General features: G+C 41.3%; 2 long non-coding RNA genes and 1 pseudogene across 4 annotated transcripts; 1 reads left to right on the top strand and 2 right to left on the bottom strand.

The window, feature by feature from the left end:
- The first annotated feature begins 16,166 nt into the window (after nt 1-16,166).
- Nucleotides 16,167-57,918, top strand: LOC113602812 (uncharacterized). Its single transcript, XR_008300359.1, has 2 exons — nt 16,167-25,236; nt 57,473-57,918. It is a non-coding gene; the product is annotated as an uncharacterized LOC113602812 (long non-coding RNA).
- On the bottom strand, nt 42,024-82,024 carry LOC128316438 (uncharacterized). 3 transcript variants are annotated; one of them, XR_008300358.1, is made up of 3 exons: nt 81,797-82,024; nt 54,855-55,007; nt 42,024-44,062 (listed from the first exon to the last, which is right to left on the bottom strand). It is a non-coding gene; the product is annotated as an uncharacterized LOC128316438 (long non-coding RNA). The 3 variants fall into 3 exon arrangements; XR_008300357.1 differs by lacking the exons at nt 54,855-55,007; nt 81,797-82,024 and adding an exon at nt 53,040-54,802 and having other exon boundaries at nt 42,024-42,255; nt 42,511-44,062; XR_008300356.1 differs by lacking the exons at nt 54,855-55,007; nt 81,797-82,024 and adding an exon at nt 53,040-54,802.
- Nucleotides 82,025-101,581: 19,557 nt separating this feature from the next.
- LOC128311027 (transmembrane protein 14C-like) lies at nt 101,582-108,707 on the bottom strand (annotated as a pseudogene).
- Nucleotides 108,708-136,175: the final 27,468 nt, after the last annotated feature.

The raw sequence follows: 136,175 nt of genomic DNA, 5'->3' as shown, positions 1-136,175 counted from the left end.
ATATGTCTTGAAGTCTGGGAGTGTGATTCTTCAGCTTCGGTTTTCTTTTTCAAGATTGCGTTGGCTATTCAGGATCTTTTCTGGTTCCATACAAATTTTACGAATATTTGTTCTAGCTCTATGAAGAATGCTGGTGTTATTTTGATAGGTATTGCATTGAATATGTAGATTGCTTTGGGTAGTATCAACATTTTAACAATGACTTCTAGAACTGATCCATGAATTTAGCAAAGTCACAGGATATAAAATCAGTGCCCAGAAATCGTTTGCATTCTTATATGCCAATAATGAAACAACAGAAAGAGAAATCAAGGAATCGATCCCATTTACAATTGCACCAAAAACCATAAAATACCTAGGAATAAACATAATCAAAGAGGTGAAATATCTATACACTGAAAACTATAGAAAGCTCATGAAAGAAATTGAAGAAGACACACACACAAAAAAAGGAAAAATATTCCTCTACTTGGCTATTCTGGAGGTCATGTTGCTAATCTCTTCAGGCATGCCCAGTCTCAAGTTCATCTCTGACCTCTCCACTCTAACTGATCACTACACTACTATCCATCTCTGGCCCAGTTTTGCATTAAGAGCTCACACCATCACCAATCAGTACAGGGCAGTGTGGAGCAATTCTCACCTCCATATTTTTATTCATATATTCATTCACTTATCCATTCACTTAAACATTGAGTGCTGGGGCGCCTGGGTGGCTCAGTCGGTTAAGCATCCGACTTCAGCTCAGGTCATGATCTCGCAGTCTGTGGGTTCAAGCTCCGTGTTGGGCTCTGTGCTGACAGCTCAGAGCCTGGAGCCTGCTTCAGATTCTGTCTCCTTCTTTCTCTGCCCCTCCCCTGCTCATGCTCTGTCTCTCTTTCTCAAAAATAAATACACATTAAAAAAATTAAAAAAAAAAAAGAAACATTGAATGCCGACTGTGGATCAAGAACCAGAGGCCATAGTAGGATCCTAGAGCCTGGAGGTTGAGAGATGAATATGACACAGGTTCTGCTGTTGAGCAGTTCACAATATAGTTAGGGGAGATAGACACATTAACAAGTAATTGCCACGTCATGTAATGCACCAGTGGAATTATGCACACTGTATTATGGTACAATGGAATAAGGAGTAAATAGCTGCACTTGGGGGAGAACACAGAGACTTCTCAGGGGAGGTAACAATCGATCTGTGTCCTACAGAAGTTTTCTACTCCAAGGAAAAGATAAGGGCATTTCATACACAAAGAATGGGGAGGACTTGAAGACCCAAAGGAGTATGACATATTTTGGAGATGGCAGTTGGTCTGACAAGACAAAATAGGCAGTTTTGTGTTGTGCTTAATTGTGCAGGATCCAAAGCCAAACTATATGGGTACAAATTTGGCTCTTACTCCCTGTGTGATTTTAGACAAGTTATTTAACCTCTCTGTGCCTCTGTTTTCCTACATGTAAAATGTGGATAAAAACAGATTCTATCTGATAGGAGTAATTTGGAGATTTAATGAGTTAACACATGTCACCTTTAGAATAATGCTTTGTATATTGTAAGTGCACAGAAAATGTTATTGTTGCAGACATCTCTGGATGTTGCCATCATCACCATCATCATCATCGCCACCACCACCATCATCATCATCATCCCAGCTTTGCCTTTTTCTTTTTATCCCTAAATCTAACTCATCATTAAATCATCTCTGTTCTACCCTGTATTCTAAATATTTCTTAAATCCATATTCTCATCACTGTCCCTGTTACTGTTATGTTACTTTAAGCTCTCATTGTCTCTTTAATACTTGGAAAGTATGATACTTGAAGAGGTTTAGCTCTTAGCCCCTATGTCTTTTCCAGGCATTTCAAGCTTCCTATCCAATAGATTTTTCCATGGAGCAAAGAAATCAAAGGAGATAATGTTGGAAAGGTAATCGGTAACTAGATTATAAACAGTCTGCATGCCAGGATAAGAGGTTTTGACTTAATTCTGTAGCTGATGGAGAGCCATTAAATATTTTAAGCAGAGAAATGACTGATCGGGTTTGCATTTTATAAACATGAGGTGGAAATTCTAGAGATGGAATATATAGTTCTCTCTGGAAGATTGATTGGGGAGGAGGGGATAGGGTAAGGGAGGAATCAAGATGATCCAGTCCCCTCCAATCAAGACCCCCCCTAGTATTGACTGGAGATACTTGGTGGATGGGTTATTATCTTCTGACATGGCTAGAGCATGGAGTTTGGGAAGAAAGAGGCTAGAAATGAAGCTAGAGAGAAAGAATGACTTCAATCACAAAGCATTTGGGGCTTTTTCCTCTGAATCCAGAAGTAAGGACTTCTGAGTCCAAAACTAAGGGTGCAGAGGTAGATGCTTTTTTTTTATTTGGGAGAATGAGAACAATGATTCTTTCCCATTGGCCTCTCTTTTCTGTACATCCTATTATGATACTTTTCCTTCCCCAGTCTTTGCCTCCCTTTCCTTTTCAGGCTACTTAAAATTTAACCATCATTAAAAAACTGGTGAAAACTCTACTTCCTGTAAACATCTATTGTATCTGACTACTCTACCCCACACTAATATCTGTTCCGATTGCCCATCATACTGAATGTTTAGATGTTTTGTCTACTACATTAAATTACTGCCTTTAAGAGTAAAACCAATGATTGAGTCCTCCAAAAGGCACATAGCAGGAACCCTAAACTCCTTTATGGATTCAGAGAGCATTAGAGGGAAACATTGAGATCAACTTATCTTGTCTAGTAGTGTCCACCTGGAATCTAACATTCCAAGCTATTGTCATTGTGTCCATATGCCATATTTCTTGTTTTAAGATCCTAATAGCTATTGTACAATTTCTTATATCAAGCCTATCTAAGATCCTAATAGCTATTGCATAATTTCTTATATCAAGTCTATCTAATCTGCTTTGATAACTCTATCAATCCAGTTTTATAATTCTGGTGATCACATAAGAAATGAATCAATGATTTAACAAACTGCAGATCAGTAGAAAAATCTTTCAAAAGACGGAGGGCATGAAGAGAGGACAAAACATTCCTTGGTGGTAGAAATTAGCAACCACTGCTCTTGGCCAACAGTCATGCTAATGAAGGCCCTAGTTGAGAAGCTAGCCAGGGTCATAACCGACTAAATAGCTCACCTAGGACTAGGATGCAGGTCTCGATGCATCCTGGTGCTTGGAATTCAGTACTGCTCCACTGAAGGGTCCTTATCAGTACTAGGAATTACTACTGACATGTGAAGGATGGGAGAGAAGGAGCTACCATTTGTTGAGAGTTTAATATTTATTAGTCACTCTATTGGGTGTTTTGTTATGCATTATTGCATTTCTTCTCCACAAAAAAACCTTTTAATTTCATTTTGTTGTAATAAAAAGATTTTTTTAGGTAATGAAATTGAGACCAAATTAGGTTAAGAAATGCTCCCCAGGTCCACCAAGTTGAAAGTGGCAGAATCTTTCCAAATTCAGGAACTCTCTGGCTCTTAGGTGTAGGTGTATTCACCTGATTTTTGAGAAAAGTGATGCAGGAAGCTTGAAAGGTTCTGGGAAAGATAAAGGCCCAGGGCTAAAGAAAGCACTGAGGAAAATGAGAGAAAGTCTCAAGTAAACTAGAAAATTCTTTAAAGCTTGTTCTTTTCGGAATCATTATCTGGACTGAGCCTCATTCTTTGCGCAGTACTGTACCTCAGCTCTCTTTCTGTTGCCACAGCCCAACCCCTCCTTCCTTCTTCCCAAATCATGGTGACCTCCATGCGCTATGGGGCAGCTATGGAGATGGGCAGTTTGGCTATGAAAGCACTGCTAACTCTGTCTCTAGCCTCCTCCTCTCCCCTGACATCTCTATTACTTGTAAAGTCAGATATCATGTTGAACTTCAAATTTAGAACGTGTGTTCATTGTAAATTAGCTCCTCTTCCACTATTTCCCGTTTCTATGATGGCATTATGATTTTTTTCATCAGCTGGGCTCAACACTTAGAAGTGCCTCTTGTCTTGTTCCCATACAGGTCTAAGATGTACTTCCCTGATGTCTTTCACAGCCTTCTCTATGATCCAAGGTCACTACCACTGCTCTGTCATGGCCTTCATGACCTCTTGCTTGGATTACAGCAATAGCCTCTTGTTTCCCATCCCATCTCACTCAATCACTTTCTCTTTCCATCCATCCCATATATCTCTAACAGATTAAGTTTTCTAAAGCTCTGTTCTGATCATGTCCCATTACTCCTTAAAAGCCAGTAATATTTTCCTGTTGCTGCCCAAATAAATACAAATGCTCAGACTCCCATGCAAGCTTCACCCAATTTCATTTCTCATCCCTGATCTCCCATGTAATATCTCCTACAGATAAAAACAGTAAAGCACTTTCATATACTGTTTCCCTCTGGCCTTTCTATCTCTGTGCATTTGCTGATACTGATATGCCTTATGCTCATCTCTCCATCCTTGCTGTCATTTGGAATCCTATGCAGCAACCTTGGATCTTCCATAAAGTAGCTTTCTAATGACCCCCAGCTTAAAGGTTCTCTTGTTTTTAGCCTTTTTGTTTGTATTTTTAGCCTTTTAGCATCTCTCTCTGACATTTATCAAGACAATTATAGTTTGGTTATTTCTTTTCTTATGTAGTGGGCATAAATGTACAACTAAATTCAGAACGGCAAGGGTCGCCTGGGTGGCTCAGCTGGTTAAGCGTCTGACTTCAGCTCAGGTCATGATCTCAGGGTTCGTGGGTTTAAACACCACATCAGGCTCTGTGCTGACTGCTCAGAGCCTGGAGCCTGCTTCAGATTCTGTCTCCCTCTCTCTCTGCCCCTCTCCTGCTCATGCTCTGTCTCTTTCTCTCTCAAAAATAAACATTTAAAAAAGTTAAAAATAAAATAAAATAAAATAAAATTCAGAATGTCAATAAATGTCAGTTCGAACACCATACATATCTGACTCTGAGTCCCAATGCCTCCAGATGAGTGGGAAAAATCAATCTTCTCCAGGAATGAGTGAGAATCTAAGAAGCCATGGTATCCACAGGTAATGAAGGTTAAGAGCCTTTAGCTTCTAGCCCATCATTTGGTTCTGTGATCTGAGACTTTGCAATTCCTTGAAGGAAGCCAATTGTCTGGGACATACCTTCTTTCCATGGCCCACTCTTCCCTGCTAAGGTCTGTCCTCCTGTTTATGGTGCTGGTAGAAGGAGGGACAGGCTCCTGCCTCCCATGGATCCAGCTGAATTCTATTCCCTTTCTATAGGAGTGGGGGTGGGGAATCCTTCCGCTCTCTTGGCCTTCAAAGATAATCCTCATCCTCTGCCTCTCCTTACTGGTTATCCAATATTTTCACAAAAATCATAAAGCCTTTCACAAAAGATTGAAGAAAAGATTGTCTTCCTGTATTTCTGTAACATAAACCTCCCTGAGGCAAAGGAGCCAGTGAGCCCAGCGACCTTCTCAGCCTGGCAGAGGCAGAGAACAAAACACGAGTTCTTCCATCCGGAATCCTGCCACACTTGTCTACATTACCTGATGACAGCAATAGCCTTCTCAGATTTCTATCCTTTGCAGCCTGTGCACATTGCAAAAATATCTGGCTTCACAAATGGGCAGGATTCAGGAGGATTCAATCATCAGGAAATGTCCAGTTTTGGTTTGGTTTTGTTTTTCCTCTACCACAACCATCACACGTCCTGTTGGTTCTCCTTTCTCTGCCCTTGGACAAAATCTCTGGCAGATCTCTTGGCTTGACCTCCTGTCACTTCCAAGTATTAAAACACTTCTATTTCCAGTAATTTGGAAATCTGGACCAATCCAATGGTAGACTTTTGCTGTCTCCTGTAGTTCACAGCACCTTCCCTTTCCATTGCTCATGCCTAACCTGTACTCAGAATCCCGGACTCAGGAGAGGGCCTGTGTCTGTGCTGACTCCACAACCTCTCCTGTATCCCGGGCGCTACTAACTCTTCAACATTCAGAGCAACGAGTGGAGGGGAAGACGGATGGCAAGAAATGGGGCAAAATGCGATTATTTAGCCAGTGCTATTTGAACATCTCTCTTGGCTACTGTATGCCTTCTCTCTTATGGAAAAAGCCTAAATGCTGGCTTGCTTTTCTTGTGAGGAATGTCTGTGGATTCTTTGGAGGACACTCTTTGTGCCCACTTCCAGACTTCCACAGTGCTGTATTCTCTGCTGTGTGTCATGCGCACTTTGGCTAAGTCCCATGCAGCTCTTTCTCTTGTGCCCACCTTCTTTCCCTGGTGTCCACTTGGCCTGCCCAGAACTCTTTGTGCAGGCTTGTCTCTCTTGTCCCCTGCTCCCATTGAAACCACGCAAGATCAGGCCACTCGCCTTGCCCTGCCACCAGGGGCCATCTGTGGCAGCCTCTGTCTTCATCAGGTACACACCTAAACTCTCACGGTTACATGTAGATTTCCTGCTCTCATGGAAGAACTGGTGCATCCCAGTGAGCATTTAATTGAGGACTAGGTGAGCTGTCTCTTTCCCTTGGCAGATTTGAGAGGTTCTCTTGATGTTTCCTTCACTTGGCTTAGGGTGGAGGAACATTCCAGAACCTGCTCTCCTAACCAACAACTCTCTTTATACTTAAAAAAAATTTTTTTAAGTTTATTTATTTGAGAGAGAGAGAGAGGGTGAGAGAGAGACAGAATCTGAAGCAGGCTTTAGGCTCGAGGTTGTCAATGCAGATCCAAAGCAGGGCTCGAACTCATGAATCGTGAAATCATGACCCGAGCAGAAGTCAGATGCTCAACCAACTGAGTCACCCAGGTGCCCCTTGGCAACTCTCTTTACAGAAAGCCTTTTTCTGCCACTAAATCCCTAGCCTTCTCTTAGACAAGCTGGAGGTGGTGACAGGCTAAGGGCCATATGATCACATCTGGCCACTTTTAACAAGTCCTGAGTAGAAGTGCCCCACATCTCTCTTTTTAGAACTTGTTGTACTCCTTAGCTATTTCTCTCAGCTTTGGATTTCAGCTGAAATTCTGAGACAACAGAAATACCTGTTGTATTAAATAACCTTCAAATCCATTCATTTCTTTGGGTACAGGAACACAGTATAGTAATTAAAGAAAATGACTATGGAAAAAAAAAAAGTGGACTTCATCCTTGTAAACATATTCTGAGCACCAGTTGGATTAGGCAGGTTGTCTGTCTCCCAGCCCCTTAAGTGTTGGAAAGAGGCCTATTGAATAGCCTTTCTTTATCACCTATGGTAGGTCTTTCCTTGATCATTTTAATTTATTACATGGCAAATGTTGATATAAGTAATTACATTTCAACTGCGTGGGGGACGTATTTTTAAAAATATTTGTAAAACTTTACTTTTAAAAGCTGAGGTGCATTTGGAAAACTTAAGCTTCTCCTTATACTCAAGTGCGGATCCTTTTCTGAACCCAGAAAAAGGACTATTGCATTCACCTATTTCCTACCCTAACATGGAAAAAAACAGTTACACAGAGTTCTAGAAGAACTGTTTGCATGAGAGAAAATAGCTTTTAGATTCAGGGAGAACCTTCCTTACCATCCAAGTGGCTTATGAAATTGAGAAGCCCATCCAACGGCAGAGTCAGAACCTCAGATGGCAAATGGTTGTGGGTGGAGCCCACAGGCAGGCTCTGCACGGGCCTGGAATTTAACCTTGTGATCTGGAGGAAGTGCTTGTGTTTGCATGTGTAACATGTTTTTCTTTCAATCATTAAAAATCATTAATCCTGAGTTTATCTGTGTTTCCCAGAGTGTGGACCATGGACCACCTGTATCAGAATCAACTAGAGAGCACGTGTAAATGCCGGTACATGGGCCCCAAGTAAGACTACAGATCAGGACCATGGGGTCCGCCAGCCTCTCAAGTTTAGAATCCCTGTAGGTTTCACTCTCCTTGTTGGCACAGGCACCTTGGAGAGGTTTCAGGCCCAGGGCTGTCTGTCTTCTTGTAAAAAAACCACCAAAACCCCCGTTTCAACTTCCTGTCTTTCCTGGTGCCTTGTTTTCCTGAAATAGTATCATGTGGTCCTCTACTAGTCTGTGATTCTTTGTCTTTTTTTCCTCCATTTCCTGTCTTCTACTCTTCCCACTCCCAATTCATTGAGATCATAGTTTTATTGAGTCAACCATGTTGAGTTATTGAGTTTATCGAGTCCTTATGTTTCCATTTTTAGGGAAATCATATAGTTTGTTTCTCATGTCTCTGTCTGAATCAGTTGCACTCTGGCCAGGATTGATCTAAGATGTACTCCATGACTGGGATTTTTTTTCTACAGCATTCCAGAATACTTTTGACATATACTTGACATTTACTTCTCAAGTTCTACAACTTGATTTCACACACAACTGTGAAAATTTGCCTGGCCTAATTCAAACCTTTAGAAACCTTAAAGTCAAAGTCCCCGCCCACACATCCAAATCCAAGTCCCAGAGTCACAGGTCTGTGACTGTTTTAATTTCTCAATTATTTAATTTCTCAAAAATTCCACTGTTTTCATTTCTCAACATTCCCAGCCAAGGACCAAACGCTGGAGTCTTTGAGGGGTCAGGTCTCTTCTCATCTGAGTTCTTAGCCAATTGAGAAGCAAAACAAAGGAAGGCAGATGGAGGCCAAAATATCATCATCATTAACAATAATAATACGAAGGGGTGCCTGGTGGATTAGTCGATTGAGCTTCTGACTCTTGATTTTGGCTCAGGTCGTGATCTCAGTTTGTGAGGTGGAGCCCCACATCAGGCTCTGTGCTGGTGGCATGGAACCTACTTGGGATTCTTTCTCTCCCTCTCTCTCCGCTCCTCCCCCACTCACACATGCACAAATACACATTCTCTCTCTCTCTCAAAATAAATACAATTTAAAATAATAATAACAACAACAATGATAGTAATAGAGGTTCCCGGGTGGCTCAGTCAGTTAAGCGTCCGACTTTGGCTCAGGTTATGACCTCACGGTTCGTGGGTTCATGCCCCTCATCAGGCTCTGTGTTGGCAGCTCAGAGCCTGGAGCCTGCTTGGGATTCTGTGTGTCTCTCTCTCTCTGCCCCTCCCCTGCTCACATTCTGTCTCTCTCTCTCTCCCCCAAAAAATGAATGAAACACTTTAAAAATGTTTAGATAATAATAAAAATAATGGTAATAATAAATTCTGAAGCTGAAATAAGGATCATAATTGAATTAGGCAAAGGGCCAAGGCCTAAGAAGGCAGAGCGCCAACTTCTTCTCAAGAGCAAAATGTGTGGAGCTGGGTGGAGCATGCCCAGTTTATTTTTGCCAAGTGTACCAATTAGATTAATCACTGCCCAGCACCCCTGCCTTCTCCCCCATACCCATGGCTGACTGTAGGGCCATAGGGAGAGAGGCTGGGAGTGTAACTAACAGGACACCATTAATTTGAAAGGAAATATAAAATGCAAGAGTTGTTTCTTCTGCCGTTATTTTATGAACCAAAATCTATATCAGTGTTTCCAAAGTCAAAATCCTGAAATAAAACATTTTCTTGTAAGTTTTTGGAAAACTCACATGGTAGCAAAATCAGACCTGAAATGATATGGGGTTACCTATGGTCCTTATGCCATTTGGTTGAATATTCATATGCTACTAAAATATAAATGTGTTTAATTATGGGTTTTTTCCCCAGACCCATTTGGAGGTGTTATTTAAAATAAGATATATAGGGGCGCTTGGGTGGCTCAGTCGGTTGAGTGTCCTACTTCAGCTCAGGTCATGATCTCATGGCTTGTGAGTTCGAGCCCCGCGTCAGACTCTGTGCTGACAGCTCAAAGCCTGGAGCCTGCTTCGGATTCTGTGTCTCCCTCTCTCTCTGCCCCTCCCCTGCTCATGCTCTGTCTCTCTCTGTCTCAAAAATAAATGAAACATTTAAAAAAAAAAACAAAACAGTATATATACCATGTTACCTTTCTAAAGTCCAGCAAAGTCTGAGGTATGAAACGTATTAGATCTCAAAAGTTTTAGGCAGGGGAAGTGTGTTCAGTGTGGGAGACAATGATCGGCTGAAGATAAATTACTAAGACCTCTCGGGAATGTGAGGGAAGCAAGTGTAGGGGAGGAAAAATATCTTTATCCCCCATTCTTCTAAGTTCTTGGTTGGGGCCCCTGTAACAAAAGACGGGTTAACAAGAGAAAATCATATAAATTTATGTAACATAAGTTTTACATGACATGGGGGACTTCATAAGGAAATGAAGACCCGAAGAACCTGGGTGTGTTTTTATAAGTCTGATGAAGAGTGAAAAGTCGTGGGAAAATGTGACAGAATGAAAAGGGGTGTGAACTCAGTGGTAAACATGGGGAAGCAGCAAGGCCTGTGGGTTCAGATTCCTCTTTGTGTCTTCGAGATAAGGACATTCCTTTCCTCCAGCTGTAAGAAGGATACTTCTTGCCTGAGGGTTTTGTATCCTGCTTCAGGGGAACGGCAGACAATCTTTTCTGCTCATGTCACTTTTTAAATTCCTTCAGCTTAAAATATTCAGTACATCAAGATGCCACTGTTTGGGAAAGCATATCCTGAACACTGTCACAAGGGAACAGGGACACTGTCACAAGCGGGGAGGAAATTTGTCTAGGCTCTTTGTTTGGGCTATGAAAAGCAAGGTGAAAGTTTATGTAATTAGAATTTGATATGGGATTATATATCATATGCTTATTTTTGGACAATTGTATTAAAAAGGTCACCTAAATAAGAGACCATTGTTCCATCAGGAAACGTAGATGCCAATACAAGATCACTGCTGGCAGCAGCACGTGGGAGTCATGGCCATGGGGATGTTGACAATCCCATGGAGTGAGTTGGAGGCCAAGGAAGATCATCCCACTTTTCTATAGAAGGGTCCAGATTGGGGTGTGTACATTATAAGGCTATGCAAAGAAGGATTTGAATTCTCTTTTTGCTGGCTTAACATTTCCTGATTCAATGCTGATAACATAGTGCATCAGCTAGGTAGCCTCACATAAGTAGCCAAAACCATCTGGGTACAATCAGGGTATTCCTGATCTTGCCCTCTTGGAGCACAGACAATATTCAGTCAGTTTTCTAATGGCTAACCCTGCATAAGTGTGCAAATGGATCTGAAATTATTCCATTGGCAGTGGAAAAGCCTACGTAACAATCCTCAGAGAGAATTTTCTTCTGGAAGGAATCTCAGATAGCACGACAGTTTCAGATATCAGAGGCATGTGTCTGCCAAAGATTGCCATAGAGTTGCAGAATTTTTGAGTTAGTAGATAGGAGTCCTTTGTTTTCACCTCTCAATCAGTGAACAATTTTTCTAGATAATTTTATTTTCTATTATTTTTGAAATAATTTCTATTCTCTAAATAGTAAGGAGGTCATAATACCTCATCTTTATGGAGCACTAATTCTATGCACAGTGCTAACTGCCTTGCAAGGAATATCTCATTTAAATTTTTTTTATGTTTATTTATTTTTGACAGAGAGAGAGAGAGAGACAGAGCATGAGCAGGGGAGGGGCAGAGAGAGAGGGAGACACAGTATCCGAAGCAGGCTCCAGGCTATGAGCTGTCAGCACAGAGCCCGACGCAGGGCTCGAACTCACAGACTGCAAGACCATGACCTGAGCCGAAGTCGGACGCTCAACTGACTGAGCCACCCAGGCACCCCTAGGATTATCTCATTTAATAATGGTAATAGCTATTGTTTCTTGAGTACCTTCTCTATGCTGGACACTTACTTTATATTCTCATTTAATCCTCATATCATGTCAGCAAGCTAGATGGTATTTTCACTCCTCATTTCAGTGAGAAGGGAAACTAAGGCCAGTAAGTTAAGCCATTTATGTTTGAACCAATGTAGTGAGTAAGTGGGAGAGCCAGGGCTGACATTGGCATATTTAATCACAAGTGTGGCCAAGGCACCAGCCAATCAGACATTGGCTCCTGGAGGTCCACCACTGTGCCAGGCATTAACTCTTCAGTAACTGGACCTTGGGGAGGCGTAGTTGGGGGATGATTCCTGAGACTAGTTTGAGTAAAACAGATTGCTTCTCTAATGTGAAATCGGTTGAGAGCTTTAATAGAACACAAAGGTTTACCCTACCTGTTGGTAAGAGGAAAGTCTTCCTGCCTGATGGCCTTTGAACTGAGATAACTGGCTTTTTCCTGCCTTCAGAGTAGAACTGAAATATTAGCTCTCCCTGGATCTCAACCCTGCTGGCCTTTGGATTGTAACTACACCAGTGGTTCGTCTAGGTCTCTAGCTTGCTGATTCACCCTGTAGATTGTGGACTTGTCAGCCGCCATAATCATGTAAGCCAATTCCCTATGACAAATATATATACACATACATCCTCTTGCTTCTGTTCTTTTGGAGAACGCTGACTAATAAATATAGAGGCTAGAGGAGGGGCACCTGGGTGGCTCAGCCGGTTAAGCATCCGACTTCAGCTCCGTTCATGATCTCACTGTTGGTGGGTTCAAGCCCTGCATTAGGCTCTGTGCTGACAGCTGAGAGCCTGGAGCACACTTTGGATTCTGTGTCTCCCTCTCTCTCTGCCCCTCCCTCACTTGCACTCTGTCTCTCTCTCAAAAATAAATAAACATTAAAACAAAAATTTTTTTTTTAAAAAGGAGAAGGAGGAAACAGAACTGCCATGTAATCCCACATGGGTCCTGAAAAGTAGTCATTATCCTTCTCATTAACAGTCAGAGAGTGGATGCCCTGAGAAGACTGGCAAATTGAGGCACAGTAAGAGGCGGGGCTTGAATTCAGGCCCAGGTCAATTTAGTCAGTTTGTCTAGATCCCCTTTTCTCTGACCACCACCCTAGAGGTGGTCAATGTACCATGTTCAGATGCAAAAACTCAAGACCAAAAAGCTGCAGAGCTAACACCTTGCCCTGAAACTGGTGTCTTCCTGGCTATCATCTGCCTTCTGTCAAAATAGAATTTCCCACCACCACCTTTACCCCAACTGAGCAGAATTATTTCTATTTCCTGGCTTCCACTGCTTGAATATATATATATACCTACTTTCTAGCAATTGAATTTTTTTTTTTAATTTTTTTTTCAACGTTTATTTATGTTTGGGACAGAGAGAGACAGAGCATGAACGGGGGAGGGGCAGAGAGAGAGGGAGACACAGAATCGGAAACAGGCTCCAGGCTCTGAGCCATCAGCCCAGAGCCCGACGCGGGGCTCGAACTCACGGACCGCGAGATCGTGACCTGGCTGAAGTCGGACGCTTAACCGACTGCGCCACCCAGGTGCCCCTCTAGCAATTGAACTTGATTTGTATTTGTGCATCTATATGTCCATCTTCCTATGGCACTGTCGCTTAAGGGAGAGGACCAGATCTTTCTGTCCTTGTATTCCTCAGAGACCAGAATAACCTCTGTGTATAGGAGGTGCTCAGTAACTGAAGAGAATGAACTAATGGATGAATGAACAATTTGAAGTCTCTGCTTCTGTAGCACTGATTCAGGCTACCTGGAGTAACTCCTCTCTCAGTCCCACCTTCTCCCCACCCTCCAGACTTCCAGACACCACACAGACTCTCACTGACAGGGCAGACAGACACGCTCCAAAACAAAACCAGCAAGAAACACACATCACAGAAGACTTGAGAACATGTTCCTCTGAAATGTAAATGGGTCTAATTTGAGTACTCTGTGTTTCAAACCTTCCTTTGACCTGTTCCTTTAGACCAGGTGAGAGAGAGAGAGAGACAGAGAGAGAGAGAGAGATGGACAACACATAAACAAAAAGACAGAAGAGGGAGACAGAAAGAAAGAGAAACAGAGGAAAGGTGGAAAGAAGGAAGAAGACATTAATTCTGCATACACTTTCATATTTTTACAGACAGCAGGAAGTATTAAAAACTGCTTCCAAAACAGGAGGTCATGTTTCCCAGTGCATCAGAGGGGAGAGGGATGTTGATTTAAAAATCAGATATTAGTGGAGCCCAGAGAGCAGGAGGACCTTTTCGTTTATTCTAAATGTCTCGGGAGATTGATAGCATGGAGAAATGATGCTGGCAACAGGTTCCATCCAATTCCTTGTTCATATCTGCTAGAGGGATGATTCTTAATTTTTTTTGAGTCTGAATGTCTGAGATCCTCTTAAGGATCTAATGAAATAAATAGACTATCTTTCTAGAAAATACATGTTTGTGTACATACAACATATGCATGAAATACACGTGAAACATAATTTTGAATTCAAAGACCCCTAGAACTAAGATTCAAACATTCACATGGGTGCATCTATATATACACCTATGTATAGAACATACCTCTCCTCGCTGTTTCCCTGCCCTTCCCAGCCCTGGAACAGCCTCAAGCCTATGTGACATCAAAACTGAAGGAATGTCTGGAGGTCTGTTCCTCCTAACCCAGGATGAAATACTGAACACAGTTTTCTGCGGAAATATGCTTCTGTCTGTTGATCACATTCTGGGTTATCATTAGGTCCACATTTCTGGCACCTTATGGGTGAACAGGCTGTGAGCTCACCTGGGGACAGAACCACTCACCTTGTTTCTTTGGGAGAATGTGTTTCATCTGCTTCAACTAAATAATTCCTTAATGAAGATTTGGAATGTAGTAGGTTGGGTACTTAGTAAGTTGTGGACAGCCTGTGCTCCTTTTGTAAAAGAGGAGAAAATATCCTCTTGAACAATCATGGAATTGGGGTGCAAGCCCAAAGACTGAAAAAGGATGCATGTTATGGGAAACACAATTTTCTATTAAAAAATTGACATTTATGCCACACAACACTAGGACTCCGTATCTTTAAGCCCCTTGTGCCCTCTGTGACCTGAGGCATCACCTCTGTAGTGTTGGTAAATGTAGGGAAGGCTGTACTTCTTCCAGCTGGTAAAAATTTTTTACATAGGGGCATCTGGGTGGCTCAGTCAGTTAAGCGTCTGACTCTTGATTTCAGGTCAGGTCATGATCTTACAGTTTGTGGGATCGAGTCCTGTGTCAGGTTCTGTCCTAATAGCGTGGAACCTGCTTAGGATTCTCTCTCTCCCAATCTCTCTGCCTTGCCCCCCACTCTCACTCTCTCTCTAAATAAATAAACAAATAAACATTCAAAAAAATAATTTTTTTACATTAACATAGATTTTAAAAAATCTTTCTGCAAGGCTGAATAACCAGCCATTTTAATGATCTGAAACTACCTCAGATTTCCGTACTTTGAATTCGATTTTGAAGCATAGTCTCCTATAGAAAGCACAAGAAAAAATGAATAATTCATGAATGATGTGGTACCTTCATGATTTATTTACAGCCCAGAACTCATGGTAACTCAGAGAACATCAAACATCCTACACCCTGGCCTGCCATTTAAAGAAGCATTTGGCGGGGGGGGGCAGAAAGGACAAGCAGAACACGTGAGATGTGCTGTTAACCTTATATAAGGGCAATGGATAAGGAACCTAAATATTTGCTGAGAAATAAATCGAACGATGATCAAAAGAAAAGTCAAAGTGTCAAGAGATTGCCTATTGAGGCCATGAGAGAAATTGTATATGCTCCTACTCATTATGGCCTTCTCTCCATGTTGTTTTGTAATTAATTCTTCATGCTACCCCAGGATTTTGTTCAGTCTTTCTGAATATTCCTATTTCCTCATAAAATTTTCACTATGAAAAACCACCTAAAATTCTCATAATCGGAAGAGGGATATACTCTTGTCGGTTTTCCAACATACTTACACGTCTGTTGTTTTGCAAACGTCTTGTTAAATCCCACAGGGCTCCTCTCTAGTCATTGTCATCACCCTTCGCCCACAGTGCCTCAGCTGGGAGGCTATGTCAGGCAGGACTTCTTACTGGGTGGTGTAGTGCCAGAACCTGGAGTCACCCCATCAGCGATCGCATAGTTGGAGGGTGGGTGGGTGAGAGTATGGATGACACAGTATCTTTTTTTTTTAACATTGTATTTTCTTCTCCACAAAAAAAGTGATAGAATCCATTAAACTGGGAAAAATGTTTAAGAAAATAAAAATCTTTTTTAAAATCCTTCATGAGTTTTTATAAAATGCAACTCCCAAGTGCACTAGGGACCTTGAGGCTAAAGTACGCCCTCTACCTGGACTTCAGGCTCTGGGGACGGTGTGTTCATTGAGCCAGGGCAGGGATTTGGGGGGTTGGGGAGGCCTAGCCACCCAGCCTGGGCTGACCCTGCCATCTCAGGTGAGGTGAATCCCAATGATGAACAAGCTTTTGGTGAAAATAGGTTGTTTCTGATGGAGAGGATGTGGAGAAACGGGAGCCTTCTTGCACTGTTGGTGGGAATGCAAACTGGTGCAGCTGCTCTGGAAAACAGTGTGGAGGTTCCTCAAAAAATTAAAAATAGACCTACCCTATGACCAGCAATAGCACTGCTAGGAATTTACCCAAGGGATACAGGAGTACTGATGCATAGGGGCACTTGTATCCCAATGTTTATAGCAGCACTTTCAACAATAACCAAATTATGGAAAGAACCTAAATGTCCATCAACTGACGAATGAATAAAGATGTGATTTATATATACAATGGAATACTACTTGGCAATGAGAAAGAATGAAATCATGCCATTTGCAGCAACGTGTATGGAACTGTAGGGTATTATGCTAAGAGAAATAAGTCAGTCAGAGAAAGACAGATACCATATGTTTTCACTCATACGTGGATCTTGAGAAACTTAACAGAAGACCATGGGGGAGGGGAAGGGGAAAAAATTACAGAGAGGGAGGGAGGCAAACCGTAAGAGACTCTTAAACACTGAGAACAAACTGAGGGTTGATGGGGGGTGGGGGAGAGGGGAAAGTGGGTGATGGGCATTGTGGAGGGCACCTGTTGGGATGAGCACTGGGTGTTGTATGGAAACCAATATGACAATAAGTTATATTCAATATAAAAAAAAAGAAAAGAAAATAGGTGGTTCCTTGAGAGTTCATTTCCCCAGGGTTTCGGCATGAAGCCACCTCAGCTACAAACACAGTCTCACTGGTGTCTTTGTCTTGATTAAAGATGAAAACCCAACTTAAACACATTCCCAACCTGCTTGGGGGATTCTCCCCATATAATGCCTTCTTTTACCTTTGTGCAGATGGAATAGATGGAAATAATCACTCTCCTTGGGAGACACTTTGGCAAGTGGTCCTTAGCATGGAATTGCCTCTCTCCCTCTCTTCAAATATAACTCATTCTTGTGGGATTTTTTTTCTTAGCTCAGGCTGCTATTAAATTAGCATAGAGTGGCTTATGAACAACAGACATTGTTTCTCACAGTCCTGGAGGCTGGGAGGTCCCAGACGAAGATGTGGATGGATTCTGCGTCTGGTGAGGGCCCTCTTTTTTTGCTTGCAGATGGTTGTCTCCTTGCTGTGTCTTCACACGACAGAGAGAAAGATCACCCCTTTCACGTCTCTACTTGTATGAGCACTAATCCCACTCACAAGGGCTCCACCCTTATGACCTCATTACCTCGCAAATGTCTCACCTTCAAATGCTGTCACGCTGAGGATTAGGGCTTCCACATATGAATTTGTGGGGAGACGCAAGCATTCAGTCCGTAGCAGAGTTTATTCCTGAGTTACAAAAACTCAAGACAAAACAAAACAAACCCAGAGCTCTGAACAGATAAGAGACTCTCAGCGGGCTAAGGCCATGGGGGACATGGAGATCCATGAGGTGACGTGTATTTGACTACCTGCCCTGTTGGCTCTCACACCTGCTGCATCACTGTCTGTGGTTGCCCTGGAGACCCAATCATTTGAAGGCTTTGTGGGAGGCATGTTAAACCATATAGGCAGTCAGAGCAGCATTTAGGGTCACATGTGACGCAGGACTCCTTTTTCATGTCAAATTTTGTTTTACACACCTGTTGTTAGGGCATGATATCTACACGGAGTGGGGATGATGTCTGCCACAGCAGGTACCAGGCTAAACACCTCTCAGGAGGATCACAAATGAAGACAAACTGGGTCCATTAAGTTGTTTTTTTTTTTTTTTAATAAATGATTCTCCTACTTCCCCTCCCTTGGGCTTTTTTTAATTAGTCTGTCATACTATTAGCATCTGTCTTACTTTCTCCTTTAGGACAAAGAATAAAGTCAGTTGCTTTAGAAGAAAGTATAAACATCTTGCCAAACAAAGAGGAAAACTGAGCTTTTTGGAATGTGCATGGCCCAATTAAATGGGAAAAAGTGGAGCTGACCCCAAGTCATGGAAACAGTAGTTATAGAATGGATAAACTCTTCAACAGGGAAATCTTAGACTCTGTCTGGTGTGGGCATCATCGCATAAACGTCTCCCATAAGCCACACACACACCACTTAGCCAAATCCAAATGAGATTACGATGCTTGTAGGGAGCTTGAATCTATGTACACAACCTATAAACAGACTGAATACTGTGGGCCAACTGTGTTGTTAGAGAGTTCCTCTAAAACAGTGGAGGTAGGGTCTGAGATTATTCGCCACTGCAAGGGTATAGGTGGGATATGGGGAATGGAAGACTTTCCAAGAAATCTGCTTTTACTAAGAGGGGTCCTCCTCTAGGCCTCTCTCTGGAACAAACCTCCTGCCATGACCTGTGGTGGTTGCAGGGACAACTCACCTAAAATAGGATTGAGCCTAGAGCAGAGCAGTCTGTGGAAGTAACACAGAGTGTGTGGCAGAGAGAAATAGCTAAACCAGGCTGTTTGTTTCAAAGTGCTGAAATTCTCTGGGCTGCCTGATGAGCAAAGTGCAGTAAACCTAAGGGATTTGGCCTTGGCTGGAATTGATCAGACATGTGTTGCACACAATGGCAAATAGGTTTTTACCGGCACTGTAAGCCTACCCAGTTCATAAATGCTCAGTGGAGTATTGCGTTGAGGAGGATCCCGAGGCTGTATCGAGCCCAACGGGAAAGAGGGCTGTGAACAGTGTGGCAATATCTACAATGGACCAGGGATGGAAGAGTAATGGCCAGGTGCCATATACCTACCATCTCTGAACCACACACTGATACTGAAAATTTTGGGTCTAGAAAAATAGGTTGGAATTGAGTCATGGGAAACTTTGAATATTAGACCAAAGAGTCTGGCCTTTATTTTGAGAAATGTTGTGGTTCATTTGTTCAGAACAGTAGTTCTAAAAATAGGGAATGTAAATGCCTTGAGCAAGATTCATTCTCTCCACTTGTCAGCAGGCCTACATTGCTCCCTGTTGTCCTAAACATTCAGTCACATCTTACACTTAAATCACCTGAAGGTATTTGAGTTTGCAGCCCTGTTGCAGGAGTTGGAGAATAGTTGATGGATCGTGAGTTGGAAAATGACATGCTCAGAACATACTTTAGGAAGATTATTCTTGCAGAGATGTGAAAGATGGATTGGAGGGGGGAAAAGGACAGAAACTTCAATACTAGTTAAAGAAGTCCCTGGAACCTTCCATCTAAGAGTTATACATGCATACCTAACCTAGAACTGTGGAAATAAAAAGTGATCTAAGAGATGTTGTAGAAGTTATATCAAGGTGTAGGTCGGGTGTAGGAGATGGAGAGAAGAGAGACTTCAAAATGATGTCAAAGTATACACCTGGGACTGATTGGAGACTGGCGATACCATTCACAGAAATAGGGAATTCAAGTAGAAGAATAAATTTAGACTGGAATGTGGAGAAGAAGCAGATGAGCAGGTGAATTTTAGCACCCAGTTATTTTTCTGATGCTGTTACTGTTACAGATGGTCTTGCTCACAGCACATTTCCTTGAGAAAAGCTGTTGGTTGAACATGGTATCTTGTTTTATCTTTCCTAAGACTAATGGAGGGAATCCGATTTGGACAGCTGGCTGAGGTTAAAGGTTTAGTCTGTGGCCATGGAATGAAGCCATATTAACTGGGATGAAATCTGTGCCCTTGACCAGAAGAGCAAAGGACTAACTGGTAATCACCTTCAGCCATTTCTGTTACGGCATCTAATCAGGTATTGGCTTCCTGTCCTCAACACTTTGCCAGCTGGATGGTCACCTTGCCTTATTGCCTGGCACAAGTATGGATGGATGTCCCACTGTTGCACTTGTTTGATGCTTCATCCCTCTTGATCCAGTAGGAGATTGATTGGATGAGCATGATGGGGAAGTATGCTAGGTCGATAAGTGTGGGTGCATACGGTCTTGCTAGATGCTTAGTTTTTCACCCTCCTGTCCATCCAGTCTCTGAGATCTGCTTCATGATGCCAGATGGTGAGTTTGCTAATGGTACTTGCTACACATCTCCCACCCAGCATCTTCTCACTGATGCTTGATGCCAAGACCTATTCTCACCTGGCTCTGAGTCCTGGTTCAGTTATCAGCTAACTTAGTGGCTTGGTATGACCTTTTTATTGTTTTTCATGATCCATAGGTTGACTGGGGTTCAGGTAGATGTCTCACAGGATGCTCACAAAGCTGTGGATGGGGCTGGAATATCCAAGAGGCTTCATTCACATGTCTGGCCCTTTGACAAGGACAACTGGAAGCTGGAGCCCATAAGCCGAGCTACTGATGGCTGAGTCTCTTGCTCTCACTGTGTAGTCTCAGGTCTCTCCTTTTCCCTGTGGCTCCTTCACATGGTCTCTCCAGCAGTAGCAGGTTGGCTGAACTTCTTACATGGCACCGAGGGATTTCCAAAGCACAATTCAGAAGCTGTCATGGCTTCTGATGACTTAGGCCCAGAACTGGCACAGAGTTGCTTCTGCCTCGTATTGGTCAAACCAAGTCATGCAGCCACCCTAGATTTAGAGTGGGAAGGCACTATGCAAGGATGTGAATATTGGGAGGCACAACTGACAGGCCATTGGATGTCCCCACTTCTACCTCAGAATAAAGTCCTCTGGGGGCGCCTGGGTGGCTCCATCAGTTAAGTCCAACTCCTGATTTTGACTCAGGCCATGATCTCATGGCTTGTGAATTCAAGACCTGCCTAGAACTCTGTGCTGACAGCATGGAGCCTGCTTGGGATTCTCTCTCTACCCTTCTCCCCTCAAAATAAATAAATAAACATTAAAAAAAAAAAAAGAATACAGTCCTCTGAGGACCTCTGTGAACTACCTCCCACAGTGTCTGACCTCAACTCCATCCTCCCTCCTTCCCTCACTTCTCTCTAGCTCCTCTGGCCCCCTTCAGCCTGAGACAGATGGAAGGAAGCTTTCAGTGAGGTATTGGCGGGAGCCTGAGTGAGTCTTGCCAGACATGTAGGAATCATTTAGGTAGGCAAGTAATGGTAAGGGAATACCAAGAGAGGTTAAAACATTTAAGAGCGCTGAAGATTTTGAAAATTACCAGTCATGTGGTGAGAACATAGAGTAAGTAATGGTGTATTGTGGAAGATGAGGCTAAAAGAGACAAGGAAGAGCCAGCTGACATAAAATTATGTGTCGAGCCAAAGAATTTCAGTTTGGTTCCTTAGGTATTAAAGAGTTGTAGGTAGGAAACACTTGATTGGATTTGAATGTTAGAAAGAACACTCTTTGGGATTTTGGGAGATGCAGTAGAGACTGTAGAGATTTAAAAAACAGAGATACCAATTAGGAGGTTATTACAAACTATCAGGAAAGACATGTTGAAGGTCTTAGCAAGGCTATCCCTAGAGTGCATGAGTCCCTGGGCAAGATATTTTGGGGGAACCCTGTCTATATAAAAAAATTGATTAAAAATGTATTACCAAGCTTATGAGTCCATAAAAGATGATTAACTTATGGTTTAAGAAATGGGTGAAGTAGAGATTCTCATAATTGTTTTCTATCCAATCAGTGCATAAAAAGATTCTTTCTAGTATCCTGGGCCCCATCTGCTCCTATTCAGGTTTAGGAAGTATCTCTTCATGCTCTGTTGTGTTGAATATGAGGTTCTTGGCTAATTTATATCTCCCATGGCAAGAAAGGGTAGCAACACAGTTCTTACAATGTCATGGCTCTTGGTGAGCTGTTTATATAGAAGTAATACAGATCTTTTTTTTATTATTTAACTTTTTGAAATGTTTATTTATTTCTGAGACACAGAGACAGACAGAGTGCAAGCCGGGGAGGGGCAGAAAGAGAGGGAGACACAGAATCTGAAGCGGGGTCCAGGCTCTGAGCTGTCAGCACAGAGCCCAATGCGAGACTCGAACCCACAAACTGTGAGATCATGACCTGAGCCGAAGTCAGATGCTTAACTGACTGAGCTACCCAGGCACCCCAATACAGATCTTTTTATTCCTATAATTCATCAACATCAGTTATTTCATGCCTGTTACATCATCACTCATGATGTGACATCATCCATTGTGCTGCTCTGAATACTGGCTTGCAATGTTTCTGTCATGGGTTGTTATTCTGTGTCATTGGCGATGACCACAAATGCAAGTTTTGCTCAAGGTATGCACAAAAATGTGAACGATAATTTGTTTTCTGCTCATATTAAATTTGTTGATAAGAATTTTATACCTTAAATGTAAAATAGCACATATTTTAACCATGCCTTCTCTTGAACTCTTTAGGCTGTAACCCCTGCATTCCTAGAATGTCATCTCTTTTAGTGTTGATCCCACTCCTGTCTTCCACCACCACCTGCAAAGAGGATAGGAGATGAGCCTCCGAGCCTGTCGGGAAGAGCATAGTCCCAATAGCCATGCAATGTCCATCCCTCATCTGGCAGGCCTTAAGAACAACCTGGGAGAGCACAATGCCACCATATCAATCCAAAGGAGAGAAAGGACATTGATCAGAAGGCCCAGTGTTATTGCACAGCAACAATTTCAAAAGCCCTTGGAGGAGACAGGCCTGGCCATTACTAGGAGACTCTCTGACACGTGGTGCAGAACCTGAAAAAGGAACAGGGCAACTGCCTTGGATGCCAGAAGCAAGAGAGGTCGGGGGTAATGGATTCCTGCCACCACTGCCAATAACCTTGGATGCTGGGACCAGGGATGGACTGCAGTTGGAGCATAGATACTCAGGAGCAAAAGCACGGGCTCACGTGGGCAGTTCAAGCCCAAAGACAGGCAGTGGACTGTCAGTAACCAAAAATCCTGAATTCTTATGTCTGCTGTTAGTGTCCGTAACTGAAAATTAGAGTACCAGCGCTATTCTGGCAACAGAGTCTTGAATGATCCTGTGAAGGAAATACTGCACTGGCCAGTAGGAACATTCTGCCTGTTGGGCTGCACTTCTGGAACTGAGACCCAGCCATGTGCCCCAGAACAGTCCCGCAGTGGCTGGCTCCAAAGTCCTTTGGGACAATTGGCTGCCAACCGCACACACCGGGTAGAGTTACAGAGAGCTCTCTGAAGAGGAGAAACAGGGACCAGGAAGCGTGTGGGCTAAGAACGCCAGTCCTAGGTACTAGAGGAGACTCAGAAAACTTTGAGGCCTTTGAGGAAGGCCCTTTAAAACACGTGGCCTGTTTTGTCACAGGACCTTAGACAGGTGGCCTGCTTACCCATGTCTAAGAGCAGTTCTTGCAGTTTTAAAGGGCACCAGAATAAATACGTGGGGTTCATTTGAGAGACTCTTAGAAGATGCTAAGGGAAGTGACCATAACAATGATTGCCAAACTCTTCTCCACATCCTGAACATAAATATTTTTTCAAACAAATCTTCTATGGAACACCAAACATCTGTGTAAAACAGATACAAGCTCAGATGTGGTAGATGAAGTTGGGACATGAGGCGTCAGAATCTAGCTGACAGCCCATGTTCAGTATTCCTACCCCCGAGACACCTAGGAAGACCTCAGGGCTCCACGGAACACAGTTTGAAACCCACGTATGTAAAGAACAGACTGGGGCGCCTCGGTGACTCAGTTGGTTAAGCGCCTGACTCGACTTTGGCTAAGGTCATGACCTCACAGTCTGTGAGTTCGAGCCCTGTATCAGACTCTGCACTGACCGTGCAGAGCCTGCTTGGGATTCTCTCTTCCTCCCTTTCTCTCTGCCCTTCCCCTGCTCATGCTCTCTCGCTCTCAAAATAAATAAACTTAAAAGATAGAGTAAAGAAGAGGCTGCTGGTGGATATTAAGGCTGACTTGCTGTTCACCCCACTATGAAGATTGCAGCCACCTGCTAATATCTCCCCGTGGTGCTTTCTAATCTACTTTGAAAGTTTCTAGAAGAACTTAAGCCACTTAAAAAAAAAAACAAAAACAAAACACTTTTTCAGGGCTGCCTGGGTGACTCAGTTGGTTGAGCATCAGACTCTTAATTTTGGCTCAGGTCATGATCCCAGGGTTGTGGGTTCAGGCTCCGTGCTGAGCGTGGAGCCTGCTTCTCTCTCTCTCTCTCTCTCTCTCTCTCTCTCTCTCTCTTTGCCCCTCTCCCTGGCTCACACTCTCTTTCTAAAATTAAAATAAACAAATAAACAAAACCAATGCTTTCACTTCCTCTTTTTCCTGAGGAATCCAATTAAAATCTTTATTAAAGTCTTGCTGTTCTTCCCTGCTTGCAACCCTTGCTATATAAGCCCATACAAAAAACCTAGGGAAGAGAGTTGTTATTTACAGATAAGTTATTACGACTCCAAAAAAAAAAAAAAAAAAAAAAAGGAAATACCAAAAGAAAATAGTCCACGCGAACCCTTACAACCCAACTGAATCAGAGTAAGTATCCCAGTAAGTCTCAAACACCTGTGCTTGGTTCTGTGTTGAGGAGGGTGTCCTTGCAATTCTATTGAAGACTCACTTGGAAATGATTTATTTTTTCTGGAAGGTCATGCAACTTCTTTTTTCCAGAATCCCTTTACCAAATGGCTCCAGGAGCGTTTCACTGTGTTCCGGAGAACAGTAAAGCTATTGTGCCTTAAGCTGGAATGACTAACAGCGAAGGAGGCCGACCTTCCTGCCCTGAACCAGAGATAAAAGGGCTGCTTTGAAATTCTGGCTGTCCAGTTGACAGTATTTTCATTATTTCTGTGAAGCCTGACACTGGAAATCTTTGATGGGAGGAGCGCTTTGTGTCCTGCACGCAGGGCAAGTCAGCTAACATCGTGCATATGCTACCTGTCCCGACACTTCCAGAGGCTAACGGCTGATGACCTATATAAAGGAGACTTCACTACAGATGTACAGACAAAACCCAAGCAGTCTGCGATGATATCAGACCGAAACTGCCCCCTGAAGAAAATGTGAACAGCCGAGAGGAATCTGTTTCAGCGGCCTGCAAGCCAAGGTCTGTCTAAAAATTGAGAGGAGGGACGCAGAGAGTGAAAATCGCAACAGAAGCGGGCCTACTCCGCTGGTAGACGGAGTGAGTTCACGGAAGAGGTACTTACTGCCTGTTGTTCACTTCCGGGGTTGAGTGCTTGCAAAGCTACCCCTGATGTTTTCAGTCCCATGTCTTACCAATCCTGGAAAAGGTTCCTCAGTTGTGCACACTGGCCCTCCTTTTCCTTCCACCACCACCTGCGGGTCCCCTTCATTATCAACTCACGCATTTGACCATCCGTCAGGACACAGTTCGGTGTCACAGCGTCACCTCCTCTGAAAGCTGCTTGTTCCTTTTATGCAGGATTAAGCTGTGTTACCACCATGAGCCTTACTTTTTTTATTTCTTTTACAGTTTATGTATTTATTTAAAAAAATTTTTTTTAACGTTTATTTATTTTTGAGACAGAGAGAGACAGAGCATGAATGGGGGAGGGGCAGAGAGAGAGGGAGACACAGAATCGGAAGCAGACTCCAGGCTCTGAGCCATCAGTCCAGAGCCCGACGCGGGGCTCGAACTCGCGGACCGCGAGATCGTGACCTGAGCTGAAGTGGGACGCTTAACCGACTGAGCCACCCAGGTGCCCCTGCATTTATTTTTTGAGAGAGAGATGGAACAGGAACAGGGGAGGTGCAGATAGAGAGGGAGAGGGAGGATCGCAAGCAGGCTCCACGCTGCAGAGCTCAGCACAGAGCCCAATGTGGGGCTTGAACTCATGTGACCTGAGCAAACTCAAGATTTGGTCACTCAACCAGCTGAGCCTCCCAGATGTCCCACCACCATGAGCTACATGTAAACCTTAGCTTTATACATTGTACCTTGCACTCTCTTGTGCTGCGTATTTGAAATTTTTTTTAATGTTCACTTATTTTTGAAGGAGAGAGAGACAGAGCATTAGCCGGGGAAGAGCAGAGAGAGAGGGAGAGACACAGAATCCGAAGCAGGCTCCAGCCTCTGAGCTGTCAGCACAGAGCCCGATGCGGGGCTCAAACTCACAGACTGTCGGCTCATGACCCGAGCCGAAGTCGGACACACAACAACTGAGCCACCCAGGTGCCCCTGTGCTGTGTATTTTAATGAGATGATCCTTGCAGACACAAATTCTGTCTTATTAACACTTGATTCTCTGACAGCATCAGCACAGCACTTGACTTTTCTGGATTTTCCAGTCTTTGGACATTAATTTAAAATGCCACATACATGGTAGATTTCAAAACAATGGATACGTTTATTGGCCGTTTTGATGATCTCTTTTGTGAAGTACCTGTCCATGTCTTCTGCTTACTCTTCTCTTAGGTCACTTGGCTTTTTCTTAATGATTTATGGGATTCTTTATATATTCTGGATGAGAATTCTTTGTGGTTATAAGTATTGCAAATACCTTCTCTCACTCTGTGGCTTTTCTTTTCATTCTCTTAATGGTGTCTTTCGGTGAAAAGACAGTCCTAAATTTACTATAGTCCAATTTATCATCTTTGGCTAGTGTGTTCTTTATGTCTCAAGAAATGATTGTTTAGCCCCAAATCTAAAGATAGTCTCCTAAATTTTCTTCTAGAAGCATTATTTTTTTTTCACATTTACATAATCAGATGTGATCAACTTTTTCTAGACAGGCATGTAAATATCTATGGCTCTCCAGGTCACCAACGTTCAGCCTACTTCTATTTACAAATACATAATAATACCCTGTGTAAGTTCTCAAACATTTACCTTTAATATCTTAAATGAGAATACTAGTCAAGTCGATACAGTTTCTTATACTGTATTTACTTCTCTGGAAGCCCTTAGACTAGGAAAGACAGAAGAGATCGTCTGCCAAAAAAAATCTGGTGTTCAACAGTGCCAGGTTTAAATCTCAGTGCTACTTTTTAGTTGTTTGTGATTGTGGGAAAGTTACTTAATTGCCTTCAGCTGTGGTTTCTGATCTAGAAGATGTGTATAATAGTAGCTAAGATATTGGAGTGTTAACCATGTGCCAGGCTCTGTGCCAAGTGCTTTACTTGCATAATATCATGTAAGCCTCAAAGCAACTCTATCAGTTAGGTGCGGTTAATATCATATCCTATCCTCTTTGCAGATAATAAAGCCACAGAGCGAAATCAGTTGGTGGATTCAGGATTTTAATCCAGGCAGGCTGACCCCAGGGCTCGTGTATGTAAACACTGTGCATACTTTCTCCCTATTGAAAAATCAAAAGCCATGTTCTGACTATAAAATGAGATAAGCCATGTAAAATGCTTAATGAACTCAGTGCCTAGACTCTGTTAAGAACTTAATATATTAGGATTTATGAATACAATGATAATCAAAGAATTAATTTGTATTATCCTCAACCCTAGGCTCTTTGAAAGCTAGAACTGCATTCCCTCTCCACTCCAGGAAGTGATATAAGGAAATCTTTTGTTGCCAGTGAGAAAATGATGGATATCACATGCTGATGTGACTGGAGTTGGAAATACTGATTGCACCACACACAGTATCATAATTTCAATGAATTGCTTAACCTTCCTCCCTCCATTCTGCCAATCCTTCCCTTCTTTTTCTACCCAGTCAATATTTACTGAGTGCTTAGTCTGTGCTAGACCTGTTCTAGGAGCCAGTGACACAGCAGTGAACACAGCAGTCAACCTCTCTGCCCTATGAAGCTTACATTCTGGTTGGAGAAGATAGAAAATAAATAAATAAATCAGTAACTGTAATATTAATAAGTTCTATGAAGATAAATAATGCATGTTAAAATAATAGAGAGTGAAGAGGCAGGGAGCAAAAGGAACTTATTTATGGATAGGGAGATCAGGCAGGATGCTTTCTGAGGTGACATTTGAATAGACACCAAAAGAGGTGAGGGGGAGAGTTATGAGGATACTTGGGGGCAGAGGGTTGCAAGTAAAGAGAACAGTAGTTTCAGGGGCCCTGAGGTGGGAATATATCAGAAACATTCAAGGAGGGGTGCCCTGGTGGCTTAGTCAGTTAAGTGCCTGACTCTTGATTTCAGCTCAGATCATGATGTCTTGGTTCGTGAAAATTGAGCCCCACAGCAGGCCTGCTTGGGATTTTCTCTCTCCCTCTCTCTTCACCACCCCCTACCCCCACTCTTGCGCGTGCACACACACACACACACACACACACACACAACTCTCTCTCTCTCTCTCTCTCTCAAAATAAATAAACACTAAAAAACAAAAGAAATATTCAAGGAATAGCAAGGAGGCTGATATGCCTGGAGTGGAGTGAGCATGGCAGTAAATGAGATCACAGAAGTATGTGGGGTCAGATCATGGAAGGCATTAGGCCTTTGGTAATGGAGGATATTAGTGACAGGTAGTTTTACATAGTAATTAAGAACATAGTTTCTGTCAGCAAATTCTCTAACTTCAAATACTAGTTTTATTTTTGTATGACCTTGAGCATTATGGCTCCTCCTTGTGCCTCATCTGTACAATGGGTACACTTTGTGCCTTATCTGTACAGTTTCCTCACCTGCAAAAGAGTATTAATAATATCAAATTAGGCCTGAGCAAATTCTGTTGTTTTTTTTGTTTTTGTTTTTGGTTTTTTTTTGGTATCCAGGTAAAGAGCTGAAACTGAAGCATTTTTTTTGAACTTCTGATCCATGGAAAGTAGTAAGCCTTCACTCACATAAATACCCAAGATGGACTTTTTATTAACTATACTGAGGGTGGTGTTTCAGACTTCTATCATGAAATAATTAACAAAAGAGTATCAGTGATAGCATTTCACTAGTCAGTGATAGTACTGATCACTAATAGCACTGATAACTTATTACAATGGCTAATCAGTGATAGTATTTCAATCAAAAAATGACTTTCATGTTACCAATGAGTTTCCAATGAGACTTAAAGATAGGTATGGTTCTGAACACACATCAGACTCAGAGCAGAATGAATTTCTCTTGGACTAATTCAAGGCATTTAGTCAGGATGGCTCAAGTACTGTGAAGGGAGACAAATCTAGGCCACAAGGATATAGCCTATAAAGGAAGACAGGCTTTGATGGAATCACATCAGATTAGTGTTCTAATATGCAGTACAATTAGATATCAGGTCTAGACTCTTCTGAAAACAACACAGGCAGACAAGTACGGTAGGCCAAGACTTTAATTCAGAGGGTAGAAGGAGAATAAATGTTTTGTGGGGTTGTCCTTTCTTAAAAGGGTGACCTCTATTACAAAGTATGTGTTGAGAGTGATACACATTTAGCAGTGCCAACATCTTCAGTGGCTTCGATTCACTTCCTAAAGCGGAGAGAGACACGCAAATAAAGAGGAATTGGGGTTTATTTGGACTCCTTGTTTCCAAATAGAGCATATTCTGCATTTGTATCTCTTACTGCCTTAGTTAGCCATTAGCCCAAGACCGAAGAGCTTATTTTTCCCTCCGTTGTGGTAAGTAAGCTAATGGTTTGGACAGCATCCTCTAGGTCACATTCCTAAGAAAGGCATGGTCGTGGGTGTAAGAAGTCTTGCTCCATTTTTGTGTATTCGACCATCACTTTGGAAAACATCCACCGTGTTGGCCATGTGAAGCTCAGAGTTCCACCCTTCCCGGTGTCTTTGATCTTCCCTCAACAGGTTCAAGGGCAAGAAGCATCACTGTGACAGGTTTCTGGGGGGTACAATGTCATTGGAAGTGTTTAAATTAGTCTGCTTTGGGGAAAATGTTCTGCTGATACTGACTCTGTGGGTGCCTTTCATCCCAAAGGGCCAGATAAGATGGGCCCAGAAGCTAAGTCTATAGGACAATGGGTCAAAGAATAAAAATCAGGGATGTTGTTGACAAGGAGATATCGCAGCTCCTCTCTATCCCCTCACATCCCCTCATTTCACTCCCATACTGTAGGCTCTGGATGCCTTTTCCTTGATAGCATCGAAATCTAAGACAATTGGCCTAAGAACTCAGGCTAGCCTGGCTAAATTACATTCACCGTTGCCTGTGGTCCACTCTAGGTCTCAAGGGTATGTGCTTGGGCTTGGGCCAGAGCCCGGCTAAATATAACACGCTTCATTGCCTGTGTCACTGTCTGTGTATGTATTTCGCTCTAGAACAGAATTCAGGTGTACAGGGTTTCTCAGCATGAATCCCTCCATCGCCCTACATTCCTAGCAGGTGGCGTAAATTTGGTGGCTCAAGAAAGCATATTCACTGGCAAGTAGAGCATTTGGGGAGTAGGTGTCCTCAGAGAGTGAGGGAAGGTTTGTAGGATTTGGTAGTAGCAGAAAAAGGGATTCTTTTGGGTGCCGGCTTGTCCAAGATTTAAAATGCTAGGCCAGCAACGCGCTGTGAGAACGAAGACCAGGGCATCAGGGAGGCTCTGACCGTCCCTAGTCTGGAGGCTCAGCCAAGGAACTGAAGCCAGGAGGATGAGCTCACCGTTGCCTTATTAATGTCCCATGTGTAATAAAAGTGGGTGGCAGAGCTCTCTTTCCAGAGAACACTATGTCTTATTGCTTAGTCAAACAAGGACAAGTACGTTTCAAATGTGTGACATTTAGGCAGGAGGCAGATACAGATCCACGGTCCTTTCTCTGCAGTTACAAAATCCCCAAAGCTCTGAAAAACAAAAGGGCTTTCTGTAAGTGCAGGGACAAAAGTCATCTGGGGGAGGTCATACAGTTCTGACCACTAGTTGTGTCTCCGAGCGCCTACCCATCACTATCACATCTGCTGTGGGCATTTTTGTTCCTCTGAAATTTGGGGTTAATTTCACTCTTGAAAATACCTAGACGGCAGATTTTTCTTAGGGGTCACCCAGAAGCTTCACAGCTATTTTCCTAGAGCTCTGGATATTTCTCTTCTTATTTGTCATAGGATCAATCCATGGAATGACAGTTCTGTAAAAATAAAGTCCACAACTGCCTTCTATTCTGTTATGGAATGCTCTGATTTAGGCATCAGGAGAACAGCCACCAAGCATGTTGAGACCTGCCTAGAAGGATCTCTGCCATTTCCTCAAAGCTCTGTTGAGTTACTTCCTGTATCATGCCATCGATGATCTATCCCAGCTCCGCTGATTTTCTGTTTTAGGGTTTCCTGCTATGTCCTTCATACCCACTTGCGAATATTGTGTGAGATTTTAAGCTGGAATAAATAGAAGGGCCTGTAGTGTGGAAACAGCGACCTTTGAAGTAATCGCACTGGTTTCTTTCTACTTATTTTCATGTGGATGCTAGAAATTTTAAAATTATATATGTGGCTTGTACTATATTTTTATTGGACAGAGCTACCATAGAGAGTTCTAGTTTTTTTTTTTTTAGTGAAACATATGTGTACATTTAAAGAATACTTAAATTTGAGGGGTTACTAACACCTTACATGCTTTCCCCTGACCCTCAAGGTCTCTCAGTAAGCAGCCTAAATCACCTCTTTGTTTACTAAAGACTACAAAGTCTGGAAGATTAAGGAGGACAGAAGAGAGTCGGAGAAAGAGAGGTGATCCCTGCTGACATTGTCCTTGTCATATGCCGTGAAGTGAGTTGGCCAAATGGTACTTATGGTTTGACATGTGAAAAGGAAGAAGACACCCAAGTTTCTAATCCTGGTGTCCTAGAATCTCTAATCTCTCTCTCCAGCTTCTGTCTTCTAGGAGAGAGGGGGGCTTTGAGATGGGAAGCCGAGCGGCCTTCAGCAGGACTAGGATGGGGTGCAGGGAAGCTGGCTCCTGAGAATAAACAGGAAAAGACAAAAACAAACAGAGAGGAGGCATTTGCTCAGACTCAGTGGCCACATTCATAGGAACCAGTGTGAGTCAGTGGGATCCAGAGAAAGTCAAGTCAGTGAGGAGGTTATAGAAGCCCCACCCCTCCACAGGGAACAGGGAGTAGAGTACATTGCTGACTTCAACTTGTCTTTGTTTTTTTTTGTTTTTTAATTTTATTTTTTATTTTTTAAAATTTACATCTAAATTAGTTATCATATAGTGCAACAATGATTTCAGGAGTGGATTCCTTAGTGCCCCTTACCCATTTAGCCCATCCCCCCTCCCGCAAACCCTCCTGTAACCCTCTGTTTGTTCTCCATATTTATAAGTCTCTTCTGTTTTGTCCCCCTCCCTGTTTTTATATTATTTTTGTTTCCCTTCCCTTATGTTCATCTGTTTTGTCTTTTAAAGTCCTCATATGAGTGAAGTCATATGATTTTTGTCTTTCTCTGACTAATTTCACTTAGCATAATACCCTCCAGTTCCATCCACGTAGTTGCAAATGGCAAGATTTCATACTTTTTGATTGACGAGTAATACTCCATTGCATATATATATACCACATCTTCTTTATCCATTCATCCATTGATGGACATTTGGGCTTTTTCCATACTTTGGCTATTGTTGATAGTGCTGCTATAAACCTTGGGGTACATGCATCCCTTCGAAACAGCACACCTGTATTCCTTGGATAAATGCCTAGTAGTGCAATTGCTGGGTCGTAGGGTAGTTCTATTTTTCATTTTTTGAGGAACCTCCATACTGTTTTCCAGAGTGGCTGCACCAGCTTGCCTTCCCATCAACTTGTCTTTCAATGCACGATGAACAGGAGGCTCTCCTCTAAGACTTGTCCCTGGAGGCAAAGTGGCAACACCAAAGTTATATTTCTCGAAGCAATGAGTCTTCAATTTTCCCTCTTGCTATTCACATGTTGTCATTTTGCCATTAAGGAGTAGAATGATGGGGCACCTGGGTGGCTGAGTAGTTTAAATGCCTGACTTTGGCTCAGGTCATGATCTCGCAGTTCCTGAGTTTGAGCCCCACGTCGGTCTCTGTGCTGACAGCTCAGAGCCTGGAGCCTGCTTCGGATTCTGTGTCTCCCTCTCTCTCTCTGCCTTTCCCCTGCTCTCTCTCTCTCTCTCTTTCTCTCTCTCTCTCTCTCTTTCAAGAATAAACATTAAAAAAAATTTTTTTTTAAAAGAAGTAGAATGAGGGGGGAAGTGGAGACTACAGAAACTCTCCTTGTCCTCCCACAGACAATGCACAAATAATTCTGAGCATTATTACTAACTGCCTTACACATAGTATCTTGGGACATTTTAGGGGAGGTGGAAATTTTTTAAATATCTTGCTTTGAACATAGTAATACAGAAATATCTATACAATTGATATCTCTAAACACCATGTAAATATGGAATCAGAAATTAAGAGAAAATTTCTACTTTAACTTATTGAAAATATCATTGAAACATTATGGTATTAAGATTTTAAGATGCTATTACTATTTTGGTATCTGATTTACTCTCTCTTTCCATGGTTTCTTTGTTACTTTAAGGTAAGATAATTGTGTAGTTTTCCCTGATATATATCATTCCAACACCAAGCAAATCTCTAATTCTCTGGCACCAGTTGGGTGTCCAACAATTCAACGAAATTCTCTCACAAACTACCCAGAGTTAGCATAGATCCCACAGGTTAAGAGCTCAGTCCCACAAGGCTGCCCATTTCAGACCCCAGCTGCAAATGGGGTCCCCAGCCTACCCATGCTTCCGCCTGGCTGACTACCAGTTCTGGGATTCCCACAATCCCTTCCCAGATTCAAGAATTCACTAGAATGACTTACAGAGCTCAGGGAAGTGTTTTATTCACTATTACTTGTTTATTATAAAGGACATAACTCAGGAGCAGCTAAATGGAAGAGATAAGATACACAAGGCAAGGAATGGGAAGGGGGGTGGTGTGGAGGTTCTATGGCATTCTGCCCTCCCTCACCTTGATGTATTCACCAACCAGGAAGCTCTAGGGACCCCATCATTTTGGTTTTTTATGGAGGCTTCATTTTGTAGGCATGATAGACTAAATCAGTAGTCGTTGGTGATTGATCTCAATCTCTATCCCCTTTCCCCTCCCTGGAGGGAGGGGTGGAGGCAGGGCTAAAAGTTCTAACCTTTTAATCACACAGCTGGTTTTTGTGGCAAACAGCCCCTGTGCTGAAGCTACCGAGAACCCCTCCATGAGTCATCTTATTAGCTTAAAAAAGGAAATTTTAAGAATTTTAAGAGCTCTGTGCCAGGAATCAGTGACAAAGACCAAATATTTATTTTGTATCATGCCCCCAAATGATCATGGTAAACAATACCAATCATTGACATTTGAGAACGTCAGACAGTATTCTGAGTGCATGCAGGTATTTGCTCACTGCTGTATGAGAGGGGCCTACAGGGTGAAGATGGAGAGAATGTGTAATCCTCAGAGAGTCTCTTCTAGTAGATAGATGGGGGAGGGGAGGCAAAGGAATCAGCATTTTTAATAAACACTCTAGGTGATTCTAAGTCAGGTGGTCCACAGATTTCTCCTTGGAGAGAGAAAATATACTCTTTTTAAAAATTGATTTATTTTGAGAGAAAGAGAGAGAGAGAGAGAGAGAGGATCCCAAGCAGGCTCCACACCCAGAGTGGAGCTTGACGCAGGACTCAATCTCATGACCATGAGATCATGACCTGAGCCGAAACCAAGAGTCAGTGCTTAACCCACTGAGCCATGCAGGCGCCCCAAGACAAAATATGCTCTTAAAGCAGTTTTGAACTGTTCCACTTTGTTTAGTCTAACACTTCAATAAGATCAAATGGTATGTTTTTATTCAGATTCAGAAATGTCTAATTTACATTCTCTAAAGCTGCCATGTCTAATGTTTGCAAAGATTTTATTCTAATGCTAATTCTGTGCCCTAGAACTCAATAGGCACTCAGGCCAATTTGGTTTCTGAAATGGAAAGAAAAGAAGTATCGAAAATCCCTAGTGCCCCGCAGACTTCGTCAAGAGTTACTCCTCTGCAATAAATCCAAAATGTAAAAGCAGAGCTCCTAAATCTCATCACTATTGACATTTGGGACTGGATAATTCCTCGTGGGGAGCTCTCCTGTGCATTGTAGGACGTTCGGCATCATCTCTGACCTCTATTCACTAGATGCCAGTAGTAGGCACCCATTTCCTGCCTCCAGTTGTGACAAATCAATAACATCTCCAGACATGGTTCCATGTTCTCTTGGAGGCAAAACCTGCTCCAGTTGAGAACCACTGCTCTAAAGGAAATCAGTGAGGCATCCTGTTATTACCTCCCCTCTGCATACTTCTCCCCCTTGGTTTTACGTCGTGGGGGAACTATGCTCTATGCAAATAACAGAGAGCTAGTTAAAGGTAACAGTGAGGTCAAGGCAAACAGCTGGATCTTCCTCTGGCCCACCAGGTGCCTTCTGGAACTCCAGGAAGTGTCCCTCAAGGGATAGGATGGTGTCAGAGAACTTTGCTGCCTGAACTCCCCACCCCCCCTCCCAGCTTTTAATGTGATCCTGAAATGGAGACGGAATCATTCTCGCCCATTTTTGTCACAACTGAAAGTTCCCAAATTAGACCACTGAAAGCATTACCTTGTCAATGGGAGCATTTCCAGGAGCAGTTTTCAGGTGTTGTGAGTGTGCAGGCCTGTCTGTAACTATTACCGTCAGAAGCAGGACCTGGGATTTCTGGGACCTCGGGGGATCCCAGATAAAAGACTTGAGAGCACAGGAGATATTGCCCGTGTTATTAATAGTTTGCCTCAAGTTGCTGAGACTTGTCCAAGCAGTCCCATCCTTGCAGGATAAATCCAGGTGGCCAGGCCACTTGGAGAAAGATAAATAACTGATCATTGATTTCACTAGAGATTCGGGAACTTTATGTGTAGCAAGGAAGAAGAAAACACAGATATAATCTTCTCATCTTTGCTACCCAGAAAATGAAGTATGCCCTCTTAGAATCTGTTTGGACTAGGGGCGCCTGGGTGGCTCAGTCAGTTAAACGTCTGACTTAGCTCAGGTTTGTGGGTTCCAGCCCCATTGGGCTCTGTGCTGACAGCTGGGAGCCTGGAGCCTGTTTTGGATTCTGTGTCTCCCTCTCTCTCTCTGCCCCTCCCCTGTTTGTGCTCTATCTCTCCCTCTCTCTCTCTCAAAAATAAACATCAAAAAAAATTTTTTTTAAATAATCTGTTTGGATGATTCAGTTTCCACAGGATGATTCAATTTCCACAGGATGATTCAACTGTGGAAACCATTTTTAGGTTTTCAAAATGAAATGAAAAGAAGCTTTCTGAGATTGTCATTGTGAGGGGCCTCTCTCATGACTGGGCCTCAGCACATATAGTTGGAGTAACTGGTCTGTGATGGGTCCAAGAGTGAGAACTACCAGAAAGACTTCTTTCCCTAAAGCCACTCCTCCAGTCATCCCACTCTTTTCTGAAATTACAAACGCATTTAGATTGATGAAGTTACAGCTTCCAGCCCATACACAGCCCTTTAAAAAATTCAAATATCCCAGGCAAGAGTAACAGTTAAGATGACATCAACCATTCACACTTCAGTGTGAATTAGTTTATTCTCTGGCACAAAAATGAGGAATTAGTACAAACACTGAGACTTTGAGAGACATTTTTGACAGAGGTGGGAAGGGAGGGATTGTTGGGGAGATGGTATTTTAACACTGATCATCTAGAAAGAAGGGTCTGAAGCAAAAATTAAGTGCTAACAATGTATTTTTTTTAATTTAATACTTTATTATCATTGTTGTTTCAAACTATCAAAATAACATGTGAAACCAAACAATACAGAGGGATATAAAATAAAAATGTATAGTCTCTTCCTCCCCCATCCATTTCCACGGCCATGTAAATCAGTACTAACATTTTGTTTATTGGGTATCTTTTCACTGGGTTTATACAAACTCATATATGCATGTATAGTAAATATATATATACATATATATATATATACAAAAAACCTAGTATGTATATATATATACATATATATATACAAAAAAACTATATATATATATATATATATATATATATATAGGGGTTTTTTTTTACAAAAATAAAATTATTTTATATGCTTAGTAATTTATCATGGACATCTTTCCAAGTTAGTGCCTTTCTCTCATTCTTTATAAGAGTTGCATATATTTTATGATATAGATATACATTATCTATTCAACACTTTTTTCTGTTAGCATCTATGCCTTTTATTTCCAGTTATTTCCTGTTAAAGATAATGCTTCATACTGTGAGCACCAATAAATAAATTATGATGTAGGCAGATAATGGAACGAACCAGATGTAACAACATGTTTAGATCTTAAAAACAAACTTGAGTAAAAAAAAATAGAGTAAAATTATCTGTTATGTAAATTGTTAATCATATAAAATAAAACTATATATTGATTATCAACATTTATAGATGTAATAAAACATTGGCAGAAGAAAAGGTAATGCTTCAAAAAATATCCAGCAGACTTATCTTCATGTGCTATTGTTTTTATTTCAGTAAGACAAATTTATAGGGTATGTCACCCAGGACAAAGACAACAAATTTCTGTTCCTTTTTCATATGACATGGCTCAGGATGAATTCACTATTCTGTTTACCAGCTTTTAATATGTTTCAGCTTGTCTAATTATATAAATCCTATTTGGAAAAGGTAGAGACATAAGAAAAATAAAAATAACTTAAAGTTCTTCTTTAAGTGTAGCACTCAAACTGAAACACAAAATTCCTGGGCAAGCTTAAACAGGACATATTTAAGCTGACAATTCACTTTCTTTGTTCTCAAGCCCATCCTCTAGGGATGGCAAAGAATTGTGTTCACTTTGAGGGCATCAATCTTAATAGTTTGATCCTGACTCTTGAAATAATAAATATTCCAAAAGTAATCTGAGAAAATACTTTCTTTTTAAAAATTTTTTTTTAATGTTTATTTATTTTTGAGAGAGACAGAAAGAGAGAGAGAGGGCATGAGCAGGGGAAGGGCAGAGAGAGAGGGAGACACAGAATCCAAAGCAGGCTTCAGGCTCTGAGCTGTTAGCACAAGAGGCCAATGCGGGGCTTGAACCCATGAACCACGAGATCATGACTTGAGCCCAAGTCGGCCACCTAACCAACTGAACCACCCAGGCGCCCCAAAAATATTTTCTTAACAGTCCAAATAGAAAGCTTGAACAGTTTATCCACCCCATAGTGATACAGAATAAAACAATCAGGACTAGGCACGTCTGTGCCCTTGAATTTTAGGTTTAAGGGCTAATCCAATTTTTATACAATATAGATATCAAGAAGACAAATGTGGAGTGCAGGAGACAGTGAGTGAGTATGCAGACACACGATCCGGCCCCGCCTCCATGTTCAACACTGTTCCTTTGAAGATGTCGGTCTATCCGTGCATCAATGTGCTTCCAGAGCCCATCAGGTCGAGGGCTGGTGGCCTGGCATGTGGCCACTCTGGGAAAGAGTGTTGGATGCAGTTTGCAGCTGAGGCGCCTGCCCTGATCTACGCTCTCCACCTGCAACTTCAGGAAGCCTGCCTGTCTCCTGTCGCTCTTGAGTGGCACTGCTCTCCCTCTCTCCCACAACCTTTGCCAGCCAATTTGGCAGGGCGATGGTGGCAAAGTAAAACAGGCACCCTCCTGTCCTTCAGCAAAGTGGAGCAGAGGAGCTCTCCACAGAGTTAGTTTTTTTCCTTTTTCCTTTCTGTCTCTCCTTTCTCTTTCTTTCTTTCTTTCTTTCTTTCTTTCTTTCTTTCTTTCTTTCTTTTTTTCCTTCCTTCTCCCTTCCTTCCTCCCTCCCTTCCTTCCTTCCTTCCTTCCTTCCTTCCTTCCTTCCTTCCTTCTCTTTTGCTCTTTCACTCTTTCTTTCTTTCTTTCAATAGATAGACATAGTTTGAGATGTAGTTAACACAAACACAGTTTAAGTTTAAAGCATACAACCCATTGATTTGCTATATTTATATATTACAATATGATTACCACTGTAGCTTAGCTAACACCTCCATAGTCACATAATTAACAGGATTTCCTTCTTTCTCATAGCTAAATAATATTTCATTGTATGTATACATACCACATCTTCTTTATTCACTCATCCACTGATGGAGTCTTAGGTTGTTTCCATATCTTGGCTATTGTGAATAATGCTACAATAAACATGGGGGTGCAATATCTTGTTTTCATTCCCTTTGGATATATACTTAGAATGGGATTGCTGGATCATATGGTAGTTCTCTTTTTAATTTTTTTGAGGATCTCCATATTGTTTTCCATAATGGCTAAACCAATTTATGTTCACACCAACAGTGCTCAGGAGTCCCCTTTCCTCCATATCTTTGTTATTCTTGTCTTCTTGATAATAGCCATTCTAACAGATGTGAGGTGATATCTCATTGTGGTTTTGATTTGCATTTCCCTGGTGATTAGTGATGCTGAGCACTTTTTCGTGTACCTCTTGGCCATTTGGATGTCTTCTTTGGACAAATGCCCGTTCAATTCCTCTGCCCATTTTTAAACATGATTGTTTGTTATTGAGTTTGTTATTGAGTTCTTTGTATATTTTGGAAATTAACCTCTTGTCAGAAAAATGGCTTGCAAATATTTTCTCTTACTACTTAGGTAGCCTTTTCATTGTGCTGCTTTTTCTTTTGCTGTGCAGGGCTTTTTAGTTTAATGTAGTGCCACCTGTTGATTTTTGCTTGTGTTACCTGTGCATTTGATGTCAGAGGGTTTCCTAAATATATATTTTAAAAACCTCTCATCCCATCCACTTGCCAGAATTCCCTCCCTAAGGTAAGTAATCTTACTTTAAACATTACCTAGTTGAAGAGGACATAGACTGAAGTCACTCTAAACTCTTGCTGACAGAAAACAAGGTACGGGGCCCAGGGGGACAAGGAGGAAATTACTAAGCCGAATATTCATTATATCCCGCAAGTTCTGGAGAGGGAAACTTTACAACTCCCTGCCCTTGCCTGCTATCTTTCATATTATTGTAAATAACCAAAATGTGTCAGGTGCTCTTCCTCTTTGTTCCTAAAGCTCACTATGCTTACTACTATCTCAGAATTTATAAATTTCTAATATTTTAAAATAAAAGCATTAGTGAGGGAATATTCTAAATGATACTAAGTCTCTTTAGGTCTTTAATTCCCTAATACAAAGCCAAATTTATTATATATTCGGGTCATGGGCAGTGTGATTCTGCTTCCAAAGTACATGTAAGTCTTTAGGCATGAGACAGATAATGGTCAAACTATACACATGAGCTACCCTACTTCCCCACAAAAGTCAGTAGAATGTCTCACTTCTAGTTTGGGAGCCCTGTACATATTCCAAACCTAGAGTTGTAACAGAATGCACACAGATGAGCCTCAGCTACTAGACTATTAGTTTCTAGAATTCAGAGACTGTTTTATTCACCTTTTTATTTTTAGCTGCCAGGACAGTGCCTTGAACATAGTAGACACTCAACAAGTGTTTGTCAAATACTTGTTCAATGGAAAAATGGAGCAGGGAAGGAAACCAACACTTACTGAGTGCCTGCTACATGCCAAGCTCTGGACTAAGTGCTTTGCAGAAGTTCTCGCATACTTTGGTATTTTTGTTAGTGTTCTGCGTGGTGGGTAACTCCAAGAATAGCACTAGGACCAGCGGAGACCATAGGAAGATACATTTCTGTTCAATATTAGGAGCTTCGTAATGTTCAGAGATGACTAAACGTGGAGCCGGCTGTGTCAGGGAAGATGCATTCCCTGTGACTATGCGGAGGCGGAAGATGTTATATAGGGACTCAAGCATCAGGTGGGTTGGGGACTGTCAGCCAGACCAAAGCGCCTCACTCAGATGCCCACAGAGGCCAGGCAAGGAGCATAAATGAGAAAAGAGGCCAAGTGTAAGAAGTTCTTCACTTCTCCCTTTACTCCATGTAAAACAGTTGCAGCGGGGTGCCTGGGTGGCTCAGTCGGTTTAGTGTCTAACTCTTGGTTTCAGCTCAGGTCATGATCTCACGCTTCGTGGGTTTGAGCATTGAGCTGTGTGCTGACAGCATGGACCCTGCTGACAGAGGACCCTCCCTCTCCCTCTTCTCCCCCCACCAAAATAAATTGATTAATTAAAAAAAAAAACAAACCAAAAAAACAGTTGCAGCATCATGATGAGCAGTTGCTGACTCTCAACCTCTAAATTGGAGACACAATAGGGAGTAATGGGGTCATATTCCTTCTAATGCACAATTGTTTTTCAGCATCAATAGTTTTCATGCAGGGACATGGATCCTGTTTTGAGAAACCTTTCTATTTTTTCTTTACGTTTATTTATTTTGAGAGAGAAAGAGTGGGTGTGTGCAGGATCTAGTGGGGGATGGGCAGAGAGAGAGAGAGGGAGAGAAAGAGAATCCCAAGCAGGCTCTGCACTGTCAGCGCAGAGCCCGACTTGGGGCTCAAAGTCATGAATCCTGAGGTCAAGACCTGAGCCAAAACCAAGAGTCAGATGTTTAACCAACTGAGTCACCCAGGTGCCTCAAGAAATCTTTCCATTTTTAGAGAGAAGCCAGGAATTCTCCTTTTTATATAAAAGCTTCTAATTCTTAAATGTGCTATCAAATTCCATTGGGGAAAGAAATAACACTATGGGCCACATAACACATCTACACATTTGGCTTATGGTCACTTTGTTATCTCTGCAACTGGTAATGTTTAAGGTAACTTTAAACCTGAGATTCTTAGAATATTTGCCTTACAGAATGGTTATAATCCGGTGTTTGGCTATAAATGATAAATCCTGACATTGAATGGCAATGTCCTAGGTTCACAAATCTCTAACTTTAACTTTTATGCAAGGGGATGGATTTGTGCTGGCCCTATTTCATTTCACTGACTTTCTGTCATCATCATCATTGCAGTAGAGGCTTATCTGATTATTTTATGTAACTTCATCAACCACCGAGTTGATGGATAGCACAGGGATAGAGAAAGCCAGGTAATCTTATTATGACTTCGAGCACAGGGCTCAGTTCTCATGCGGCACATGAGACTTGAATGAATTAAACCTTTGTCCAAGATGATGCACACATCAGCAGTTATATTTTGACAGCTCCGGTTTTGAATTATCTTTCCAGATGTTCTCTCAGTAATTAGAGAAGCCCCGTTTCTAGTGAAGCTCTTTCGACTGGAGGGTCAAAAAATGACTTGAGTAGAAGTTTTCATCCTTCTATAAAGTGACATCTTCCCTTCTTAATTTGCATTGATAGAAGCTGTTTTCTATTATCTGGAATTCAGAAGAAGTGTCTTCTCCTGGGAGAATATACCATGTCTTAGAAGGTTGTAATTGCTGATTTCTACAATGATCAAGATCAACTCTGCTCTAGGCTATAGAAGAAGCCCAAGTCCACCCTTTGTTTTTTCTTTTCTTCCTTGGGTTAGCTTGTTTGTTTGTTTTGCCACTGGCATGATCCTATTTGCCACCCCTAAACTTCTGGTGTTGTCCTAACATAATGGTGTCAAGGAGGCCATTTGGCCAACTAGTAGGGTTGTAGGACTTAGAGTTACCTTCTTTAGAAAAAGGAGACCCTGTACTTCCATATGGAGTATCGTCTTCACCAGGAAACAGGGTTAAGGAGAGGCCTGCAGTAAGAAACAAAGGGAAGTTTCCTGTAGTAGCATGCCTACTATGTATCTCCTTGCTGACATAACATGGCAATCGTTCAAGAGTCTCTAGGCTTCAGGTATGGCAAGTTAGGGTACTGACTTCTAGATTCTGGCAGACTCAACTTTCCTTTTGTTCCCCCCAAATGAGGGAGTTGTGGCTGTTTCCTGCACTTGCTGTCTTTGTGTCACCTCACGGTGTCTCTAACACTTGTGTACCCAGTTTCTCATAATTACTTGTCTCTGTTGTTGCAATTTCTGTTTTCCTGACTGGACCCTGACAGATACAACTTGCTTTAAGATAAATTCGTTACTTATATTTCTGTCGGAGAATTGTGTTGTCCATAAATACTGAGGATACTTCAAGCTGCCAATTTGACTTTTCTATCTTCAATTGAGGCAAGAAGACTGATGGAAGAAAGCAGTTAAAATCATGAACAAATGTGGATTTTGAGATAATTTACAGATTTCAGTTACTATCCTATTTTCTTTTTATCATCGTGTGTCAAGTGTTTCTTGTAAATAGCATTAAGCACAGTCTCTTTTTTTCTTGTCTTTTATTATTATTATTATTATTTTTTTTTTTTTACTTATTTTTGAGACAAAGACAGACAGAGTGTGAGCAGGGGACGGTCAGAGAGAGAGGGAGACACAGAATCTGAAGCAGGCTCCAGGCTCTGAGTTGTCAGCACAGAGCCCGACTGGGGGCTCGAACTCACAGACTGTGAGATCATGACCTGAGCCGAAGTCAGACGCTTAACCCACTGAGCCACCCACGTGCCCTAAAGGCAGTCTATTTTTTTTAAGCTCATTCAGTGTCTGACTTTAATGGGGAATCAATCCATTCATAATTAGTGTAAAAACGGGCATACTTGATTTTAATTCTTTCAATTTTACTCTGATTTTTAAAAATGAACTTTGCCATTGTTTCCTCTATTCTTTTCCCTATTTCTTGGTTTGGTTATCCCAATTTTTATCCCTATGTCCCTGAATAATCAAATTTAACTATATGGCTAAAGAAAAGTGTTTTGTATGTTTTATTTTTATTTTTTTTAATGTTTATTAATTTCTGAGGGGGGGGGGGTTAAGGGGCAGATAGAGACGGAGGGCAGAGAGAGGCTCAGTAGATGATTCGAAGAAGGCTCTACATGGACAGCAGCGAGCCCGATGTGAGGCTTGAACTCACAAACTGTGAGATCATGAGCTGAGCCAAAGTTGGATGCTCAACCGACTAAACCAGCCAGGTGTCCCTTGTATGTTTTTAATTTGAAAAAGACCAGAGATTTAAAATGCCCTTTTTCTAATGATCATGCTTTCATTCACATGGTTTGCCAAGGAATCTTTTAGGGAAACTAGGGCAGCAAAAGAGATTCAGAAGTCATCCTGGGTGCTCTGGACTCCACAATGGCGAGATTGCTTTGGCTCTCCATTAGACATTCCAACACACAGGTTTTCTCTAAAATATAAAGAAAAGCAAATCAAAAGAGAAGACTTGAAATAAAAAAAAAGTTCTGTTATGAAAACAGCTTATTAAGGAATTGATGTGAAAGTTGGTGAGTCCCTTTATGCTCTGACAAGCTTTGGTATGCTTTTCCTCTCCCAGAAAAGCACTACTTACACTGGCAAACTCCTGTGCATCCTTTTTTTAAAAAATATTTTTTTTAAGTTTATTTATTTATTTTGAGAGAGTGAGAGAGTGCTAGTAGGACAGGGGCAGAGAGAGAGAGAGAGAGAGAGAGAGAGAGAGAGAGAATTCATGCAAAGCCCAATTCGGGACTTGAATTCACAAACCACAAGATCATGACCTGAGTTGAAGTTGATGCTTAACCTACAGAGTCACCCAGGTGCCCCTCCTATGCATCTTTTGAGGTGTGTCCAGAAGGTCTTTTCTGTAAATCTTTCCCTGACCACCCTCTCCAAACCTGCTTCCTTCTTTGTGCCCCCTCCACACCTTATGCATGCCCCCATTACAGCCCTTATAGCATGGTTTTGCAATTATCATCCTCTGCTCTAAGCTATGTGCTGTTTGAGGGCAGAAACTTCTGTTCATTTAGCTTCGCATCTTCACTAGTTACTGCCAATGCTTAATAAACACTTGTTGAGTAAATGATTAATTGTTTTGCCAACGGTAGTGGTTTATTAACAGCAACATATTTCTGTCATCTTTTATCTTTGCTTTTTTCCTGAAGCAACAGAAAAAAAAATAACTTCAGAATTAATGTTACCTCTAAGGAACACAAATAGTATTCTCACTAGTCCTATTAACGTGTTCCCCTAATATTTTGGGAATTTAGGTTGAGGCCATCTGAACCCTTGTCTCTCTCTGTTCTTCAACAATATTTTGGCAGATTCCTGTGTGTGTGCGTATCAATGACTAACCATCTGAATTCAATTTGCAACCTTCTTGCTCATGGGGCAAACAGTGGCAATTAGCCTAACTGGTAGTCCTACTAGCTAAAATCACATCCAATAAGACTTCCTTAGGACATATCCAGTTGGATACTTTCTTTTGGAATGCTTAAATGAACGCCCATCCTTAACTTAAAATGATCTTTTTAATCTCCCCTTCCACAGATTAAGGCCTTTATTTAGCATGACAGCAACTGAATTCCCCAACTCTGCCAGACATGCAACTTGATTATGAGTTCAGTCAATACCTAAAATCAATGCAAAAAAAGTAAAGTCGGAAGTTTCGAAATATAAATCCATTAAGGCCTGACATTTTCTCAAAATTTTAGTGAATAGCACACAGTCACTCTCTGCTCCAGCTGTAAAAATAACACTATGAATCTAAACTAAAATAAGTAACTTGGACCTCCTTTATAAGAAATTCATCATTTTAAAAAATGCAGAGAAACCATTGGGAAGCAATTTCCACAAATCCAAGGACTCCTCATTTAGAGTGAATACAATATACACAATAGAGTGTATACAGTGAACACTACCACCAAACTGGCTCAAACACAAGGTCTAACAGAACTGTTGTCACAAAGCACATTTGAAAGGGATTGCTAGCGATATGAATTCCTCAGGAAGGTTTTCAATCTCTTAAGTATTTATGTAGGCTGAAGATTGAAGGGGGATTTTAAGAGATCTGTGGCCACATTTCGCAGAGTAGAGGTTCATGGAGTCCACCAGGAAAAACAAACAAAACAAAACAAAACCCTAGAGGCCTCTTGCTTTCCTCCCTTGACAGGCTGACACTGTAAATTACCTGTACAACCTGCAGTTGTCTACTCTGTTAGTAGAGGGAAGAGTTCAGGTAGGTTGGGTCATGTTATTTCCCTCTCCTTCTGGGAAACTGTCAGACTGACTTTCCCAGCTCTCCCAGAACTCACATGTAGCCACAGGCCTGAGTGCTGTCAATGGGAAATTCCCAGCAGACACCGTCCAGGTGGCCTAAATTCAACTCAGTTCTGAAACTATTTACCTAGAAAATAGCATCAGCGGGCACCTGGGTGGCTCAGTCAGTTAAGCTTCTGACTCTTGATTTTGGCTTAGGTCATGATGCAGGGAGTCAGGCCCTGTGCTGACAGTGGGGATTCTGCTTAAGATTCTCTCTCTCATTCTTTCTTTGTGCCTCCCCAACTTGTGCGCTCATGCACGGTCTCTCTCTCTCTCTCAAAATAAATACATAGACTTAAAAAAAAAAAAAAAGAAAATAGCACCAGATCCCACAGGTTAAGGACACTGTTGTACAAGACTCCCCTCCACCCCCTTGAGAAGCCAATTTTAAGTGCAGGTTTGTAACTTGTGCTTCTGACCAAGTGGCTATAAATTGGCGGTTCCTACAACCCCCTGCCTTGGGTCGAGTGATTTGCTACAGCATCTCACAGAACTCAGGGAAACATTTGCCAGTTTATTATAAAAGGATATACTATAAAACAATACATATGGGAAAAGGCTCAGAGCTCCCATGCTCTCTAAGCATACCACAATCCTCAAATTCCCATGAGTTCTGGGGCGCCTGGATGGTTCAGTCAATAAGCTTCCGACTTCAGCTCAGGCCATGATCTCATGGTTCATGAGTTCGAGCCCCACGTCCGCCTCTGTGCTGACAGCTGGGAGCCTGGAGCCCGCTTCAGATTCTGTGTCTCCCTCGCTCTCTGCCCCCCCCCCCCACTCATGCTCTGTCTCTTTCAAAAATAAATAAATATCTAAACAAACAAATTTCCATGGGGTCATCCACCAGGAAGCTCTCCAAATCTACTCCTTTTGGTTTTTTATGAAAACTTCATTACATAAGCATGATTGATTAAATCAATGGCCATTGGTGATTAAGCTCAATCTCCAGCCCCTCTCTCCTCCTGGGAAATCAGGGGGTGAGATCAAAAGTTCCAGCCTTCTAAACACCTGGCTGTTTCCCTTGGCAACCAGCCCCCCTCCCAGGGTGCAATGCGGCTAGTCACCTCATTAACATAACAAAAGACACTTTGTTTCACTCTCAACACTTAGGAAATTCCAGGGGTTTGAGGAGCTCCAGGCCAAGAACAAGGATGAAGACCAAAAATGTATTCTTACTGTAAGTCACAATATCGCAGATTGGATCTAATGAATATTAAAAATAATATTTGCAAAAAGTTTTTAGTCATGTAAATGATTATTGCTAAGGGTAACAGAATATGCCATCTCAAAATATGAATGTAGGCGTTCAGGACATGCTACCTCATAATATGCTGCTTTGGCATTTTGAGTTGTAGACATTTGAAAAAGCAATAAATGCAAGGAGGGCTATCTCTGAACTGCTCCTATCTGCCTCAAGACAGAGCAACAAAAGGACCTCAGTTATAGATCCCTCCCCAGGAGTTTCATCAACCAGGAATCACTGACACCACATCCAAACTTGACCACAAATTATCATATCTTCCATCTATTTTTTTCTAAGAACCCATTCATCTTCCCTAAAAATCACTTACTCTCCCCTATGAGGCCTATACCCTTCCTCCCCTCCCCAATTAATATGGTATTTAAGCCTGAACTCTGAGCCACCTCTGAGTTACTCATTTTTCCCTGGTCATCTCCCATGCATACATGAGGTATACACGTTAATAAACTTCTTTTATTACAGAGGTCTTTGCTAAGAACTTTGAGGGTAGAGGGAAGATTAATTCCCCCCCCCTACAATTATTAGAAAGATATGTAAAAAAAATAGGACACAAAATTGTTTTTTTCCAAAACATCTCCAATGCATTTTTGGAAAGTAGGAAAAAATATGCCCAAATGTTAAAGTCAAAAATTGAAAGACGGGAGTCTGGGTGGCTCAATTGGTTAGGCCTCTGACCTTAGCTCTGCTCATGATCTCATGATTTATGGGTTTGAGCCCCATGTCAGGCTCTGTGCTGACAGCTTGGAGCCTGGAGCCTGCTTCAGATTCTGTGTCTCCCTTTGTCTCTTGCCCCTCCTGTGCTCATGCTCTGTATCTCTCTCTCTCTCAAAAATAAATAAACATTAAAAATTTTTTTAATTGAAAGAATAATTCATTGGAAATCCATATCCCTTCACTTATATCCAACACTACCCATATGTTGGAGGGCCCCCTATTTTCTCCCCTAGCCTTGGCCTTACTCAAGGGATGAGAGGTATTCTGAGCCAAGAGGTATGCCCATCTGGAGCTCATCTCCTGCCACAACCCCTCACTTTTATTCCATGCTTCAGGTGTCCTAGAGCCTGGAATTCCTATTACTTTCATCTTTTTTGGGGTCCATTTTCCTGAGGTTAGACCATCTCCACTGTGCATAGCCCTTGGCCCAATGGTGGCCAAGAAACATCTGTTTCTGAGAGTGGGGAGCTGCATGATATGGATGTGAAGGTGAGGAAAGTAATTTCCCTAAGTTCTTGGATGGACACCTATAGCCAAAGATAGGTTAGTAAGAGAAAAACTAACAGAGAAGTTTATTAATATGTATACCTCTTGTATGGATGGGAGATACCTAGGGAAAGATCAGTAACTTAAAGGTTTAGTTAGAACCTCAGTTCATACAGTATCTTAGCAAAGGAACAACACATTTCTATAGAAGTCACAGACAAAGGAAATAGACTTTGAGTCTCTAAGGGCAGCAAATAATGAGCACACAGATATATAGGAAACTAATGGTAGATAAAAGCTGGATAGTAAGGTTTGTTATATAGATTCTTCCAGTACCATTTCCACGCTGATAGGATCTAAAGTTATCTCTAGTGATTAACTTTGGTCCTTCTTGATAGAGAGGGGAAGAGAGATATCCTTGAAAATTTATGTCCTTGTTTTGGGCAAATAGAGGGAGGGCAGCAAGCTTTTCTTATATCTGCATCTTCTCAGTTGTCTTCAGCTCCAAATAATCTTCTGCCAAAGGGGCATATTTTGGGGTTTCACATTCTGCTACCCCACGGGTGGTGCTTGAATTCATGAACTGAGGTGTCCACACAGGTGTGCATAGAGCCCCTTATGGTGCAGGATGGACTTAGGAATGGGTGAGAAATGGTTGCAGGCCAGGAGACCAGGGCTGGCTTTCCTTGAATTGCTATGTTTTAACATAAAACTTACAGGTGTTTGTGAATTCTAAATTTGAACTTGGTTTCCAGATCATTATGAAGATGCATTGGTCAAAGTAAAGAATAGAATGTATTTTATTATTTTATGAGTTTGCTTTATAACTTTAAATATTTAGGCATGGTATATGAGTCTCCATTCGTACTTTTGACCCAGACCCTTCAGGGTTAGGAACAGTCTTGCTTAAATATACCAATTATCAACATTTTGCCATATTGGCTTGTTTTATCTGTCTGTCTATCTGTCTATCTATCTATCTATCTATCATCTATCATCTATCTATCTATATCAATGGGCCTTATTTTTTAATGCTGAAGCATTTGAAAGTATGCTGCAGATATCATGGCACTTTCTCTCTGAATACTTTACCATGTGTTTCTTAAGAACAAGGATATTCTCCCATATAACCACAATATATCACACCAAAGAAGTTTAATGTTGATGTAATAAAATTATCTAATAAATGTGGCCTATATTCAAATTTTCTCCATTGTCTTAATGCCCTGTCAAAGATTTTTTGTCTTTTTTTTCTAATCTAGGATCCAATCAAGGATCACTCATAATATTTGTTTTTCATGTTGTATGGTAATGACGAAAAGACCAAGAAAGGCTTTCTCTTAAATGGAGGTCAAATTAGATTGCTCGGCAAAATTGGTGGAAATGTTAAAACACTAACCACATTTTTTGGAAATAGAACACAAAGTCTTCAAGATTTAAAGGGAGTGAAGGGAGAATAAATGCAACAGCCTTTGAGCTTTAATTTCAGTTTTTTCTGAGGCTGTTATTCCTAAATGATATGCACCTGCTTTTTCTTCTGTGGGCTTCTACTGTGATTTTATATTTGTCCTAAATTTTCAGAGGAATAAATGCAGTGTTAGATGAAGGAACGTTTTCATTATTATCCTAGAAAGAGAATGTGTGTGTGAGTGGGGGAGAGGGGCAGAGGGGGAGAGAGAGAGAGAGAGAGAGAGAGAGAGAGAGAGAGAGAGAGAGAGAATTTCAAGCAGGCTCCATGCTCAGCCTGGAGCCTGACACAGGGCTTGATCCCATGACCCTGGGATCATGACCTGAGCTGAAATCAAGAGTCAGATGCTCAACTGACTGAGCCACCCAGGTGCCTCTAGATGAAGAAATTTTTAAAGTAAATAAAACCTTAAGCAAGTTGTATTCACATGTTTTTGATAAACAAATTTGCACTTTGCACATTTGCAAATCCTTCAGTGCTAAACACTGATTTTCTCACCCCTTTCTTGGCCAGACTTTTTCTGTGTCCTCATGTACAGCAGGAAGACATTGATGTTTGTGAAAACTCAGCCATTTTATGATAACTCACTCGTTTATGTGGCCATAAAATAATGTTATAAGCATCTATCTCATAAGATTTCATTTAAGAATAAAAATGTTCTTAACAAGAAACACATTAAACAGACAAACATTAGGTATTAGAGATCAATACCCCTACGTAATCATTTGGGGTGTCCAACACAAGAACGCAAGACTCTTGAACACAAGAGTTCATTGGAAAACTGACATTTTAAAAGTATTTATGAGTGCAAGAAAATAAGCAAAGAATTAAAAAGGACTTTTCAAACAAAATCTTGTTTCCTTATAGATTATGAACTTCAAATGATTTGCTTCATTTTAAAGGTGTAAATAGTTGAAGATCAGAAAAATAATATTGTCTATGCAGTGTGTTGTGTATATAAATTTTTATTTATTTATTTATTACACAACATTCTACATAGACAAATCTTCATGCATCTAAGTCAATGCTATTGAAAGTGTGATGCATGGGTAGGTACCAAATAGCACATTATTTGTAACCAGTTTTGAAATAAATTTCGAGTCCCGCAATGGAACTGCTCCTTCCCTGGGTGCCACATCAGTGAACTGAAGTTTAGATAACTTTCATGTCCCTGTGAATGCTCGGCTTCACCAGAAACAGACTATCCAGGCAGCCAGTCCCCAAATGCCCCGCCAATTTAGGACTCCTCCTTATTTCCTTGTTCCTTCTCACCCCAAGCAAAGTTGACTATGTAGCCCCAGCCAATCTGATATTTTCTCTTTCTCTCTTCCTTGTTCTTTATTCTTTGTCCTGTAAAAGCTTTCAGTCTTTCTCTCTCCCCATTTAACAATTCTCTGAATGGAGGCTATCTGCTTCATGAGGTGTTATCACCTGGTTTGTCTTCTTTAATCATTTTTTAACAAGTCCATGAGGAAACAAGTAATAAATTGAACGGAAGCATTTAGAAACTTTCAAAGCAGTATGTCAGGGTACCTTTGTACAATCCAAGAAAAGAAAACCTGGCTTGTATTTTGTATATCTTTTTATTCCATCTTTCTACTTCTTGTTGTTGTTGTTGTATTTTTATATAAGTATGAGTTCATGATGGATTGGGAAAAGAAAAACTGGTTCTTCACCTCAGATAATTTGAGAAGCACTTCTGAACATGGTATTTGGCAGGAGTGTGAAGTGTGTGTGTGTGTGTGTTTATAGGGTTGAAAGAAAAGAGAGGTGAAGTGGAAAGTCATTAGATCAAATGCAATATCATTTGCAGAAGAGGTTTATATTAAATAATAAGAGACTATATATATTTCCAAATACGATGTAAACAAAGGAGTTCAGAACAAGACTGCTCCTCCTTAACATGCCACTCTCACAGGAGGATTACTTTGACCTGAAGGCAATCAAGACCCAGAAGACTCATGAGAAGCTTGTAACCTCCCCCTTAAATGCCTAAAAGAAATGTAATTTTTTCATTTGTGGGGGAAATATGCAATTATAAAGGAAATTTACATTGGAAAGGGGGCCTCTACCAAGAAGAGAGCTACTGCCAGAGATAAACCATTTTTACTTAAGAAACTGATCTGCATAACCTTGATTTGCCAAACATTTCCTCCTCTCCCCTCCCTATAAATTGCTTTCCCTCCTCTGAAACCTTTTCCTTAGCTCAGGATGTTTTATAAACCTCAATTGCCTGGTTGCCTTTTGGGTCTCCTGCACATGTACGCAATTAGATTTGTTTTTCTCCTGTTAATCTGTCTTATGTCATTTTAATGATTGGACCAGCCACAGAATCTAGAAGGGTACGATAAAAATTCCTCCCCTACACAAATTCATAAACCAAATGGGTTAGCTAATCTTCTATTATTATTTGAAAACATTTTTAGGGAATAAATGAAAGAACAAAAGATGTGCCAGGTTACAGTACTTGAACATTTTTAGTGTTTGTTTCCTCTCTCTCTCTCTCTCTCTCTCTCATTTACTTGCTCTCTCTCCATTTGTTTATCCTTTACAGTGTCCACACTATCCGATAATGGCTTTCCATGTTACCAACGTAGGGGAGAGTAAAATAATTTTCCCTCTACCCTTCTAAGTTCTCAGCTGGAGCCCTATAAAACAAGATTAATAAGAGAAAAACAAACAGAAGTTTATAATGTATACCTACTGTATACAAGGGAAGTATTCAGAAAACTGAGTAACTCTCAGAGGTGATATACCATTCAGGCTTAAATACCAGCCTTAGCTAAAGACAAAAGACAGAAGGGTGTGGGGGAAGTCAGTTACGGGGAGATGGGCAGCACAAGTCTGGTAAACAAGAGTAAGATTTGCCATGAAGATTTAAGTCAGGGACTTCTGCATTGATAAGAGTTTCTTGTGGTTTGGTCATCCTTCTCTTCCTGGTACAGTGAGGGAGATACCCTTCCAAATAGAGATTTCTTTATAAATATCAATTTCTCTTACAAAAGGGTAACTTCTACTCTGTTTTCAGAGCTTCTCCTGTGTCTGCTCCTTCTCAAAATACTCCTTATGCCAAAGAGGTATCGTTGGGATGGCATATTCTGCCACTAATCAGTGTCAATATCCACATTCCCTTCAGATTTGCCTCAACATCTCACTCACATTCCTCCAAATGGTCCTTTTTCTTTCACTTGCCTCTGCTCTTCCTTTCTCCACCATAACAGTTCCTGAAATCCTATTTTCTCTGAATGCTTTCTTTCCATTAACCTCATCCCACACAGATCACTTCATTAGATGATCTCAATGTTTAGATGTATTTTCTATAATTTTGAATTTTATGCAATAGTTTGTAATTGTTCTCAAGCTCGCCTCCTGTTGGCTACCCACTCTATGACATCATCCCTTTGGAGTCTAAATTCCTGCAAAATAGGAGTAGCTACTTTGGTGTCAGAGCTGCACTGCCCAAGCCAGTAGCTATTAAAGTTCAAATATTTAGGTTTTTTTTAAAAATTAACATTAAATTAAAATAAGTTAACCATAGGTAAAATTAAAAATTTATTTCCTCGGTTTTATTGCCTGGATTTCAAATGTTCATTGCCTACATGTGGTTAGTTGCTATTATATTGGAAACCGGGGTGCCTGGGTGGCTCAGTCGGTTGAGTGTCCGACTTTAGCTCAGGTCATGATCTCCCAGTTTGTGGGTTCAAGCCCCGCATCGGGCTCTGTGCTGACAGCTCTGAACCTGGATCCTGCTTTGGATTCTCTCTCTCTCTCTCTCTCTCTCTCTCTCTCTCTCGCTGCTCCTCCCCTGCTCGTGCTCTGTCTCTCAAAAATGAAACTGAACCTTTGAAAATGCTTAAAAGCATAAAGTTGAACCAAAATCAAAATGGCTGCACTAATACTTTAGCCAAACTCGATTTTAAAGTAATCTTTTTCCTCTCTTCTGCAAACCTCCCCTCCTCCCTTCTTAGCCTTTTGTTTCCGGAACCCGGTACCACCCTAAAGACATGATGAACAAAGCTGGCAGTGCCTACACAATTCCTGTCAAAACTGGCTAAATCCTGTATTTCCTTATCTTTAAAAAGTTTTTAAATGTTTATTCATTTTTGAGAGAGAGAGTGTGAGTGGGGGAGGAGCAGAGAGAGAGGGAGACACAGAATCCAAAGCAGGCTCCAGGCTCTGAGCTGTCAGCACAGAACCTGACAGGGGCCTTGAACTCACGAACTGTGAGTGAGATCATGACCTGAGCTGACGTTGGATGCTCAACCAACTGAGCCACCCGGGGGCCCGTAGATCCTGTATTTCCTTACAAAACCTCCCACCCCTTTCCTCCCGGCAGGCTTGCAGTTTCTGAAGGCCTTAGCCCACTACACCCTCCTTTGCCCGCAAAGCAATAAAGCTATTATTCCTCTTTATCCCACATTCTGTCTTCACATTATATTTTGTCTCCATGATTTTTAATAACACGTTTAGAATATTTTCATCATTGCAGAAAGTTCTACTGGACAGGAATTCTCTCATATTTCCCATAACACCTATCATAGCTCACTGTTTACAGAAGATAGTCGAGGAGGAGTTAAGATGGCAGAATAGTAGAGGGACCCTATGCTTTCCTTGTCCCTTGAACACAGCTAGATAAATATCAAATCATCCTGAACACCCAAGAAATTAATATGAGGACTGAAAGAACAAGTTGCACACCTAGAGGGAGAAAAGTGGCTACATCATGGAGGGAGATACTACAGAGAGTTGATTTGAGGGAGAGAAAAGAATTGAGGGTGCTGCGGGGTGGGGAGGCTGATCAGGGAAAGAGGAAAGAGGGAGAAAGGGAGAGAGACAAAGACAGAAGGCAGCATGCAGGAGATTGCACAAGAAAAACTCTTCCTCAAAACCACTGACTGGGAAAAGGAGAGAAACTGATTGTGGCAAGTTTTTACAAGCAGGGGAGCTCGAAGTCTGAAGTTTTAGAAGTCATACCATCACCAGGGTCATGCCGGTGGCCTTAGCGGTGTTCTTGTGGGGAAGGAGAGCAGAGGCCCTGGAATGGACAGCATGGTCTGAGGATCTCCTGGGTCTCACCGGGAGAAACCGTTCCCCTTCTTGGAATGCATTTGGGAGAGATGGCACTACCTTTCAGGGGACAGAAGAGACAGGGGGTCACTGAGCGGCCTGTTAATTAGCATAGCAGTAGGGGCACCTGCTGAGAGGGCAGCTAACCTAGAAGCCAACTCTTGGCTGCATTTTACCACAAACTCCAAGCCTCTGCACAGTCGTGGGACGGATTTTCTGGGATGAACTGGCACTAGCCACAGCACCGCGATACCCTCCCCCAGAGGATCAGCGTGGGTCTGCACTGCTCTGAGTCCCTAAAATTTGGAGGTATTGAAACCTAGCTGCGTGACTGAGATGAAACACAGGAGTACTGGCCGCAAGGCAGGCAGACGATTCAGAGACAGGGTGAAAGCAGGATTCTGACAGAAACCTGGGACACAAGAGGGGAGATTGTTCACTCATCTACGAGGGCTTTCTGAATAGCAGTGGGCACAAACTCCCCGCTTCCGAGAGCGGGGCAATGCCATTTTTCCTGCCTCCCAGCAGCAGGGATAGACTTCAGTGAACAACACAGCGCCTCCCAGTGGAGGCTGGAGCCACATACACCAAGCTCTGCCCCACTGCTCACTGCAGGTGCATCTTTAACTAGGGCAAGTCTGGCTGAGAACCCAAGCAGCAGGCCTCTTCCCCAGAAAACCAGCACAAACCCCAACATGTACCAAGACTACTGATCATAGAGCTCTGCAAAGCTTCAGCTCTCGTGGAAATAGGATCAGGCTCATTTTAACAAGCAGACTAAAGTACACCTAGTTAAAATGCCACACACTGGAAAGGTCCAAACGCTCCCCACCGCAGGCAAGGAGAAACTCTGCAGAGGACCGATCTGAGGGAAAGAGCAACCAAGACACAATAGCGGAGTGCACGCTCTGAAATACTTCCTGAAGCACGAGGCCCTGGATAGTTTAGGACCTCTTCTTAATACAGCCATTATTCTCAGGACCAGGAAATATAACAGGATTTCCCAACACACACACACACACACACACACACACACACATACAAATAGTGACCTAAACAAAATGCCAAAATGGAGGAATTCACCCCAAAATAAAGAACATGAAGAGGTCACAGCCAGGGACCTAACCAAAACAGATATAAGTAATTATGCCTGAACCAGAATTTAAAACAACAATCATAAGGAGACTGACTGGGCTTGAGAAAGCATAGAAGACACCAGAGAATCCCTTACTGCAGAAATAAAAGAACTAAAAACTAGTCAGGCTGGGAAAAAATGCCATAACTGAGATTCAAAACCAACAGGATGTAGTGACAGTGAGGATGTACGACTCAGAGGAATGAATAAGTGATATAGAATATAAAAATATGGAAAGTAATGAAGCTGAAAAGAGTAGGGAAAGAAAAGTATTAGATCATGAATGTAGACTTAGGGAACTCAGTAACTCCATAAAGCATAATAACATTTGTAGCACAGGAGTCCCAGAAAGGGGAAAGAGGGCAGAAAAGTTTTAAATGAGCACATTGTAGCAGAAAACTTCCCTAATCTGGGGAAGGAAACAGGCATTGAAATCCAGGAGGCACAGAGAACTCCCACCAAATTTAACAAAAGCTGGCCCACAGCAAGAATATATCATAGTAAAAATTTTAAAATATACAGATAAGGAAAGAATCCTGAAAGCAACAAGGGAAAATAAATTCCTAATCTACAAGGGAAGACAAGTCAGGTTTGCAGCAGATCTCTCCCCAGAAACCTGGCAGGCCAGATGGGAGTGGCATGGTATACTCAACATGCCCGAAGTGGAAAAAATACGCAGCCAAGAATACTTTAGCCATCAAGGCTGTCATTCAGAATAGAAAGAGAGGTAAAGAGCCTATCAGACAAACAAAAACTAAGGGAGTTCATGACCACTAAACCAGCCCTGTGAGAAATATTAAAGGGGACATTCTGAGTGGGAAAGAAAGACCAAAAGCACCAAAGACTAGAAAGGAACAGAGAAAATCTCCAGAATCGGCAACTTTACAGAATACAAATCAAAAATTAAAATAAAAAAAAAGATTATCAACAAATGAATATGTAACAAATAATATAGCGTAGCAAATAACATAGTGTTACTAATAAGATTATTATGACCAAGATCAAGAAAAATCACATTTATAATATATCATAAAAGACTTTGAGGGGTTGGAATGGAAAAAGATAAGATATTCTGAGATTAAAAAAAAACACCAAGAATAAAAATAAAAGAGAATACCTGCCCTATTTATTTTCACAATTGTGTGTGTCTGCGTGTGTTTGTGCATGCACACGCACAGGAGATCCTTATGAGAATAAAATGAGAGGCTCCATAAATTATAAAGCCTTAGACAAGTATGAGGGATTTTTAGCAGAAATTCAACAACATGAACAACAATTTGGCGATTATTCCTGGTCATAAGACAAAAGGAGACAGGATGATGATGCGAAATTGTTTGAGATGCAGTGGACTGTTTCGTTCATTATTTTTTCTTACTATATTTTATCCTAGCATTTGCATATTCAGCCTCTCCTGAGGAGCTGAACACACAGGAAACACTGAGAAATGTTGCTGCTTTCAGAAGCATCAAGATGTAACTCCAAACAAAAGCTTTGTGCCCTGCAACTAGCTGTCCTTCTTCATCTGGTGAGCAGCATTCGTGGGTTCTCAATCCCATCTCTAGAAAACTAGTTGTCCCAGGTAGAGAAGCCACAAACTCTCCAGGACCTCCAGGACCTCTGTCTCCAGGGACTCGGAGTCAATGGCTGCCCTCCAGCACTGACACTGGACCGTCACTCGCTTTTTCTCCATTCCTTTTTCTTTTAAATCGAGTGCAGGGGTCAAAAGGAACGGCTTCTGGGAGGATAGACAGAACAGTTTCGCTCAACACAACGTAAAGGTTTTACAGGAAATATTTGCTGTTTCATGTATAATTGAATAAAAACGTAACGAATGTCTTTATTAGTGTAACTATAAGCAGCATAGAAAGACTTTCAGAGTTGGAAGAAGCGTGAAGATCCCTGTAGCTCCACAGGTGAGCAAAGTCCTGTTGATAAACGGCCACCCAGTCTCTGCTTAGGAAGTACATGTATATTAGAGAGTGTCCTAGCAGGAAATAGAGGGCGCACTCCCACTGGGTAGGCAGAAAGTGGCTGTTCACTAGATTGTGGGCAGGCTTTACGGAAACCAGAAAGGAATAGTGCAGGACTTTAAGACCAGTGGCGTCAGGCAGTCGCCTATCTTCCCTGTGCCTGAAGGGGCATTGGGAGTGGGAGGCAGCGGTCCTGGAACTCCGAGAGGGTAGCTGTGTCAGTGCACGGGGCCGCTATAACAAAATACAATAGATGGGGCGGCTTGAACAGCAGACATTTATTTCTCACTGTTCTGGAGGCTGGGAAGGCCCAGCTCGAGGTGCTGGCAGATCTGGTTCCTGGTCAGAGTTGGCTCTCTGGCTTGCAGACAGCAGCTTTCTTCCCACATATCCTCACATGGCAGAGAAAGAGCAAGCTCTGGTGTGTCTTTTTCTTCCTATAAAAAAGCTAATCTCATCGCGGGGGGGGGGGGGGGGGTGGGGGTTACCTTCATGATCTCGTCTAAACCTAACCACCTCCCAAAGGTCCTACTTCCAAATATCATCACTTTGGGGGTTAGGGCTTTAACATATGAACTTGGGGGCGGGGGGACATAAACATTCAGTCCACATCAGTAGCAATGGAGAGGGCTGCCTGATAAGAGCTATCACCTTCCATGGAGGGATGAAGACAATTCAAGGCAATATGACATAGAGAGCCAGGGGAGTAAGCACCCTGATCGCACTCTCCACCAGTCCTACCACTGGCCAAACCCAATAAGAAGCAGTAGGACAAGGTGGCTGGTGGTGGCAGTTCCTATCAGTCAGCCTCTTTTGACACAGGGCAGGGGAGATAATGATCTGGAGAGGCAAGTAGAAAATACCCAGCCAGCCTCCCAGACCCTTTTTCCCCTGGATTGACTAAATGTGAGAATGCGTGTAAGGCTCTTAGCCTAGAGCCCACCGTGTTTTGGAAGCTCAATAAATGCAATATGCTGGGTATACATTTTATAGTCCCAGCCCCTGTTACTCAGGTGTACACATATTCAGCTTCTAAAAAACTGCTTAAAAACTGAGTTTGGATCTCAAGTCCCCAATTTCTGTTGAGTAGATTGCAGAAAACATAATCTTACCAAATCATTATAATTCATTTTCTTTAGATATAACCCATCTTCTTTTGATAAATTGCCACAGTCATTATTTTCTCTTCTACTTTCTTCTCCCTTTCTCCCCTTCTCTCCAGGCCTGATCTAAATTTCTTGAAAGGTCTTATGAATTATCTAGGCATTGGTCCTATATGATTCACTCTCATCCTCTGTCCTCTCCTATAATATTATCACCTATTCTTTCCAGCTCTCAGGTTTGTGATGTCTATATGCTGAGTCTTCCAGGTTGCATCCTTAATACTCACAGTCAAGCCTTGGAATTGAAAATAAACAAAGTGAAAAATCTTTCAGCCTCACTTGCCCCCTCAGCTAGATAGGCAGGTGCAATGAATGATCTGTACAACTGCACGTGGCCATCTTTAAACTTGACGTCAAAGTGTTTTATTCAGAGTCAAACATCACAGACTTCCGTTTGAAGTGATTGAATTAAATCGCAGAGGTGATGTTTAATCAAAGACAAACAGCCAGCGATGGTCCGGTTTCTTATAAAACTGATTTTTTGGGTGCTTCGTATTTATTAGGGAGTGAATAAAACTGACCATCCAATAGCTACACATCAGAAATATTTGGCCTACTTTGTCAGGAGAGACTTTAATTTTCAAAGATGTGCAAGTCTGAGGTTTGGCTCTTCACAGAGCTTCTGCATCCAGATAATAATGCTTTTTTCCCTTTGGCCTCACTGGTATAAAAATGGAAATAAGTTGATGGAATCTCTGGGATTCAGTTTGGTATATGCTGCAAGAGGATGAAGGAAGGAAACCAATAATGATACTTTGATTTTGAAAATGTATTCTAGAAGGTTATTTGCACAGTTTCAAATGCTCTAAATATTGGTGTTCTGACATTTTGAAATAAGATTAATAAGGTCTGTGGCTTGTGCCAATATTCAAACTGGGAAAGAATGGTGCTGATTCTAGACTTGAAGGTCATCACCTAAATCTAATTAATAACAAAGGAATGTGGGACTACGACAGTCATGAGGATTTAGCTCATCTGCCTGCCGTTCATGGTTAGTTCTGACCGGGTGAGGGACTAAAGTTCAGGTTCCTTTGTCCATGTTAACATGTGTGTATCCAATAGAAAAACAAGGATACTGAACATTTGTCCTCAACACACACACCTAGAGAGTCCAGTAGTAATTAATGTAAGATCGTTACTTGCTGAGGGCTTTGTTAAATTATATAAAATAGCAAGTATTTACATATGACTTCCTTACTAGGACACAGTGTATTCTCGATATATTACTATCGTTACCTCTTGAGGGGTAGTGCTTGGTGCTCACTGAGTAACAAGAGAAGAATCAGTGTAAATGGTAGAGAGATTATAAGCGCCAAATACTTCTTTAATGCTTTCTCCGTTGCAGGCTCTGTGATAACACATTACATATATTAATGTATTTAATTCTCCCAATAACTTTACGATATCGTTACCATTCCTAGTATTCCCATTTTACTGATGAAGAAACTGATGCAGAATCATTTATTTGTCTAATATCTACTGAGTGTCTACCATGTACTTGATAATGGCCTAAGAATTAGGAATACCTCAAAGCATCCCTGCCTTCGTGGAATTTACTATCTAGTGGTGAGAGATAAAAATAAACTATAAAAATGTAAATTATATGGTAAGTTAGAATGGGATAAATGCTACTGAGAAAAGTAAAGCATTAAAGAAGGAAAGATTTCTGTGTCCATGTGTGTGTGCATGTGCATGCAATTTAAAATTTTTTTTAATGTTTATTTATTTCTGAAAGAGAGAGGGAGAGGGAGAGAGAGTGCGAGCAGGGGAGGGACGGAAAGAGAGGGAGACACAGAACCCAAAGCGGGCTCCAGGCTCCGAACTGTCAGCACAGAGCCTGACGCGGGGCTCAAACTCACAGACTGTGAAATCATGACCCGAGCTAAAGTCAGCACGCTCAACTGACTGAGCCACTCAGGCACCCCCATGTGCGTGCAATTTAAAGGATGTTGTGAGAAGATGCTCAATGTCACCAATCATCAGGGAGATGCAAATTAAAGCCACAATGAGACCTCACCCTACACCTGTCAGAATGGCTAGATTCAAAACAACAAGAAATAACAAGTGTTAGCAAGGACGTGGAGAAAAAGGAACCCTGTTGCACTGTTGGTGAGGATGTAAATTGGTACAGCCACTGTGGAAAACAGTATGGATGTTCTTCAAACAGAAAGAGAAATACCATATGATCCAGTAATTCCACTACTAAATATTTACCCAAAGAAAACAAAACCACTAATTTGAGAAGATAGATGCACCCCGATGTTTATTGCAGCATTCTTTATAATAGCCAAGATATGGAAGCAACCCAAGTGTCCACTGACAGGTAAGTGGGTAAAGAAGCTTTAGTATAGATTCCACCGTATGTAGGTATGTACATACAACGGAATTTTACTTGGCCATACGAAAGGATGAGCTCTTGCCATTTGCAACTACACCGATGGGCCTAGAGGCTACTACGCTAAGTAAAATAAGTCAGAGAAAGACAAATATCATAGGGATTTCACCTATACGTGGATCTCAAAGAAACGAAAAGCAGAAACAGATTCATAAATACAGAGAACTGATGGTTGCCAGAGGGGAGGGGCTTGGGGGAATAAACAAAGTGGATGAAGGGGAGTGGGAGGTACAGGCTTCCAGTTATGGGATGAATAAGTCACAGGGATAAAAGGTATGCATATGGAATATGGCAATGGTATTAGAACAGTGTAGTATGGTGACAGATGGTAGCTGCACTTGTGACGAGCATAGCATAACAAGAAGATGTGTCGAATCACTACGTCGTATTCCTGAAAGTAACATAACATGGTGTGTCAACGATACTTCAATAAAAAGAAAGGGGGAAAAAAGTTAAAAAATAAAGGATGATGAATAAGGAAAGCCTGAGAAGGGGACTTTGAGCAAAGATTGAGGGAGATGAAGAGAGACCCATATTATAAACCTCTGGGAGAAGAGTGTGTCACAAAGAGTAAACTGCCAAGTACAAAAGCCGCGAGGAGGTGCCCGGACTGTTGCAGACAGAGCAGGGAGGCCCTGGTGGGTGGAGTAAAAATGAGTATGGTGGGGAGGAACAGAAGTCAGAGAAGTAGGAGGAAAGGTCAGATCCCATGGGCTTTGCAGATATTGACTTTTATGGAACTGAGAAGCCTTGGGAGAGTTGTGAGCGGAGAAGCTACATGGTCTGACTTCTGTTGTAAAAATATCATCTGGATGTTATATTGAGAACAGACTATGTGTGGGCAGGTGGGAAATGGGTGCTGGTAGGACAGGGCAGAAACCACAGAGATGGGTTGGGAGACTATTATAATATTCTGGGAGATCTGGAGACCATTAACAATAACCCAAGAGAGTAATGGAGGAGGATGAACCAATGTAGTTGCTTGGGAGGCGGTAAGAAGTATCAGATTCTAAGCATCTCTGTAGGTGGAGTCCACAGGATTTGCTAATAGATTGGATATGAGCTAGAAAGAGAAGACAAAGGTGACTCCAAACTTTCTGCCTTGATCAATTGGAAAGGTGAGGTTGGTGTTGATTGAAGTTGAGGAGGACTTAGGGGCAGGATTGGTAAGCTCAGGAGTTCAGTTTGGATATGCTATCTTTGACACGACTATAAGACATCTGTGGCAGGCAGGATAAGGATCCCCCAAAAGGCCCATCGAGATCCTAATTCCCTGTGAATTAGGGAACCTGTGAATATGTTTGATTATATGGCAAGGGGGAATTGAATTAGTGGATGGAATTAAGGTTGCTAATTAGCTGACCTTACAATAGGGAAGGTGTCCTGCACTATTCAGGTGGATGTAATGTAATCATGTCTTTAAATGTGGAAGTCAGTGTCAGACTATGCAATGCAAGAAAGACTTCACTGGCCATTGCTGGCTTTGAAGATGGAAGGAGCCCACAAGCAAACAAATGCCAGCAGTCTCTAAAAGTTGGAAAGGCCAAGAAAATGGATTTTCCCCTAGAGCCTTTAGAAAAGAAATGCAGCCGTGCTGACACTCTGATGTTACCCACTGAGACCCATTTTGGACTTCTGACCTCCAAAACAGTAAGATAATACATTCATGTTGTTTTAAGCCACTCAGTTTATGATCATTTGTTGCAGCAGAAATAGGAAAATATAACATTTCCAAGTGGAGATTGCTTGTAGGCAGCTGGATATTTATGTCTGGACTTGGGGTCGTGGATAGGGACATTAATTTGGAGTTATTCACATATGGACGATACTTAAAAATCAGGAGACTGGATGAGATCACCAGGAAAATAAGTAAAATCAGAAGGGAAAAAGTCCAAGGACTGAGCTTGGATGAACTCTGATATTGGAGCCAGTAAAGGAGACCTGGAAGGGGAAGCTAGTGAGGGAGGATGAGAACCAGGTGGGTGTGCTGCCCAGAAGCCAAGTGAAAGAAGTGTTTCGAGGAGATGGGGTGATGACACGTGTCAACTGCTGCTGACGGGTCACGTAAGATGAGGAGTAGGAATGGATCTTTGGAGTGAGCAATGTAAAGGTTGGCCTTGACAGGAGCAATTTGGGCAGAATGGTGTGGGCTAAAACCTTCTTGAGTAGGTTTTAGCAAAACATGGGAAGAACGGAATTGGAGCCAGTGAGTCCAAATAACTTTTAAAGAGTTTGGCTACAAAAATGAGCAGAGAGATAGGGCGATAGCTGGAGATAAAAGAGGCCTTTCTGGCTGTGGGTTAGAGAAATAACAGCGTATTTGTGTGTTGATGGGAATGAGCCAGCAGGGAAGACCAGAGAGGCTAGGAAATTTGCTCAAGTTCACATGACTGTGCGGAGCAGAGATGAGTTGTCCCAGCTGAGGTCATCCTAGACAAGCCCTCCCTCAGAAGCAGAGTCACTTAGTCAACCAGCTGTTGACCAAGTACTCGTGAGTTAGCCCAGCCAAGACCAGAAGAATGGCTCAGCTGAGCCCAACTCAAATTGTTAACCGGGAGAATTGTGAGCTTAATGAGGGGTTGCTGTGTTAGGCTGAAAAGTTTATAGGCTGTTGTTATGCAGAAAAAGATAATGGGTATTGGGCCAAATTAAGCTACATGCGTTTGGGGTACAAGTAACCATGTAACTTCCAAGATCATAACTGATTAATATGCAAGAGGTGTTAGTAGCTTCATTGTAATGAGGTTGTAAGAAAACTTGCTCTTCTAGGTCAACCCAGGTGTAATAATGAATATTCTATGCTAAACATCCAATTTCCTTTTTCTCTGGGGAAAATAAAGGGAATGTAATCACCTTCAGTGACTTATTTATTTTTTAATTTTTTTTTAACATTTACTTATTATTGAGAGACAAGGAGAGACAGAGCATAGGGGAGGGGCCAAGAGATGGGGAGACACAGAATCCGAACGGGCTCCAGGCTCTGAGCTGTCAGCACAGAGCCTGACGCGGGGCTCGAACTCACAAACCGCGAAATCATGACCTGAGCCGAAGTTAGACACTTAACTGACGGAGCCACCCAGGCGCCCCTTCACTGACTTATTTATGACCTGAACATTGATATTCTTTCTCTTGACAGGTGGCAAAAAATAAGAATAAATAACACTATCACTGTTTCCTGAATGCTTGTCTAGACAGTGCCCAGGAACTGTTTTCTCTTGCCCTAATATTCTGTAATTTAATTTTGTACAGTTTACATTTTAGTCACATTTCCTGTGTAAAAACATGAGGGAATCATTTGCAACTCAAATATTTTTTATTTAAAAACATCAGTTTTCATGTTAATTAGCTCACTTGTGACAATTATTTCACAATGTATGTCAAAACATCAAATTATACACCTTAAGTATGGACAATTTTATTTGTCAATTATACCTCAATAAAGATGGGGAAAAAAGAAAATAAATTTTGGTTCTTCAAAGTAAATTTATCAAAGGAAGGAAGGAGGGAAAGAAGGAGGGAGAGAAGGGAAGGAGGGAGGAGAGAAGGTCATTTTCCAAAGCTTTAATTACCCTTAGTTTTGACCCACAAGTAACCATGCAAACTCACTTTGAGAATGTTATGAATGTGGTACAAGAAAAATTGTGATGGCCACCAACTCATCAGCTTTTGGCTATAAACTAAAACTAGGAAAGATTTAGGCCTCTTTTTTCAGAACCAGATAGGACAGGGTAAGCAGTCAGAGCAAAACCTTTAGCATCTTACCTAGTGAGTTCTAGCACAACTTCTTGTCTCATTTCTTTTCCTCTTCTGAAGGTGAGGCAGTGGTCTCCAGGTCCGATCCATGGACTCGCCTTCCCCACGCCTCAAATCCCAATCAGAGGAATCAGGAAACACTATGCCCTTGCTGGTGCTTTCTTTGTGTAAATCTAGTCACTTTTTTTTTTTTAAATGTGTGTTTGTTTTTGAGAGAGAGACAGACAGAGTCCAAGTGGGGGAGGGACAGAGAGAGAGGGAGACACAGAATCCGAAGCAGGCTCCAGGATCTGAGCTGTCAACACAGAGCCAGATGCAGGGCTCGAACTCATGAGCTGTGAGATCATGACCTGAGCCGAAGTCAGATGCTTAACCAACTGAACCACCCAGGTGCCCCTAAATCTAGTCACTTCTAGTTTTACAGAATTTAGTTTTACAGAATTTAACCAGACTGCGTTGCCAGTCCCTGTGCCTCTTTGATGTAAGAAAGATCTAGCATACTGTTTGAGGCCCATACCTTTGCAGATCAGGTAAAATGTATACACCGTTTCCTAGAGGCATGCGGCAGCAATTTGATGTTTAGATCTAAGAAATGTGTTTGCCCAAAGGCACAGTGATGTGTTAATAAACATTCCTGTCCACAGAAGTTTTTGAGTCATTTTGTGCCAGATCATTTTACAATGACCTATCAGGAAACATTTTAGAGACAACAGTTTTGTTCACAGCTCTGGTAGATGACGGAGAAATCATAAAAACCATCCTATGGAGGGGGTCCTTAATTAGAATTATGAGAGCTATTCTGAACTTGGCATCCACTGTAGAGTCCAGGCTGCGTTAGTGGATAGCTCTTCTCCATTTTGGTCTCTAGGTATTAAGCACATGAAGCATTTCCTTATCTACATAAGAGGGTGTCAATCTGTACTTCTATATAAATAACTTCTGTGTAAATCTGTTCTAAGGTCTTTGTATACATTACCTCCAAGGTGAAATATTGAATGCCCAAAGCAGTTGAATTCCATATTCTAACTTTTTTAAATTCTTAGACATAAAAACAGTCCTTGAAGATCTTCAAAGGCCATTTTGTCATGAAGTAAAGAGCAAATCTATGAATTAAAGAGGTATTGAAAGAGAAACAAGCCCTATGAATGTGTTTCTTTTAAAGTCGTTTCATAGGAAGACCCAGTAAGAAAAGTATGAAAGAGAATGATGTACCTATTGGGTGGCCATGAAAGAAGGGGAATTTTGGCAAAGGCAACACGTAATCTTGAAACTCTAGAGAAAAAGATCACAATGAGACCATTACTACATGCAATAAGGTAGTTTTTCTTCCTTTTTAAAGTTGTGGCTCAAGTGAAGCCGATTTTAAAACTAGGTAGCTAGGAAAATGCTGGTATTAACTTGCGTCTTTTCTTATGAAATGTATGTTGCCAAAAAAAGTGCATAATTTCCAGGAATGGTGAAATTGACATTAATCATATCTCCCCCAGGAGAAGGGAGGACTTTGGGATGAAAAATGTCTTTGTTATCTCTTGCTGTGTAACAAATTCCCCCCCGAATCTAGCAACTTAAAACAGCAACAATGCATTATCTCGCCTAGTTTCTGAGGATCAGGAATCCAGGACCACCTTAGCCAAGTGGTTCCGGTTCACGAGGTCATAGTCAATCTGTCAGCAGGGACTGCTGTCTCCTGAAAGCTTGAATGGAGCTTTGAGGAGAATCCACTTTCAGATGTGTTCACATGGCCGTTGGCAGAAGGTCTCAGTTCCTCACTTTCATTTTTATAACCTCTAATGTAGGAAGTGGTGTGCCACTACTTCGGCTGTATGCTAGTGGTCAAACAGATCACCTCTAGTATGACATGGGAGGGAACCACACAAGGGTATCAGGAGGTGGGATTGTTGGAGGCTGTCTTGGAGCTGGCTCTGTTTACAGTTTATTCACTTTTAAAAAATCATTCAACCCTGCCAGGTAATGGGCCAGCATCTGCAAATATACCTATATCCTTTTGGACTATACAAATCATAATCCCAGAACTTGGAGATGAAGGGGACTGTAGAGATCATCCTCTAACCCAACCCTCATTCTTGTCTAAGATTCATCAGGATAGAATAGGGAAATAAAGCCCAGAATGTATCAGTAATGCCCCAAACCACCCTCTCCTCAAGAGCTGATGCAGAATTTAATCTTTGGGCTTGTCAGTACCTTCCCCCCACCCAGTTTTTTTTTTCAATTTTTAATGTTTATTTATTTTGAGAGAGAGAGAGAGAGAGCAAGCATGAGCAAGAGAGGATCAGAGAAAGAGGGAGACACAGAATCCAAAGCAGGCTCTAGGCTCCAAGGTGTCAGCACAGAGCCCCACGCAGGACTCGAACCCACGAGCTGTGAGATCATGATCTGTGCTGAAGTCAGACACTCAACCGAGTCACCCAGGCATGCCTTTCCCCAGTTTTGTTGAGATATAGTTGACATCCATCACTATATAAGTTTAAGGCATACAGCATGATGGTTTCCTTTACATATATTGTGAAATGATTGCCACAATAAGGTCAGCTAACATACATCTCAATATAATAAAAAGAAAAGAAAAAGAAAAAAAAAGTTTCTTGTGATGGGAACTCTCAGGATTTACTCCCTTAACCACTTTCCTATATATCATACATACTGTTATCTAGAGTCATCATGTTGTACATTACATCCCTAGTACTTTTTATATTATAATTAAAAGTTAGTACTTTTTTAAATTTTATTTTTCAATTTACATCCAAATTAGTTAGCATATAGTGAAACAATGATTTCAGGAGTAGATTCCTTAATGCCCCTTCTCCATTTAGTCCCCCCCCACAACCTCTCCAGAAACCCTCTGTTTGTTCTCCATATTTAAGAGTCTCTTATGTTTTGTCCCCCTCCCTGTTTTTATATTATTTTTGCTTCCCTTCCCTTATGTTCATCTGTTTTGTATCTTAAAGTCCTCATATGAGTGAAGTCATATGTTATTTGTCTTTATCTAATTTCACTCAGCATAATACCCTCCAGTTCCATCCACATAATTGCAAATGATTTCATTCTTTTTGATTGCTGAGTAATATTCCATTGTATGTATGTATATATATATATATATATATATATATATATATATATATATATTACATCTTCTTTATCCATTCATCCATCGATGGACATTTGGGCTCTTTCCACACTCTGGCTATTGTTGATAGTGCTGCTATAAACATTGGGGTACATGTGTCCCTTTGAAACAGCATACCTGTATCCCTTGGATAAATACCTAGTAGTGCAATTGCTGGGTTGTAGGGTAGTTCTATTTTTAATTATTTAAGGAACCTCCATACTGCTTTCCAGAGTAGCTGCACCAGCTCGCATTCCCACCAGCAATGCAAAAGATCCTCTTTCTCTGCATTCTCACCAACATCTGTTGTTGCCCGAGTTGTTAACGTTAGCCATTCTAACAGGTGTAAGGTGATCTCTCATTGTGGTTTTGATTTGTATTTCCCTGGTGATGAATGATGTTGAGCATTTTTTCATGTGTCAGTTGGCCATCTGGATGTCTTCTTTGAAGAAGTGTCTATTCATGTCTTTTGCCCATTTCTTCACTGGATTATTTGTTTTTTGGGTGTTGAGTTTGAAAAGTTCTTTATAGAGTTTGGATACTAAGCCTTTATCTGATGTGTCATTTGCAAATATCTTCTCCCATCCTGTCGGTTGCCTTTTAGTTTTGCTGATTGTTTCCTTCTCTGTGCAGAAGATTTTATCTTGATGAGGTCTCAGTAGTTCATTTTTGCTTTTGTTTCCCTTGCCTCCAGAGACGTGTTGAGTAAGAAGTTGCTGTGGCCAAGATCAAAGAGGTTTTTGCCTGCTTTCTCCTCTAGGATTTTGATGGCTTCCTGTCTTACATTTAGGTCTTTCATACATTTTGATTTATTTTTGTCTATGGTGTAAGAAAGTGGTCCAGGTTCATTCTTCTGCATGTCACTGTCCAGTTTTCCCAGCACCGCTTGCTGAAGAGACTGTCTTTATTCCATTGGATATTCTTTCCTGCTTTGTCAAAGATTAGGCGGCCATACGTTTGTGGGTCCATTTCTGGGTTCTCTATTCTGTTTCATTGATCTGAAAAAGTTAGTACTTTTTGACTACCTTCCTCCACTTACCCCTCCCCCCTAATATCTTTTCATAAAATATTTGAATCCATGATCTTTTGCTTATGGTTTGTTTTACTGATAATTCACATGTACCCAAATGTTGAATTAAATTTAATTTTTACAGGTCAGTATTCATTTTTTTTAATTTATTTTTTTTTCTTTTCTTTCTTTAAAAATAGAGTAGGACCCTTGACTTGCATTTTATAAGCCTTAGGTTGGTTGTTTTTTTTGTTTTGTTTTGTTTTTGTTTTTTGTTTTTTTAAGTAATCTGTACATCCAACGTGGGACTTGAACCGACAATCCAGAGATCGAGAGTTTCACTCTCTACCAACTGAGCCAGCGAGGAACCCCTTTTTTTATTTCTAAAAAAATATTTATTGAATGTTATTTTGTGCCAAATGCATAATAGATACTGGATACACTGTTTAATGTAATATTCAGTCCTAATGAATCTTCATCTATTGGAGGGAGAGGGTATACTTACTGAGCATTAAAATAGAGAGTGTATGAGAAATGAGTAAAATATTATTCTTGTTCTTTTTTTTTTAATTTTTTTAACGTTTTATTTATTTTTGAGACAGAGAGAGACAGAGCATGAACGGGGGAGAGGCAGAGAGAGAGGGAGACACAGAATCAGAAGCAGGCTCCAGGCTCTGAGCCATCAGCTCAGAGCCCGACGCGGGGCTCGAACTCACGGACCGCGAGATCGTGACCTGAGCTGAAGTCGGACGTTTAACCGACTGAGCGCCCCAGTATTATTCTTGTTCTAAAGGAGTTTAAAGTCTAGTACAATTAATTTTGGAATTAAGCATGTAAGATGCTAATTAGCGTAATTTACTTTTCATATAACTGACCTCGTGGCACTGGTGTGCAGCTAAAAAGCTCTAACCTATGTTGGTGGTAGCTGCATTTGTTGCTGGCAATCTATCTGGCTTCATGTTACTTTAATTTGCTTACAATTTTAATGTTTTTATCAGATCGTCTTGTTTATATACACATGGAGTATATGCATAAAACAGAAAAGTGATACACAGAGTGAATGCAGCTAACAATCTCTAATTCACCTCAAGATGCTTAAAGAATGCTAAATGATGAAAGTTGTCCCAATTACCAGGAGCTTATAGCATCATTAAGAAATTAGTTTTTTAAAAAGAGTTGGCATCAGGCCCAAGATTGGAAAAAATGGGTTCTTCCCAAGGACAGAGGATGCCGCAAGTTCTTCTTCCAGCATTATGGTTGTTGTGGCTTCCTCGGTCAAATATTTGCATCCAGGAACCAAGCTGTGAATTAGAAGCTCACTGTGTATGAGTTAAATCGTTTCTCAGCAATATCCCCTCAAATCCAAACAGATTTTGGATGCAAGAGTTCTCTTTGGATGATTTCCACAAACCCCACCCTGTCTAATAAAGAAACTCCCATGGGTTTTCTCCCTGATGGCCTGTAAATTTTTCTTTCTGACTGACCTGTGAATATTGGCTCCCAACACCTGTCATTCAGGTCTGTGTTGTACGTGCCATATGTACTCCATTTGTGCATCTGTGCCAGTGCTGGCTCGCCCAATAATCAGCCAATTGGAGGGGGAGACGGAGCCCAAGATAAGCACTTTGGTTTAATTTTTTCTGCATAGTGCATAGCAGAGCATCACATAGAGGAAGGCACATAATAAATGTTCTTTGATAAAGCCAAGAGCAGCTGCTAGCACGGTTTCCAGGCCCAGGATAGGTCAGACTTGTTTCTTCTTTTTCTTGATAATATTGAATGTAGGCATTTCTTTTTTAAAAATTCTTTAGTATTATAAAGCAGCCTAGAGGCAAAAAGAAGATATGATAGATACAAAGGATCTGAGAATATTGTGGGAAAAGGGAATAGGCTTTGGAATTAGCTATGTATTCATCCATTCATTCAACAAATATTTGTCAAAAATGAACCCATACTAGTGAACAAAATTGACAAAAAGTCTTCTATCTTGGAACTTGCATTCTAGTAACTAAAATGTGTGGTATCAGAGAGTGATAAGTGCTATGAAAACAACATAAAGTGGGGCAGGGGTGAGGGACAGCCATGAGTGGGGATGCAATTTTGGTAGGAGGGTTAGGGAAGTCCTCACTGAAAGGTGACATTCGAACAAATATGTGGAGGGGGTGAGGAAGGGAGCCATGTGGATATGGAGGAAGAGCATTGGGGCAGAGGGAATGGCTAAAACAAAGGTCCTGAAGTGGGTCTGGCAAGCAGGCCAGTGTGGTGAGAGAGGAGACTGGGGATTAAACCTTGGTGTGCTTCATAGGCCACCTACGCTTCTTAAGCTTCAGCACCCCCCCACCACCACCCAACCCCCCAAAAAGTAGAGACGAGAATGTCTGTATAGCTTGCAGGACTCTTGGGAAGACCAGATGAAGTAGTGAAGGCCAGTGTCAGGTATCCATATAAGAGCTTTAATTAAAATATGAAGGCTGTCTCCTGGCACTGATACTGCTTCTGTGTCTTCCGGGAAAAGGAAGGAAATAACAATACATCGCTGGTTTGTCACGAGGAGTGAAGGGTGGCAAAATGTGCCACCCCAAAATCTACCTCTCTGGCATAAGAATTATTTTGAGAAACAGCAGGCAAAGAAGGAGCTCTGAAAATGGATTCGAAGTTACCCTTTTGTAACGGAAATTTGCACTTGTAGGGAAATCTCCTTTTGTAAGGGTGTCTCCCTCTGTGTACCAAGAGAATGACTAAATCACAAGAAACTCAACTCAGCAATGGAGAAGGTGCTGACTTAACTCTGCGTAGCAAAACTTATTCTAGTTTATCATATTTATCCCGCTCATCTCCCCATAACTGACTTCCCCCACACCTTTCTCTCTTTTGTCTTTAGCTGAAAATCGTATTTAAGTTGAATTCTAAAGGACCTCTAAGAGTTATTGAGTGTCTCCCATGCATATATGAGGTATACATGTTAATAAACTTCTGTTTCTATCTCTTTTGTTTGTCTGTTATTTGTTACAGAGCTCTCAGCAGAGAACTTGGAAGAGTAGAGGGACATTTTTTTTTCCCCTGCAGGAGCAAATGCAATAATGCATAAAATATTTAGTTCAGCGGTAGACACATGGTAGGCCCATAACTAATGGCGGTTCCCATTATCATCAGACGCTCTAATAAAGCATTCATTAATATGGAGAGAGACAAAACTGGGAGAGCAACTTTATGCCACTAACCAACAGGACTAGGCAGAAAACAGGAGCTAGGTTCAGGGCCCCAAAGAACCAGGAGATATAAGAGCAATGGATCTGAAAATCAAGGCAAAGCGATGAAGAATTCCATCGAGGTTTTACTCAAGCCCAGGGCGGTGGGTAGTGAGATTTATTTGAAGGGGCTGGAGTGGGAGAGAGCAGGGGGGCAAAAACTAGGTGAATCTGAGGCTTCAATATAAGGCAGGAAATATAACTAATAGGCATCATAAAATTGAGTGAGTAGAATCAGCATAAACAGACTTGGCTGCAAATGGGCATAAGTTGAGATATCCACGTATGTGGAAACCCGTAACTGCTAGGTGGGAGTACAGTGGGGAACATTTGGATGAGAATAAAAGTAGAGAGAAAGCAAAAATGATACAGATGTGGGAGGATACTAAAGACAGTTCCATCAGAAGTAGGAAATAGAAGTTGTATTCCTGAATGAGGCAACAAATGCTGGCCAAGCTATCTAGAAATTTTCTAGATCCCAGGTTCAATTAAGAACAATGCACTAAATAAATTCTTGAAAGTCTAAGTATTTTGGTGGTTAACGTAAGGGATTATAAAGGTGGACAGACTTAGTTTCAGATGTGTTAAATGACCTTGAATAAATTCGCCTCTAGTAGCCTTGATTCTCTAACAAGTAAAATAAGGATGGTAAATAAAGTTCTTGTGAGGACAATATATGAAAAGTCTTTTGTAGATGGTTAAACATTTTCCTAGGATTTCGTCTTTCACTTATTAAAGAAATGACAAAAAGTGTTGCTATTTGGATTTAATTTTGACCAACGAGGAAGAATCCGTGAGCTGAGTTTGGAACTTGGAAGAAAGGGGAGAAAAAACAAAGCTTACCTACATTAGAGTCATGAATAGAGAGAGCCGTGCTCAAGGCATAAGCCTTAGGTCAGAATGTTCCATTCCATTCCTCCAAGAGTTTCCCAAAGCCCAACCTGACAAGAATTTTGTTTTTCCTTTTTCAACCAGACCACCCAGACTGCCACACATTTCACACCTCTTCACAATGTTCCCTTTCCCTTTGTCTTTCTGTTTGACATTTTTGTGCAAACATTAATTATTTATTCCTGTAAGTGGTAGAAAAAGTGCTGAAGTCAGAGTCAGGAGCCCTCAAGGTCTTTTTTTTTCACACCCAAGTACACAACTGCCACCTTTTTTCTCCATCCTTCCTTTTCTTCCTCTTTCCCTTCTCTCTCTCCCTTTTTTTCCCCATCCAGACTCGTTCCAAACTCAAATTCCAAATATAAGGATTGAAAGTGCAAGGATAGAGAGTTCAACTTTAACGAGTAGGGCCAGGGTCAGTGCAGGGTGTGAACACAGGTGGCAGCCATTGCAATCTCTGTTACTTATCCACTCCCCTCTTGGGGCAAACGCTGTTCCTCCTTCTGCCTTCACCCTTGACAACAGTATCCTGATTTGTGTTCAGGGCTGCAACGTTCCCAGCCCGAGGCAATGAATCATGATAAGGTACAACAAATCATTACAAAACTTCTCGGCTTCCCCTGCTGCTAGAGGTGGGGCGATAGAAGTCACTCATACCCTTTCTTTCCTGGACATAACTTCCCTGAAGTTAGGCATGGCTGTATGACTTGCTTTAGCTAAGGAAATATGAATGGAAATTTCACCTGTCACTGCTGGATGGAGGCATGTAAGAGCTGATGTACAGGACATCGCACTCTCTTTCCCGGCTGTCACCTTGGCCCCACCCCGTGGTTCCACTTATCAACTGCATAACAAATCATTCCAAAACTTGGTAGCTTAAAGCAACTACTATCTCATGCTTCTGTGAGTTGATTGGAATCAGTTAAAAGGTGCTTCTGTTAGTCTTTCCTGAGGTTCCTCATGTCGGTACTATCAGGTCATGGTCAGGGCTGCTGTGAGTGGCTCACTCACAAGTCTGGCATCTTGGAAAGGATGCCTGGAAGGCTGAGCTTGGCTGGGTCTCTTTCTCCGTGTCATCCCAGGGCTCGTCAGTCTCCATCTGATCTTTTCATGTGGTTTCTTTATGTGATCTTTCTAGGGCATAGTGAAGAGTAGCAGAATATGCTACCCCAGAATATGCCACTTCAGCATAAGCATTATTTTGAGCTAAAGACAACTGAGAAGCCTAGATTCAAGAAAAACTCTCTTCTTTGTCCCTATTTGCCTAAAAACGGGATGTAAATTTGCAAAGGTGGCTCCCCTCTCCTATCAGGAAGGACAGAAGTTAATCACCAGAGGCAAGTCTAGACGCCTTTATCAGCCCATAGACTACACCAAAAGAATCTAGACAGCAAATCTTGCTACAGCTAGCCCTTATCTAACATTAGTTTCCCATATAATTTACCTCCCCCAGTTTGCTGCCCTAGAAACAAAGTCTCTTTCCATTGTCTAGTCATTTCTCTAAAAGTTCATTGTTCCTTTGTTAAGATATTATATAAGCCAAAGTTCTAAGCATCTCTTCAAGTGATTCATTACTGAATGATTGTGTGTATGTGTGTGTGTGTGTATGAGAGAGAGAGAGAGAGAGAGAGAGAGAGAGAGATGCATATGTTAATAAATTTGTTTACTTTTCTTGTGTTAATATCTCTTTTATGAGATGAGGCGCTTCCCACTGGGGTAAGGTTCCTAGGAGGATTTTCCTTCTCTACGATGGCGATGTAGTGGCACAAAGTTTTGAAAAGCATAAACCACCAGCCTTTTAACGACTTGGGTTCAGGATTGGCACAGCATAGCTATCACCATACTCTCTTGGTTCAAGCAGCGACAGAGCCAAACCAAATTCCAGATGGTGAGAAATAAACACCACTTCTCGACGTGGGAAATGACAAAAATTGGTGGCCATTTTTAATCTACCACATTTGCATTTAACATTAGAAAATTCAATCCTCCTCACGTAGACCTGGAGGTGCCCAGATTTGGCCTGGCGGTGGGGAAGATACCTGTCCGAGTCATAACCTGTCAACTCTCACCCCAAATTCCTGCTCTCAGAGCCTTCTCAGTTGCTTCTGGTCATTTTATGACCAAGTCTCTATTTCTTTCTGGTTTATTTCTTCCCCAGATAGGACCAGAGCTGCACCTTCATTCTCCAAGGCAGTGCTATTACAAGGGTGACAATGGGAGCAGATGAAGAGGAAATCAGACATCAGACACCCCTATTTCTACTGTCCACAGCCTCCACCCCACAGGGAGTATCCTACTGGTAGCCATTCCTCTCCCTCAAGAGCACTTTCCTGACAACTTGCTGAGGATCACCGTAACTCTCTAGGTTTCCTTTTCCCACTTCCTGTATTATACAACTTCTACTTTTTATATCTATCCAGATAAGACCAGAAGTCATTTTACATTAGAAAAATCTCCTGAGCCCAGTGAGAAGCACTTTGGCTCATCATGCTGAGCCTTATCTCAACCTCCCCACTCCACAGTACTGGCCCTGGGTCTTGTCTCCCTCACCTAAAGGCCCCATTAATGGACTTACACTTTTATCTTTTATAATTTTTACATGTGGCCTCTTGTCTGTTCTGTCAGAGATGTCTGCGTGCTTTGGGGAGGATTAGGATCATACCACTAGGAATGCAAAAGGAAGGGGAAATCAACATCCAGCTTTTGACTTCCAGAGCGGTTGGAGACTAACTAATTGTCTTAAAAGACAGTCTTTTCAAGAGGTGAAGTGATTTTCTAAATTTTTTGAGCCAGTATTAACATATCAAGAACAGAGTCTGGTGGGCTAAAATAGAAGTATTATTCCAGAGAGGGGCGCCTCTCAGTCAGTTGAGCATCCGCCTTCAGCTCAGGTCATGATCTCAGTTTATGAGTTCGAGCCCCATGTCAGGCTCTGTGCTGACAGCTCAGAGCCTGGAGCCTGCTTCGGATTCTGTGTCTCCCTCTGTCTCTCTGTCCCTCCCCCACTCGTGCTCTGTCTCTGTCTCCCTCTCTCAAATAAACATTGAGAAAAACTTTTTTTGAAGAATAAGTATTATTCCAGAGAGAGAGGACTCAGAGTGAGACTAGTCCCTGCTACAAAGGTATAGGGGGGTTGGGAGGTGATGGTGTGAACAGCCTACCTGCTACCCTGAGGGATTATGGGAAGAAGAAGGGAGACACAGGTTGTAGAATAGATAGTGAGGCTGTGAGAACCTTGTGACAGGCCTATCCTCTCCCAGGCTGATGTTCTGAAGGAAGGGGGTCATCAAATCAGTAAGAGGAGGGAAGACAGCAAAGGGGCTTTTGTCCTTTCCTTGTTTATGGCATTATTGTAATTACCATTAAATAATACGTTTGTATACTTTTATGTTTAATGACTTTCTTTTGCACTGTCCTTAAGCTCTGTAGAGGCTGTCTCGTTACTGCTTAGCAGTGCCATGCATGGACTAGATATCAAAGAAGAGAGGGACAAAAGAGACACCTGAGGTAGAGTCTTGACTCCTCAGGATCTGAGTGGCATGCAAGGAATCTGGAAGTTCTCAAATGCCCTTAGGGGCTGCTGAAAATAGAGGAGATTCAGGCTGAGGAACTTGCCGCCAGATACCACTGTGAGGGTGAGGCGAAGAAGCCCTGTGGCTGGAAACTCAAGGTGGGATGGGAAACATCTGGGGTTAGTGGCTAGACTTCCAGTGGATGCACGGCCACCAAGCAAGGGGGTGAGGTAGGGCTGAGTCCCAAGGGAGACCCTAATCAAACTCAGAGAATAGACTGAGATGAGTTCCCCAGTTAGACTTCAGCAACACACCCCCTGCAGGATGCTCTGAGGAAATCAGACATCATACACCCTGTTTCTACAGCGCACAGCCTCCATCCCACAGGGAGTGTCCTATGGGTCGGACCAGCCCACCTTAGTGGGTGCCAGCCAGTGTATACCCGAGGACAGGACCAGGTGGCCCGCAATAGAGACAGACAAGCCCCAGTCCAGCCCCATCTCCCTAGGGCCAGTGAGATATCAGCCTTCCTCTGCAGCTGGATGCCACGGTGAGGAAAGGAAAGGAAAAGAGAAACCCAGCTGTCACAGGAAGTTCAACTTTGAATGAACAGAATGTTTAGTCAACACAGAATATTTTAAGTCAAACGCACCATTAATTAGAAAAGTTCATGTGCTCTCCCCACCCACCAAACTGGCTGCCACCCTGTGGGATGGGACTCATGAAACTTGGGTCTGTTCCAGAAAATGAAAAGTAATGTGTCTTTGTACATTTCAGTTTTAGTTTGTGTTCGGTTTGCAACTTCATGCTTGGCATATTCCTTAACAGTTACGTTTCCTACACTGAAATGCAGGACCCCAGGATGCAGAAACAGCTGCATTAATTTTTAAGGCAAAAGTGTTTCTTCCTATTTCATCAGAAACCATTATCCCTTCTAAACTCCCTGTTCTCTCATGCTTTATTTAGAAAGATCCAGAACCGAGAAAACTTGAAACTCGGACAGATTACTAAGCAATTTCTAGCACCTGCCCTCTAAAGAACTTGACTCCTGGTAGCTCCAGTCACCTTTCCATGTGGTTTGCTGCTTGTCTGAAGGAGGCAGGCAGAAGCTGTCACTGAACATGCTGAGCAGAGTGGCCCAGGTGTGTCGGGAGCCACATCCCAGCTGACCCAATTCTGTAATCTTTTCTAGGCTCCCATCTGTCTCAGCCTCAGGTAACTGTCCTACTGAATTACAAAAAAAAAAAAAAAAATTAAACTAAATTCCTATTCTTAGTTCAATAGAAATAAAGTTGGAATTGTTCAAAATATATTTTCAGGAAGAAATGAAGAAATAATAAAAAAAAACATCAAAGTATACAAAGCAAAGGTTTTTTGGGTGGACAGATTTATGATAGTAATTGAAAACAAAAACAAAATCCCTCTGCAAGGAGAGCCCCAGATGCATAGCTTTAAGGGCATTCAACCACAGCTGCCTTTTCCTCTTCTTCATCCTTCATCTTGTCCTAGATTCAGAAATACCTCCTGTGCTTCTCTTCTGTCTTTAAGCATTGTTGTTCAATTGGCCAAAGTCTGGAGATACTTTTGGCTGGCGGAACTTAAGGAGGGTTGTGAGATTGGCATCTAGCAGGTAGAGGCCAAGGCTGCTGTCAAACATCGTACGGTGCACAGGACAGCCCCCACAACAAAGAACCATCCTGCCCGGAAGGGCAATTGTGCTGAGGTAGAGAAACCCTGCTTTAAGAGGCATGTGGAACAAGCCCATCTCGAGAATGCTACCCAATGTGACAATTACCTGCTATGGTCAAAGGATGTTTCTCTCTGGGGAAGGGAAACAATCACAATTCTGTATTAATTAATTAATCCATCCACTTGTGTATCCAATATTTGTTAGTATCTACTGAAAATGGTACTGCTAAGCACTAGCGAGGTGGGCAGCTTCTGTCTTGCAGAGCTGTGGACAAGTGCAAAAGAAAGGCAATAAACATAAAGTTATGCAAATGTATTATAATGGTAATTGTGACAATGCCATAAACAAAATACATGGGCTGATATAAAGAACGTATTGTGAAGGGAAAACTGGTCCCTCTAATATCAGTAGAACTTAACAGTTTCTAACTATGAACAATTAAATGAAAATCTTAATGTTTCATTCCTTGAAACTTCATCATGACTGTTTTCAACGACAATTTTTTTGTCTTCTTAGTTTTCATAAGGAGTATTGTGACTCTCCTTGTTTTCTAAATGTCTATTTGAATCTCTTTTCTGATGTAATAGCCTACTGAAGTGTGTGAATATACAAAGAAGGAAGTTGCAAACCCAACACAAACTAAAACTCAAATGTACAAAGTACTCGGTTTAATGCCGAGTACCTGCGATACCTTTCCTGTGCAACCAAAGTGATTCCAGAAAAGGACGGGGTTAGAGGGAAATCTTGGGGTACTTCAAGAGTTAAGACCAAAGGGACAGTCTCCAGTCTCCAGCTGGTGGTCAGTTTCCTTCCCTGCATATAGATATTCCGTAAGCAGCGAGACCCATATTTCAAAACTTGAGTCTATAATCTTTTCCCAGCAGAGACAATTGAGGAAGACTTCCCTGGTGGGGAAGAAGTATTTAAGCTGAGACCTAAGGATGAATTAGGCAAAGTTGGAGGAGGTGGAGGCAAGCATTCCAGGAAAGTGAAGGTCTATTTGGTATGTGTTGGCACATCAGGATAATCCTTCCACACAGAAAAAGTACTCATCATGGTCCCCTGCTTCTTTGTTCTTACGGGCAAAATCCATTTCTTCAGAGAGACCAAAACCTTACTTTTAGACTTGATCCTGGCCACGTAGCCCTACTTGGGAAGGGAATGGTGGCAAAATTTTACTATGACTCCCAGCCAGCTATCCTGAACATTTATGACAATGCATGAAAATTTGACAAACGCACGCAAAAACAAAGCAGTGGGTATTCTCTATTGCAAACGCACATGCCTATGTGTGTGCATTTTGTAGATCCGATTGAGTGCCGGGCCGGGGCAGACCTTTCTTCCCCTTTTGAACTCAAAGATTCTGTGGAGAATCTGATGAAGCCTAGAGATTTCTCCCCTGGGAAAGGCACAAATGCACACATGCAAAAATGTTTGCATACAGTTCACGGGGGTTCAAATTCTGAAGATCTGCTAGCTCAGATGAACACAGCAGCTTTCAAGCTTAGAGCAACGAATAAGGAAGAACATGTTGGTGCTGTGAGGTGCTGGGTCTTCCATCAGACATAATGAGTTTGAGGTGCATGTGGCAGGATGTTCACGTGGAAAGCAGTTTAAAATGCTTCCTGGTTTTGTGTGATTTTATAAGCATGTTGGAATTAAGAGGGAGTGGGTGGGTATGTAACAGTAAGTACAATGGGCCCCATCCCTAGAGTCCAGGTTCACCTGTGTGCATATTTAGAATTTTTTTTTCCTTAGAAAAATGTGCTTGTAGAAAATTTTCCTGGGTTTCTGCCTATTTAAAATATGACCCACCCTTTGTGTATTTTTTTAGGTCCTTTTCGTAATCATTCCCTACTGTAGAGCCTAATTAAAGAGAAGGCCAGCCTTGTGGATATCTGGGGGGCCAGTCCACGAAGAGGGGTGGAAATGTTGTATTGTGGCTGAAAAAAGTATTTGACAAACCGAGCCAGCCTTCTGCTCCCCTTCCCCTCACCCTGCTCGAGGTTCTTGCTAAACTACGCTTGGAGGAAACTGATCCTGTGAGCTGCACTGCTTTTCACTGTCCTTGGGTATAAAGCTTGGGGTTGTAGTAGGCTGAAGATGCCTCCCTAAAATATATCCACATCCTAGTCCCGGGAACCTATGAATGTTACCTCACACGGCCAAAAAAAGGATCTTCGCAAATGCAATTAAGGGTTTTGAGATGGGGAATTATCCTGGATTATCTGGGGGGGGGGGCATAAAGGCCATCACCCGTACCCTCAGGAGGGGGAGGCAGAAGGGGATTTGACACAGACAGAAGAGGGGAAGACAGAGAGAAAAGGAGGAGGCAATGTGACCATGGAGGCAGAGTTTGCAGCGATGTGACCACAAGTCAAAGAATACCCACAGCTGCCAGAACTGAAAGAGGCAAGAACAGATTCTCCGCTAGAGCCTCCAGAGGGAGCACAGCCCTGTGACACCAGGGATATTCATCTCAGAATTCTGGCCTCCAGAACTGGGAGAGAGAGACTACATTTCTATTGTTTTCAATCGTCCAGTTTGTGGTAATTTGTTGCAGCAGCCGTAGGAAACGAGGGGCAAATCTAGACAAAAGAAGAGAGGACAAACTGTCTAGATCACAGCCTGACCGTTGCTCTCCGATTTCTGATGAAGGTTTCTGGCTTCCTTTTCATTTTCAACCCCAAATATTTCTTTCGGAATCCAAGTAAACCTTCCTCTCTCACCTTGACACTTGTATTTTCAAGTTCCGCTGTTCTATACACAGAGACTGATTTTGATTTACTAAGTATAAAATCTCATTTTGTTTGTGTTGCCTCCTTCCCCTTCAGCTTATATTCCCTGCCTCCAGATAATCACTTATCACTTTGGAAGAGTCCATCACTCTCTGTCTGTCTCCCTCTTCTCCCCTCCCCACTCCTCTCCTACTGTGCTGGATCTTAAAATAAAAGTTACTTACAATAAACAGCCTCTTCTTTCTTTTCTGGTTATTTCCTCCACTCTGCGGTGCAGAACTGTAGGGCTGCTTGCCCCCAAGTGTTTGAAGCCACCCACACACTTCAAAGCACAGTCCCCAGCAGCTGACGACTGCACACAGTCAAATGACAGTCACAACGCCTTCACCATTAGTTTGTCAAATGCGCTATGAAAACGGCTCTGTAGGATGTAAGGAGAAAAGAAAAATGACATTTCATGCCCGAAATAACAAGTGGTTGAGAGTGAGAACTAAAAGCAAATCTATATATCAGACGATTTGAAAAACCCAAACAAGCCATATCAAGCCTTTTTGCATGAAGACCTCCCAGTGCTTCAGGAAGAAATGGTACAGAGAAAACTCTATGAAAACTGCCAAGAGTTGGGGCACCAGGATCTCAGGTGAACATCATAGTGCAGGGGTCAGCAAACTATGATCCATAGGTCAAACCTGGCCCACCACTTGCTTTTGTGAATAAAGTTTTATTGGAACACAGTCATGTCCATTTGTTTACATATTGTCTGTGGCTACTTTTGCACTGTGAGAGCAGAGTCAAGTAACTATGACAGAGACTGTGTGGCATGCAAAGCCTAAAATATTTAGTGGTTTTGCCCTTTACATTAAAAAAATGCCAACCGCTGTTGTAATAAAATTGTAGCAGCAGTACTGGGTACAGAGAGTAAACTCTAGCCATGAGGAATAGCAGAAATGACAAGGGCATTCATTTCATCAGGATGCCACAACAAATCATTATAAACTGGGTGGCTTAAACAACAGAACTTTATTCTCTCAGAGTTCAGGAGGCCACAGATCCAAAATCAAGGTATTTGTAAGGACCGATTTCTCTGGAGACTCTTTTCTTTATTTATGAAAAAAAATTTTTTTAATGTTTACTTATTTTTGAGAGAGAGAGACAGCAGGAGAGGGACAGAGAGGGAGAGGGAGACATAGAATCTGAAGCAAGCTCCAGGCTTCAAGCTGTCAGTACACAGCCTAATATGGAGCTCAAACCCATGAACTGCGAGATCAGGACCTGAGCCGAAGTGGGACTCTTCACTGACTGAGCCACGCAGGCGCCCCTCCCTGGAGGTTCTGAAGAAGAATTGATTCCATGGTGGCTGCCTGCAGTCCATGCTATTCCTTTGCTTGTAGACTCATCATTTCAGTCTCTGCCTCCATTTTCTCATTGCCTTCTCTCTGCCTTCTCCATTTCTATCTCTTGTAGGGACACATCATTGACTTTAGAGCCCATTTTAAATCCACGATGATCTGATCTTGAGGTTTCTAACTTAATCACATCCGCAGAGACTCTTTTTCCAGATAAAGTCACACATTCACAGGTACCGGGGGTTAGGAGTGGGACATAACTTCTGGGTGTACACAATTCAACTTACTGCACCACCACCCATAAAAAATGTTAGCCACCTTGGGGAAGAAGAGCTTGAGGGACTTGGAGATTGCTGTGAATATCAGCCACCCACTCTTGAATGTGGCCTTAGGAGACAGTGATTACATAAATATTTAATTTTGACATATAGTTTTTTTACATTTTGTGAACTATATTAAATCCACAGACAACTCTGACTCAGTTTGATGGTCTACATGTAGGAAATATGGGGGATGTACGCAACTCTGGCCCTAAAAGCAGCAAAGTGAACAAAAGACAGACGAGGAGGAGGAGGAGGAGGGAAGGAGGAGGAGGAGCCCTGGAGCAGGAATGGGTTCCTGCAGCCTCCGTTGTTGACTCTGACAAGAAAGGCATCATCTTGTTGGAGCTGTTAGCAGCGCAGAGTGAATTCAGTGAAGTCCTTTCAAGTCTGCAAAAGTCTCTTTTGTCAGACAGCTTTAGTTTTTCATCCCAACTTGAGAATCAGGAGGTGTTGCTGCGCTCTGTGTGTCTCATCTTGTCCTTTGTTTCATTCTCTTCACCAGATTTGAGACTAACACTTAGCAGACAGAACCAGCGGGGGGTGGGGGGGTGGGGGGGGTGGGGTGCGGTGCAGCTCATATCTCCTTCTCTTTTCCCTCTACTCAAAATATGTAGTGTTCTGGCCAGAATTCACAAGCAGTGGGGAGAAAGAAGTCAAGTTAGCACACTTTTGGGGAAAAGACTGAGTAGAAAGGACACTTCTCTTATAAGGATTGTGCCTGAATGGCACTAAAACCAGAGTTAGGAAATCTGGACTCTTCTCCCGAGAATGGGCAACAGCATTACCTTGAGGATGTCTCAGGGCAGCCCCAGGGCAGTGAGAGACGAGACAGTCACAATAGGTGTCAAACTAGTAATTCCCTGTATTGATGTCTTTCTTCTCCATATACCTGGAACAGGTTTGATTTTCCTGGGTGAGCCTCTCTACTACCTTTATGAGCTAGGACAAATCAAGGCCCCGCGCTCTCTTTGAAATCCGTATCACCCTGACTTCTTTCTTCATTCCTCATTCAAGACAAAATTTCCTGTGTTCATTAAATGTAACCTGCATTTGCTGAGTACCCAAGCCTAGTTAGAAAGAGGCGCATAAATGAATAAGTCGTGGGGAAAAAAGGCACAGCATGAAGAGTACGTATAGTCAACGATATTATAATAACGATGTAATGGGGCAGATTGTAGCTACGCTTGTGGTGAACACAGCATGATGTATGAACTTGTCAAATCAATGAATTGTGCACCTGAGACTAATGTAACTCTACTCAATTTTTTAAAAAGGTCCATAATAGTGATTTTTTTCTTTAAAGAAAAAAAAGCAATTTTTTCTCTGAACGTACGCTAGGGGAGGTAAAATTTTTCTTCTACCCTCTTAAGGTTTCTGGCTGGGACTAACCTAAGATAGGTTTAACAGGAGAAAAGCAAACACATTTTATTTACATGTACGTGCAAGCCCTCATCAAAAAAAAAAAAGAAAAAAAATTAAGACCCCAAGAAACAAGTAGACCTAAGTGCTTACATACCAGATTGAACAAAGGGTAGCAATTGTGGAAAAGTAACTAAAATATATGAGGAGATGAAAGGAAGCTAAGTTATTTCAGCTGCCTAGACACCCTTCTCTGGTGATCAAGAATGTTTCTTCCTCCTGGCACAAGGAGGGCGCCTTTCTCTTGGGAATTTTCTCTCGAGCTTTCAGGGAAAAAAAAGGCAGGTCAGGGTGTTCTTCTTCCAACTGCTGTTTTCAAAGGCCTTTAACTTCAAATAATTGACACGTCAAAGCAGCATATTTTGGGGCGGCATGCCCTAAACTTTTCAGTACCCACCTGTTCTGCCGGAACAATAGTCCCTTTCACATTTCTTGTATAAAATTCCAGCATACTGTGAATCACAGGCTAATGCACAGGCCTGGGAGTCAGGGACCTGAGTTGGGTCTCAGTTCCACCACTTACGAGCTAAGCAGTTGGTTTTCCTAAGCCTCCTTTTCTCCACTGATAAAGTGGGGGTAAGAACATTCTTAAGGTACGGAAAAGAGTTCTAGGAAGCCGGAGACGGCTGTCATCAGAAAGGCTTGACTGCGAGGTTGACTCTTGCCTGGCGTCTGGGAACTTGTCTGGTGTTTGGGAAGGTTCCCACTGTTCCCTAAATGATAAGTGTGGTTCATTTTGCCTACACTGTCTGTAAAATAATGTGGTTTAGGACAAACCTCTGCTTTTCTTCCAGGAGTCTGGAATTATGTATGGAATATGATGGGCAGAGGGTGCCTACATGACCAGCCCCCCGATAAAAATTCTGAGACTGAGTCTCTAATGAGATTCCCTCACACTTCACATGTATAGTCACAATTCAGTGCTGGGGGAATTAAGCACAGCCTGTGTGACTTTTGGAAGCTTACACATGGTTTTCTCCACATTTACCCCCGGGTCTTTTCTCTTTACTGATTTTGCTTTGTATCCTTTTACTGTAATAAAGCTGAGCCTTGAGTAAGATTGTATGCTGAGTCCTGTTGTCCTCCTAGTGAGTCACTGAAACAGGGTGTGTCAGAGGGAGGATGGATTTGAGGACTCCTGTCTTTGTTCAGGCTGCTATAAGAAAATACCAGAGAGGGACACCTGGGTGTCTCAATGGGTTGAGCACTGGACTCTTGATTTTGGCTTAGGTCATGGTCTCATGGTTCTTGAGTTCAAGCCCCATGTAGGGCTCTGTGCTGACAGTGCAGAGCCTGCTTGGAATTCTCTCTCTCTCCTCAATCTCTCTGCCCCAAACCCCACTCATGCTCTCTCTCTCTCTCTAAATAAATAAATAAACTAAGAGAAGAAAGAAAGAAAGAAAGAAAGAAAGAAAGAAAGAAAGAAAGAAAGAAAAAGAAAGGAAGAAGAAAGGAAGGAAGGGAGAGAGAGAGAGAGAAAGAAAGAAGGAAGGAAGGAAGGAAGGAAGGAAGGAAGGAAGGAAGGAAGGAAGGAAGGAAGAGAAAATACCACAGACTTGGTGGTTTATAAACAACGAGAATTTATTTCTCACAATTCTGGGGGCTGGGATGTCCAAGATCAAAGTGCCACTATGGTTGTGCTCTGGTGAAGGTGACCTTCCTGGTTCATAGCTGGTACCTTCTCTCTGTGTCCTCACATGGTGGAATGGATTAGGGATCTCTGGGGTCTCTTTTATAAGGCACTATTCCATAGGCCCTAACTAACCAATGAGCTACTTATAACCAGGCCCAGTAACCAAAAAAGGGAAAATTGCATACCCACCTCAAAATGTCCGTAGGCTCCTTTCTAAGGCACTAATCTCATTCATGAGGGTTCCTTCATGACTTGAGCACATCCCTCAGGCCCCACCTGCTAACACTATCACCTTCAGGGGTTAGGACTCCATTTTAGCAATCTCCTGGGAAAACTCCCGGGCTCCTGTTTCTCTCCTCTTCTCTCCCCTTCTCTTCCTGTTCATCAGAAAGGTCCAGGACCCGCCTGGGGGAGGGTCAGGAAGCCAAACCCATCAGGTGAGAATTCTCTGTGATGCAGGGGGGAAAGGAAGTAACAGGGATCTTCCAAACATTATTTTTCTTCTGACACACACCCAAATTAGTGTTGTCCATTTCAAAGTTGTTGACTTGAGACTCTCCCCCTCTTTATTACCAATGCCCCAAACACTTTGGGATATTCACTTTTGGAACTGGCTTACAAACCACTGAGATGGAAATCTGTATCCCTTTCTGGTCACATTCCATAGACTAGAGCTCCCACCTGGCACCCCTGCGGCTGTTAGGATTTACCTCTTTAATTGTCACAGGCCTCCACTGCTCTGAGATGAGAGAACTGACTGGCTCAGGGCTGGCCTTAGGCCTACTGGTGACAGTCAACAATGCTCAGGGGTCCCTGGCTGTAGACATAGGTAGGTACAGGAGAAGAGTGAAAGAGGAAAAAAGAAAAGAAAAAACACAGAGAGAAGAGGAAAACAAAACGGAAGAGAGGAAGGAATAAAAAAAGTAAATGCTTCTTGAAAGTGGAGGAACAGTTTGTGACTCAGATTCTCCAACCTCTGAATGCAGTCAAGTCTGTTACTTTGGTTTATAGCAGGTTCCCAGCCACCTGGTGGAAGGCGCTGGGGGCAGGTGGGAGGACGAGGTGGGAGGGTGTGAAGAGGGACTGCCCAGAGACACTAGCTTTGAGTTTTATTATCCACTAAGAAGGTGCTCTGTTAGGGATTAAACTTTGCTTTCAGAAAGTGAGGCTATCAAGCAAGCTACTCAATCTATCAATAGAGAAATCAACGTGTCCTTTCTTTTCATAGTTCTGAAGCCATTATCTGTGGTGTGACAGATGACTACAATAGAATTCATTGTCATAACACAAATGGTGGGTTAAGGGATGAATGAGGGAACTGAGTGGGTGGACAGGCCTATTATAACTAAGAATACAGTTTGATTAATAGAAGGAAAGGCTGAAGAGCAAAAAAAAAAAAAAAAGAAAGAAAAGAAAAAAAAGAAAAGAAAAAAGGAGTAGGGAGAGTACTTAAAAATAGGGAGAAAAATTGATGTAGAGAACTTTAAGAAATAGGTTAACAATGTGCATAATGATATAAAAAGGGAAAAAATTCATGCTCACTCCTTTTTTTTTTCTCACCCCCACTTCTAAATTTCACTGATGGAATAGGCAAAAATCCCACCTACATGTGGCTGCAGTGTGTGTGTGTGTGTGTGTGTGTGTGTGTGTGTGTGCACATGTGTGTATAAAAACAATTTAGGGGTGCCTAGGTGGCTCAGTCGGTTAAGTGTCTGACTTCAACTCAGGTCATGATCTCAGGGTTAGTGAGTTCAAGCCCCACATTAGGCTCTCTGCTGTCTGTGCTTAGCCGGCTTTGGATCCTCTGTCTCCATCTCTCTCTGCCCCTCCCCTGCTCTCTCTCTCACACTCTCTCTCAAAAAAAAAAAACTAAGTTACTGAGTTAAATATCCAGTGCTATTTCACACCATACCTTTGCCTCCAGAGTGTAAAATAAGTTAGGTGCTAATGACGTACCCCAAAGTTACTACTGAATAACTTTTACCTTTACCTTTAATAAAAGTTTTGAAAACAAAAACATATAGTGCACCTGTACAAAATCTTGTTGGAATTTTTTTCATCTTTTCGTTCCATAACTAACCCCCAGGAGTAAGCTGTCTGAGGAATTAATGTGAATATTTTGACATCTTGCATGTTTTTATTTGAGTTTTTTAAAGATAGTTTTGTTGGGGCACCTGGATGGCTCAGTTGAGTGGCTGACTCTTGATTTTCCCTTAGGTCGTGATCCCATGGTTATGGGCTTGCTGAGTGTAGAGGCTGCTTGAGATTCTCTCTTCCTCTCTCTCTCTCTCCCCCCCCCCACCCTTCTCCTCTGCTCACACACACTCTCTAAAAAGTAAAATAAATAAAAAATAAAGATAGTCTTTGCTTTTGAATCAGGGATGTTGAAATCCCTAGGAAAAATCAAGAGATTACTTATTATTTATAAATAGATGTGTCCTATTATTATTATACACAACATTTTAATATAGGAGATTTGTTTTTATAGAATAGTTTGAAACCAGGGTCACTTGGCAAAAATAGATTTTACAAAAGAGTAAGAAGTGGTAATCTAATGATAATTGAAAAACAAATTGTTCTTGGTGGATATAACATGCTTGCGTTTTTTAAAATTAATCAACTAGATATCTTAAGAGGGATACAAAAGATTGCAAAAGGCTCATACATACATTAAAATGTTTATCATTGGCTTTCATTTCATAAAATTAAAATTTCCTTTTTTTATGTTTATTTTATTTTTGAGAGAGAGAGACAGAGACAGAGCATGAGTGGGGGAGGGGCAGAGAGAAGAGGGAGACACAGAATTCGAAAGGAGGCTTCAGCACAGAGCCCATCTCGGGGCTTGAACCCATGAACCACGAGATCATGACCTGAGCTGAAGTCAGACGCTTGACCTACTGAGGCACCCAGATGTCCCGAAATTAAAATTTCTAATAGAACTATTAATATGAAAATAAAATTTTAATACTTATTATCTTGGTACCCTTATACAGATGGTTCTCTACTTATGTTCGTTCAACTTAATGATTTTTCAACTTTACGGTGGTGCAAAAGCAATACACATTCTGTAGAAACCATACTTTGAATTTTGATCTTTGCCCAAGCCAGCAATACTGTCTATACTATCTCATGATGCTGGACAGAGGCAGCGAGCCATACCTCCCAGTCAGATTCACGGTCACCAGGGTCAACAATTCACAACCATTCTGCCCTTATACAACCATTCTATTTTTCACTTTCAGAACAGTATTCACTAAATTACATGAGATATCCAACACTTTATGATAAAAATGGCTTTGTGTGAGATGATTTTGCCCAACTGTAGGCTAATGTAAGAGTTCTGAGCATGTTTAAGGCAGGGTAGGCTAAGCTGTGATGTTCAGTAGGTTAAGTGCATTAAATGCATTTTTGACATATGATATTTTCAACTTATGATGGATTTATTGGGACATCAAAGAAGATCTGTACTTAGTTTTGTTATGTTTACCTATAGTATATTACAATTCTGGCTGCATATTAGAATTCTCTGGGGAGTTGTTTTTGTCTTTTGGGTTTTAAAAAAAAATCCTGATGCCCAGGCAGCGGCCCAGACCAATAAATCAAAATCTCCCAAGGATGGAACATGGTAGATTGATTTAATATTTATTTATTTTGAGAGAAAGAGAGCACACAAGTAGGGAAGGGGCAGAGAGAGAGAATCCCAAGCAGGCTTTGTGCTGACAGTGGGGCTCAATCCCATGAACCTTGAGATCATGACCTGATCAGAAATCAAGAGTCTGAGACTTAACTGACTGAGCCACCCAGGCGCCCCATGAACATGGTAGTTTTAAAACATCCCGGGTGATTCCAATGTTCCAGCAAAGTTGTGATCCACTCCCTTAAGTAGTCCCTGACCAACCTCATTTTAATCATCGCCTTTGTTAACATCATTCCCTCTACTGCGCTAAAAGGAGAACACATAGCAAATTGTATCATTGCCAGTTGGGTCCTTGTTTCACAGTTTTTTAATCTTCAGTACCTGACAGGTGTTCAATAATGCAATGATAGAATGAACACACAAATTCCCAACCAGGGCTGTGGAGCCAGGCCATCACCATTTTAAAGATAGCAGATTCCTCCAGGGCCTATAGAAGGATGAGGTGACTCATTTAGTTACACTGCACAGCTTTGAGTCATCTGGCACTTGGCCAATCAAAAGTTTCAGAACCTGATGTTTCAGATTCTTATCCAATAGATATTTTTATCCTGGGAACCCGAGTGAGGATACAGCTGACAGAATCAGCCCAGGACTTCTCTTTGGGAAACAGTGGGGAGCCACTGCTGCTCCCTGCTTATGTAACCATATATCGCACAAGGCTGACCCATGGAATGCGATCTGAACATTATTTTTGTCTCCCTCCATCACTATAAACTAAATTCAGTGGAGATAAATTTCTCTTGTCCATGAATCAAGTCTTTCTTGCATCACTCTTGGTGTTAGTCACTTTTAGTTGTAAAGCAGTCTCGTTTTAGAAATTTAATACATTCAGTCTTACATAATAATAAAAAATCCAAAGTTGAAGCTGAGATTAAACCATCACCCTTGTCCAGCCCTGGCCTGCTTCACAAGCCTGCAGTGAGGCAGGGTGGGTTGTCCTTCTGTTCTCTCCTTTCTCCTAGTTCACCTGAGCTACCTGTGATTGGGGTCAAAGCAGGAAGTTCACTTGGCTGAACCTGGCACTAGTTAAAGCTGGAATCCCTGGATGGGGCTGGCAGGTGGTCACAGTTGATTCTTTACTCATGTGGGGATTTTGTGGGTTCTTCATAGGTTTCTTGTTGAGTTCCTTGCTCTTGCAGCTCCCTTGACCTGAGATGTTTGATCTCCATTCCTGTAAAGAAGAGGCTGTTTTAGCTGAGGTCTCTGTGACCCTCCAGACAGCCTTATTGGACCAAGAAGACCCCCATACTAGTCTCCTTCGTGACCCACAGTGATCCATTCTGCCTTCATGTGGTCCTGGCCTGCCCACCATCTGGGGTCAGAACATCTCTGTGCAGCAACACCCTCCTGGCTCCATTGAGTTGGTTGCCTTTAGATCTCCAAGGTGAGAGTCAGATACCATTCACAGGCCACTTGGAATTTCTCAGAGTTCAGCGAGGGACCAGTTCTCCTTGTCTCTCAATCACAGGGAACACTTCAAAGCTGTCCAAGTAGTTGCCCTGAAGGCTTCATCTTCAAAACCCACCCCCACTTTCTAGGAGGTACACCTCTGCTATCCTAGATCAATCTGTCTAGAAGCTGAGCCTGAAATGGGGATTCTTGTTCAAGTGATTTACTGAAACGTTGTTCTCATTACAAGAGGAACAAGAAAAACAGGATAAAGCTGGGGGAAGGGCGAAGGTAAGCAAGAACGTGACTCCAGCTGGAGACTAGTTTAGATCTGATCCCAGAGGAAAAACCCAAAACTATAGCTCGAAGTGTGTCACAAAGATAATCCCCCCTTGAGGCAAGGAGTTCAGTTTCCATCCTCCTTCTAGTTAGGCCAAAGTCTGCTGAGGTGCTCAGGGTGGGAGTGTGCAGGCTGCAGGTGTTGTCTGGCTGAGGGCCATTCTCCAGGGAAGGAGGCAGCTGGATGTTGTTATGAGTGGGGAAGCACGGTGGGCCAGTGGCCAAAGGCATTAATAATATCCTCTACACCTACCCTAGTCCCTGTGTCTAGAGATATATTTTCCTCCTCAATCTTCATCTCCTGGAGCAGTTCAAGGATTATGGAACAGACTCTTGGAGACCTTTCCTTTTATTTTTTTTTTTAACTTTTATATATTTATTTATTTATTTTGAGAGAAAGAGAGTACGAGCAGGCGAGGGGCAGGGAGAGGGGGAGAATCGCAAGCAGCCTGTGTTATAAGCACAGAACCGGACACAGGGCTTGAACTCCCTGAACCACTCAGGTGCCCTGAGACATTTCCTTTTAAATGCACTAATTGGGAGGGGGAGTGACTGTTTCATTCACTTTGATATCTGATACCTACCATCTTGGCTCTCAGCTGAAATAGAACCAGGAAAAGTTCCGTTCTAACATTCTCTCCCTCTGAAGAGTGTTCGGGTGTGTGTTTTATACCAGAGACCACAGAGCTCAACACCTTCATTCTAGAAGACGGAGCCCAGAATGGTGAGTGAACTCAGAACCATGTATAGCAGCTTTCCTGGTAGCTACGATGGAGTTGTGTTCTTCATATTCTTCCTCTTCACAGACCCCACTTGAGAGATGGCCGGTGAGAGTAGGGTTCTGTCCTTGAAGTAGAATACAGTCAGCTAGAACAAACCCATGACTTTCTCACAAAAGAGCAAGCACATTAAGTAAACTGGACTTACAAGCCACAGAGAACAGCTTTTAGTGTATTCATGACTATCCTGGGTCAAGAACAGTTTTTTGGAAATCTTACCGAGGCATTCAGGGAACGCAGTGAGAGTAACAGAGAGGAGAAACCTTGATCCAGGGTGGCAGTATATCACGCATATCCTGAAGAAGCCCCCGGGGATAGAAAACACTCACTCCAGAGAAGCCACAAAATGGCTGAAGTTAATCAGGGGTGAGGAGAAATGTGTGGAGCTGACAGAATCAGCTGGCTTCCCATGCCCATTTCTTCCCTTTCCCCCTATTTTACAAAGAAGAGCCCCATAGTCTAGCCTGGCAATAACCAACCAGGACTGAGTGATGCTGGCAATCTAGTCCCACAGCCAGCCAGTTTGATCAATCTCACCCCCCTGGTTGGTCCCCTATAGGTAACTAACTGGATTTGTGACTTCTCAGTTATGATATTTATCCGGAGTCATATAGCTCGTGACAGATTTGGGTAGGGGCCCATGTCAAAATTAAAACTTAGCAGGCACAGACAGGAAAATTATAGAGGGGCCAACACTATACATTCCCCCACCCCCTGCCCCGGTCCATCAGTAGTGGTTGATGTTGAACCGAATTGGGATATGTATTTAGCCAGGCTGGAAAACCACAATTCCAGTGAATGTAATGAAGGGACATGAGATGGATAGTAATCCAAACTGGTCTGCAAGATGTGAGAGTTCAGAGTCTTGTGGCTAAACCATTGGTTGGCATTAGAACCATTTGGTATGAATTAGCAAGGCCCCAGGGCTGGTCGTGAGGAGTAGGATCCATTCCCAGTTTGGAAGCATGAGGCATTGGTCAGAACAAGGCAGAACTCAATCCTGGAAGAAGAGCTGTGAGATCAGGAAGATCGAAGGTCAGGATAATAATACGAGGACATTGCTAAGCCTGGGACCTAGTCAGAGAGCACCTCAGAGGTGGCTGACCTTTGTCAGAGCCACCTGAGCTCTGCAAGTTCTTCCTTGCTGAGGTCCTAGAGCTTGGGGTGGGGGCTGGGTTTAGCTTAGCAAGGAGACAGGAGTGTTTCAGGGTCAGGCAACCAAGCCAGTGACACTCTTCCTGCCAACCTCTTTGGCATCTCACCCGCTATTTTTCATTCACCTGCAAACTCAACCTTCACAGGATTAGAAAACTGCCCTGAACCTTCACTACGTCTCTTCTCATATTTATAAATACCACAGTTGGAACAAAACAAAGGGCGAATCCTGAGAATTCTTCAGACTGGCAGCAGGTGGAAAAATGAGCTCTCAATGCTGTCAAATACCATGTGAAACCACAATGGCGCTTGGCAGCTGTTGCTTTCAGTGGGCACTAAATTTGATGAAATGACCCAGTTGGACAAAAAGGGGAGAAAATAAGTGACAGCTGTGGAGACTGATGGTGAAAGACTGATGGTGACACAGAGTTTTACTGAAATACCTTTGAAGGTGACCTTCTTAGATAATCGTTTCTCACTCTGAGCTGGCGTTAGCTTCTAGGGCGTGTTTCTTTTTGTTAAGTTGTGGAAAAGACAAGTCCTTTAATCTGGGCACAAAACCCACAATAAAACACTTACAAGGTTATCCAGGCATAATAATCACCTATATTTTCTGGGTCCCTGCTACTCGCCAGGGGTCATGCTAGCCGCTTGATGTCTCACTTAATTCTCACAACCCCAGGAGCCAAGCACTATTATTATTTCTATTTGCATGTGAGGAAACCGGAAGCTTAGAAAAGTGAAGTGAGTTACCCACAGACACAACACAGGTGAGAAGTAGAGCCTGATTCAAAGAAGCTTGGCTTGTCCCCAGAGGCAAAGTGTGTAAGCCCTCCCCAGTGGTACAAGCCCTGATGTGGCCACGTTGCTAGTTGACCACCCGGCATCCACCTCACGAGAATCTCACATTTATTCAGGGTGGCAACGCTAAAGAACTTTATCTACCAGTGTAGTTGATACATTGTACTGATGGCCCCAACTGACTGACTTCCCCGTGCCCACCCGCCTTTGCAAAGAGACTTGTAATAATAACCATGAAGACGGCCATGCACAATAGTAACTAACATTCAGTCATTGCTTACTGTGTTAGGTACTGTTCCAATGTGGATTCTGACATTTAGTTGATTATCCAGTTCATTATTTATTAATAAACTGGTCATATAGAATTAATATTTTTTCCATGTAAACCAAATTATGTATATAGGCACATATATATGAAATATTTCATATAAATACATATAAAAAGCTGAAGTACCCAGCTTATCTATTAAAGCACTATTTGGAGTGCCTGGGTGACTCAGGCAGTTAAGCAACTGACTTTGGTTCAGGTCATGATCTCGCCGTTCGTGAGCTCAAGCCCTGCGTCGGGCTCTGTGCTGACCGCTCAGAGCCTGTAGCCTGCTTTGGATTCTGTGTCTCCCCCCCCCCCCCCCCCCGCTCCTCCCCTGCTCATGCTCTGCCTCTCTTGCTCTCAAAAATAAATAAGCATTAAAAAAAAAAACAACTAAAGCACTATTTAATCCCAAATATCATGAAACCAATGTGCTAGTTTGAGTCTGAGGCCCTGTGAGTAGAGAGTCCTTTGATAAAGTTGGAATAAGAGGATAGGGAATACTTTACCCTGGACAATTTTGAAATAAGCATATTAGGGGTCTTGATGGTCTTATTATCCCTCTCTGTGTCTCAGTGTTCTCTGCTGCCCCCCTTTCTCCCCCTGCACCACCCCCTCACCATCGTCTTCATGTGGAGCAGGTCTTTGGTATGGCGCAGGCCCCTGGGGGCCGTACGCCACAAAAATCTATCAAACTCCTCCCACGTGCCTCACAATCCAAACCCAACTTCAATCAAAACTTGCCTTTCTCACTGTAGAAATTTTAGATTTTTTTGGAGGAATATAATCTCTAAGTAGGAATTTATGGAGAGAAGCAGGAAAGCCCAAGCAGCTGGGAGAGAGATGTCACCTTGCGAATGTGAGAGCTGTCACCTCAGGAGTCTGGCTTCTGCCTCTCCCACATCCTCCCTGCTGACAACAGGGCTTCCCTGTCTACTTTTCCATCCAAGAACCCTCTAAATCTTCCACCCACAGTTTCTTCAGTAGCATCAGTGCAAACTTTGGAGATAGGAAATCGTGGTGGTTGTTCTTCGTATTTATAAGCCAGTTTGTGTGACAGGTAGCAAAAGCTTGAAAAGCTTGAAACATTTGTCCACCCCGCAATTCCACATTTTGGAATTGTTTTTAAGCAATAAGTGAATAAACACACTAAAATGTTTGTCCAAGTGCTTTTTGAGATATGGAAAACAGGCAACAACCTAATTTTCCAAAATACAGGATCATTGGAGATGTGTCCTTATTTCCTAAATTGTTATCTCGATAGAAAATTAATTTCTAGAAATTATCCTTAGAGGCTGGAGGGGAAGTTGGGGAACCTTCCATTTCTTAAGTAACATGTAACATTTTTGATGGGATTGATTGTTTCTTTAACTGTTTGCAGTTAGAGTCGCAGCTTACCAAGGGCAGGTGCACGGGCAGCCTCTTTAGGTGCAGACAGTAAAGTGATATGTTTTCTGCAAAGGATTTATAAAAATAATAACTTGAATAATAAATTCAAAAGGTTGGTCTTCCCTTTGTTATCATGTGCTGGCAATTCTAAGCAATGTCAGTGATAATGTTTCCCCCACCCCCAAAATCATTTTAAGTTTTAAACAATTGCTGTGGTTACTGCGGAGTTTAAGTAAATATACATAAGCTTCAAAGTAGCATATCTTGGTCTTATTCTTTAATAAGCCTTGTATTTTATATGGGGGTTAATTTGAAGAACTCACAATTATTCTGTCCTCCCCTGAGCGTACATCCCCATGCAGATTCAACCACAAAGAGTCTTGTGAGCATACATTCTGAATTGTTCAGAATCCTGTGAACTCGCTTCAGGTGCATTTTTGTGTCTCCAAACCCTTTGGTACTACACGTATTTATTTCCTCATTTAAACAAGTAGACTTGAAATAAACAATCACAGCATGGTGACTTTAAAAACAAACTAAAGTTGTCTCACTTTAATTCTGACATTCTCTGTGACCACGCTGAGGTTTTTTTTATTTGTATTTAAATTTTAAAAAGTGATAATGAGCAGAAAATGTGAAGTATGATACTTTTGTTTAATAAGTGCAAATTTTACTTCATGCATGAAATACTTTACTGAATTTAAAGTTTTTTTAAAAACTGTAACATTTTTCTTTTTAAATTATTATTTGTTTTAAACCTTAAAAAATCAAGAAAGGAGTTAACATTCCTAGTTATTACATGACTATTGCTAAAAATAACCATGTCTTATAAAACAGGAGGGTGTTAAACACTCATCTACTTTTAAGAGTCAAATACGCTAGGTGTGCCATTGCTCGGGGCGGGGAAAACTTACTAAGAACCAAGCGTTACTAAGATTTCCCTGAGACTTGTGAACATTGTCAGTGGGAAAGCCATTTGCCACTATGAGTGTTAGTTCTTCCAGAAAACAAGTCCAGGACACTTGGATATGCAATAATAAACTCCTTCCTCTTGCATATTTTGTCCCCAATAGCCCGCAATGACATCCATCTACCATCATGAAAGATAGAACTCCTTAGCAATTTTCCAAACTTTCAGAAGTAATGGATATTTCAGAAGCTGAGTTAAGGACAGCAAAAGCATGGAGGGAGACATCTAACATCTACCATGTTCATGAGTGGATAAGACTTGAAGCAAACTGTTGAGGTAGTAATATGACATCCTGGAAGAAGCACAAGTTTTGGAGAAGACCTGGACTTTGGTTGTGGCCCTACCAAAATTATTTGCTATTAATTCATTCAAGATACATACTGATTCTCTGCTGGGGAAGTGCTGGGAATACAATGATATACAAGACAGATATGGTCCTGTCCCAAAGGAAGGGTACTCCCCACCCCCCCACCAAAAAAAAAAAAAAAAGTAAATAGACAAATGGATGAAATATTTTTTTGTTCTTGTAAGTGCCACGAAGGAAACAAACAAATGGCTTCCCATTCCTCCTAAGATAAAGACCGAAATTCTTAATATGGCCCCCACCATCCTCTCCAAATGCATCTACCACTTCTCCCTTGCTGAGTCTGTCTCCTTCAGCCACAGCCTCCTTATAGTTCCTTAAACTCACCAAAGCCTTCCTGTTTCAGGCCCTTGACACATATTGTCCACCTACACCCCTGCTTTGCCTCAGTTAATTCCTAATAATACATCCTTGGATCTCAGAACAAATATGTTGGCAGAAAAAACTCCCCTGGTGTCCACCTACCTATATATCCACTCCACATCACCCATCCCCAGTGTACAAAGAATCAATCACCAGTTCATATAGTCCCCAGAGCATCCTGGGCTTTTTCTTCATAACTCCATAAGTATTGATTTGTCTGTGTAATCATTTGTTTAGTATCTATGTTCTCTCCCACCACAATATACTAAGCTTCATGGGGGCAAAGTTCTTCTCTGCTTGACTTGCACCATTGAATTCCCAGGTTGTGGCAAATAAGTTCGTGTGGAATGAATGAATGAATGCATGGAGGTAGGCATAGGTGCATACATAACCAAACTGAAAAACCTGCCCCCAGGGATGCGCCTCAAGAGAATTCCTTTATGAGGAAAGCCTGGCTGTCCAAAGAACTTCCTTTCTATTTTCCCTTGACTAGCCTGGATGGTAGGTTATTGTAGTTTAGAGTTTTTGTTTCTATGAGTCCCCCCAACTTTTTTTTTTTTACTTTCTTCTACTTCTTAAATTACATTTACCCTACTTCTTTTTCTTTTTATCATTTGGGATTTAGCCCCATCTTAATTTTATGGCTTTTCATTCCAAAACTTTAATCTCTATTTCACTAGCCAGTAATCTTTTTGAAAATTGTAAGTATGTATTTTATTGTACTTTTATCAACTAATCTTAATTTGGAATCTTTGCCTCTGGTCTTAACTCTTGTTTGTTTCACCACCTTCAGTTTTTTCTATATCCCATTTCAAATCTAATTTTAAAATAGGTATTCTTTCTCTCCTAATCTGTTTTTAATTTGTTAATTTGCTTATTGCTAATTTAGTTGATTGATTGAAACATTATTTAACTATCTAAGCTATCTTTTTTTTAAATTTTTTTAAATCTTCGTTTATTTTTGAGAGAGAGAGGGGGACACACAATGCAAGCAACGGAGGAACAGAGAGGGAGGGAGACAGAATCCGAAGCAGGTTCCAGGCTCTGAGCTGTTAGCACAGAGCCCAATGTGGGGCTGGATCTCATGAACCTTGAGATCATGACCTGAGACAAAATCAAGAGTTGGACGGTTGACCGACTGAGCCACCCAGGGGCCCCTAACCTATCTTTTATTTGGAGTTTTACCCCATTTGTTCTCACTTTCTTCTTTCTCTCCCTTCCTCTCCTTCAACCCACTGCTTCCTTCATGCCCACCATCCTGCTTCTACTTCCCCACTTGTATTTGCTGTGACTAGAAAGTTGAAAGTCAGAGGAATATAAACAATGGAGAGAGTTTGCTTTATGAACATGGAAGGATAAAAGATAGATTTTCCCTATCACCTTTCCCTGCATCAGCCTCTCAAGGCTATCTCATCAGGTTATTCCTCAGACTTGCTAAGGATGATTCCCCCAAGAACCCCATTGTGGAAGAGTTGATGAACTTGGCTAATTCTCTTTAGAGAAACAAAACTCATTTGTAGTTGGAATATCTGATTTCCTGGAACAGTGTTGCATATTAATATCCCTTACCATCTAGTCCTTACATGAGGAATTTAGGGGGAATGGTGCCAGTTCCATGCCCAGGAGAAATTCAACCCTGGAGGGGATTCTCTAGGTAGATGCTCTCCAGGCCTCATCCTGGTGAGATGCTGACAAATCTCTCAATAAATGTTCCAAAGTGGATGTTCCCAAATGGAGAATCCACAGCTTTGGTACCACTGTAAACCAGCTTGCATTCATGAGTCTACCAGGGATGTTTCCCTTCCCTTCTTGGCAGGTGGAAAGGAGGATCTTCCTGGGTTATGACTGGTCTCAACTCTCTTCCTCATCCTGAGGGCAAGAAGAAGCTAAAGAGTGTGGGCTAAGGGTAGTCTCACAAACAGAGTTTTAACTAAAAGAGGAACACTCATTCCTTTGCTTCAGGGTTAGTTTACATTTTAAATCTTGTACCTATCAATTGAGGCATGCTTAGACGAGTGGATTTCTAGGAGGTAACAGAGAACCCCCTCACAATCTGCTCACAGGACATGGGTCCTTCCACCATTCTAAAACAAGTCCTCACACCAGAGATTACGCAGAATTAGTAGGATCTTCCGAGTTAAGAGGAGAGTTAGATGATACTCTGGGAGATCAGGATCCCTGAAGGACATCTTGACCATGCATTCACATCCCATCCTCCCTCCTCAAATCTACCACTGGTTTCCTTTGTAGGCTTCTATTCTCTTTTTCTCACTGAGATCTGCTTCACTCCACACTAGTTGAATAGACTAAATCCCTTCCTACTCAGTTTCAGGAAGAGAAGCACTTCTATGGTGTAGACACTCATGTTCTCACTGTCTTGTGATTCTTAAGAACTTTCCTTTGAAAATCTTCCTTTGACCAACTTACCAGCCAGTCCCATTCCAACACCAGTGATCTGGAACTGCAGAATCACCTGAGTTTCCTCAATTGTAAAATGGGGATAAGATCTACCTCTTAAGGGTTCTCCTAAGGACTGTATGATATATTTATACAAAACAGCTGATGTGTATATATGCCAGTGTCTGGCACATATGAGAGGTGGTTAATAAAAGTTAGCTATTTTTATTATTGGATTTATCTTCTTTCTTTTTAGAAATAGATCTGATTCATCAAATCCATATATCTATAGTTTCTGGCACAGAAAAATATATTCAATACCTCAATCTAGACTCTTTCCAGGAGACTGAGCCCTGTCTCATACTTAAAATAATTTGTTGGGTTAGTCCTGAATTTTATTTTTTAAAGAATTGAGTTTTAATCCCAGTTTGAGCAAATAGGAATTGCTCTTACTTCCCACTGCTTGAGTCTACGTTGGGATGGTGTATCCATTGGCTCTAAGACCATCCAAATGCTATGACAGGACTTGAGTGATAAACACAAAGCACTCCCCATGAGAAAAATGAGTTAATATTTGTATCATGGGCACATTTGTATATGCAAAATTAACCCATCATCTGATTTACTCCAGAAGATACCCCCAGTTTCTTCCTCAACCTAAAATCAGATCAATCATTACAAAAATCTATAACTTTAATTTGACAGAATTTTATTTTAATAGGGAAGTAGACATTTAGTGTTTTAGGGTATGGATTAGATGCATACTTTTAGAGAACAAATCACAGGGAAGCTCACAACCACTTATCTTGATGTAAGTCTAAAACCAATTCAGGTCAGTTTGAATAGAGTAGGCCTGGGACAAAAGGTCATTTCTAGAAGACTGAGATGGCTTTAGAATTAGGGTTATTACTATTTTTTATTATTTATAGTAAACTTTATTTTCATTGGTATTTCATTTGACATAATTCCAAAGTAGGTCTGTGCTCTAAGATGAACCAAAGAACAGAGAGTCTAAGCTCTACAAAGAGTTTTTCACACTGTTCTGAGTAGAACATGGGGCTTCAGGGGCCCCCAATGTTGATGCTTAACATTTTACCCCTTGACACTTTACCTATAGATACAGAAAGAAGAGATAACATCAACATACAAGAATCAAACTGTATGAGCGTATAATCAAAAGCTCTTGGGTTATACACTGCCCATCTCTTTAAGGTTGTAATGATAATAACTGATTTCTTTTCCTGGGAAGTTCAATGTCATTTGTCTTGTTTTGTTGTGTTTTAAGTAAAATGTCAGAATATGTGAAAATGCTGAACTTCTTTCTCTTAATACAGTAAAAATAGTGGAAGATTTTAAATTCTTCATGAATTCAAGCTGGGACATGACAAGTACTGATGGGGTCTATTCAACATACTAATCCCAAGTTTGGTGACAGTCAGCAAACTGGTACATGTGACTAAGCCTGTAGGCATAAATTTTCCAGAGTGATAGAAGCTCATTCCCAACATGCCGGCTAAGGTTCCGGATGTAGCTAGGAAAACCCAAATGCTCCTCGGATCCTCAGGCAGCTGATGAGCACCCAGCCCGGCTAAACTACCAAAAAGAACCCCAGCAACCAGTGACCAGATTCTACCTGCTTTTGCCTAGCAATGATCCCACCAGAAGTGACAAGCACTTCGTAGTAAAAGCCAGTCCAGTGTATAGGCTCAAGTGGGCCAGAGACCTTCTGCACTGTTCTCTTTTACTCTGACCAGACAGAAAAGTACATCAGGCCTGCCCTGAAGCACTTTCCCATAGGTCTGCCCTGGTCAACAGGGCACACCTAGAATTATGCCTGTTAATTATGTTGGTTATTACAGTGATAGCAACAGATACATTTACGAGAACTTACTCAGCACCAGTTCAGTTGCTTCCTGGTTAGCTAAGCTGACAGTTTTGGAATTGTGAGTTTAGGAGATTATGGAAAATGATTCCATTTTATCAAATATTATCTGGGCACAGTGAAAGAAACATTTCAAAACCCAGTTCCTTGCTCTGAGCTGACCAAATGTTTGGGAAGGCTCAGGCAGATACACTTTTGATATAAGGGCTTAGGCCACTTAAAAAGTGGACTTTTAAAGACAAGGCCCTAATCCACATATGTAGGATCACTGATTTATGACAAGTATGACACCTAGTTCAGTGGGGAAAGGATAAACTTCTCAGTAAGTAGTCTGGTCAACTAACCATTCGTGTGGAAATAATGAACGTTGGCTCCTATGTCACATCATATATAGAAGTCATTTGGGTTGTAGATCTAAATATGAAAGGTAAAACACTAATGATCTTAGAAGAAAACATCAGATGTCATTACAGCCTTGGGGCAAACTAGCACTTTATAACCATGACACAAAAATGTTAACCATAAGAGGACAAAATGAATGAATTAGGTTTTATTAAAATTTAATGAACTTTTGGTTCATTAACAGACACCATTAAGAGAGCAAAAGGAAGGTCACATACTGGGAGAAAGTATTTGCTATACTTATATCCTGCAAATGACTAGTGAAGAACTACCAACAAGCAGATAATCCAATAGAAAATGGGGAAAAGATTTGGACAGATGTTCACAAAAGAAAACAATCAATTGTTCAATATAAGAGAAGACATTAGAGAAAAGCAATTTGCACTGTGATGAAATACATCTCACCTGAACTGTTAAAGAGCTAAGAAATATTAAGTGCTGGGGAGGCTGTGGGGAAGTTGGAATTCTCTTGGGAATGTAAACTGGTCCGACTACTATGGAAAACTATTTGGCAGAATCTACTAAACACTGAACATAGACATACTCTGTAACTCAGCAATGCTACTCGTAGGCATAAACCCAACAAAAATGCATATGTATGTGCACTCAAAAACATGGTCAGGAATACTCACAACAACACTATAATAGTCAAAAGTTGGAAACAACCCAAATGTCCATCAATAGTACAGTGGATTAACACATTGTAGCATATTCATAAAATCTGATGCCACCTGAGAACAAACTCTTTATAAGTATCTGCAGCAACATGACTGAATCTCATAAACTTACTATTGAGTGGGGGCACCTGGGTGGCTCAGTCAGTTGAGCGTCCAACTTCGGCTCAGGTCATGATCTCACGGTTCATGGGTTTGGGCCCCACATCGGACTCTGTGCTGAATGCTTGCCCAGAGCCTGTTTTAGATTCTGTGTCTCCTTCTCTGCCTGCCCCTCCTCTGCTCGCACTCTGTCTCACTCTGTCTCTCAAAAATAAATAAATGTAAACAAACAAAAACAAAAAAACTTACTATTGAGTGAAAGACCAGCATACAAAAAAGTGCATACTGGATGCTTACATCTATGTAGAGTTCCAAAACAGGCAAAACATAATCTAGTGTGAGAAGTAGGCGTGGTGGTTGCCTTTGGGGGAAGAGTAATAACTAGAACAGGGCCCAAAGGGGGCTTCTAGGGCATTGGTAAAAAACTCTTTTTTGCTGGTTGCATGGGTGTGTTTCTATTGTAGAAACTCATCAAGTGTACCCTTGATTCATGTGTGAATTTCCCTGTATACATGCTACACCGCAATAAAAAGTTAACTAAGAAAAGGCAAGGGCCAATGAGTTTGGCTGAGGTGACCTCAGGAATAAATAGAAACAAAATGTATGTAGACACATACATTCAAAACAAAACACAAAGATATTCGCTTAATGTCAATAAAGGTTATCACTGGATAATTGGATCAAGGGTAATTTTTTCCCCTGTTTTCTAGCCTTTCCAAATCCTCTTCAAGGTGTCTGTATTCGTCTTGACACTGAGGGAAAAGCAGAACCCTGGAAGATGTTGTTTCATCGGTAAGGCATTGGATCAAACTGTTCATAGTCCTCTCTTCCCTCTTTGTTGCAAGAAATTAGTCCTCTCTTCCTTCCTAATTGCAAGAAGTGTGGATTTCACTCAAGACCTCTACATGCCTTCCAGGACTATTAGGTAAGATGGTTTAGAGTTAACTATATTTAGAAATATAGATATAACTATAAATATAACTATATTTAGAAACTGGAGAGTTATAACAAATAAATAGATATTAACCTTCAAAGAAGTAGTGTGGGAAAATCCAGAAAGGCTTCCTGATGACATTTGTTCTGGGTGTAAAAGAATGAGCAAGGATTTGTAAAGTATAGTGGGAGAAGATGGATGAAGGATAAGAGGGTCATCGTAGACCAAGGAGATAGCACATGCAAGGCATGGAAAACAATGACGTGTTTGCAGACCAAGAACAAGTTTGGCATCTTTGGGGAAGCATGGAGGGCTAGGAAACAGGGAAGGAATTGGAGCCCCAACCTTTGTGTCCTTGTACGTATGCCATACATTGTGTTTATAGATATAGTTGTAATAGATGCCAAGCCTGGAGTGCCTGGGTGGCTCAGTTGGTTGAACACCTGACTCTTGATTTCGGATCAGGTCATGATCCCAGGGTCACGGTGTTGAGCCCCATGTCGCATCTGTACTGAGTATCAAGCCTGCACTGAGTGTCAAGTCTCCCTCTGCCCTTCACCCCACTCACACACACACACACTGTCTCTCTCTAAAATAACAAAAAATAAAGAACAAAACCCACAACAGATGCAAGCACGGTTCATTGCATCAGACCATGAAAATGCATTATACAAGTCCTAAATTTTTAAATTGTTTTTTAAAAATATGTTTTGTATCAATAACTTAATAACAAAAATAATGGTTCCTGCATTAGCATTTATATTGGAAGCCCTGAAGTAGTCAGCTGGAATGAAACCAGTCTTTATAGCATATTCTTGAACTTTAAATTATTTAAGTTGATGGAAAGTCCAAGCATGAATATAACAGGTGTTATGCCAAGTACAGAGGATTCTCAAAACCTCTTCCCCTAGAATTATAGAATAACTTGGTACTAATATCAGCATCCCCACATGAAATGAATTTTCAAGGGGATGATGTTACGTTTGGGCATATCGATACTGTGGGAATGCCTATTATGATTATGAATGGCTGCAGACACGATGTCTGTGGCCTGTCATAGAACACCTCTCCGGTTTGCCAAAGAACCACTTTAAAATGCATAAATGTGCTCTTCATGCTAATGGAACAGACCTCTTTAGCGATTTCCAAAGAGGAGAGAGAAGGGACAGAGAGAGGGTGGCCCTTCCCCCACTTCCCATGGTTCCACAGCAACATAACCAAAGGAGGAAAGGCAGCTTGCTCTCTGGGTGACACCAAGCTAGGAGGGAAGACTCAGACCAGCCTCCACTCTTCCATCTCACTTTTAAATTACACCAGAAAAGCAGAGGCAATGAGGTCTGCATTCAAACACGCCAGCTTGGGATCGCGATGCTCCAGGGACGAATTGAGCAGACTAGGCGGTGGCTGTGTCCACCTGGTTCCCACACTCCGCTAACTAACCACTGGCAACTGTGATACCAAGGCAGCCCCAAACGCTGTGGGGCAACAGGCAGTCTCTGCTTTCAGATTTCATTCCTGGTAAAGAAGTCGCCCAATGAGTCACCTTGGGGCGCGTTCCCAACTGCACAACAGCTATAAACTGAAGGGTACAACACTTTGCTGCTTTCACTGGCTCTGACATTAGCAGAAACAACTGAGTAATCAGACAATAGGCATTGGAGAAAGAAAAGGAAAGGAAACTAATCTTGTACATCTGCCCTGTGCCAGGCATAAACTAGGAGTCTTCACATGTGTTATGGAGGCAGCACAGGGTTATGATTCTGTGTTTACCACTTGCTGGCTGTGTGAACTTGGACAAGCTCCTTAACCTCTGTGAACCTGTTTCCTCGTATCTACCTCCCAAGGCTGTGCGGGAAGGAAAAGAGAATCCACGTTCACATGGTACACAGTATGAGCCCTGAAAAAATAGGTATTTTGGGTTGTTGTTTTCACTATCATTGTCATTTAATCCTCAAACCAGCATCCTTACCCATTTTACAGATGTGGACACTAAGGCTCAGAGAGGTGAAAGACTTACCTGGGAGATACAACCTTGCTACTGTGATTCCAACCCAATCTCACACCAGAGTTCATACTCCTTATCCCTCTAGATCACACTATCTTTATTATTCAACTTTGAATAAATGCATTACAGAAATGAGAAGCAGCAAAAATGGGCTTATTTGCAAATATCCATGAGCCAAAAGATGGTATGGTGTATTAGGGTTCTCTAGAGAAAAAGAACCAATAGGGTGTGTGTGTGTGTGTGTGTGTGTGAGAGAGAGAGAGAGAGAGAGAGAGAGAGAGAGAGATCACCTATCTATCGAGAGAGTTTAAGAATTTGGCTCACACGCTTATGGAGGTTGACAAGTCTGAAATCTGCAAGGAAGGCCAGTATGCTGGTAGGCTGGAGACTGGGGCAGAGCTGATGTCATAGCTGTGAATCTGAAGGCTCTGGAGGCGATATTCATTCTTTCTCAGGCCACCTTGGTCTTTTTCTCTTAAGGCTTTCAACTGATTGGGTGAGGCCCACCCATATCATGGAGGGTTATCTGTTTTACTTGAAGTTTACTGATTTTAATATTAATCTTACCTAAAAAATACCTGCATGTTGACATCTAGACTGGTCTTTAACCAAATATTTGAGTATTGTGGCCTAGCCATGTTGGCACATAAAATTAACCATCATAGGTCGTGAGCAAGGATCTGTGGAAAATATGAACCCAGAACCAAAATATTTGAGCTGAAGTACTATCCTTAACTGACTTGAGCTATTTGACTGCTTAGGTTTTGACCGTATTTTGTTTATAATTTCTTAAAACCCACATATCCTTTAGGCAGGTTGACTAGTCATATGAACTAAGATTATTAAAACAAAACAAAACCATAGTGAAAAATGTAGCCTGTGGTTTCTTAGCAGCTTAGAAGCAAACAGCTTCAGGAAGTGAGATCCTTTTGCCTGAGTGACTATTTCACCTAATCCAAGCTCAAGGGTGAGCTATTATTTTAAAAATAAAGAAAAGCTTTGCATGTTTCCCTTCTGTTCCCTGTTGCCAACTGTGGAACTTACTCATAGCAAGAACAGAGTTATTTAAAACAGTTTGGGATATTTTTTGGAAGGTGGAAATTAACTTATTTCCTAAACAAAATTGGAGATCACTTTTATTATAATAAATCAAAAATATCAATTTCCCCAAGAGGCATCTTCAATAGAATAAATTTGCTGTCTTTCACCTGTGAAAATAGTCCTCCCAGATCCTCAATCAGGAAGACATGTCTCCCTGCCCAGGTTCATCTCATAGTTTTAAGGCATTGGAAAACAGAGAGGTTTGTTTAGAACCCTGGACCTCACCCACCAGGCCTGGTATTTGAGGGAAAGCTGTGCTAGGCTGAGGAGATGATGTTCAGTTAAGGAATCCAGCAGAGATATCTGCCTGTGACAGAGCCTGCCGGTTGGTCCCCTTTCTCCTTAGTAACAGGACCCCAATTTTATTTGGGGCGGCAAAGTGCTCAGCTAAAGAACAACACTTTCTAGTCAAAAGATGAGCTCTCCTTTTTCTATTTCCTCTTGCCCCTGGAATGTAGATATAATGGTTGGCATCCTAGCAGCCATATTGAATTAGGAGGTAACCTTCAGGTTAGCAGTCACATACAACGGAACTTCTTCATAAAATTTCTTCATAAAGTCACAACACCTGCTGTGGATTTCCTACCTCCCGGGTCTTCTTTGTCAGAGAAGAAACTTTTGTGTTTTTAAACCACAGAAGGCAGATCTGTTTCTTGCAGCATGATTTTTTTTTTAATTTTTTAAATGTTTATTTATCTTTGAGAAAGAGAGAGTGACAGAGTGCAAGCGAGGGAGGGGCAGACAGAGACAAACACACAGAATCTGAAGCAGGCTCCAGGCGCTCAGCTGTCAGCCCAATGTGGGGCTTGAACTCATAGGCTGCGAGATCATGACCTGAGCCAAAGTCAGATGCTTAACCGACTGAGACACCCAGGCACCCCGTGATTTTGTCTGTTTTAAATCACTAGTCCTGCAAGTGATCAAACACTAAGCTTCCTTAACATGCTTCATTGAGGGTTAGAGACCACAGAATCAATATAATTTTTTTAAAGATTTTATTTTTAACTAATCTCTGTGCCCAACATGGGGCTTAAATTTACAACCCTGAGATCAAGAGTCAACATGCTCCACTGACAGAGCCAGCCAGGTACCCCAGAATCAATATAATTTAAAAATCCATTGGAATTTGATATATAGGACAATTCAAATAACCCAAAGAAAGAAAGATGTTGGTCCTTACTACCTTTAGCTATAAAAATAAGAAGCTGTTAGAACTGAAAAGTACTTTAGAAAGTTTAATCTCCCTTTCTACTCCACTATTTATTTCACAGATGAGGAAACAGAGACCCAAAGTTTAATCCAGCAAAGATACCCAATAACTGGGCCAGAACCTGAACACGGATCTCCTTACTCCAGTCCATTGCCGCATGGTTACCTTCCGCTCTTGATCTATAAATGGAGGCATAACCTGACAGGAACTGGATGTTTTACATAATAGTGAAAGAAACTAGAGGCCATTGCACACAGTAGAGGAGTGTTCATCTGGATACCATTTTGCCTACTTTGTAACATGGCTTTGCCCAATTTACTGATAAAATAATCTGATCTCACACCACAGTGATCGCTCCACATTTGAGCAACACGGAACAGTCCTCACCCAGCGTCTAAAGCCTTTTGATGCCCCACTTTTGGCTTTTAGTGCTAGTTCTTGTTAGCTGGAGACAAATTATCTACAGGCCCAGCAAAGAAAGGGGCCCATTTGGCAACGATTCAGCCTTGTCAGATTCGAAGCCATTCCGCGAAGGCATTTTAATTAGGCACTGGGAGAACTGCCACATTTAGAAGCAGCTCCTAGATGGGAAGCAGAAAATTTCAAGACCAACTGAAGTCCTTGGGGCTTGTGTTGCTTACCATTTACAAGACAAACCCTGTGGTCCTTTTCCACCCCTCCTTCCGTACTCAAGGCTTTGTGAGATTCAGAACGGTTCAGCGATTTCTTGAGGCTCATTCCTTAGCAGTTCTCGTGCACGGTTTTCAGACAGAACATAGGTCCTTTGATCATGCTTTAATGAACTCAAGCTATGTACCATATAAATGGCGATCGTTTTGATTATTACCTTCGGTTCTTTCAAAAGTGCTAAGAGACAATGCATTTTAACAGAGGCCTTTACAATTCATGAATTTTTAAATGGTTTTTGTTCAAGGGAAGCATCAAACCAGTATCAACAATGTTGTACATTAGCTATCTGCTTGCTTACAAAAAGCTGAACAGTAGCTCGGTTGTTGAGCATTATTATCTCTATTTCACAGTGAGGAAGCTGCAAGAGAGAAAGATTAAGTCACCCAGCTTGTGAAAGGCAGAGTAAGAACTCAAAGCCAGAACCCCAGTCACATGGTAGCAATTGTTCAAATGAGAGAGAGCAATTTTCTTCTGATTGATATCAAACATTTTGGCAGTATTTGTGGTAGCTCGTGAGTGAGCGTCTATCGAAAAGAAGTTGCCTGACTTAGACAAGGAGAAGTGGAAGATGGCCAGTGACAGAACAAAGAACAGTGGACTAGAAATTGGGACTTGATTTCTGCCCTGAGCTCTGTACCTGACAACAAGCTGTGACCTTGAGCAAGTCGCCCTCTGTCCCTGGGCCTCTAGTTCCTCACCCACAAAATGAAGTCTTACCAGAAGAAATATTTTGCAAATCCCAATGTACAAAACCCATAAGAGCAGAGGAGGGGCCGAGGGCCTCATGTCCGAAGCTCTTGGTCACACTTTTCCTGGGCGGGGGCCGGAATAGCTCACACGGGCCCCTTTCAAAGCCTAGGAAGTTGATCTGCATAACTGTAAATTCCCTTCCAATACTATATTTTACTGTTTATTTCCTCTCTACCAGACTTTTCTGAAACCAGAGGAAAACAGAGGTATATGGAAAATTCAGGCAACACTGTTATTTGCCCATCACTTACACCTTGCTTTGTTTCAAAAGACAAGAAGCAAAGCCAAATCTGCTTGCATGTCAGAAAGGGAAATACATCTTCAGTGCCCATCTGGGGGCCTTTACCAAGAGTAAAGAGTGTTGGCAGCTGACAGCTAATGTCTGTTTTCACTTCAGTGGCTTATGGCAAGAGATAACTTTGTGAGCAGGCCATGTGGGGAAGAGCCATAATCCCTAGAACCTGTTTGTGGGTGAGATGGGGATGGGGAAGGAGAGAAGATCCCAAGTACAACCTGATTCTCCCTCATTATAAACAAGGAACCTAAAAAGGCCATGTCGCAGTGATGCCCAGGCTAAGAGAATTACCACCTTCCTCAGATGGAAGGGTTCTCAGACATCACATGGAGCATGAGCCCACCTTTGCTCCTGGAGTTTTTGTTTCACTTTCTGTCTCTCACCTAGGGACAGAGTCATGGCTAAACGTCCTTTCTTTCAGTCACCAGGTGTGCTCCCTCACTAAATCATGTGCACATATATTTTGCCCAGTGAGGCCACATCTATTGGCTCTCGTCAGGCAATAGCGATATTACTATTTTCCTCCATTTCTGTCAACTTTTAGTCCATGGAGGCCTCATGGAAGGTGAAAGGCTTACCTGACTACCTTGAGACACCTACTCTGACAGAACATGGGCAGGTTTTCTTCACCACACACGTCAACCATATCACCACACTTCTGTCCAACTGCAGCTGCTGTGTGTAGCAGCTAGTTCCACAGGTAATTGGAAAACTAACGTTGTGAAAGAGAAGTAGTGATTGGTGTTGCTGAATGGGATTTTTTTTTTCTGGACTTGCCTGACTTGCAACTCAATCAGAACAAAAGGCTCAAATAAGATATAAACGACAGCCATTTAACCATGGCAGATGACTTACCTACATTTTTTAGACGTTCAGCTTTCTACAAAATGAGGCACTTGTGCTGGATGGCAGAGATGGCCACAATTTTTCCCATCGCTGCAGCCACATCCCTTTATAATGTGAATTCGAAGTTTCCTCCATCAAGGGGTAGATTCCATTTCACCATACCTTGAATCTGGGCTTGGCCCTGTGACTTGATTTAGACAATGAGAGTAGCAAGTATGAAGCAAGCAAGGAGAGGCTTGTGCATTAGGCCTGGTTATCTTTTCCTGTGGTTAGAACTCTGAGCTCATCACTTAAAGGAGTCTAAGCTGGCCTGCTGCAAGACGAAGGGCACAAGGAAATTTGAAGTATCCTAGCCAGCCAGGCCCCAGTGCCCGAGATGGGAGTGAGGCCATCTTAGACCAGCCAGCCTCCGGTTAAACTGCGAGCTGACCACAGACAATATAAGTAAGCCCGGCAAAGGACAACAAAACCAGCCGAGGGAGAACCAAAGCCCACAGGATTATGGGCTAAGTAAGTGTGGGCTGCCTCCCCGCCCCGGTGCCCCATGCAAGCGTGGAGAGTACTAACAAACTCTTGTTCGGAAGGAATCCAGGGCTCCTTGGATGACATAGGAAGGACAAGGAATTATTGCCAATACAGTTAGAAACAGCCTCAATGGCTTCTGCATTAATATGGAGCAGGAGGGAAGTATGTTTAGGAAAGGGGATATGCTGGAACTGCAGCCAGGGATAGAAACTTGAGAAAGCTGTGGGTGGGTTCAGGAAGTATGGGGAGTGGTATGTGTGAATTTCAAACACGTTCCTATTTTTAATGTTGGGGAGGCAATCTCTATATTTTAGTCTGTTCAAAGAGTATACCTTCTCAGGAAACGGTGAGGATATAAACATAGGTATAGCATTTGCATCCCAAATTGCAACCTTCCCTAAAGATTTGACTTTTCCAGCATCCTGTCTGCTAACAGTTTACGGTGGACAGCCAGGCAAACGATGTGATATAATAGTTTTGCTGCGACTAAAATGTTTTACTTATTTGAAAGGATTTCTCAAGTCAGAAAAGCTTAGAAAATAAATGGATGCTTTTATACATTTTCATAACTCAAAACTGGAATTTTTTAGAAAAAAAATAGTCAACATTTTTCTCCCCAAATCGGATTTCATTGTTAAATATCCCTTTAGTGTGTACCGGTAGGACCCAAACTCTTTGATCATCAGGATTCCTAAAGTCTTTTCCAAAATACAGAAACCTCGATCTCACTCACACATGTTCTGAACCAGTGGGACCTAGGATTGTGTATTTCACAAAAGGTGACTCCCTAGATAAGCCAGAAATCACTATGAGAAAAGGCAACTAAAGGATGTAATCATTTGATTTCTGTATAGCTATCATAAGAGATGCATCTCAAAACAGCATTTTTTTACAGTCTTACATGAGTATCTACTCACTGTTAGCAACTGGACTGTTTCTAAAGCAAAAATACTGCTTCTTTGCTGAAAAATAAGAATAAACACCTGTTGCAGAAGGGAGTTTTTGGGGCAAATGCTTCCTGTGTCTACTTGCACCTTGTAGCAGACACAATCACTTGAGCTCACACACACAGATCAATTCTTAACTGCATATCTAACTTCTAATGTTACCCATTGACGTTTTTATGCCCCTGGCCTTTCCACCACCTGGCTTTTCTCCCCAGGGAAGGGGGAATGGCTAAGACTGATTAAGATTTTTGATGGGGGAAACTGGGTGTGCTGAGCCCCACCCCTTCCTTGCATCTTCCCCTTGAAAGAAAGTTTCCTGGCTGACTCACTTGTTATTCCTCTGTGCTCTCAGGCCTCACCTGGCTAGTGCGTCCTGTAGTGTAAATCTACTTATTCTGGAATTCGGTATTGTAAACCACTTGACTGAAGGTAAAAGTCATGTGGTTCTTTATAGGTTTTAGCAGTCTAATGGAAATGCTTCGGCAAGGGAAAGAATATTAGCTATGAGATCCTTTTCAAACATACCAACATGTCCCTGCAAAATCATTATTTTTATTATTTCCATTTTAGAGATGAGTAAAGATTCTATAGACCATTTGAGTCCTAAAAGCTTAGCTAGCCCTGAGTCTTGCACATAGTTCTGCTGATTCTCAATAATGTACCTGGAGAAAAAAGATTACATGTGTACTTTAGTTAATAATGAGTCAGTATTGGTTCATTGATTATTTTTAAGATTTTATTTTTTAAAGTAATCTCTACACACAACGTGAGGCTTGAACTCACAACCCTGAGATCAAGAGTCTCATGTTCTACTGGCTGAGCCAGCCAGGCACCCCAATTGGTTCATTAATTGTAATAAATATACCATAATGTTAGATGTTAATAATAGAAGAAATTGGGTATCGGGTATATGGGAGTTCTCTGTACTATGTTCACAATTTTTTCTGAAAATCTAAAAACTGTTCTAAAAATGAAAGTGTATTTTTTAAAAAGATCACATATGAAATGAATAACATCATAAGAAAGGATACTATTTCTGAATTTTTTCTGGGTACCAAACAAAAATAATACAACTTTTAGTTTGAGAGTATCTGCATTGCCTCACTTCCAGATCTGGCAGACTGCAGTGGTTAAGAAGGTTCCAGAAGCAGACCTTGTTTTGATTCACAACTTTCTGACTTGCTGCCAGTTACTTAACCTCTCTGAACTTCAGCTTCCTTACCTGTAAAAAGGGACCGACACCTGACTAATGAGATGGCTGAATGAATTAAATAATATTATAATGTCTATTCTAATAGTGCCTAAAATAATAAATGAAAAGAACAGTGCTTGGCAGAGAGTAAGCACCCCATCCTGTATCCACCCATGCCCATTCTGATTCAGGGTACCTGGGGTGGAGCCAAGAGTCTCCTTTTTTTTTTTTTTTTTAAGAAAAATTATATTTGTATTAGTTAACATCTGACTCACCTCCATAATGTTTTTCTTCTACAAAGCAACTAGGTATTTTTTGCCTCTTGCATGACAGTTACTCTGTAATATCACTTTTCTATAGAGAGATAAGAAAGATTATTCCAATTTTTCCCTTAGGAACACTCTTTAGGTTTGACTTTATTATTATTAGTTTAGGAAAATACATTTCAGCATACACATTTATTAATGGTTTTGTACTGAAAATATTTTAGAATTGCTATCAAATTTGGAAAAAGGGTTAATAATTTTATATCAGCTGTGATCTGTTTGAGATCAAGTCTTTACCACGAGTCTGCTTTCTAAATGCTCCCCAGATGATTCTGATGGTTCGGGAACTATGAGTGAAGCTACAGTAGTTTACCTGACTTCCTGGACTATCAAATGTCAGCTCACTGACTAGATTTCAAAACTCCCTCTCCTCCTGTTTTCTTCCAAGTTCCTCTGTGGGGTCCTCATCTGACACCATTCCCTTTTCAAACTAGGGATGCTGGCCAGAGCTTAAAGAGCTTATCAGCTCAGATTACTTCCTTATTCTCTTCTCTCTGTTCTCTTTGAACTCTGATTCCTGAAAAATTCCAGAGAGACAAGAATTCTTTCCATAGTACTGAGATTACATACTTGCAGCATATACTATTTTCAATATTATGACCATACAACAAGTAATTTCTAGCAAACGCATAGAGAGCTATGCCATCACCAAAGAAAATAATAGACATTCCAAATACACCAATATTCTCCTTCCTTGAATTCTACCCATAGCCTATGGCTTCTCCTGGTCTAAGGGTGCTTAAGAATCCATTATTTCAGGGGTGCCTGGCTGGCTCAGTCAGTTAAGCGTGTGACTTTGGCTCAGGTCATGATCTCATGGTTTGTGGGTTTGAGCCCCACATCCAGTTCTGTGCTGACAGCTCAGAGCCTGGAGCCTGTTTCAGATTCTGTGTCCCTCGCTCTTTGCCCTTCCCCCACTCATGCTCTCTCTCTCTCTCTCTCTCTCTCTCTCTCTCTCTCTCTCTCTCTCTCAAAAATAAATAAACATTAAAAAAATTTTTTAAAAGAATCTATTATTTCATAGAAACTTCTGCCATGATGAGTATCTTTTCTCCATGACAGCTTTTTTTTCCCCCAAAGATTTTATTTTTAAGTAATCTCTACACCCAACACATGGGGCTCACACAAACCCAAGATCAAGAGTCACATTCTCTACTGACTGAGCCAGCCAGGCACCCCTTCCATGAGATCTTTCTTATCACACATTGAATATATCAGAGTCTTGGGAAAATAGATGGAGATACGAGGAGTAAAGATAAGAAGTTAAGAAAAAAAAAAGAAATCTATGCTTTCAGAGGGAGAAAATTCTGTCAGCTGCCTTGAAAAATATTTATGCTTCATTTGGAGAGACTTTAAAAAAATCTTCCTATTATAATAGCATAAATAAAAATAAATACAAAGGTAAAACACAAAACAGGAAATGCTGAAGAAACCTAGAAAAATATTCATTATAATGATGGATATAATTGGCTAGGTTTCGATGGTATATTGATACATCTTCTCTTTAAGATTATCATGAAATAGATAGCTATGTAATGCTCATTACAAAGTGCCTTTCACAACATTGTGGGTCAAATCCTATTTTTTATGTACTTGTGGTTCATAAAGGCTTTTGTATCCTTGTCCTTTTCCTCTAACACCAGTGTCATCCAGGGATTTTGTAGATGTCTGTGTTTTGCCTATATAGTATCTATTTCCCATTTTTCTTGCTGTAACATTCTAATTTTTTATAGGGTCACCCCCCTTCCACACTCACGTATTATGGATGAGTCACCTCACTGTAGATCTAGGGGTGGGCATGTATCCCAGGCTTTGCCAGTTAGAGTATTCCACTGTTCTAGCCCATGAGTTGGTTTAGTGATATGTATATGACTCATTCAGAGCCAATGAGGCTCAAATCTGGGACTTTAGTGAGAACCATTAGGAGAAGGTCTCTGTCTCTTCAGTATGAAGTTTGGGCAAGCTAAGCCTGACAGTTGCAGTGATCGCCACATGAAGAGGGTCAGCCTGATGCCAAATCCAACAGAGGATAACAGAGCTGAGAGATGATAAAATAGAGATTATTGACACTTTTTAGTTCATGGATCCAATCAGATTGAAGGCTCCTGGTCTTTTTACTTATTAGGACTAATAAATTTCCTTTTCTATTTAAGGCCGTTTAAGTTGGGCTTTCTGTTGCTTGCAACCCAAAGAGTCCTGACTAATAAAGTGTTGGACAATAGTTAGTTGTCTATCATATAAAACGATATTTTTAATAAAAAAGTAATTCTTCTTTTTTTGATAGTGTGAATGTCTACACAAAAGGACTCTTCCAATGTTTCAGGACTGGATCAAAAAAGTATTTCTCATGAGCTCATTTAAAGCGATAATAATGATTTCCATTATTGAACTACCTTGCACCAAACACATGCTCAGTGCTGAGCTTAGAGTCTCTCATTCCACCTTCACAAGTATTCCACATATTGTGGATGAGGAAACTGAGGCCAAGAACCAGAATTTGAAAGTCTGTTTCAATTCAAAGTCCATGCCCTCATTACCTCTTCTCTTGGATATTTTCATATTAAAAACATGCATAGTTTAGATGCAATTTAAGAGTAATCTGTTAAAAATTTAATAATTCATTCTAAAACATAAGCAGAAATATTTCAAAGCGTTCCTGTTCCTTGTAAATATTAATATTAATGTTGTCAAATAAACCCTATTCTCAGCCCTCCCTCCCCTGCTCCTGCCTCTAGATACTGTCTTCTTAATATCACCTCCCCTTGCTTGTGGACATACCTCCCTCCCTCCCTCCCTCCCTCCCTCCATCAGCTGCTAAGAACCGCTCACACAGGCCTGCTATGTGCACAGCAAATGAACTTTAGCTACCGCAATTCTTGAATTTCTTTAACCATCCCCCTCCCCCAGAAAGCTCCCACTGATCATCTTGCCTTATGCCAGTACATACAGTAGTCTGGAACCCTGCTCTCATCTCTTCTTCAAATCCTAAGACTTTCAAGCCTGCCATCTCAGGCTGTCCTGAGGAAAAAGCACATCCCAATATTTAAATACGTGGTACAATTTAGACCTCCTGTATTAATCTTTCTCATTTAGATTAACTCAGGGCTCTTCCAAAAAAAAAATCCATGAAGATGTTTTCTTAAACAAAATAACCCTGCTGGAAGGTTTCTACCATAAGTAATACAGAGATCAAGGAGAAACTCAAACAAATTTTCTTAGTACCTTATTTTATAATTGCAGTTGTTTAAAGGTAGGTGATCAACTGAGTTTCCTTTCCTTTTTCAGAGTACCAGTTGCAATCTGGAACATACAGTAAGAAGTTAAAAAATGATTGTTAATGGAGTGTCCACTGAATAACCAACTTCCTTTTCTCTCCAATGCTGTTGCATAGACTTAACATCGTGGAAAACTGCTCTCTGGGGTGTTTAACTTGGAGAATAGCTATTCTGAATTCAACATTACAACATATCTGAAGTTTCAAGAGATTTAAGCTTAGTGTCCCAAAGAACACTGAGAACACAAGCCAACCCAAACATGATAAATCTACAAAGACCAAAGAATAATCTTAATCCTATCTTTACTAAACAAGCCGCAGACCATGCCTCTTCATCTCCACCATGTCTGAACACACAGTTGGTTGACAGGTGATGCCTGGGCATCCCTATTTTGTAAAGTTTCCTTTGAAAAGATTCTGATCATCAATGAATTTTCAAATAGCATTTTAAGGGTTCAAATGGGGATAAAGTAAGACGTATGTACAAATACCTTGATTTCTCTATGTAGGAAATGGACACACTTTAGTATCTTCTTTATATTTATTGAGTCAGGCATTCTAAGGAGGAACCAGAATTTGACTACTTACTGCTTTGGGCTTTTGAGAGGAAAAACATTTTTAGATATCATCATTAATAATTCATAAATGAAAAAACTTTACCAGGTCACAGGAATTCAATATTTCTGTTTGTAACTTATCTTCAAATTTTGTCAATGCCTTTAAAATGCATGCCTACTGTGAATCACTTTGAACGGTTTTTTTAAATGATTAATGGCATCTCATTGCTCTGTAATATGAAGACGGATGGTTGTACCCCAGCCCCAAGTCAAAGCATTCCTCAGCAGACCGCATCTGAAAGCTTATGATAAATATGAAATAACTCTTTTCTTTCAGTATGAAATAACTCTTTTAAGTTTATTTATTTGAGAGAGACAGAGAAGGTGCATGAGCAGAGGAGGGGCAGAGAGAGAAAGGGAGAGAGAGAGAGAGAGAGAGAGAGAGAGAGAGAATCCCAAGCAGTCTCTACACTGTCAATATGGACCCCTGAGGTAGGGCTCCATTCCACCAACTTTGAGATCATGACCTGAGCCTAAACTAAGACTCACATGGCCACTTAACCAACTGAGCCACCCCAGTGCCCCTGGAATAACTCTTTTTTTTAAATGATTTTTTAATGTTTATTTATTTTTGAGAGAGAGAGAGAGAGAGAGGAAGAAAGAGAGGAGGGAGGGGCTGAGAGAGAGGGAGACACAGAATCTGAAGCAGGCTGTGGTCTCCAAGCTGTCAGCACAGAGCCAGATGTGGAGCTCAAACTCACAAACCGGGAAATCATGACCTGAAGTTCCACGCTTAACTGACTGAGCCACCCCTGCGCCCCACCTGGAATAACTCTTTAAACAAATCATGTTAATTGTTGACTTGGGGATGTGTACACTAACATTTAACATCTTTTTGACTTTAATTTAGATTATTTTATCTAAGGATAAGAGAAAACAAAGAACAATTTTAGCCTACAGCTTCTCCATCATGGTGATCGAAATTCAGGAAGAACAATTTCATTTTTCTCTGCTATTGATGGCAAGGTCCCCTGCCTCAGAACCTGAAGGAATGACAAATGAAAGGATCCCCTCCCTCCCCATAAGCTTTACAAATCAGAAGTGACATGCCTTTCCTGGAGCGTGATGCTTCTGTAAATGTGAGTTTACAATTTCTGAAAGCTACAGTTTCTTGATCCTGTAGTGTATTTTGGGGAGGTCAGAATTATCTGGGGGAACCTTTTCAAATATGTGTACACACACACACACACACACACACGCACGCATGCACCTCACTCCCTAGGCAGAATGCTAAATCACCCTGCCTGGATGTCCTTCAGAAAAATAAGGCCCGTTGAGCCTTGATAGAACACTGGGGCCACTCTCTGCTCTGTGTTGTAATGGAAGGGCCATACATATGAGATGGTTTGGTCTCATGATGTAACCAAATCTGTAGAAGAATAATGTATAATAGGGCTTCACTTTGCTTTCCCCATTTCTCCTCCACTCTTGTGGGAGATCTGCAGAAAGAACTGTTTTGGCTTTATGTCCAGTTTATTTGATTAGTAACAAAAATCCCTGCTTCATGAATGGTCATAGGAAAGGAGAAGAGTTTAAGGAGGGAGTATTTCACAGAGAGGATGATGACACTCCTAGGACCAAGGTACTCCATCGTGGCTTTTTGTTATTATTGGCTGTTGAATCCCAAGGAAGGCAATCCCTTTGGGCACGTAGCTTAATCTCTTTGTGTCCTAGTTTCCTTTTCTGTAAATGGGAATAAAAATGTAGGTAGTGTTATGATGATGATGATATCGTGGAAAAACTAGTGCAATAAAAACAAGGTAAAAATTGCCAGCTGAAATTTTCTGAGTGCTTGCTGTGGACCAGGCATAGTTTCAAGGAACTGAAACATACAAGCTCATTTAACCCTCACAGTATGAAACGAGTGAATACATAAAAGGTACTCAAAGCAAGACCGGGCACTTGGCGAGAACTCTTTAATTGTTAGCTGTGATTCTGAGTAACTGCTAAAAAAATAATTCATGTGATTAAATCCATTCCCCATTCTGATAGGCACAAGTCTCTCCATTTTTCCTCTTACACACAGTGCTTCCGTGAGTATCACTATGCATGTCTCCTGCGGACATGGGTAAGAGCTTCCGGGTGAGAAGCAGGGGTAGGGGAGGTATGTCTACAAACACTTGTCTGTCACGCATCTAGCTGGTTTCCTTCTTTCTTTAAAAATAAAAAAATCAGTGGCATATATTTCCTTACCTCTCAACAGAGGTATCCAAAAAACAAAATAAATAAATAAAATAAAAGATTACTTTTTTTTTTCTCTTTAAACATTGATTTGTAGAGAATATCCAGCCAATGTGCTACACTAGACAGACAGAGTCTGTCTTCTGCCACCAGAAGAAGTAAAGGTACTTTTTAATTTGCAATTTGAGTTAGAGGGTAAACTCAATTTAAAAATTGACCAAGCAGACAGAATTACTTTGGGAAGTTCATGAAGAGTAGTTAGTGATTGTGGTTCTCTGTCTCTGTTGTGTTATTGGCATGAATCTTCGACAAGGCAAAGAAGGAATCAGGTTAGACTTCCTGTGGGCAAGATTTAAGTAAAGAATAAAAGTGTTGGTCCTTGAACTATTATTATTTTCAGTCTGTTGTTAGTGCATAAGGATGATGTATCCTTTCATCCTTATCATTTGATGATGCCTATTAATTCATAAGTAAGACATTACTTTTTGAGACGTTATTGAAAGTAGATTTGCTATAGAGATTAAAAGTTAAAAAAGTCATTTGTTTTAGATGAGGTAAGAAATGCATGCAAAACCTGGTAAATTAACTTAGTATTACCTATATAGATTTTATTTAATCTCTCCATTTCTTTTGTAGCTTAGGTGATAGATCATGAAAATAGAAACACATTTTAAAATAGCTCAATGATTAATTCTTTACTAAAGGAAAACTAGCTCAAAATTAAAACCAAAATTTTATATTGATTTATTTTCAAAAAGCTAAAAACCTACACAGGTATAATTTTTGGCAAAGTTACTGTATAAGTATACATTTGGCACAAAATACTATTTTAGAATCCATCGCGTAGACTTTGTGAAATGCAATGTATTATTTCATCTTAAATTTCAAGTTAATGTTGCAAATTTAGAAACCTAAGGAATTTTTGTATATGTGGTAGCATAACAGCTGTATGATCCTGATTTTAAATACTGTGTAAGAAACCAAGCAAGTCTGTTAGAGGTGGGGGAATTAGGTGGATGGTCTGTAAGTCAAAGGGGACCAACCAGTAAATAATACTGTTATTTGCTCTGTTCAGAAAATTTGAAATTTTGGCATTGATATCACTGCTCATAGGAATTACACATTTATGCTTCAGATCCCTCCTGATATAGCTTTGAACCCTATTTAAAGGAGATCATGTCTCAGCAAATCTTAGTCTAAGACATTGAGTTCAAAAATGCCGAGTTTTGTCTTAGATCCACCTAACTAAAAGTATATTTGCATATTAAGTTCCCCTATTTTCATGGATTCAAATAAAGTTAGCTAGAGTGAACTTTCTCAGACACAAATATAATTGTGACACGCTGCTTTAAAACCTTTCAAGGGGCGCCTGGGTGGCTTGGTCGGTTAAGCGTCCGATTTCGGCTCAGGTCATGATCTCACGGTCCGTGAGTTCGAGCCCCGCGTCGGGCTCTGTGCTGACAGCTCAGAGGCTGGAGCCTGTTTCAGATTCTGTGTCTCCCTCTCTCTCTGCCCCTCCCCTGTTCATGCTCTGCCTCTCTCTGTCTCAAAAATAAATAAACGTTAAAAAAAAAAAAAACAAAAACCTTTCAAGAAAGTCCATGGCCCAGCCCACACTCTGTTCCTACTCCCGATACTTCCCTATGTACATCTCGCTTAGCTTCTCCTTTTATCCCAAGATACCATGTTTAGTCATCCCTCTTTGCCATTACTCTTTGCCATGAATACTCTTCTCTATCTCAGTGTGATTATCTGTTTTTATTTTTCAAGATATAGCTCAAATTTTAATGCCTGTAAGAAGTCTTTTTGGACCCCCTCCCCCAACTAATCAAGTACTTTTTCTCTCCATAGCACAACATTTAAGTATGTCTCTCTTTTTAGATCATTAGTCTTCTTTCAGTAGACTGTGAGCTTTTTAAAGGAAATGGCAATGTCTTATTCATCTCTATAATCCCATCCCTCTCACTGTCCCCTCGTACTACTGCCTGCAATGTCCTGCCTAATACATCTTTAATGGATGGGTGAATGCTAAATCAATGTGATCCCTGATTGCTCCAACGTGCAGTCTAAAGGAGATGTCATTTGTGTGGCTAGGCAAGAAACAACAAATCTTTACAATTTAAACAAAAGACTATGTACAAATTCTACAATTTAAACCAAAAATTGTATTCAAGGAATAAAATCAGAAAGCTAAGTGTCCATGACAGGTACAGAAATTAAATGTAAGTCACTTAGAATTTGCATAGGAGACAGTGCTCAGAGGTGGAAGGAGCATCCAAATCTTGTTTCATAAATGCCAAGTCTCTAAATAGAGTGTGAATTATTATGACCCAAATAGCTCATTTCAATATGCATTATGGCTTTGTTTTTCACCAGTGGTTTTCCTATGTGCTTCAGATGTTTCTTTAGCCCAATTTTTTGTGATGTCTAACTGCAATACTTCGTTAACAACAACAGCAATATTCATCCCCACAGGTGTTGATCCAGATTTTGTGGAGCCTGAATCTTATACAATTTAATAGGGAAACACTTTTTAAGAAAAAGAATACAAAAGCAAAAATATGAAGTTATGTATGAAAGCAAATATTTATTTAGAACAAGATAAGAAATCGTAACAAGCTGTAATTTTTAAATGGTGGCAAATATCACAAATATCACAAAACCCAGAAAAGTAACATGATGTTTTTATTAACTAATTGCCTCTATAATTTTTTCCCTACACTTTTGGCTGTCTGCCCATTGATTGCCTCTTTATCTGACAATAGTTTTTTTTATATCACTTTCTATACAAAAATAATTCATTCTTATCTTTGGAATGTTTTTCTTGATCTACCCATATCCTTCCGGTGCTGGTCAAATTTTTTTCTTTCCTTCAGAGAAAGAGGTAGAGAGAGAATCCCAAGCAGGCTCCATGCTGTCAGTGCAGAGCCCAACACAGGGCTTGATCTCACAAATTGTGAGATCCCGACCTGAGCAGAAATCAAGAGTTGGATGCTCAACTGACTGAGCCACCCGGGCAATTTTTAATTTATCCAAATTTTCTGATTTTTTTGAAAAGGACATGTATCATCTAATTTTTACAAGAACAAGAAATGTTTTTTATTTTTTTAATGTTTATTTTTGAGAGAGAGAGAGACAGAGTGCAAGTGGGGGGAGGGCAGAAAGAGAGGGAGACACAGAATCTGAAGCAGGCTCCAAGCTCTGAGCTGTCAGCACAGAGCCAGATGCGGGGCTCAAACCCATGAACTGTGAGATCATGACCTGAGCTGAAGTCTGGCCCTTAACCGTCTCAGCCACCCAGGTGCTTAGAACAAGAAATTTTTAAAAGGTGAAGATTTTTTAAAAATGTTTATTTATTTATTTTGAGAAAGAGAGAGAGAGCATGCATGCACGTGAGCGAGTAGAGGGGCAGAGAGAAAGAGAATTCTAAGCAGGCTCTATGCTCAGCCCACAGCCCCACTCTGGGCTCAGTCTCATGATTGAGAGATCATGACCTGAGCTGATATCAAGAGTCTGATGCTTAACTGACTGAGCTACCCAGGCACCCTTAAAAGATGAAGATTATTTAATAAAAAAGATGACTATTTAAATTTTTTTAATGTTTATTTATTTTTGAAGGAGAGAGAGAGACCTTGAACAGGGGAGGGGCAGAGAGAGAGGGAGACCCAGAATCCGCAGCAGGCTCCAGGCTTTGAGCTGTCAGCATAGAGCCCGACGCGGGGCTTGAACTCACAAACCGTGAGATCATGACCTAAGCTGACGTCGGATGCTTAACCAACTGAGCCACACAGGCACCCCAAAAAGATGACTATTTAAAAATAAATGAAGATCCACAGGCACTGGGACTGGCTCAATTGGAAAAGCATGAAACACTTGATCTTAGAGTTGTGAATTCTAGCCCCATGTTGGGTGAAAAGATTTCTTAAATGAATGTATGAATAGATGCATACATACATACATACATACATACATACATACATACAAATAGATAAAGATCCAAATTGGCCATCAGCAGGCTGTTGGAAAAATATATAGGAGAAAAAATTTTCTTACTTTTGGAAAAAATGTAATGAAGATCTAAAAAAATTTAAAGAAGATTAAAAAAATTGATAGAAAATATTACAAAGAAAAGGACAATTAGATACAATTTAATAATATCAAGTGAAGAGGCATTTGAGTAGTCTGTTTATAATAATAATTACTATATGGTTGAAAATAATTTACATTTGTAAAAATGTCTTTTGAAATTTTTACCACTTATAAGGAAAATAGTCACAGATGGCAAATTAATGCATAAACACACACACATATTCACAAATTAAAAATAGAAGTTTTTATAGACTCCAGATCCAAATATTTTTGTAAAGAAATTTATCTCCACTTTCCAATGTCAGCCTTTCAGTCACTGTAGTTTTGTTAAAGAGAGGAAAAGGTAATTATCCTCAGAGATGGCTAATTGCTCAGGGAAATGAATCTCTCTAAAGGAATGCTAAAAAGGAAATTGCTTAGTAATAGAATATCAAGTAGCTAAAAGTCCGCCATTCTGGGAAGGAAAAGGTGGCCACTGGCCAGGCATTGTTCCATCACTCCATGTCGTCATCTTAAATCCACAGTACAGGAAATATTTTGATAATAAGCATGTCCTCTAAGATGCTGCATGCAGTATTAATAAATGGATATAAATAGGATTAAGATCACTTTATTATATCTTCAAGCAAGTTTTGAATGCTGCACCGTGCTCATTATGGAGAATGCAAAAAATGTGGGGCACAGCCTAGACTCCAGAGAAGCTCTTAGATCCAGGAGGAGACCAAAAAGGCAGGTATAAGGATGGTCTACAACAGCTGTGGTATCATCTGAGTGACAGATGAGTAGACCAGGTAGTCACTGAAGGGAAAGAAAGATCTGGAAGCTGGTTTTATGGATGACGTGGACTTGGTTTGGGCCTTAACGGAAGGATTGCCACAGAGTGACAGATGAAGAGGGAAAATTTGCAGAAGCCCTTCCCAGCATAAGTAAAACTGAGTTTAGGCAGGGATGGATAGGGTGAGTTGTCAGCACCATAGCAAATGTAACCACACAAGTTAAGTAACTTTATGATCACAATTAATTCCACATGAAAATAGTAGACAGCGATTTAGAAGACTTTAATCTGACCTGACCTGGGGTTTTGGATAAATTTCTTTTTTCTTTCTGCATTTTGTAAACTTTTTGCAATATTTTTAGTTATATGGACACTACCTGCTCAATGTAAAAAAACAGAAACAAAATAAACACAAATAACAATAAAAATTGGTAAAAATGTCAGCTCTAAAGTTATTGCAATTAATATTTTCATAGATAGTATTGCTAGATTGTTCTCAAAAAAAAGTTATATCAGTATATGCTCTCACTGTAGACATTATTTTTATGGAAAAATACATGTAATGAAAATATTTTAGAAACGCTTAAAAAAATATAACGGTTTGTCAAGGTCATTTGGTTAATTCCAAATTAGGTGTGATTAAAATCATGGTCTTCTGAGTTGTCCTCTAGATTTGCTATGCGTGTATTAAAATAGAAGTAGTGATCCTTGGAACTAGATAGAAGAGGAAGTATAATTTTTGGTGATATATTCTTATTTCATTCCTAGACTCAGGATTGAGAGAAATGCACAATCATTACAAATAAACTGCTGATGGATATGAATACAATGAGGATGAACTTTGCCAAAATTTTTACTTTAAAAATACGATCAAGGAGGGGAGAACAGGGCAGAAATATAATTCTACTGATTCAAGCAATTTTATCTTTTGCAGTCCATGAAAGTGTAAATTATTCCATGGTGCACAGACTTTGCAGCCTCCAAGGGAGAAGTCTGAGGGGATGGGACTTCCAGGAACTTAAAAAAAAAAACAAAACAAAAAAACAAAAACAGATTTGCATGTGAGAAAGAAGAAAAGGTTATCTTTGGGGGAAGAGTTGCATCTGGATAGGTTAGGTTTCTTTTGGAGGGAGGGGGGCGTTTATTTGTCTTTATTTATTGTTTTAGTATGAAATTTATTGTCAAATTTGTTTCCATACAACACCCAGTGCTCATCCCAACAGGTGCTCATCACCCACTTTCCTCAATGCCCTCAATGCCCATCACCCACTTTCCTCTCCCTCCCACCCCCCATCAACCCTCAGTTTATTCTCAGTTTTTAAGAGTCTCTTATGGTTTAGCTCCCTCACTCTCTAACTTTTTTTTTCCCTTCCCCTCCCCTATGGTCTTCTGTTAAATTTCTCAGGAATCCACATAAGAGTGAAAACATATGGTATGTGTCTTTCTCTGTATGACTTATTTCACTTAGAATAACACTCTCCAGTTCCATCCACACTGCTACAAAAGGCCATATTTCATTCTTTCTCATTGCCACGTAGTATTCCATTGTGTATATAAACCACAATTTCTTTATCCACTCGTCAGTTGATGGACATTTAGGTTCTTTCCATAATTTGGCTATTGTTGAAAGTGCTACTATAAACATTGGGGTACAAGTGCCCCTATGCATCAGCACTCCTGTATCCCTTGGGTAAATTCCTAGCAGTGCTATTGCTGGGTCATAGGGTAGGTCTATTTTTAATTTTTTGAGGAACCTCCACACTGTTTTCCAGAGTGGCTGTACCAATTTGCATTCCTACCAACAGTGCAAGAGGGTTTCCGTTTCTCCACACCCTCTCCAGCATCTAGTCTCCTGATTTGTTCATTTTAGCCACTCTAACTGGCGTAAGGTGATATCTCAGTGTGGTTTTGATTTGTATTTCCCTGATGAGGAGTGATGTTGAGCATCTTTTCATGTGCCTGTTGGCCATCTGTATGTGTTCTTTAGAGAAGTGTCTATTCATGTTTTCTGCCCATTTCTTCACTGGATTATCTGGTTTTCGGGTGTGGAGTTTGGTGAGCTCTTTATAGATTTTGGATACTAGCCCTTTGTCTGATATGTCATTTGCAAATATCTTTTCCCATTCCATTGGTTGCCTTTTAGTTTTGTTGATTGTTTCCTTTGCAGTGCAGAAGCTTTTCATCTTCATGAGGTCCCAATAGTTCATTTTTGCTTTTAATTCCCTTGCCTTTGGAGATGTGTCAAGTAAGAAATTACTTACTTGTCTTTATTTTTAATTAAAAAATGTTTTTAACATTTTTATTCATTTTTGAGAGATGGAGAGAGACAGGGCATAAGCAGGGCAGGGGCAAACAGAGAGGGAGACACAGAACCCAAAGCAGGCTTCAGGCTCTGAGCCATCAGCATAGAGCCCCATGCAGGGCTGGAACCCAGGAACTGTGAGATCATGACCTGAGCCGAAGTTGGATGCTTAACCAACTGAGTCACACAGGCTCCCATATTTTTAGATGAGGGGCCAGGAAGACAATGAAAAGAAATGTGGTAATGTCTGTCTGTGTTTGGGTCTGACCCCTTGGGATAAAAGAAGAGACAACCAAAAATTAATGGTAGTGTTTTCATGACACTTGATGAAATTCTGAGCAAGATCTGAAGGTCTAACTCGAACTGATGGAACTAACCTCTTTTGAGACTTTGAAACTCTGGCCAAACCAGAACTGCTTTGATTCCTGGTAGGCAAAGTGTAGCATGGAGTTAGATAGGAGGCCACTCAAGTTGTTTTCCGGCTGAAAACCAGCACTCCTCAGGTGCCTGGATGAGCACTCGAGACCACATGCAGCCCAGCCCTTAGCTTTATTCCTCCTTGGGTGTCCAGACGGTTGGTGAAGACTATACCTGATACTGACCTTGGCGTTCTTACTAACACCATCAGGAGGGCCCATGGTGATGCTTTTGTGAGTGCCATCAGGTGGGAGGTGGAGGAGGGGCAGACAGGGTAGGTGACTGTGCTGTGACCACAACCGGCAGGGCCCTTGGAGACTCCCAGAAATATCTGTGGGATACTTTGAGAAGGACTGGTTTCTATCTGAGTCTGGTGGGCAGGGGTGGGGGAAGGGAGGACAGGTGGTTGGAGAAGGACGGAGGCTGCTGTATGAGCAGTAAAAGCAAGGGTGACTGAGTTTTGTAGTCAAGCTGGTGAGGTCTGGTTCTATGAGCTACATAGAAGAGAATATTCAGCATAAATTTTGGTGTGCTTTTATAAGTAGAAAAAAATGGGAGGAAGGGAGGGAGAAAAATGACACAAGAATTCTCCTTCTATCTCAAAAATTATGTATGTATTTAATATTTTATTAATTTTTAAAGTTTATTTTGAGAGAGAGAGAGAGAGAGGAGGGGGGCAGAGGGGAGAGAGAGAGAGAGAGAGAGAGAGAATCCCAAGCAGGCTCTGCACTGCCAGCACAGAGCCTGACGTGGGGCTTGAACTCACAAACTTCAAGATCATGACCTGAAATCAAGAGTTGGTCGCTTAATCCACTAAGCCACCCAGGCACACCCTCAAAAATTATGTTTTTAAAGAGCTTTCTGCTTCCTCCCAAAATGCACACACAAACACACGTGCACAACCCAGGGTAATAAGATATACATATGTGTGTGTGTGTGTGTGTGTGTGTGTGTGTGTGTGTGTGTGCATCCTGTTGTCCTGGGTTTTCCTCAGGAATACCCAGAACTGGCCTGCAGACCAGTCACACTATAGCATAGTGCCTCAGAATATACTGCTTATGACAAGACAGTGCTATGTTATACTTAATTTTTCTGCCTTCTTTGCAAATGTAATATGTTGGGCTGTAAATATAGCCTCTGTTGGTTTGCATGCAAAATTAACTAGTACTTTGAACAATTCCTGACTACACTTCATCATCTAGAGGCTAGGCAGGGGAGTTCCCTAAAGGAGAGTTAGCTACTTTTCCACATAGTAACTAAGGGAAGGAAAGAGACTATTAAGTGAGCATCTATTATTTATTCTTCACAAATTGCCCTGAGACGTTTGTGTTTCTCATCCAAGCCTTTTATTGTTGAACATCATGAGGTTCAGAGAAAGTAAGTAAACTGCTCAAGTTTCCCAGGGCAGTACTGGAGGGGCTCTTCTGTAAGCTAACAGCTCCTAAACGCCAGCCATTCATACATCAGTTTTAGAAACTTGGGTACCTCTGAATGTCATACTAATAAGCATTTTTACCTGAAATCAATTTGCTTTTTAAATGTAAAACATTTATTTAAAAAGGAAAGCATATTACTACTGTGAATGGCAATCTGGTATCAATGAGCATAAACAGAAGTTAACCATAAAAATCTCCACAGGCAGAGGTGTCTGGGTGGCTCAGCTGGTTGAGTGGCCAACTTGGGCTCAGGACATGACTTCACAGTTGGTGAGTTCGAGCCCTGCATCAGGCTCACAGCAGTCAGTGCAGAGCTCGTTTCAGATCCTTCGTTCCTCTCTCTGCTCCTTTCCTGTTCGTGTGCATGTGCGCGTTCTTTCTCTCTTAAAAAATAAAATAAAATAAAAAACATTGGGGTGCCTGGGTGGCTCAGTCGATTGGGCATCTGACTTCAGCTCAGGTCATGATTTTTACAGTTCGTGGGTTCGAGCCCCACATCGGGCTCCATACTGACAGCTCTGAGCCTGGGGCCTGCTTCAGATTCTGTGCTTCCCTCTCTTTCTGTCCCTCCCTGCTCATGCTCTCTCTCTCTCTCTCTCTCTCTCAAAAATAAATATAAAAAAGGTTTTTTTTTTAACTTAAAAAAAATTCACAGGCAAAATACGTGTCCTTCAGCCCATCCTAAGGCTGTTTCCAACTCATCATGATTTTTAAAAGGCCTTTCTTTCTATATCTGGTACAATAGGTCTTAATCAAAGCTTATTTCCCACCCTGCCCCAATCCTTTCTCAGAACTGAAGGCTACTTAGCAAATCATTTGGAGGACATATGTCTCCCCGATTGGCCTAAGAGGTCCTCCTTGCCTCACCTCCAGGAATATAATACTCATCCTCTTGTGTGCAACCATTAAGCATGAACATTCGGGAAACTCTGAAACAGGCTGTTTCCTATCCCTCCCTTCTAAGAAAAAAGTACTAAAATCCAAATACTGCTGAGGGATCGAAATACAAGTAAACAGTGCCGTTCTGAGGCATATGAATTGCCCTAGTCATTCAGTAATGACTTTGGAAAAACACAAAGGACTAATGTATCCTTTTTAGTAAATAACATTTCTCTTCTAAAGTTCTCTACGGTGACATTTATTTATTTTTAGAGTCCTGTGGCTAGCAAATTGGACTGGGGCATGATTGATCTATTCATTTATGCTCTCGTTAGTGTCGAAGGCAATTGCCACAGCTGAATCGATTGTGTCATGAACCAAACTGGTAGTTATGGCCACCAACACAAATGGGTTAGTGGTGCCTTGGGCTTTTATTTTATAGGCAGTCATCATCTCTCTCTGGTTCCATTCAGAATCTGGGAGGAAAAATTCTTTGTCGCTGCAATGCATTTTCTTTGGAACATAAATTGTCACAAACGTTGATTCTCTCTGACTAAAAACTTCTTTGGGTGATGACATTTTGTTTGCTGGATATAGCTTGTTCTATTGGGATTTGCAGGTTTCTAATTCCTGTTCTGTGTACATGTGCCCTTATTAAAGAGTTCTTAGAGGGACACCTGGGTGGATGGCTCAGTCAGTTAAGTGTCCGACTTCTGCTCAGGTCATGATCTCACGGTTCCCAAGTTCAAGCCCCATGTCAGGCTCTGGGTTGACAGCTAAGATCCTGGAGCCTGCTTCAAATTCCGTGTTCCCTTTCTCTCTTCCCCTGCCTTGCTCTCCCTCTGTCTTTCTCTGTCTCTCAAAAATGAATAAATGTGTGGGTTTTTTTTTAAAGAGTTCTAAGATTGTATCCCCATGGAATCTACCTTTCAGGATGGCCAAATTTCCAAGTTTCTTCTTTGAGGTTTCTTTCCTTTTCTTTCTTTCTTTCTTTCTTTCTTTCTTTCTTTCTTTCTTTCTTTCTTTCTTCCTTCCTTCCTTCCTTCCTTCCTTCCTTCCTTCCTTTCTTTTTCTTACGTGGAATCTTGTTAGGGTTAAATAAAAAGATACTTTGCAAGTGAAAAGAGAACCAGAAAGCAAAGAGAGCAAGACTTAATTCTGGGAGGAATAGGTCTCAGAATGTTGGGCTAGGGATAAGGAAGGAATTCTTCAAGAGACTAGAAGAAAGGAAAACATTAAACACCCTTTGTAAGCAGCACATTTTACAATTATTATTGCTCAAGGTGATGTCAACACATAAATCATGTAAACAAAAGAAAATAGTCTATTTTGCACAACTAAATCTCCCTGGATGTTTTCTTTTCTTTTCTTTTTAAAATTTGTTAATGTTTATTTATTTTTGAGAGACAGAGTGTGAACAGGGGAGGAGCAGAGAGAAAGAGGGAGACACAGAATACGAAGCAGGTTCCAGGCTCTGAGCTGTCAGCACAGAGCCGGATGTGGGGCTTGAACCCATAAACTATGAGTTCATGACCTGAGCTGAAGTCAGACGCTTAACTGACTGAGCCACCCAGGTGTCCCTGCCTGGATGTTTTCTGACCTATTTGGTTGCTCTTTGCAGAATTTAAAATTTTTGAGAGCTTTTTTTCTTTTTTGACCAGATTGGGATGTGGTAGAGAGGGGAGACTGCTAATGAGAAAAACAAGGACACTTTATGATTCATGACATGAACGAAGTCAAACTATGAGCAAGTGTAGGACAAACGAAATGAAAATGGTTGGATAGAGTCATCTCTGGAGAAGGCAGAAGAGAAACTGTTGAGAAGTCTTTTTGGTGGACAGCGCCCAAATGGCAAAAGGAACTTTATTGTGGACGGTACCATAGGTATGATATAAAGAGCTATTTAATCACTTTATGAGAAAAGCAGCAACTATTCAGACTGTGCTTTGGAAATAACAGCTGGAAAATATTGTTCAAGGGCCTTTTATTTTGAGAACTCGAACTCCTACTAACAAAGTAACTTTTAGCCATCTTGGGAGTTGAAAAGGATCTTTTTTAAAAATTTTTTAATGTTCATTTATTTTTGAGACAGAGAGATGGAGCATGAGTGGGGGAGGGTCAGAGAGCGGGAGACAGAATCCGAAGCAGGCTCCAGGCTCTGAGCTGTCAGCACTGAGCCCAACTTAAACTCACAAAACGTGAGATCACGACCTGAACTGAGGTTGGACGCTTAACCAATTGAGCCACCCAGGCACCCCTGGACAGATCTTTTTCTTAACAGTTGTTTTCATACTTTCGTTTCTAGTGTCCTTGTAAACACATTTATCTCACTTCAATTTAGATTATAAGAGCATTCACTGGTTAACATTCCCAACATAGAGCTCTCTTCCAGTTTAACCAATCAGTGATTATTTACTGAATTTCCTGAATGTTTCCTATGTCCTGACACTCTTCTTAGATGAAACTATACCTCTGGTTCTGATGCTCAACCTTTGCCACATGTCTATAGACTTGACTCAGGGACTGATTATGAAGCCAAGATCATGTTGCACTTATGAGACCCCTACGCATCTGTTGGCTTCTGGATGCCTACCCCAAGCACAGCTCCCAATCCATTAATCACCATAGGTTGTAATAATATTGACTCTTGTCTACCCCAAGGCAGGTGGGTCATGAAAAAGCAGGTTAGGTCTATTTACAGTTTGGGTTCCAGCCCTGTTACTCGGCACACCCTCTCTCCTCTTTGCACCCTTCTCTTCTCTGCTCCCTCCGTCACAGGAACAGCAACAATAAAACCTATGGGCACTTTTCATTTTCCTCCACTGAGCAATTTAACTCATTCAGGTCTCTTTGTCCAGGTTCTGCCCCAGGCCCCCAAACCTCTCTGTAATAGTCTTTCTAATTCTATTTTTAGAAAAGGGGCATCCTTCTCCAGCTTGTCCAAGATGAGGATGTTTAATTCTTTCACTTTCAATAGAAAATATTGTTAATTCAAATAAAACCACAGACTTCAATACAGTTGCCAGTTGCTCACAACTCTTCTTGTTCATCCTAAAGAGGTAAATAAAAATACCTCTAACACATTGGGAGCCCTCAACAATTCCCAAAGTATACATGTTGGTTGTTTGGAAAACTACCAGGGAGGAAAAAATTTCTCTTTACTCTGCTAGGCTCTTTTGTTCGGGCCCTGTAAATCAGACTGACAAAAGATAAATTAACAAGAACAAAAGCATACAAGTTCATTTAATATAAGTTTTATATTATTGTTATGGTGGCCTTAGGAATGAAATGAAGACGTGGGGAAACAGTTAAATCTGAGTATTTTTATACTAGGGTTGATGAAGAGTGGAAGGTCATAGGAAAATGTGAACACACAAAAAGGCCTGAACTAAAGGTATAAGCTAATAACCTGGCGGAACTTAGCAAGGCCTGCTCATTCAGATACCTCTCTGGGTCTGTCTGTCTGTCTGTCTGTCTGCCAGTCTGTCTTAGGTCTTAGAGAGATAGGGATGCTCCTTCCATCTGAACATAGGAAGGGCACCTCTCACAGGAAGGTCTAATGACTTGTTCCAGGGGAAGGTCAGAGAGTCTTTCCTGTACTTGCTGTCTCTCAAATTCCTTCAACTTAAAATATTCAATATGTCAGGACACCATATTTTGGGGTAGCATGTTCTGAACCCCATCGAGTAAACATTTTCTTGCTTAAACATTAGTTGACAGCCTGCTCTGCTCTAAATGCTCTTTCAATCGACACAATAGAATCAATACTGTCTAGGTTTCAGGGCTAGCTCTCTAAAGTCTTTTCACCTAATATGGAACTAAACCGTATTAGGAATTTTACAAGTCATATCTCTGAGCTCTGGGAACAGGAAACGTGATAATATAGGAGGAGGGAGGAGAAGGAGACAGAATGGGACTTTATCTCTCTGTTGTGGGAACTGACAAACCCTAACAACAATAACTAGTAAATACTTATTATTCTTATATTATTTGGGGCTAGGCACTACTCTAACTGCTTTACATAAAGTAACTCAATGAAACAAACATGTTTTGGTTTATGTTGTCATCCATCTTCCTTCTGTACCCCTTGTTGACTCTCTGAGTACCTCTTTCCACATTATCAGGGCACACGTGTTGTCCTATGTTCTTTGCTCTGTCTCTTGCCCTGGCCAGTTCTACAGCCCAAGCTGCTCCGTGCTCCGAAATCCCCTATTTTCATCACTTAACATAGAACACCCAGTGCTCATCCCAACAACTGCCCTCCTTAGTGCCCATCACCCTTTTAGCCCATTCTACCACTCCCCTCCCCTCCAGCAACCCTCGGTTTGTTCTCTGTATGGTTTCCCTTATGGTTTGCCTCCCTCTCCGTTTTTATCTTATTTTTGCTTCCCTTCCCCTATGTTCATCCTTTGTGTTTCTTAAATTCCACATGAGCAAAATCATATGATATCTGTCTTTCTCTGACTGACTTGTTTTGCTTAGCATAATACGCTCTAGTTCCATTCACGTTGTTGCAAATGTCAAGATTTCCATTCTTTTTGATTGCTGAGTAGTATTCCATTGTATACCACAACTTCTTTATCCATTCATCAGTCGATGAACACTTGGGCTCTTTCCATAATTTAGCTATCATTGATAGCAGTGCTATCTCTTACATTCCACAGAACATATCAAGGCAGGAGCATCAAAGGCAGTGATATGGAAAGCATGAGAGTCTTCTTTGGGTCCACATGTCCTATTACTGTGGTTATGCAGTAACAGTCATATCTGCTGATCATTGGCTGATCCATGTGAAGATTAATTTACATTTACCCCTATTCAGGCAAGCTCTAAGTAGAAAAGAAAATTCTAAAATTGATTTCTAGGACTATTTACCCATGATATTTTTTATCTCAGTTCTTCATGATGATAGTGGACTAAAAAAGCCTTCAATGGAAAAAGATGTTGGTTTTTCTTAGTCATCTTTTGGATATAACTATCTGAAGTAAAAATTAATTATTTCACAAAGGCATGGTCTTTGTCATTCTTAACTTCTGAGCAGAAGGCTAAGACCCTATTAATCTTTGTCTTCTCCAAATTAATAACACAGATGCCAAAAGCAATGACATCATTGCAACTCGATTTCCATTTTTATTATTGCAAATTACTTTGTATACTTTCCAGAAGAATTTTTAATTCTTCCAATTTTAAAAGTGGAGTTCTACTGAAAGAAAAATACATGCAAGAATAATTGCTAGACAAGCAAAAAGATGTTTATGCATTTTATTTTTGTGGGTTATCTAATGTATCGATTATTAAATTATATACAGTGAAATAGTGCATAATAGAGTTACTGACTAACGATCACAAAGTTTACTTTTAGAGGTCCCTCTTATTAAGTAGCCCATTAAATCAGACCTATTGCCTGGCCGGGTTATGCCACCATTCATTTATCTTTGGCGGCTCTTGTCACAATTATAATTATTTATTTGTGTTGTTGTTCACGTTTATGTTCTTTCTTCCCTATTCAACTGTGGGCTGCCTGAGGAACTCAACGTCACCACCGTATTTTGCATCCCCACTATGATTATAGCCCCTGACACTTAACAGTTCTCATTAATACAATAATTATATACTGAGTAAACAAATGATATCACTAGGCACCTGAGATAAGTTCACTGTGATAGCTGAGCAATGAATTTGGCAAAGTTTATTGGTAGTTAAGGCCCAAGTGAAACACATTGGGCTTTTGTCCTAACTAAAAATAGTGTGTCCTAACTAAAAATAGTGAAGAAACAATGTTCCTTGAGTTGAACTCAAAGACACCAAGTAACAGAAATGACCACATCTGTGTTTTGCAGAACAACCAAATACTATTTGAACGGATGATCTCATGGAAACTTCCTGAAAGCTTATATTACATTTAATTGATGAGAATGTTTTTTGTACATAACAGATTGCATGGGCCAGGTACACTGATATCAGTTCACAAAGACAAAATACAGTTTGGTGTTTAATTGTTCAAATTTTGGAGACAGAAAGATCTGGGTTTGCCTACTGGCTGTATCCTATACATGAGCTGTGTGATCTGGGCAATTT

This window comes from Acinonyx jubatus, chromosome B4 (assembly GCF_027475565.1).
Source record: "Acinonyx jubatus isolate Ajub_Pintada_27869175 chromosome B4, VMU_Ajub_asm_v1.0, whole genome shotgun sequence".
Lineage (NCBI taxonomy): Eukaryota > Metazoa > Chordata > Mammalia > Carnivora > Felidae > Acinonyx > Acinonyx jubatus.
Note: the sequence above shows the minus strand (reverse complement) of the source record. Positions and strands in the feature narration are given on the sequence as shown.